The sequence below is a fragment of the Kogia breviceps genome, chromosome 5 (assembly GCF_026419965.1).
Source record: "Kogia breviceps isolate mKogBre1 chromosome 5, mKogBre1 haplotype 1, whole genome shotgun sequence".
Classification (NCBI taxonomy): Eukaryota; Metazoa; Chordata; class Mammalia; order Artiodactyla; family Physeteridae; genus Kogia; species Kogia breviceps.
This window is the reverse complement of record NC_081314.1, coordinates 62,793,339-62,937,517: the sequence shown is the minus strand read 5'-3', so window position 1 is coordinate 62,937,517 and position 144,179 is coordinate 62,793,339. Positions and strand designations below refer to the sequence as shown.

Below are 144,179 nucleotides of genomic sequence, written 5' to 3'. Positions count from 1 at the left end.
CCACAACAGTGAGAGGCCCGCATACCACAAAAAAAAAAGAATGCCATGCTAACGTCATTTAATTCAAAAGAAGTCAATTATCTCTAGTTGTGCAAGGGAGCCGAAGGCTTATAACCAAAACATCAGAATGCACTCAATCACTTCAGCTTTCTGGCTCATTCTAAGCTGCTCTGAGTCTAGTTGGTTAACCTGGGTTGTGGTCCAAAGCCATGACAAGCAGCCGGAAAGACTGGCCTGTGTGGAAAAACCAACTGCAGATAAGCCTCACAAAGAAAACCATGGGCTGAAAATCAGAGCAAAGACAGCAAGGGTGGGCCCGGCACAGGGTAACAGAGAATCCAAGTGGGAAGGAAACTCAGCTCCAAGACTGTTTCCAATGGCTTTGCTTGTCAAATAATTAATGTGTCTTTTTATTACAGAAAAAGAATTTAAATACAGATAAGCAAAAAAAAGAAAACTAAAATCACCTCAATTTCACCACCAGGAAAGAGTTACTATTAACAATTTGGAGTACATTGTCAGACTTTACTAGACTCTCAGTTATGTATGTATATGAGTATGTGTGTACACAATACATATATATATACGTACATATACGTACATACAGATATATACACATACACATACATGTGTACACACATATAGATAAACATACATACACACATATGTATATATGTGTATAAATTTTCTTTACCAAATGAAATTACAATATGCAAACAATTTTGAAATTCCTTCCAAACAATAATCCTAGGCATTTAGAGATATAAACTTGCTTGGTCAAAAATTATCAAACCACTTTTTCTCCTGGGAAAACCATATCAGAAGTTTAATATGAAATATGATTGCTCTGCTTGCTGTACAGTAGAAACTAACACAATATTGTAGAGCAACTATATGGCAATAAAAATTAATTAAATAAAAAAAGAAATATGATCATGAGTACATGATATAGAAGCCAGTATGTATTTGCATGAGCAAAACTGGCTCTTCTGAATGAGGGAAACAGAAAAGCACTACTAAGCAAACACCACAGTGATCACCACAGTGACCACTGTTACAGGCAAGATCCACTAATGGATGATAAAATTAGTAGGAAAAACTTTAAGGAAAAACAAGGATTAGTATAGTCTCCAAGTATCACTCCCAAAATATTTATTAATTATACAGTAATCTCATAGTGGAGAAGCCCAGCAGACACTACTTGACCAAGCAATCAAGGTTAACATCACCAGTGTGGAGACAGCTCAGCTTCATGTGCCACCTGATATCAGGCCCTGAGAAGGGCCCATCACCTGTGTGGTATTCTTGCCAAAAATGTACTTCCTCAGGCTTATCATGAAGTAACATGATAAACCCAAATTGAGGTACAGTCCACAAAACAACTGGCCAGCACTCTTCAAAAGTGTCACAATTATTAAAGACAAGAAAAGTCTGAGGAACTATCACCGATTAGACAGGATTAAGGAAACATGACAACCAAATACAACATGGGATCCTAGAACAACAAAAAAATAGTGAAATACTATTTCATTAGTAGAAAAAAATAGTGAAATACAAATAAAGCCTGTAGTTTGACTAATATTAAAAAAAGAAAAACTATCTCTTCTTTAAAGGCAGTGAAAAAGGAGGCCAGAAACAGAATCACAATTTCTCTCCAGTCACTATCGGCACAATTGCTTCAGAACACTAACCCAACAAACAGTGCTGTAACCATTCTTCACCACCAGGTAAACACAAAGTGGAGACAGATCATCTCGAGTTAAATTGGTTCCTCTCATCCTTAAATTGCAGAGCAATAAACAACCTATTATTCCAAATCAAACATGCACATGCACACACACACAGAAAATCCAGGCACACTATTGATTATTATTTACATTACCTAAAAAAATCTTGGAATTCCTCCTTTTGGGTAAAGCTCCACCAGATGCCCCTCTTACCCTCTGAAAAGAAAACAAGAGATTGTTAAAATTCAACCTATGGAACAGATGATTGGGGGTGGGGGTAAAATCTCAGAGGTTCTTAGTTTTTATAAAAGGCCAAGAGGAAATATTCAACCTGGACTAGAGATTCCAGGATAAACAGGAACTTGACCCAGGTCCATGAAGGCAGGTGAAGGGCAATGCTACTGTTCTACCTGATTATGTTTTCACCAAATTATCAAGAAAGCACCTCTGGAAAGGGAAGTGAAACCAGGGTCAAGGTGAAGTGGACACTTAACTTCAAATCAGCACAGGCTCCCAAGAGGCTGGAGCCCATGCCCTGACTGGAGCTACTCTGGAGAAATGGTAGCTCCAGGAGGGAGGCTCTTGTTCCCCTGCTACCCACTGGGCCTGTGCTTGGTCCTAGGTGTGCACAACTACTACTGTTGAAAGAGTTCATAAATATTAATAAAGAGTTACTGATATTCTGGTCATAATAAGCCTCACTCTAACAGCCCTAAACATTTTTGGAGCCCCAGCTGATAGCTGTTTGCCATCCTAAGCTCCATGTGTTCTCTACCTCTGGTGGAAGTCCCCAGCAGCAATGAAATAAACGTCTACCAAGTGGTTATACAAAAGAAAGTCATTCATTACCCTTCTGATACTTGCACAAGAAATTTTACTCTCAAATAGGACTATTAAAATGTTTGTTTCAATGGCCAAAACTCTTATTTCCACACTGCATGTTCTTCCTGTTATTAGAAAAGAGCACGTTTCTAACACACTGCAGTGTGGGTCAAACCCCAGCATCTTTTCAAGCAGCCACATGTTATCGCAGCACCAAGGCCTTGCTGCTTCTTTAGTCTGACCTCCTGTCGGTCTTAAGTCTCCTTTCCCACATTTTATTACTTTGCATTGAAAGTGGACTCATCTTTGTGATTCTCACAATAAGTTTTTACAGCTTCTACTATAAGTTTATAGTTCACATCTCAGGAATACAAAATTATTGAACCCATTAGCTCAAAATCATGTCTCTCCAAATACTAATGCCACATTTGTGTCACCACTCCTAGAATCCATCTCCTCCAAGATCTCAAAGCCTCTGTTCCTCTCCCCTCCACTTACCTGCCTCAAAAAAGGATGAGATAAAACCTGCACCAAAGGCATATTTAACCATCCACATTTACCAATCCTGGAGGTCACTTGCAATCTCTCTATGGAAGTTTACGGCATCCTTTCACTTGTTCCAACCTCAATGTCCCCTCCACTCCTGCATGACAGTGAGGGGAGAAAGGAGAAGAGGAGCTGCAGGGAGACCTGCTGGACCATGAGGCTCTCCCCAGATGAGACAGTCACACCTCAGACTCGGATGAGATCCACTTCCTTTCAGGAAAAAAAACCCCACAACTACCAGGTCTTCCTTCAAAAGACCATCATCTCTGTCCCTGCATCAGTCACCACTAAAAATCGACAGGGTTTGAGAAACTGGAACTCCTCAGTCAGCAGACGTGACTGTCAGGCTCTGCGCTGGAGCTCAGGCTGCAAAGTGAGTGAAGACACGCTCCAACCCCTGAGGAGCTCACCAGCAATAGGAGGGGAACATGATGCAAACAAAGAGCACAGAACGGATTCTGGTGAGTGTTAAGAGAGGTGAGGATCATATCATAAGGAAGAAATGATAGTTCTTCTGGGGATGGAGGGTATGGGCAGGGCTGGTGAGGTAAGAAGAGCAGCAGGCCTGGCATATAGCAGCTGCTCTGTTAATATGTGTTGGTTGGTTGGATGGATGGATGGATAATGGATAGGTGGGTGGATGATGGATAGATATATGGATACGCTGACCACAGGGAATACAACAGGTAAAAAAGGAACGGGGGGTAGAAGTAGGGCATCCCCAAGAAAAGAAAACAGCACATACAAAGGCCTGAAATCATGATGTGTTCCAGAAAGAAGAAGTGGTTTGCTATGTCTAGAGCATAGAGCTGGTGGAATAAGAGGGAGGGTTAGAAAGGTTCCAGGGGTCAGATCATAGAAGCCCTTGTAATCACATGCAAAAGGGTTTGGACTTCATCCTGCAACAAAGAGAAAGACATACGAGATTTAAGCTTCAGCGTGCCACAGATGCATAGGTATATGCATTTGAAAAGATCGCTCTGGGTGCAGCATGCAGACTGGGTGGGATTGAAGGCAGCAAGTATGAAGGAAGGAAAATTAGGAAGCTACAGCACTAGCCGTTTTAAGGCATAATGAGCACTCAGACAAGAACAGGATGGATGAGGAGGACAGGATGGACTTCCAAGCAGTTTAAGAGGCCCAGATAACTGGATTTGGTTACCAACCTGCCATGGAATGAAAGCAGAATCCAAAGGAGGTCTAAGTCTCTAGAATTCAAGCCGTCTTGAATTCTAGAGGGTGTAGTGAAGAGATGGTGAAAACAGAAAAGCTATAAAGCTTTCATTGAAGGATGGGGTGACTGAAGGAGGACTCAAATTAGAGTTCTGTGTTGTGCTCTTTTTTAAGGTAGGAGAAGAAATCCAGAAGAGGGAGATGTTGGAGGGTAAGAGGGAGTGGAGTTAATGAAGGTTCCGAGGCAGGAGGAAAGGGACCACAAGGACAGAAAGAACACACCTTCTCTCTGAGATGCGTGGAAACATGTGAGGTGTGCTGAAATGGCAGGAAACAAAAGTGGAACCACTGTGGATGAGTTCCCAGGAGGCGAGGCAGGAGCTCAGGGAGCTCCTGTCCAGGGGTCCCTGTTTCCTCTGGAAAGTACAAGTCCGATCGTTTTCTGAAAATGACAGGTAAAGTCTTGCAGAAAGCATCCAAAGTTTGGAGTGGGAGGGGGAACAGGCTAGATTTGCTGGGCAGTGAGAGGGCCCAGCAGAAGGGAGAAGGCTAGGAATTTGACATGGTCCCAAACCCCATGGCAGCGTGTGCGGGATCCCTAGCGGTGCATCCATGGAAGCAGAGGATGATACTGACGATGGACTGGCTGAGGTTCTGAAGGACAGTAAGAAGGCAAGACAAGGGGAGGGTCAGTTGAGGGTACTGGTGATAGGAGAACGTTTAAAGTCATGGATCCTGAGAAGCGGGTGAAACAGATCAAAACAGAAATAAATAAGTGAAAGAGCTAAAATGAGAGAGGGTTGTGGTCAGAGAGTGAAATATTTAACTTAAAATTTCAGAGGCAGAGTTAACTGCATTCTGTAATTCTGCCGCTAGCTTTGCGATCCTGAGCAAGTTATTTCAAGTCTCTGGGCCTCAGTTTCATTTTTTTACCCCCAGTCTCCTAAAACTTCATCACTTTACACTAAGACATATGATACAAAGCAAACTTTATCAGAATTGCTATGTCCCACCTAACAGGAGTAGTGAATGTAAATCATATAGTATTAGGCCAACGTTAGATTACTGTAAAGCTAATCATTCAGATTATAACCTATCTGACCTGCTGGTCTTTCTTCCTCCTCTTCCTCCTACTCTCCCCACTGTCCTATTTGGGGATCTCGCCTTTGTCCAGAACTTAAACAGAGAACATATTAGGTAGGCTGGGGTGAGAGATCAGATGAACTTCAAATCAGCTTTGACTATACAGAAGATCCAAGATAGTCTACAAACTATTAGGACTAAAGTTGAACAGTATTGTTAAATATAAAATCAATATTTGAAAATTAATAATATCTCCAAACAACATGAATAACTAATTAAAATACATGAAAAGATTAAAAAGCAGTAACAATAGTTACAAAACTTATAGGGTACCTTAAAAAAATCTAAAAAAAATAAAAGCTCCTTTACTGAAAATTACAAAATATTTTTGAAGGACATAAAAGAGACCTGAATCAATAGAGAGGTATGCCACGTTGAACAGTCATTCAGTTAATACTTATGAAGCACCTACTATGTGCTGGGCACTACTGAGTGCTGAGGACACAGAAGTGAACAAAACAGACCAGACCCCCTGCCCTCACGGAGCTTAGACAATGATATAGACTATAGATGAGTATACAAATTCAATGTGATCACTATCAAAATCTCAACAGGATTTTTTATTTATTTTAATTTTTTTTGTGGTACGCAAGCCTCTCACTGTTGTGGCTTCTCCCATTGCGGAGCACAGGCTCCGGACGTGCAGGCTCAGCGGCCATGGCTCACGGGCCCAGCCACTCTGCGGCATGTGGGATCTTCCCGGACCGGGGCACGAACTGCGTCCCCTGCATCGGCAGGCGGACTCTCAACCACTGCGCCACCAGGGAAGCCCAGGATTTTTTTAACTAGATGAACTGATTCCAAAATCCATAGAGAAAAATAAACATCCAAATCCAGGAAATTTCTAGGAAAAAAATGAACATGGAAAAAGTGCTTGCACTCCTAGATATCAAAACTTGAGGCACCAACAGAGACAAAGAAGAGCAAGAGAACAGAACTGAGAACCCCCAAGCAGACCCAAGTGTGAATGGCAAGTTAAAATACTTGTTTTAAATGTCACTATAAATCATCGGAAAAGGTTGCACTCCTCCAGTAATAGTGGGACAACTGGTCATCAATATGGGGGGGAAGAAGCAGATTCCCACACCCGACACAATTATAAAAATAGATTATAGATGAATTAAAGACCTAAAATGTTAAAACATTAAAACATTCACAGTCTCTCTTTCTCTCCCTCCCCCTCCCTCCCTCCCTCTTTCCCTCTCTCTCTCTCTCTCTCTCTCTCTCTCTCTCACACACACACACACACACACACACATACACACACACACAGACACACACACACTTCTTTAAAAAAAAGTATTAGAAGAAATATCTTAATGACCTTGAGTTGGGAAACAATTTCTTAGACAAGCTACAAAAAGCACAACTCATAAAAGGTTAATAAATCTGAATAGATGAAAATTCAAAATTTCTGTTCTACAATATAATTCATAAATGAAGTAAAAAGACAAGCCACAGACCATAAGAAAATTTTGTATATAACACAAATTTTTTGTATCCAGAATATAAAAAGAACTAATCAAACTTTTAAGAAAAAGATAAACCCATTGAGAAATAGGCCAAGAATATAATATTCAAGTCAGAGAAGAGAAAAGGAGACTGGCTAACAAACAGATGAAAAGACCTTCAACGCTCACAGGAGGAAATGCCAAATATTTAGATGCCACTTTACAACCATTTGATTGGCAAAACTCTTGGTGAGGGTGTGGGGAAACACTCATTATCATGGCAGATTGGAGTGTACACTGGTGCAATCACTCCAGGGAGGGATTTAGCAATAGCCAGTAAAAATGAAGGTAACCACACTTGTGAGCCAACACTGCCACTTCTAGATACATTTCTGAAAGAAATCTTGCACATGTTCCCCCAAGGGAAATGTATAAAAATGTTAATTGGTACATAGTTTGTAGAAGCAAAAAAAAAAGGAAACAATCTAAATGTTTTCATCAATGGGAGAACAGAATAATAAATGACCAGGTACTCATAAGATGGAACACCAAACAACCATTGAAATGAATTAAGTACATCCAGATGCACTGAAACATGGATAGATTCTGTTGAAGGGGATAGCTCCAGGCAGAATTACAGGTAGCAGTATGATAATATTTACCTATATCTTTAAAACACATAAAGTCATACTATATATTGTTCATGAATACCCACAACTAAATAAAATATAATGACAGGCATGGGAATGAGAAACAGCAAATTCACAACAGAGGTTACTTCTGCGGACCGAGGGGAACAAAAGGGATTTGAACTTTCAGGAAAGCTCTTTCTCTCACTAAAAAAAAAAAAAAATCTGAAGCAAAAATATCCAAATTTTTTTTTCTGATTTTTTTTTATCCATGTGTGTTTCTGGCATTCTTTTCTGTACTTTTTGACTTGATTTTTTTTTCCATCAGCAACCTATGTCTTTCTTAACAACTCCAATCAGAGGCTTAGAGGAAGAGAAACATAAAACTGGTTAAGTTAAGGTTTGGGAAGTCTATGAATTTCTGCCAACAGTGCTAGTTTTGTTTCCTATCATCCAAGAGAATGAGAAGTTATGTGGGCATAGTAAAATCTCCATGTGATGAACCCCACTAAGACAACGTTAAGGGCAAGATGTCAAGGCCAGTTCTCCCAAAGTATGCACCTCACCTCACGCACATGTCTCTTCAGGTACATGTAGACACTCTGTCCAGTTTTTCGAAAATGTCTTTCAACATGCTCCCTTCCAAAGGCCAAAAATGTATTCATGCATACATAGAGTCCACCTTCAGAATTCTAGAAGAAAGAGACAGGTTACATTAGTCAAGTAGTCTAGACACAGAAAAAGGGAAGGGGAAGGAAGGCAAATGACAAGCAATGAACACAAAGTGTGGCAAGAGGCCACCTGGCCATGATAGTCATCTCCAGTGACCTCCGAGGGCTGCCAGTCACCCAGAGGCAGCTCCCACCACAACCCTGGGTTCCCAGACAGCTGAGCACGGTCTCACAGGCAGGGAGATCCTCAGAAACCTTGGGAAATAAACATGCCTGCCTGACTCTCCAAACTGGGGTAAGGGACAATCACGGATAGAAGAACGTTGGCAACTGATCCAACGACTGTCACTTCATAAAATAATGTTATTTTTTTTACTTTTATTGAGGTATAGTTGAGTTACAATGTTGTGTTAATTTCTGCTGTACAGCAAAGTGATTCAGGGCTTCCCTGGTGGCGCAGTGGTTAAGAATCCACCTGCCAATGCAAGGGACATGGGTTCAAGCCCTGGTCCGGGAAGATCCCACATGCTGCAGAACAACTACGCCCGTGCGCCACGACTACGGAGCCTGCGCTCTAGAGCCTCCAAGCCACAGCTACTGAAGCCTGCGTGCCACAACTATTGAAGGCTGTGTGCCACAACTACTGAAGCCAACATGCCTAGAGCCCATGCTCCGCAACAAGGGAAGCCACCGCAATGAGAAGCCCGTGCACTACGAAGAGTAGCCCCCACTCCGCAACTAGAGAAAGCCCGCACGCAGCAACGAAGACCCAACGCAGCCAAAAATAAATAAATAAATTTATTTTTTTTAATGTGATTCAGTTATACATATATATATTCTTTTCCATATTCTTCTCCATTATGGTTTATCATGATATTGATTATAGTTCCTTGTGCTATACAGTACGACCTTGTTGTCTATTCATCCTATATATAATAGTTTGTATCTGCTAATCCCAAATTCCTAATCCTTCCCTCCCCCAACCCCTCCCCCTTGGCAACCACAAGTCTGTTCTCTATGCTTTTATCAGGAAGGATGCTTCAAAGACATTGTTCCCTTCCTTTGGTGATGCATGATATTTGATGGTACCCATTAATAAATGATAATTCAATAAATAAATAATAATGTAATAAGTAAATAATAAAGGATGGAGTCCTCAAATTATTAAATGCCTGATATGTGCCAGGTGATTTGCACATATTATTTCTAATCCCAACAATACTGCAAGCTGCTAGTATTACTTCTATTTTATAGTTTAAAAAAAAACTAAGGATAAGTCACTTGCCCAAGTTCACACAGCTTGGAAGTGTCAGAGTTAAACTTGAATCTAATTCTCTTTTATACCTCTCTGCCATACTTCAAATATTATTTAGATTTTCAGGACTTCCCTGGAGGTCCAGTGGTTAAGACTTCGCGTTTACACTGCAGTGGACCCGGGTTCCATCCCCAGTCTCCCTGGTCGGGGAACTAAGATCCCACAAGCCCCAAGACATGGCCTAAATAAATAAATAAGATACTTTTCTATCCCAATTTCATCTCTCCTTTTCTCTCACTTTGCTAAATGTGCTTCTCCATAAACCTAGCCTATACAATTAGCCATCCTTTCCTCAATGGAAATGGATTATTATTTTTTTTTTTTTTTGCAGTACACGGGCCTTTCACTGTTGTGGCCTCTCCCGTTGCGGAACACAGGCTGCGGACACGCAGGCTCAGCGGCCATGGCTCACGGGCCCAGCCGCTCCGCGGCATGTGGGATCTTCCCGGACCGGGGCACGAACCCGTGTCCCCTGCATCGGCAGGTGGATTCTCAACCACTGCGCCACCAGGGAAGCACGAAATGGATTTTTATTATGATCCTATTAGTCTTATCCCTCCAAATAATTCTTTAAAAAACAGAAATTTTAAATACCTGTTAGAATTTGCCAACAAACACCTACCAAAATTCCTTACAATGAATTTTAGTAGAGCACAAATTACAGTATCAAAAACAGACACTGATGCTCATTACAAATATATGAAAAATAATTTTTAAAGTTCCAATAACTCAAGATTGTTTATTTTTTAAAATTTCAAATAAAATTTTCCAACATCGTATCTATGGTTTATAAGCCAGACATAAAGGAGCCTTGTCACAACAAGAACATTATAACAGGGGCTTCCCTGGTGGTGCAGGGGTTAAGAATCCTGCCAATGCAGGGGACACGGGTTTGAGCCCTGGTCCGGGAAGATACCACATGCCGCAGAGCAACTAAGCCCGTGAGCCACGACTACTGAAGCCCGCGCACCTAGAGTCCGTGCTCTGCAACAAGGGGAGCCACCACAATGAGAAGCCCGTGCACCACAACGAAGAGTAGCCCCACCTCGACGCAACTAGAGAAAGCCCGCGCACAGCAACAAAGACCCAATGCAGCCAAAAAAAATGACATCACTAGAATAAAATTAGAAAAGTTCTTCAACTAGGGGCAACACATTACATTCACCTGATCAACAGATTAGATAAATATTTTCAAAAGATTTTTTAAATAAACATTCTTTTGCATAGTCATAATCCTTAAAAAAAAATTGCATCATTATAATGGTCAGCTATTAAGCCCATTAAATTGAGCATCCCATAGTGTGATTTAAATAAAAAAAGAACAACACTTCCATTCTCTTCCAACAAAATGTAATTCGATCAAAAAGAACTCAAACCAGAAGATGTAATGGGGGAAATATGAGATTTGTAAGCAGAGGTCCTAAACTGCCACTCCTTAGCTCTGTTGCCTAAACAGGTTGTCAGATACTCTCTGAGCTTCAGTATCTTCCTCAAGAAACATGGCTTTAGCAATAATTCCCACTTCACAAGGTTTCGTGAAGTTCAAAGGTGATGAAACACCCTCCATGCTTATAAATTATTACATAAACATCGATAATTATTCATTACGAGCTAAAAGGTCTGTGTGCTACATGTATCTTCTATTATCACAATTATCACAATTATATGCCAAACATTCAATCTCAAATCTCTGGAGTCACTTGATATTGTCACAAAGTCCATAATCAAAGAAAAAAATGCTTTGGCACTCATAGATGACTCCACATCGCGAAGGATTCTATTACAAACATCCAAGGACATCTTCCATCCCACATATGGGCTGGCCTCGGAAACAGCATATGCCCCTCTCTAGCGGCTCTGAGATGGAAGCACTGCCCAGGGACTTCCCAGAAGTTCTAAAAATTCAAGACACACGGAGACAGAAAAACCCTTTAAAAGCTACCCCATATAGAACAAAACACCCCAGTCTAATGATCTACACTTTCTTCCCTCTTGCCTCATTATTGTCTAAATATTGGTCCTATAAGACACTTTCTTTCACATACAAAATCAATACTCCATGCCATGTGCTCTGAGTGGCTTCTCTCTCTAATGATGACAAGTCTGTGCTGACACATCTCAACCAGATTCCTTTGTGACCAAAGCACAGAGACTGGTTTATAGCCTGGGATCAGAGCTAAGTTAACTGACTCTTAATTAAGAGTTTTCAAATCCTCACCCTCATCCTCTCATAGACCACCCCCACCCCCCACTAAGATCACCGCCCCAGAAAGCACTATAAAGCACTTGCCTTCATGTGGCCAATAGCGCAGCCAAGAAATCAGGAAGGACCTTCTTGTATAAGTACTGCTAAAACTGCAGAAACCAAGGATCACACCTTGGTTTTTGTAATAATGCTAGCAGAGTACACACAAGAAAAGTAACTGCACTAGATGGTAAAGACGGGGATGGACCGCCTCTTTCTTAATATCCAGTGTCTTTTGTCTCAAAATTTGGTGTGATATGTCTTTAGAAAAAAATAGAAATTCAAAAAATGTTTTAAAAAAAGACTAGGCAGGTTAGAGAATCGTACAAATTGACAGTGAAATGTAGCTCAAAGAATAAGAGGGCAGAATACAAACTAAAACATTTTTCAAGTCATAGTGGTAGAGTGTTCACTAAAATAGATTACAATAAAATTCACATATATTGGGCTGATTTTTTAACAAACGTTAGCATAAGAATGGAGATTCCAAAAATATATTCAAAAAAAAAAACAAAAATATATTCATTCTATGATAATTGCTTAATATACGTCAAAACACAAGATACACAAAAATAAGGGGGGGTGGGTAGAAATCACTAATAAAAGTTACTGGGAGAGTTACACAGCAGTATAGAAGAAAATTAATCTAGATCCACATCTTACACCAAACACTATAACAAGATCCATAGATCCAGGAGAAAAGCATGTAAAAAACTAGAAAAAAGAGCAGAATAGCATATTTATCCTACTTGTGAAGGGGAAAATAATTTCTGGCCAAGAAAATATATAATATCAAAAGAGATGGAGTAGTTGAGTATAAAAATATAAACACTAAAGAACAAGTTTTGCATTACAAAATATAAGGAAACAAACAAAACCAACAATAACAGAATGGGTAAAGATGTAAAGCATAATGAAGAAAAGCTTATATCCAAATCATGTAAAAAGTGATAAAATTATTGATACAAGATGTCAACATTCAGGTTCAACTTGGTAAGAGCTCGCTGTTGTTTTTTTTAAAGATTGTTTAGTTTTAACTGTAAGAAAATACTGAAATCAAATCATCATCACTACCTCCTGAAGTAAGCAATTAAAACAATCTCGAGGCAATTATTCACCTACTAAACTAGCAAAAAGTATTAATATTACACAGCCTGAAGCCACGGAGAAAACCTGTATCTCTACTCCCACAATATAAATTGGTTCCACCCTTCTAGAGAGCAATAAAACTGTGACCTTTGACACAGTATTTCTCCTTTGAGTATGACCACAGGAGCCCAACAGTAAGAGAGGAAAAAAAACTAATTTGTACAAATATATTCACAGATGAACTATTTATAATAGGATAAAGTAGCAATGGCCCCAAATACAGGAACTAAGAACTCGAGACATATAAACACAATAAATACAGTAACATTATTTAAAATGACAAATGTATGAATTCTGTGTAATTGCGTACAGAAAATATGTATAGAATTGCGTATAATATACATACAAAAATAATGTTCATGGAAAAAGAACACATACTGATGACAAGAAAGAAAAGGGAGAGGGGAAGGGAGGCTGTACGCTGACAAAAACCTGAAATGAAACTGGAACAGATCAACGGTTTTATATTTATTTAAGTTCTTGACTTGGGGGTCCTCAGCCTCACCTCCCATTACCTTTGTGCTTGGTCTAGAGTGGTGTTTCTCATACTACTGTCGTGAAGGACCAGGTTGTTTCGTTTTGTTTTGCTTCTATTCATTAAGGAAAGATACATGGTCCTGGTGGTCCCACTGCACATGGCTAGTTCTCAGCTCCAGCCAGGTATGAACTTACATGTGTAAGCACCACAAAACCCAAATGGGTCTATATCCTGTTCACACAAACTAATCCACTGCTGATACCCTTGGATGTGGCTTCCATGTCAAGCTGCTATAGAAATTTCTAAGCACCTACTCTCAATGTTTGTGCTTATCTCATGGCACCAGTCAGCTGACCACACTTCAAGTAGCCCTGGTCTAGAGCTAGGTGAACTGCCCAGTTCTGAGAGTCTCATTGTCAGGAAAGCATCTCTTCAAGGACCCCCAGGAACACCAGGACGGGCCTCAAGCCTTCAGAGCAGCCCATGTCAAAATCAGCTGCACATGTCACCGCCTGCACATCTGCAGACACTGCCCAGGTCCCACACCCATCTATCAACCTGCCAGCCTCTGCCGGTGACCGATTCCCACACCCCTTTGCTCATTCCCCCTGTGCTGATGGTCCTTGACACCAAATCCACTTTCACTTCACAACTGTTAGCATCCGGTTCACTGAACTCTGCAGCTGTGAGCAACCCAAGCTTCCTTCATTTGGGGCCACCACATTCAGAAGCTGAGCCATGCATTCATCTGCTCCTTGAGGGCAGGAAAACTGTATCACATTCATTACTGAATTGCAAAAACAGTAGCTGAACAGTGCAGAGCAGGACTGGACAAACATGGAACTGCAAGTTTTATGCAGTTATTTGTCATTTAGTTACAGTTTAGTCTCTCTCTCTCAAACGGTCCTCAGTGCCCTCCCGATCTGGATTTAAAATACACCGTGCAGCACAGGCTCGATTTAAACTCTCTGGCATAACTAAACAATGGGAATCATCAAAAGAAAACCGATGGTCGGGCACAGAAAAACAGACTGAGGCACCAGCAGAAAGACTCACTTTTCAGGTTTGTTTGGTTAAAGTCACGCTCTCAGCAACATGGACACCAGAAATGCACAGTCCCAGCTCTCCTGCCTTCCAGAACCAAGCCAGCCTCACATGGTTCTTCAAGACAGCAACAGTGTCTCTACAACCCCTTCCCACCATGGACCCTGGTGGGTCCTACTTCCAGAGGCCACCCAGCCCAGAATGACCAGTGTGTGCTTCTCTGCATGATCTTAGCTAAAGAAGATTCTAATTATCATTTACATGACGCACTGAACAGAAACGTGACCGAGATGCAAGACTTGATTTAGAAACCTGAAATTACAAGTAAGTCAAGAAATACCACTCAGGGCTTCTCCAAGTCTCCATAACAATTCCCTCCGTCAACTTCTCCCACCCCACGATCAATCCCTAAAAGAGAAGAGCAGCATTAGAAGCCCATGCATTGTTTAAACCTAGTCTTCAATGCATTTCAATACAGATACAAGAGATACAGAGCCATTCACTTATTACTTGATGCTGAACGACCCTGCATATTACTCAGAAGTAACATCAAGGACAAAATCACCTTGTTTTACACTGCTTGCCATTTAAAAGAATATTAAAACACTGGTGAATATAAAGGTCAAGGTTACAACATGTTTCAGAGGAGCAAGTGAACAGTCATTTTAAATAAAAATACACCACACTGTCAATCAGTAGGTGTTTGAAGAACTTTGTTTACGACAGTGTGTTCTTGGAGACCAGCCTCCGCTGGAAGACAGGAAGGGAGAGAGAGCCTGTGTGAGCCGCGCACTCAGGAAACAATGTCCCCCGTAACCCTTGTTTGTATAACATCAGAACAGTGTGGAAAACAAGTTGTCATTGCCTCAAAGAGAAACGGTGATGTAGGTAGATGGAGTCACAACAAATCCATGACACACACACCCATGCACAAGGGAGACAAAAGGGACAAGAACGCAGTATTTCCTAGAACACTGATTATTTTTTAAAAAAAAGAAAAAAGGAGAGAAAAGAAGTGAACTAAAATAACTGCTTATAATAGTGAAAAGAACTAACCCCCATGCTCAAGAACAGATTTGCTTAGTAATTTACGGTACATCCATGAAACATAACACTTCTTCAGCCATTTAAAATGGACTTGGGATAAGTATTTACTAATAGGAAAAACTGTACATAGTATTTTTGAGTGAAAAAAGCAAATAACAAAAGAGTGTATACGATGTAATATACACAACACATACATGCTCCACGGCACAGGATGTCATAACAGCATCGGGAAATAAGGTGTGATTTTTTTTTCTTCACATAGTCTTTTGGCATTTTCTAATTTTTCTTTAGGAACATGGGTTCACTTTTTATTAATAAAAACAATAATATTTTTCTTAACTGAAAGTATTTAGAATCCAAAAATACATGTGTAATAGAACAGGCAGTCATTCAAATGTTTCCTTTTCTTAAACCAAGCTTTCCTTAGGCTTTCACAGCTTCACGGCTTTAAGGGTCTGGATATTCTCTCTACTCCAAGTAAAAGTGTGGTTTGAAATAACTAAGAGATTATCTCAAAATGAGTAGCTAAGGAAACGTGGGAACACACAAGTAAAAGGTGATTAGGAAGGCAGACAAGAATGTGATTACAACTGAGAAAAATGAAGCTAATCAAGGACACTGTACCCCAGTCGGATGCCATCCAAGTTTACAGGCGGGGATGGTCGGTGTAGAGTCTGGAAAAGAAGCCATGAGAGAAAATGAGGCTGTGATGTCTTCTCCGGGGCAAGCGGAGGGGGGCGGGGGAATGTGGGGCAGGAAGTTTATTCAGCAGAGAGAGAGACAAGCAAGCTTGGTGTCCTGATAACATTTACATCCTAGCAAGGAGAGACGGAAAATAAACAGAAAGAGACATAAAAGATAATTTCCGGCAGAGATAAGAGTGATAGAGGAGGCTGAGGGTGGAGACCAGGGAGTTGGGGTCTTGATACAGCGTGATGGGGGTGGAGCACAGGGGGCACTACGGGAAGGCGAGATCTCACGATGAGGGACCAGGCAAGCAAAGTGGAAAGAGAACCCTCTCTAGATGAAAAAGCACGTACAAAGCCACAACTCCAGGAATAGCCTGGCTATGTCCTCAAAAGACAGAAAGAAACTCAGGGTGCTGGAGGGAGAGGGAGGAGAAGTCTGCAGAGGCAGGAAGAAGAGCAGAATGCAAAACCACTGGAGGGTTACCAGATGAGAAGCGCCACAATCTGATCTACATTTTTAAAGATCACTCTGGGACTTCCCTTGTGGCGCAGTGGTTAAGAATCCACCTGCCAATGCTGGGGACACGGGTTAGAGCCCTGGTCCAGGAAGATCCCACATGCCACGGAGCAACTAAGCCCATGCGCCACAACTACTGAGCCTGCTCTTAGAGCCCGCGCTTAGAGCCCACGAGCCACAACTACTGAAGCCCGTGTGCCTAGAGTCCGTGCTCCACAACAAGAGAAGCCACCGCAATAAGAAGCCCACACGCCACAATGAAGAGTAGCCCCCGCTTGCCCCAATTAGAGAAAAGCCTGCGTGCAGTAACGGAGACCCAATGCAGCCAAAAATAAATAAACTTATTAAAAAATAAAATCACTCTGGCAACAGGAAGAGAATTATGGGGAGAGGATCCAGAGAATATATGGTTCCAAGGCTACTGTAAAGTCTAGACCCACGTTGTCCAATACAGTAGCCACTAGGCATATGTGAATGTTTCAATCTAAATTAATTTAAATTAGGTTAAATAAAAAATTCAGTTTCTTCATCGCACTGGCCACATTTCAAGAGCTCAGTACACAGTCACATGTGGCTAGGGTTACCATACTGGGCAGTGCAGATATGGAACAATTCCATCATCCCAGAAAATCCTTTAGACAGCCCTGTCTAAGCAAGACGGCACCTTAGCCTATGGGGGAGGCAGAGGAGGGAGCGGGGGCTGGGTTGCTCGCGGCAGAGATGGGGAGACTGGGGCAGATTCAGGATATAACTTTAGGGTACAGCCCATCAGCCCAGAAGACAGAATAGCTGTAGAAGTGTGTGGGAAACTGCAGAATCAAGGTCAACCCCTAACTGCTTTGATTCATTACTTCGTAGACTGCCCACCTCTCTCTGCTTGACTCTTGCTTTCATCAAGCAAGCATCTGCCTATTAATCCACCCTCTCAGATACTTCCATATCTGAACGGTACATATGAATATTCCAATGACTGGAGCACAGATTCTCCAGTACAATCTGGCTTCTAGAGCAAAACAAACAGACCACAGTTTTAAAATACAAAAATTAAGTACACGCAGATGGGAAGCAAATGTGCAGTCAGAAAGTAAAACGGGGACATCCCTGGTGGTCCAGTGGTTGGGACTCCACGCTCCCGATACAAGGGGCCCGGGTTCGACCCCTGGTCGGGGAACTAGACCCCACATGCATGCCGCAACTAAGAGTCCACAGGCCACAAATGAGAAGTCCACATGCCGCAACTAAGAGTCCACAGGCCACAAATGAGAAGTCCACATGCCGCAACTAAAGATTCCACATGCACAACGAAGATCCCACATGCGGCAGCTGGGACACAGCACAGCCAAAATAAATAAATAAATAATAAAAATAAATAAATAAAATTAAATTTTTAAAAAAGAAGAAAGTAAAACAAAGTTCCAGATCAAGTGCAGCAAGCACACAACCCACAGAAAGGGGAAATGTGATAGAGGAAAAAGCACTATCAAAAAAATAGGCTGGGGGACTTCCCTGGTGGCGCAGTGGTTAAGAAGCCACCTGCCAATACAGGGGACACGGTTCGATCCCTGGTCCAGGAAGATCCCAAAGGCCGCAGAGCAACTAAGCCTGTGCGCCACAACTACTGAGCCTGCATGCCACAACTACTGAAGCCCACGTGCCTAGAGCCCGTGCTCTGCAAGAGAAGCCACCGCAATGAGAAGCCCGTGCACTGCAACAGAGTGGCCCCCACTCACCACAACCAGAGAAAGCCCGCACAGAGCAATGAAGACCCAAAGCAAAAATAAAATAAATAAATAAATTTATTTTTTAAAAAAAAGGCTGGGAAAGACTCAAACATCTCACCAGTAGAACAGAACTACCAGAATACAACATTTGCAAAATCCAAAACCTTGGTTTCAACAGCAAATCCACAGAAATAAATTTGTCCAAATCAGCTAAGTAGAAAAAAAAAAAAATGCATATAATCCCAAGAGACTGTAGGCCTCTGCTAAACATTGATAAATCATGCTTGTGGCCATGAAGTGTTAAGAAAAAATAGACATGTTAATGCAGTCATGATTCTTCTAGTTTGCTCCAACTTTGACGTTCTCTCTGCAGAGAACTCCTACGCCTTACAGCTGCACAGCCTGGTCCCAGACGGCTAAAGGCACAGTCCGAGCAGCAAGGTTTTGACACACTATAAATTTACTGTTCCACTGAGGCATCATTTATTAACTTTCTTCCTAAGTATGAAACTAAATCTTTGTTCTGGGTATTTGGAGCAATGAGGATGCTGTCACCTGAACAGCTGGGAAGGGTTTGGGCAGGACACGAGGAGGAGCAGCTTACTACGATGCTCAGAGGACAAATGGGCAAAATAAAAATCGTCAGAGAATGAAGACACTGAGGTGAGCACGTTCAGCAGCACTGAAATGAAGCTATAACCCATCTAAGTAATTCCCAGCTTACATCTAAAAAAAAAAACAAGTGAAACCACCTTGTCAAAGGTAAAAACCTCTTATAGTCTTATTATTTTTAAGAATAGATGGCTTTTTTTCAGGATGCATTTCCCCTGATAAACTATATTAAACATAAAGATTAGGTTTCCAGGCTAACCCATAAAAACTCCATCAGGGGCTTCCCTGGTGGCGCAGTGGTTGAGAGTTCGCCTGCTGATTCCAAAGACACGGGTTCGTGCCCCGGTCCGGGAAGATCCCACGTGCCGCGGAGCGGCTGGGCCCGTGAGCCATGGCCGCTGAGCCTGCGCTCCGCAACGGGAGAGGCTACAACAGTGAGAGGCCCGCGTACCGGAAAAAAAATGTCCATCAGTATGAGCTGAAGCTGTGTATGAATAACACCCCTGAACAGAGCTCCCCCTAAAGGAGACTAGCAAACACTCAACGCCCAAGGCTTTTGCTACCAGACAGAGCCTCACAAAGAATTACCAAGTACAGGACATCCCTCTATGGCAACCCCAAGACACTATAAATCCCATTTCACCTTCTTCTCAGAGGGATCCCCCCGACTATCTCCCACTAAAGAGAAGGATAGCAATAAGTAGTATTCCACGGGCAGCCATGAGTACAACAATCCCAGCAAGGTAGGTAGTACAGAAGGGAAAACCAAGGCTTAGAGAAAGTCAGTGAAATTAAGGCACTTGCTGAAGTCCTGCTGCTATGAAGTAGTAAGAAGAGGGGCAGACCGGGACCCAGGCCAGTCTGGCCCCCCAAGTGCTACCGGGTTCAACTGAGAAGCAGATGTCATATTGGTGGCAGCTGGCAGTAAGCACAGGCCATTGTGGGGGCTTGGGGAAAAGAGCAGTTTCTTCCTTTTTTTCAAGGCTATATCATTCCAAGAAACCAGAAGGGAGCCACCCCACTGAAGTGAGTAGCCTGGGCTGGGTGCTCTGCCAGTTTTTCCTGCAAGGGAGGGGAGAAGCTGGAGTAGGCCCTGACAGCTCCACTCCCTGAACTCAAAAGAACAGCTGGAGGGGACTTCCCTGGTGGTCCAGTGGTTAAGACTTTGCCTTCCAGGGCAGGGGCTGCGGGTTCGATCCCAGGTCTAGGAGCTAAGATCCCACATGCCTCGTGGCCAAAAAACCACAACATGAAACAAATTCAATAAAGACCTTTAAAATGGTCCACATCAAAGAAAATCTTAAAAAAAAAAAAGGACAGGACAGCTGAGTCCTTGGAGTTAACCTTTCCAGGCTGACAGCTCCCTGACAACAGCAGTGGCAAGACCCGCCAGGCAGGGCTCCGAGACGCTAGGGAAGCAGCTGTAGGGTTTGACGGCCTCCACGGTGCACACACCCTCATCAACTTCAGCCACTAAACTGGATCAATCAGTGGTCCCGCTCTGCTGGTTGGGAGTCTGGAGAGAGAGCCCACACCAACTGAGGCTCCTTCCAAAGCCTCAGGCTGGAAATACTGCCCCGGGCTCCTGTCTGAGTTTCTCTGGAACTTGGGCCAATCGGTGGGAGGGCAAGAGGCCTATGTCAGTCGCTGCTTCCTCAACAACCTGGGGGGCAAAGATCCCAGGAGCAAAGGGGTGGGGCCCTGAGGCCCATCAAAGGGAAGGGTTACTCACAAATCGAGGGTCTCTAAACTAGGGGCTGCCAAACTCTGCAATCCGAACCCTGACCTCTGAGCTCCAAGCCAGTCAGTCCCCAGTTTTCCCTGTGGGCGCCTCACCTTCCTCATGTATGTCCTTGATACACTCCATCTCCCAGGGTACCGGCTGTGAAGTCATCTTTAACTCCTCCCATTCCTTCACCCACTGCATATTCTGTCACTCAGTTGAGCCATATCTTTCATCAAAACCTCTACCGAGTTTAGTCCCAACACCCCACCATCTCTATCCCCACTGCCATCATCCTCAGGAAAGCGTCCCCCTCCGATATTACAAGAGACTCGTAGTTGAATTCCTGGATTCCTATTCAAGGTCTCCCTACCTCCCAACCTATTCCACTTCCAGAACAGCCACACCAAATAACCACGGCCTCATGCTGTTCCCTTGCTCTTAACTGGCCTGCTCATCTGGTCTAACCTTATCAAGACAATCTCCTTCACAACCCACAGAAGTCCCAACCTTGCTTTCCAGTCTCCCCAGTAATCCTCTCTTCCATAAACCAGCGAAGGCTCTCATTTACATGCCGAGCTTGGTGCCACCCCCACACCTTTGTCTCCCCTCCTCCAAAATGCCACCTTTTCAGATCCCATCCAGTTGTCCAGCCCAATAACTCTTCTAGACTTTACTGATTACTCCTGTGCCTGAAATCTCCATTCACACGTTACAAGTGCCACACTGTTCAAAACTTAAATATCCTATAAGTGCTTCAGGGTCTAACCTCATGACATATCAGGGCTTACATCCCATCTCTGTCACAAACTGAGATGTCTGTACACGTCTTTGAACAAGCTACCTAACTTCCCTGACTCTCGGTTTCCTCTCTGCAAAACAGGGCAACAATAGTAATTATCATTTATAACCAGTTACAACTGTAATTAAATGAGATGCTATATATAGAAGTACACAGAACAGTATTTGACTCATTATAGACACTCAAAATTGGTGATCACACTCCACTATGATAGAAAGATCCAGATCATACTCTCCTTTCCTGTGGTCCTCTGTTTCTCTCCTAATACTCACACGTCCCCAATAGCACCTAGCGCAGTCCTGGGGGCATAAGAGGTGCTAAATAAATATTAGCACTTGCTAATTAATTAACACAAAACAAAATGTTTTATTGTTAATCTTATTACAGGAAGCACATACTATTCTGCAACATGTCTAGTCTGGTGTCACGTTCAGATTCATTAAATTCTTATTATTGCCTCATCCTGCTGTTCCAGCTCTAAAAATAGGTGCTCTTGTTCACATCTGCCCTGCACATGGGGACAATGGGTGTCCCAGGCTGATCATGAGCAGCAGCACAGAGGCCTGGGCGACACCCACAGACACCAGCTGTCTTGTCACCTCCCCAAGGGGCACCATGTGTGATCACTTCTACCAAGATCCTGGGGCATCTAGAATCATAATACACAAAATACTCAGCAAGTACCCAAGACACATTTCCCTAGCTTTTCAAGGGTCCAGCTTACGACTTTCCAGACAATATGATAAAGTAAACATATGGCATTGGTTATTTTTAATAACTTTTTTTTTTTTTTTTTTTTTTTTTTTTGCGGTACACAGGCCTCTCACTGTTGTGGCCTCTCCTGTTGCGGAGCACAGGCTCCAGACGCACAGGCTCAGCGGCCGTGGCTCACGGGCCCAGCTGCTCTGCTCCGCAGCATGTGGGATCTTCCCGGACCGGGGCACGAACCCACGTCCCCTGCATCGGCAGGCGGACTCTCAACCACTGCACCACCAGGGAAGCAACATTTTTTATTCCAAAATGCATGCTCATGATTTTTTGAAAAACAGAAAAGATACAGCCTTACTAGCACAGGTTCCCAAACAGCACAGTTTTCAATCCTTAATTCTCTAAGACCTCAGCTATTCTGTGTCTTCAACAATCGGTATCCCAACCACGACAGAGATGGACAAAGTGCTTTGAAAGCATAGGAAAATAATTCTTTAACGCAGCTTGCAGGGTGTGGGGAAGACCCCAGGAGAACACCTGAGCTGGTTTTTAAGGATCGGTGGGGTTTTCACGGGGTGAAGGGTTGGGAGAGGGCATTCCATTCCAAGCACAGGCCAACGCATGGAGGGATGAAAGCACGCGGCATCTGAAGAACACAAAGGTGCTAAGGGACAACACTGGCAAGGAAAGTTGGATCAATGTGGTAAATTGACTTGTTTGCTCTGTTAGAAAAGTCTGAACAGTGCCACTGAAAATTCCTAAGCAGGGAAGACATGATAAGACCCATGTTCTAGAGAAACAACTGGGAGTGCAATGTGACAGATAAAAGGGAGGCAAGGTGGTCAGTTAAGAGGCTTCTGCAAGAGTCCATCCAGGCAAGAGGTGATGAGGGCCTGAGCTCTGGCAGTGGAGAAGGAGAGAGCAGGCCAAGCCGGAACCCGGTCACTAACGGAAAGTGACGTAAAAGAGACAGGGATACACCTATGTCCACAGCAGCATTATTCAAATAGCCAAATGGTGGAAGCCACCCAAGTGTCCACTGATAGCTGAATGGATAAACGGAATGTGGCGTATACATACAATGGACTATTATCCAGCTTTAAAAGGGAAGGAGGGCTTTCCTGGTGGCTCAGTGGGAGAGAGTCCGCCTGCCGATGCAGGGGACACGGGTTCGTGCCCCGGTCCGGGAAGATCCCACATGCCGCGGAGCGGCTGGGCCCGTGAGCCATGGCCGCTGAGCCTGCGCATCCGTAGCCTATGCTCCGCAACGGGAGAGGCCACAACAGTGAGAGGCCCGCGTACTGCAGGAAAAAAACAGGGGGGGAAGGAAATTCTGACACATGCTACAACATGGATGAACCTTGAAAACAGGTAAGTGAAATAAGCTATTCACAAAAGGATAAATTCTGTATGATCTCACTTACATAAGGAACCTAGAGCAGTCAAATTCATAGAGACAGAAAGTAGGATGGTGGTTGCCAGGGGCTGGCAAGAAGGAGGAATGGGGAATTATCATTTAATTGGGAAAGAGTTTCAGTTGTGCAAGATGAAGAGTTCCAGAGATGGATAGTGGTGACGGTTGCACACAACAATGGGAATGTACTTAATACCTACTGACGTGTATACTTAAAATGGTTAAGATGGTAAATTTTCTGTTGTATTTTACACAGCTGTTTAAAAAGAGAGAGAGGGAGAGGGAGGTAGAGTAGATGGCATTGTACATCTCCCAGCCTGGGGCACTAAATGAATGGCAGCACCTTGAACTGAGCTCCAGTCCACAGGAAGAATGTAGTGGAGAGAAAAGAGAATTCAGAGATGCACAGATGTCCAGGTTCACCGTGAGCTGAGAATACAAACTCTCCCAAAAAGGCTCCCTGACAGGATCAGCATCATCTCTCACATTCCCAGACTCTAAAAATGATACAACTTTAAAGGGTAATTAACTGCTGACAAAAAGAGACAGCACGTGACTTCTTGATTATTAGATTAGAAAAGCAGGACTCTGGGGTACATAGGGCTGATTACACACATATGTCAATTTCACCCCCTTTCTGAAACCCAAATAAAAGAACACTTAAGTGATTTTTTTAAAACATAAACCACAAATCTGGAAACTGTGCTGTAGATGGGTAAGCACTAAAAAGACTAAGATGAGCTGATAAAGCCGAATCCTAGCCCTGCAGGAGGAAAAGCCAAGATTCTATCTGATTTACACCCCAGAATTTCCAAAAGTCTCCAGAAAACTCCAGGTTACTCTGAAATTGGGGTGAAAAGGAGCTAAAATAAGGAGGCAAGGTTGAAAATCTATGTAGGTACCACTCAGCGCCCCAAATCCCTCCTCCACACCAGCAAACTACTGATTTATTCTCTAAAGCAGATAAAAACAAAGGATTCAGGTCTGTGGGACAATGGGCTTAGTTAAGAATAGGGGTACCATAATACATGGAGAATTAGACACGTATGTGTAATGTATATGTATCAGTACAGAACGGATCAAAAAATACAAACTATTCTAGGTATTTCAGGCAGGAAGGGATTTACTACAGGAAATCAGAGGCTTACAGAATCATGGGAAGAGTTATGAGAGCCAAGGTCAGAGAAACTACCACTCAAGTTCAAGAAATCAGGATGCACAAGCATCACAAGCAACTGAACAGATGATCCCAGCTCCCCCATGACTGATGTGTCTTTGAGTCCCAGAAGGACATTCAGAAGCTGACTGGAAAATCTCACATCTGCAATGTGAATTGTGCAATAGCAATAGTGGCTCCTCCTTCTCTTCCACCTTCCAAATCTCTCTGGCAGAACCAAAATCAGAATCCTGCTATCAAAGGATTCTGGGAAATGCAGTGTCCATGTTCCCAGCTCCTGCAACATGAGAGAAGGCTTAGCAAAACAGGGATAGGGTTGAGAACCAGGAGACAATATCCAGCTGGTATTCTATATTCATATGCTGAGACCACCCTCATCTTCCTTTGCTCAGCTCCCCTGAGTCCTGGCAGACAGGTCTTCAGTTTCCAAGCAAGAGATGACAGAAGTCTCCTAACCCATGGTCAAAGGAAAAAAATCAGGATGCTAAAATGTAAGGTTCCCCAAAGAAACAGCCCAGCCAGATGATCCTACAGTAAAGCTGATATTCAAAAGAATAAAGAATTCTCATCTCTAAAAGAGCCAATAATTCGAGCCCAAGTAGTTGCAATTGTTTTCAAAAGGAGTCAAATTCTCTACATTTTAATTTGCTTTAAGAAGAATGTGTGTGTGGAATATGACATTTTGGTTGAGCTAAGATTAACAACAAATTATTCAATCACCACAATGTGAAAATGTGAACCCACAAAAACGTCAGTGCAGGTGGGGTATGTCACTGGAGTAACCAGTTGTACATGCTTAAACTCTAGAACTTTGGTTTTCAAAGTATAGCCTGGGAACCCAAGACCCTTCAAGTGATCTGGGAGGTCAAAACTATTTTCATAATGAACTCATTTGCCTTTATCACTCACATGCTCTCATAAGCATTTTTCAGAGTCTACGTGACATCCAATGACATCATAGCTCTAATAAGCTAATGGAATGGAAGTTGTTTTAAGTTTTTCTGTCTTAATTTCTAATACGGCAAATATCAATAGATAGAAACCACATAAAACCTCTTTGGAGTCCTCAAAATTATCTGAGTATAAAGGAGCCAAAAAGCTTGAGAATTGTTGCTGTAAAACAACTTTTTAGTTACTCGGTTTTGGAAGGGAACTTTTAATATGTGAAACCAATTAGACTTAGTTTAAGTTTATATCTTCCAAGAGAAAAAAAAACAATCTGTAAGTTCCTAAATTTTGCTTTACTATCTTAGATCTGTTTATCCATCAGGAGGAGGATTTTTCCACATAGACCCTAAATTAAATTATTTTTTCCCCTAAGAAACAACTAAACAGCATGATAGCAAGTCTCATTGCCCAGAAGGCAGCATACACAGCACAATAGAAAAGAGCAGTCCCTACAGGGACTCAAACAGATACTTGTACACCACTGATCACAGCAGCTTTATTCATGATAGCCAAAAGGCCGAAACAGCCCAAATGTCCATTGACAGATGAATGGATAAAGAAAATGTGGTCTATACAAAATATAGACTATAATTTGGCCTAAGAAAAGAAGGAAATTCTGATACATACTGCAACATGGATGAAGCTCTTAAAGATATACTAAGTGAAATAAACCAGACACAAAAGGACAAATACTCTGTGATCCCACTTATATGAGGTACCTAGAATACGCAAATTCATAGAGATAGAAAACAGAACAGTGGTTACCATAGGCTGGAAGTAGGGAGAAAGGGAAGTTATTGCTTCATGGGTATAGAATTTCAGCTTGGGATGATAGAAAAGTTCTGGAGATGGATGGTGGTGATGCTTACACATGATGCAAATGTATTTATGGCACTGAACTGTACAATTAACATGGTTAAATTGGTATAAATAAAGAACAACAAAAAAGCAGAGATTCTAGAGCCAGATAACCTGGATTCAAATCTCAGCTCTACCACTTATAGTTTGTGTGACTTTTGTGCTTCAGTTTCCTCATCTGCAAAATGATAATAATATACAGCATAAGGTTGTTGTGAGGGTTACATGAGTTAATATATGAATAAATATATGCTTAGAATGCTGCCTGGCAACTAGCAAATGCCCCATCACTGGCTCTCAAACTTTAGCACGGGTCAGGATCACCTAGAAAGCTTATTCAAATACATATAGCTAGACCCCATCCCAGAGTATCTGTCTCAGTGGGTCTGGGATGGGACCCAAGAATTTGCATTTCTAACAGGTTCTCAGGACTTGCTGGCACTGCTGGTCCAGGAAGCACACTTTGAGAACCACTGCTCTGTACAAATATTAGCTGTCATTATTATTATTAACAATGTCTGAGGTAGTACCAGGCAGATCGATAAGTACTCGTAGAAGGAAGGACAGAAAGACAGAAGTACACTCCTGTGTCACTCCTCTATTCACAGAATACTTCACTTCTGGTCACCGAATGTGAGGTGCGGGGTGGATCCCTCAGGAAGCAATTCTCCATCTCTCCATAGATACTGAGCACCCCACAATTTAACTCAGTTCTGACACTATCTAGAGATACCATCACATGCCACAGGTTAAGGGCTCAGTCCCACAAGGCTGCCTCCCCCTACCCCCCTACTTTAGACACCAGTTGCAAGTCCAGGTTATCACCTGTGCTTCTGAAGGACTAACTATAAATAGTAGGTTCCCACGACCCCCTCCTCAGGTTCAATTAATTTGCTGGAGCGGCCCACAGAACTCAGGAAAACAACTTACTTACTGGATTATCAGTTTATTACAAAGGATGTTAAAGGATACCAGTGAACAATTAGAAGAAGAGATACGCAGGGCAGGGTATGGGGAATGGGGCGCGGAGTTCCTGTGCCCTCCCAGCACCCTCCAAACCCCATAGTTCAGGGATTTTTGTTGTTGTTGTCTTCATTAGATAGGCAAGAATGACTAAATCATTGGCCACTGTTGATTACGTCAATCTCCAGTTCCTCTCCCCTCCCAGGAGGTGAGGAGGGGCTGAAAGTTCCTACCTCCTAATCACTCGGTTGGTTCCCCTGACAACCAGTCCGTCCTCAGGAGCTTTCCAAAAGCCCCTAGCACAAACTCAGGTGTGGTTGAAAGGGGATTGTTTAATGATAACAAAAGACCCCTTCAGGGCTCTCTTATCACTTAGGAAATTCCAAGAGTTTTAGGAGCTCTGTGCCAGGAAGAGGGTCAAAGACCAAATATATACTCCTTATTGTAAATCACAATATCACAATATCAATACTGTAAATCACAATTTCATATTTTCCTACAAGTAGATGATCTCAAAGCCTTTCCCGCTGGATTTTGTTTCCTAAAATAAACAGACTGTACCATAGCCTTTGTCTGGGTCTTCAGTTGACCCCAGCTGAGACAGGTAAGCGCCCCACTCTCAGACAGGTGGGGAGGGGCATAATTAGCACCAGAATGGCCCAGCTCCTCTCCTACCTAATGCTTCGTACCAAGTAGATGTTTTAGAACTACAAGTTAAATGGGTAAAAGAAAATAAAATGATGGCAAACTATAGAAGACACACTATATAACTGCTGTGTTATAAGACACAGACCCTAAGTAATGTAGGCTTCAGAGTAAAGGATGAAGTTTGAAGCAGAAGGCAAACAGAGGAAGGTGGTCCTAGAAAAGGAAATGAGCCTTAACACACTGAAGACCCAGAGACTGGACTCCCCAGAGCTTACAACCTAGAAAGTGAGAAGAGGTGGGACAAGGTACATTCAGATGAAGGAAGGGCTCAATAACTAAGGAGATGAGAGTAGATTTTACATGGTGGTTCATGAAGGCTTGTGAGCAGAAGTATAAACCAATTTCCCCACTCAACCACACCAAACTTTCTACATAACCCCTGACAACCAAACACCTGGGCTTACAACATGTGATTGACTCTTCTTTCTTTTCTTCCTATGGTGATTACTAATTGGCCAGGTACACTTTACATATTAATTTATTTAATCCACAAAACAGCCCCATGAGGTAGGTTCTATGATTGTCCCCATTTTACAGATGGAGAAACTAGGGCCCAGAGAAGTTACACAGCTGGGTGACAGAGCTGGGATTCAAACCCTGCCAGTCTGGCTCTCTCTTTCACATCTGTCCCCCACAACAAAGTCACCACTTTCCACATGATAACCCCACATGATTCCTTTCCCCATGTTTCCCATATGTTGTATCCTTACCATTTTCAGAACCCGTAACCACAGGTAATTTGAACATCTCCTACACATTCATTGAGTTCCTGGCATATATACCAGATGCTGCACCAGCTGCTGGGAATACAAAGATACAAAGTCCCCATTCTCCAGGAAGGTCCCATCACAGATCTTGCAAGATGCACCAAGTTATGGAGAGGTGAACCTACAGGTCGAGGTGAGAAGGTGGGCCTGGGATGAAACCAAATTGGTAGGTGAAAAAACAATTCTCACCCATCCCAGAAGAACTGTTACTTGAGCTGGAATGTTGTTCTCCTATTTATTTCTATGCATTTTTATCTAAGACCATTTTCAAAAGTATCCAATGCAAGGATGACTATTTTTTCCACTCAAATGGTTTCGGTCCTTTGTCTACAACAGTCCTATAGCACTGGTGGATTAAAGTCTGCTGTCTTTGGCACCAATGGATTTTGCTCTGTATGGTTCTTATAGCCATGCATGTATGAGTTTGGCACATAGTAGGTGCTCACGAACCCTTATGGGGTTCATGATGAAGTGTTAAGGACCATAGGGAAAGATCTGGAATTATCATGCACTGTGCTTTAATATAACTTGTTACAAAACCTTCTTTCTCTTCTTCCCTTGAAACATAAGGAAATAGACTGATTCACTGGCATTGTAAATAAGCCTAGTCTTCCCCAAAGAAGTACTGTGACATGAATAAAATCATCAGTTTACACTGGACAAGATGCTTCTAGAATGTGTTTGGCACACAGTAAGCTCACAATAACTACTTGTGGAAGTGAATTAAAATAATAAGCTTTTTCTTCACACCTGCCTTACACTATAATGGGGCAAAGACTTCCAATAACAAAGTTTGTAAGAAGAATTTGAAGAGTAACCCAGATCAAACATAGAAAAAGCAGTTTTACCCACTTCACATGTGCTATCCTAAAAGAATTAGGCTACTTTCTTCCTGGAGTTCACAATCTGCAGATGGCTTAAATTAATTGGGGTCGTCCCTCTCCACCTTTAAAAACTATTAGTGGAAACCTACCCAACACTAGACACAAAATCTGAAAATGGCTTTTTCAAATACTTTGTGGATAACAGGATTTAATGACACTGCTGACCGTCACTTTAAATAGTGTGATCACAATACGCTAAGTATTAAATATAACCATTTCATTCCACTCTACACAGACCTTTTTAAAAAAAAAAATAAGTAATGAACAAATGAGATTTTTATCCCCCAAATGATCTGGAATTAACAAAAAAGAAAAATTAAATATCACAGAGGATACTAATTCTGGGACTCCAGCGTGAACAAAACAAAAAGGCTTTGAAATCAGCTGAAATCAACTCACAACATAATAAACGATACTTTGGAACATTTGCCGCTCATTTGTTTTTTTTCGCCAACAATACATAACATGAATAAAATGTGTTAGACTATTGTTGTGAAACCTGCCTCAGTCCCTTCATCCATGCACCTCCCTTTTGCATTGAGATCTGCCCAGTGACACATGAGCTCTAAAGTGGGTGGATAAAAATAACCTGATCCTCAAAAAGACATGATAAACGCCAGACAGCTGAGTCACTTTGAAGCCCATTTTGACTCCCGAAAGGGACATTCACCCTCCTTTTCCTTCTCACACTTACACATACAACCTGGTGAAAAACACCACCAACAGCCCTGGGTGGAAGGCGGTGATGCGTCTTCACTTCCCCCTCCAGTCTCTGAGGTCACGACTCGCGACTGAACTTTTAATAATTTATACTATTGCATTTCAAAGTGACTCATTTAGAGGAGGAAGCGGAAAGGCTTAAGGAAACCGTAGTAATCCAGCAGACCCCCTATTTCTGCTGCCCAAGTGGAAGCACCCGAAGGTTTCTTCTGACATTCTGACGTAAAGAAAAGGAGTGGGGAGAAATTTAAAGTGGAGGGAGAAAAGCTCAGAGAGGAAATCATAATTGTCCAGGAGTGGGAATCCCTGGGTAAAGCAAACGGTCCCGGAAAGAGAAGGGGGTAATCAATCTCGTCCACCTACCCGCCCTCGGCTGTCGCGCCAAAGAGGACACAAACCATCTGCAACGTACAGTTAAGATCAGGGAACTCTTCGACTCGATCTACCTTTCAAACGGTGGCGGGGTTTGGGGCAAGCTTCTAGGTACTGGGGCCCTGGCAGCCTAAGAAGGCTGGCGGAGCAAGCCACCGCGACCGCCCAGTCTTTGGCCTCAGCAGCCTTGGGGCATACAGCGCAGGGCACCCAGTAGGCACTCACTAAGTGTTTGATGAACTGCAGTGCCCCTGAGCCAACTCTGGCGCCCGGCGAGGAGGTCCCCGGCTGCCACTGCGCATCTTCTCCCCCCGCTTCACGTGCCGCTAAGTTCGGCTGCTCGCGGCCGCCCCAGGCCGCCCGCACCGCGACCCTCCCCCGAGGCGCCGCCGGCGCCGCCGAGCCTCACTTACGGGGGAGTCGTAGGAGAAGGCGCACTCGTTCTTGTAAACCCTGTCCCCGGACCGGGGCACGCGGATCGTGGGCATGTGGGGCACCAGCAGCTCGCCGATGTCTCCTGCAGCCATCTTCCTGTTGCCGCTGCCGCCCGGCATGCCGAACAGGGCGCCCCGGCGCTGCATGGCCGTGGCGCGCACCCAAGCGGAGCAGAGCGCTGGGTCCGCCCGCGGCGGCGGCGGCGGGCTGCGCGGGCGACGGGAGCCGAGCCGGGAAGGGTGGGGAGAGCGGGCCGCGGGGCTGGAGCCGGCACGCAGGGCCTGGGCGTACTAGCGGGCTGGTGGAAGGGACGCTGCTATTTTTAATCCAATGGCGAATCGCCGGCCCAGTTGCAGCGTCAGGCGGGCGCTGGGGAGGGCCAGCCGCAGCGCGCGGGGAGGAGGAGCTGGAGAGGGGCCTTGCGCCCTGGCCCGGCTCGGCGCCGGGGGCGGAGGGCGAGACCCCGGGCCGCAGGCTCGGAAGTCGAGAGCATGCTGCCTTGGGGCACCACCTCGGTGTTTTCTACCGTAAATCGTTAGGTTGCGAAGGGGCAGCTACGAGGCAACCAACACAAAGAGCAGGATTTGAGGTTTTAAAAACCGCTTGCTTTTAAAATATCTGAGGATAATAGCGGGGACTGCCCCTGATTGGGTAGGGGTGGAACCTGAGGTGCAAATCTAGAACCTAACGTCGGGCCCAAATCTAAATTTGTTCTTTGCACTTCAGTGTTAATCTCACTAAACCTCGTTCCTCACTTTTTTAACATCTAAATCTCGTTAAAAGAGAACAGAGTAGGATCCAGGAAGGATAGATGTGTATTTCGTAATAGAGATTTTTCTTACGTATGGGGGAGGGGTGTCAAGATTATTTGGGGGGGTATATTTTTCTCTACTTTAGGAAAGTCTGCGAGATTCGAGGTCTCCGCGTTCAGCATTCAACTGACTGATTTGGGATCTTACGTGCACACATGAATCTTCCCTGTCTTTGCACGTCCAGTTCCTCAAAATAAATAATAAACAAGGTTAGGTTGGGGAGAAGGGGGGGTGAATAATCTGCAAACAGAGCATGCCTCACAGCATACTCTCATTTTCTCCAAAAAACTCTTAAAATACGGGTTCAATTCCATTGAGCTTCCCTAACTACATCCAACTTAAAGGGCAGGATACCAGTGATCCCTATCAGTTAATGAAATGGAAAAATAGTGACTCAAAATGCTGATTTCTGTGCAAATCAAAACTATAATGAGATATCACGTCACACTGCTCAGAATGGCCATTATTAAAAAGTCTATAAATAACAAATGCTGGAGAGGGTGTGGAGAAAAAGGAACCCTCCTACACTGTTCATGGGAATGTAAATTGGTTACTGCCACTATAGAGAAACAGTATGGAGGTTCCTTAAAAAATTAAAAATAGAATTACCATGTGATACAGTGATCCCACTCCTGGGCATATATATCCAGACAAAACTATAGTTCAAAAAGATATTTGTTTTTCTCTTTCTGACTTACTTCACTCTGTAAGACAGACTCTAAGTCCATCCACCTCACTACAAATAACTCAATTTTGTTTCTTTTTATGGCTGAGTAATATTCCATTGTATATATGTGCCACATCTTTATCCATTCATCTGTCGATGGACACTTGGGTTGCGTCCATGTCCTAGCTATTGTAAACAGAGCTGCAATGAACGTTGTGGTACATGACTGTTTGAATTATGGTTTTCTCAGGGTATATGGAAATCTAAAAAAAATACATGGAATAAAAAAAATGGTTCTGAAGAACCTAGGGGCAGGAGAGGAATAAAGACGCACACATAGAGAATGGATTTGAGGACACAGGGAGTGGGAAGGGTAAGCTGGGATGAAGTGAGAGTGGCATGGACATATATACACTACCAAATGTAAAACATATAGCTAGTGGGAAGCAGCCGCACAACACAGGGAGATCAGCTCGGTGCTTTGTGACCACCTAGAGGGGTGGGATAGGAAGGGTAGGAGCGAGAAGCAAGAGGGAGGAGATATGGGGATATATGTATATGTATAGCTGAAAAAAAAAGATACATGCACCCCTATGTTCATAGCAGCACTACTCACAATAGCCAAAATGTGAAAACAACCTAAATGTCCATGGACAGATGAATGAATAAAGAAGATGTGATACATATATACAATGGAATACTACTCAGCCATAAAATAGAACAAAATGAGGGCTTCCCTGGTGGCACAGTGATTGACAGTCTGCCTGCCGATGCAGGGGACACGGGTTCGTGCCCTGGTCCAGGAAGATCCCACATGCCTTGGAGCAGCTAGGCCCATGAGCCATGACTGCTGAGCCTGCACGTCTGGAGCCTGTGCTCCGCAATGTGAGAGGCCACAACAGTGAGAGGCCCGCGTACCACAAGAAAAAAAAAAAAAAAGAACAAAATGATGCCATTTGCAGCAATGTGGATGCAACTAGAGATTATCATACTAAGTGAAGTAAGTCAGAAAGAGAAAGAGAAATACCATATGATATCACTTATATATGGAACCTAAAATATGGCACAAATGAACCTATCTACAAAACAGAAACAGACTCACAGACATAGAGATCAGACTTGTGGTTGCCAAGGGGGAAATCAGGGAGAGGGATGGACTAGGAATTTGGGGTTGGTAGATGCAAACTATTATTGGGTTGGCCAAAAAGTTCATTCTGTTTTTAGTAAAAATAAAAGACACATTTTTGATTTTCACCAAGAATTTTATTGAGCAATGTATTCACTAACCAAACAAACTTTTGGGCCAACCCAATACATTTAGAATGGATAAACAACAAGGTCCTACTGAACAGCACAGGGAACTATATCCAATCCCCTAGGATAAACCATAATGGAAGAGAATTTTAAAACAAAGAATGAAAGATTTCCCTGGTGGTACAGTCGTTACGAATCCACCTTCCAATGCAGGGGATGCCAGTTCGATCCCTGGTCGGGGAACTAAGATCCCACATGCCAAAGGGCAACTAAGCCCTCACACCACAACTACTGAGCACGTGAGCCACAAGTAGAGAGCTTTGTGCCGCAACTACAGAGCCCGAGCACCACAACCATGAGCCCACGTGCCGCAACAAAGCTCCTGTGCAACTAAGACCCGCTGCAGCCAAAAATAAATAAATAAATAAATATTTTGTTTAAAAATCTCAATTAAAAAAGAATGTGTATATATGTATAACTGAGTCACTTTGCTGTACAGCAGAGATTGTAAACTGTAATCAACTATACTTCAATTAAAAAAAACAACAACACACTGATTTCTGCAAGCCTCTCCCAGATCAAATAGTACTTAAATTCCTTTTTTTTTCTTCCATTATTTCTCTGTCACTCTCTGATTTTGTAGATGTGCTGGCTCTGCTAGGGAGAAAGGATGGTACCTGGAATTTGATGTGAGGAGGATGAATGAGCCCTTTCTTGCCCTGCTCTTCTAAATTTCCACACCTCAAGCAAGGCTCAAACACCACACATCTATGTAACTCACAACTTTCTAATGCGATCTGTTGGAAATGGAGAAGAAGAGACACAAAGCAAAAAATTAAACACCAATGCTACCCTCATCCTTGGGCAGATACTCGCAAGGAGTTTTTGCTTTTTATTATCCTCACCAGCTTCTCACCTTATAGTAGTATCTGTGCCTGTTTCAGGTTCATGGATGAAGCTTGCTTGTCTCATTACAGAGAAAAACTTGATTCAGAAGCATTCAAGATTTTAAATATTTTTAAATTAAATGCAGGGGCTTTCTTGGTGGTGCAGTGGTTGAGAATCTGCCTGCCGATGCAGGGGACATGGGTTCGTGTCCCGGTCCAGGAAGATCCCACATGCCGCGGAGTGGCTGGGCCCATGAGCCATGGCTGCTGAGCCTGTGTGTCTGGAGCCTGTGCTCCGCAACGGGAAAGGCCACAACAGTGAGAGGCCCGCGTACCACAAAAAAAAAAAAAAAAAAAAAAAAAATTAAATTAAATGCAAATTAAATTGAGACACTATTTTTCACCCTTCAGACTAATAAAGATATATTGAGTTGGCCCAGGTTTGGGAAACAGTCCCTCATATACGTTGCTGATAGGAATAAAGACATTAAACTTCTTTGAAAGGAAATTTAACAATACCAACCATAATTTTATATGCATATAATGTTTTCCCCAGCAATTCTTTATCTAGACGTTTATGCTACAGATAAATTCACACTGTTTAAGCATATTTATTGGAGCATTGTTTATAGTAACAAAAAACTGGGAACAGCCTAAAAATCCATCTGTAGGAAGTGGTTAAAATATGGTACCGTGGAAAGAATGAAGCACCCTGTACATGCTGATGTGGAACAATCTCCAAATCATATTACCAGATTACAAGAGCTGAGTGCAAATCAGTGTGTAAAAGCAAAGCGTACGTTCAAGGCCAAGGATGTGCAATAGGCGCTCGGGCACATCCTGTATACCATGGACCTTCCTTCCAGGTGGTTGTACCTGTGCTAAATATTTTTAATGTTGCCCCTAGAGAGCTATAGATTTAGACATTGTTATCAATATCATGTAAATTTATGCAACATCGTAGATAGATAGGTGCTTGTTTGGCCTTAGGAAGCCTCTGGAAGAACACACAAGAAATTAATGACAATTGGGCTCTGTGGAGAGAAACACAGTGCCTAAGGTTAGAGAGGAACTTACTATCACTATTAACTTTTCTGTACTATTAACATCTTTATTACGTGCAAGTATTGTTTTAAAAAGTGATGATAGCTCAGTTGTAAAAACAATAACCAGTAATATTAATAGAAGTTGAAGACAATGACTGCACCACCATAAAAATACATCCCAACTTTTTTCATGCCATGGCACGCATTGAAAATGATAATATTTGTACAGCCCACTGAAGTAATTGGTCAAGGATGGCTTCATGCAGCCTGGGGCTACTAGTCTGGGGACTCAGTCACTGCAAGCCCCACCCATGGCCTCCCAAGGATCAAAGAGATCTCATCACACCTGAATGCCATCTCTGCATACCAGAATGTCAATGGCACACCAGATGGAAAGTTCTAATCAAAACAGGGGGAAAAAAAAGAAAAATAGGGGAAAATGACACCATCTAAACATGGAGGAATGCTTAAATTGGGTACATCTATTCAAAGATGTTTATATAAATCTTAAAAATGATTATTATAAAAATGATTGTTTTAATACATTTGTAGTATGTTAGCGTAACTTATTTACAATACTTATGCATTATTATTGCAAGTGGGTAAAAATACACGTGCTTTTTTTTTTTTGAGGTATGCGGGCCTTTCACCGTTGTGGCCCCTCCCGTTGCGGAGCGCAGGCTCTGGACGCGCAGGCTCAGCGGCCATGGCTCACCGGTCCAGCCGCTCCGCGGCTTGTGGGATCCCCCCGGACCGGGGCACGAACCTGCGTCCCCTGCATCGACAGGTGGACTCTCAACCATTGAGCCACCAGGGAAGCCCAAACATGCATTTTTGACAAGACTGGAAAGACAAAATTTAAATAGTTATGTTTAGGATTTTTTATAGGTTTTTTGGTTTTATTTTCAAAATGTCTTCAATGATGTTACATTTTTAAATAATGTGAAAATTTATCAACACACAAAGGCTAACAAGAGAAACTTCACTGAATTAAGATAATGTCTTAATCATGCCATTTTAGGGAAAAATCCTAGTTCAATTACTGGAATTTTTAAACTTAATTTTGCAAATTCTATATATGACTATTTTACTATTGGGCCAGTTTCCACATGTGGATCTTGATCAAAGAGAGGGAATAAGATGATGATGAGTAAACAATTTTAACTTCCAACATAAATTTAAGGTCTTACTGGAGAACTCCCTGGTGGTCCAGTGGTTAGGACTCCATGCTTTCATTGCTGAGGGCACGAGTTCAATCCCTGGTTCGGGAAGTAAGATCCTGAAAGCCACATGGCACAGCCAAAAATAAATAAAGTCTTACAGAAGAGATTTCAGAGGACCTAAGATGAAGAACTGACTTTTGTCACAACAAGGTCGTTAGCACCACGTCACTCTACAGCTCAAAAGCCTCCTGCCATGATGTTCAGGGTGGAGCCCAGACTCCCATGGCCTGCCATTCAGGGACCTCTCCCATCTAGCACCCCTTTTTTTCAGACTTTAGTCCCACTCCTACACTTCAGGTGAGCTCTATTTACTGTACCCCAAGGATAAATGTACTTGTCTTCTAGCCTTGGCTGAAAGCTCTCCCCTCTCATTCCTATCTTCTCAGTTCTTTCAAGACTTTTTCCGGGAAGCCTTTTCTGACAGCTCCAATGCTGAGGAATCAATCTTTAAAACATGACAGCCCTATTGCCTGTACCCATCATTAGATACTGCCTTATAACATCTTTTGTACTGTTATTTAATTAGTCTTGTTTCCATATCTTGTCCCCTAGAAAGCAAATCCTTTGAAAGAAGTTATATTCCTAAGTATCCTTGAACATCGTGGAAGCTCAGTGTTTATGGAATATTGACTGCCCAGAATGGAGTGCTCTGCTTATTTTAGGCACTCAATAAGTACCTACCAAATGAATGACTCACATCTGTGACATTGTAATAGATATGTTTTGTAGTCAGCTCTGTGCCTTTTAGGTAAAATTCATTGCTGCATAAATGTTCCCAGAGGTTACATTAAAACATGACATGAATATTAGTTACTGTGACTAATGCCAAAAAGGGGAATTTGGGAAATCTACAGAGAAAAAAGATATCTTAATTATTTCAATTAACGGAATAGCTCTTGACCTCAGATGTCCTCTAATTATGTGCAGTGATCTGGTAAAGCCATATATGGTGACAGCTTGTTATGGAGATATATCCATAAAATTTTCTATCCTGGCAGAGAGCCTCTGCAAGAAGCAATGGTTATTAAATATAAAACAATAGGTCACTGGTTAAGAAACTTAAGGCATTTTCTGTTTGAAGCAATTCTATGTACCAATCAAAAGTCATGTGGTATAAGAATATTCACTGACATGTAAAAATGATCACTGTAAGGCAGACACCAAGAACAGATTATAAATGAGCATATACACTATCATTCTGTCTAAATACATGCACACATATACACATAGTCATAGCATAGAAAAAAGATTGGAATAACCTACATTTTAGTGGCATTTATCTCTGGCTGAAAAAAGTTATTTTTGTTTATTTTTTCTTTGTCCTCTTCCATGTTATCTAAATGCTTTGCATTATGTCTCTGTTTCTTTTTGTAAATAAGGGAAATGCTAACTTTTTACATTACCATTTGATTATGTCAATTTTCTCTTCCACCTGTCCTCTTTCTTACTTGCTTGTCCCCTCTACCCTCCATACAAAGCTCAGCAAGCTTCTGTTGTTAAGTTTGTAGACAATCTGCCTAACTAGAAGGGTGGTTCACATTGGAATGAGCATACTCCTTGAAGAGCTCCTTTTTTTCTTATTAATTTATTATTATTTTTTTATTTTTAGCTGCGTTGGGTCTTTGTTGCTGTGCGCAGGCTTTCTCTAGTTGCTGTGAGCGGGGTCTACTCTTCATTGTGGTGCACGAGCTTTCCATTGTGGTGGCCTCTCTTGTTGTGGAGCACAGGCTCTAGGTACACAGGCTTCAGTAGTTGTGGCACACGGGCTCAGTAGTTGTGGCTTGTGGGCTTAGTTGCTCCACAGCATGTGGGATCTTCCTGGACCAGGGCTTGAACCTGTGTCCCCTGCATTGGCAGGCAGATTCTTAACCACTGCGCCACCAGGGAAGTCCCAATGTTAAATTAGTGTGTGTGTGTGTGTGTGTGTGTGTGTGTGTGTGTGTGTGTGTGTGTGTGATGTTAGCTTTGATCACCAGGTCAGTCTCACTTCTCCACTGTACAATTAATGTTTAGTGTACAGTTACTTTGTATCCTGCTATTTTCACTTAACACTAGAGAAGATTGGCAGAAACTGCTAGTTTTTCCTCAGTATCCTTTCTCCAAAATTTTTTAGCTGGACATATCTCTTAAGGCTGAGTATGGTCTTATGACTAAGTCCTGTCCAGTGGTATGGGAACAGAAGTGAATGTGATTTCTAGTTCTATGTTTTAGATGGATAGAACATGCTTCCCTCTTCTATTTCCCTCTTTCCATTGGCTGGGATTTAGTCATGATAGCAGAAGCTAGGTTAGTCATCTTGAACCATGCAATGGAAGCAGCATGTGGAGAATAGCAGAGCAACAAGATAGAAAGAGACTGGGATCCTGAGAATTCATGGAGGAGAGCTGCCATAGCAGCTGAGACTTTTACAAAGATAAACTTCCATCTCATTTGTGATATATTTGGGGTTTCTGTAATAGTTTATCTACCTCTGTCTTAAGTAACATAGGTATTTCCCCTCATTGCTACATAGTTTTCATAATTAGTTTTAATGGCTACACAATATTCCTTCAAGTGACATACTAGTAATTAACAAACCACTCACCTATTAAGTACATATTGCTTATGTTTTTTCATTATTGTATATGATGTTGTGATTAAGAGTTTAATGTATATATGGCTTTTTCATTTTTGTGGATTATTTCTTTAAGATAATTCCTTAGATATGTGATTATTAGGTTGAAAATAGAAGAGATCATGGCTCTAGGTAGGTTTTGTTCAAATGTCTTCCAAAAACAAACTCTATGGTTAATTCTGATGTGCAATGCTGAATTACTATGCTTTTAGATAACTAATTAAATGTCATGATAAGTGATTTGAAAAACAAAAATGTGAATTATTAAGGTTAATTATAATTGATACATTAGAGGTTATTTATTTTCATATTTTCCAATGTCAATGGTATTGCCATGTTGATGCAATATACAAAAAATGTCCAAAGTTTGGGTATGTACCTGGAAGATATGCTGCATCACATCATGACTAAGTTACTGCCTTTTCAATTCTCCATTTGATTTCATAAAGGAAAGTCTCCATTTGGTAAAAATCTAGGTAGAATATAATCCATAGTTATACCTGTGATTGCCTTTTAATTATGGCAAAGGACTTGTTTTCTATTTATAGTCATAATATAACATTTTTTAAAAATTTAAGTTTAAAAACGTCAAATTAAAGAAAATATTAAGTATATATCATATGTGGAAGTAAAAATAGAGACAGTTGAAATCGAGAAGGACTGCAATTTGGAAATAATTGCATAAGGAAAGATATTGAGCCCTAACAATCTCTGCTAACACCTTGTGATCTCCAGCAGAGTGTATTTTTCTTTTCCATTTATATAAAATTCTTTTTTTTCTTTTTTATTTTTTTAAACATCTTTATTTGAGTATAACTGTTTTACAATAGTGTGTTAGTTTCTCCTTTACAACAAAGTGAATCAGTTATACATACACATATGTTCCCATTATCTCTTCCCTCTTGGGTCGTGTATTTGTTTTTAATGAGAATAGTATGGTTAATTTACATTGCAGAATTGGGTACCTTTGACTCTTCCATGATCTGGAAGTAGTTTTAAAAACATTGCCCATTGGCTGTAGTCTGTCTATAATTCCATTACTCTTTAAAGTTAACAGGCCTGAAGCAGAGATAGTATAGGATATTTAGCAATTTTCTTGAAAAAGGAGTGCACCATCTCAATCTTTAGTTGACAGAGAGAACTTTATCACCTATTACTTAACTAGCGTAGTAGGCACTTTACATGCATCTTCCCGGTGATCCTCACAGTACCGTGGGATGAAGAGCATAATCCCCATTTTATTATTATTATTAGTTTTTGCGGTACGTGGGCCTTTCACCGCTGCGGAGCACAGGCTCCAGACGCACAGGCTCAGCGGCCATGGCTCACGGGCCCAGCCGCTCCGCGGCACGTGGGATCTTCCCGGACCGGGGCACGAACCCGTGTCCCCTGCATCGGCAGGCGGGCTCTCAACCACCGCACCACCAGGGAAGCCCCAATCCTCATTTTAGAGATAGGGCTTAAAGCAGTGAAGGAGTTTTCTCAATATGAGATAGAGGGAAGATTAAAGTCCCTAATGTGTAATGTCTGGCACATGCAGCAGATACCAAATAGATAGTAGTCATTAGTACTGTCATAGTGTTTGGCAAGCTCAGAATTTAGTCTGAATTCTCCTCAATTCAATCCCATGTCTTTATAGAACACCACGCTGGGTCCTATAGAATTACAGAAAAAGAAAAAAGATAATTTAAAGATAACTCAAAATTCATGTTAAATCCATGAATCATTAACTCAATAGATCTTTACGCAGTGCTTGCTATGTTCCAGATGCTATGGAATGAGCTTCCAATCATTCCATGTACCCTTAGTCTAGCTCGGGATGCCACAGGTTGCTACAGTGCCCTGTTCTTCCCCAGCACATGTAATCTGATTTAATGCCTATCATCTGTGCTGAGTAGTGTGCTCTGGGAGAAACATGTCCTGTGATGACCACTTTACCTCTGGTATGCATCTTAGTGCCCAGTAGTTTTATTAACGTTTCCCTCCAAGAAACACCTTTAAACTTTTTTTAAAACCTCTCCATTTTATATATATATGATCCCAGCTATGCTAAAAAAAAAAAAATTAAAGGAAATTTCTCAGATTTCTTTATGGCTGGTGGGATTTCCAGTATTTCTTGTAACACTTTCCATATATATATTTTTTATAAATTTATTTACTTTATTCTTGGCTGTGTCGGGTCTTCATTGTTGTGCGCGGACTTTCTCTAGTTGTGGTGAGTGGGGCTACTCTTCGTTGCAGTGCGTGGGGCTTCTTATTGCGGTGGCTTCTCTTGTTGTGGAGCACGGGCTCTATGTGCACAGGCTTCAGTAGTTGTGGCACGTGGGCTCACTAGTTGTGGCTCATGGGCTCTAGAGCGCAGGCTCAGTAGTTGTGGCACATGGGCTTAGTTGTTCTGTGGCATGTGGTATCTTCCCGGACCAGGGCTCAAACCTGTGTCCCCTGCATTGGCAGGCGGATTCTTAACCACTGCATCACCAGGGAAGTCCCACACTTTCCATATTTTCTGTTAAGTTTTGTATATAATAATAACGGAGAAAATAAAGTAAAACCTACTGGTGTTGAAAAATAACGTGTGAAGTCTAACAATACTGAACGTAAATGTACATAGGTGTAGCATCATTTACAATGACCACTGACAAGACCTATCGGCTTCCATTCTCCTTCTCCTACAAAACCAAATGGTTCGTGCAAGCAGGGGTTCAGGGATAGCATGTCCTTCCCTCAAATACTTTGGCAGCATTATGAGGTGGTAATTGCATAGGGAAACAAAACAAAACAAAATCTGGAAGCAGCTGGGTGAGGCAGCCCTCTTCTGGGGAAATAAGAAAATGCCATCACCCCAAAGGATGTTGGCTGGATTGTAAAGGGCATTTAGGGCCCTTAAGGCACAAGCGTATTCAAAAGGTATTCGCTGAGAATAATGTATTTTTGAAGCTAAAAGGTTATTTTGGAAGTTGAAGCATAAATGTTTATTTTTGTAAATATTGAGCATGTGTTTAAAATTTCTTAGCCTCAATTTCTCATCTGTAATGCAGAAAATGACCTCATAAGGTCATTTTGAAAATAATGTGAATAAATGCAGTTATTCAGCACAGTGCTCAGCAGACAGTAAATGCTTAATAAATGAGTCATTACTTTAACTTTTACTCATTTCATAATCTTTACAGTAATCATTTTTACCTTGTGGAACTTCTCCAGCGTTTACAAAAAAGGACTCTAAGGAATCCGCAAAACTGCATCTAAGAAAAATGAACATGTGTGTGTATATACATTTTAAAAGAAAGATTTATGGCTATAAAAACATGAAAACATTAAACTTTGAGATCTGTTCACTGAAAAATTGTTTATTAAGGTGTTAATGTTTTATATAATTGGTTCAATATTTGTGTAATTTAAAATTCTGAGTTGCCCTTGAATAATCCACATATCTACAATACTCACATGTATATAAACTACATATTTCCTGATATTTAACATAGACTTCTCTAACTTCCATTTATCAGACAAATAAAACATTAATCTTTCAAAACTACACCTTTAGGAGTTCACAAATTCTTATTTCTTTGAGTTTTTATTATACTTAAACGTTCTTAAAAGAGGAAGCTGAAAGCCCCAAACCACAAGCCTTAATCTGTCTTTCACAATATATATGTGTATCAAATCATAACGTACACTTTAAATATCTTACAACTTTGTGAATGACACCTCAATAAAGCTAGAAAAAAAAAATGAAATCACACACAAAAAAGCCTTAATCTGAACCAATGTTGAGAAATAGAGCAATGAGTAGGATCTTTTATTCATCACATGGAAAAAATACAGAATATATCTAGAAATTTAGCTTTGCCTAAAGAGAATATACTTTGTATTTAGAGAAATAAAAGATTAGTTGTCAGGAGTTGCTTTTGGAGAATGATCAATAAGTGTCTTATCAATGGTCAGATACTGATACCAGGGACCATCGCCTCTTGCACGCATTAAACTTCGTACTTCCAGCTCCTTTAACCTGTAACAGACAGAATGGTGATGTTGTGACTACAGCATTTCCAATTATAAAGTTAATGAATTATCTCCATAAAGAACAACCACTTGAGAGTCTTGCTTTTATGTAAAATATAATGTCCCTCCACAGATCCATGTGTATGCATATATCTGATATGTACCTGTAAGCAAAATTTGGGACTTATTTTGGCTTTTATTATCTTGCTTATGTAGTTAGCCAATGAATATTGTTTTTAATCACCCAAGCGTCACATGAATTGATAATCGATTCTCTCCTCCTGTCCCTGTTCTTTGTCTGGACAGATCACTTTCACTTGAATAGTGATAATGCATTTCCAGTCTTCTTGCCTTTTAAATGTTAGGAGAGTCATTTACAGAACGCCTACTATTATGACCACATACTGTGCTAGAAATTAAAAGGGAACAAGCCTTCCTGGAGGAGCTCACATTCCCTGTCTATACTGGCTGCCCATCACCATTAGGACAGAAAACCTCTTGAGAGCAGAGATGGTATCTTATTCACCAGCCACCAGCATCACACGGAGCCTGGTCAACATTGGACAATCAGTATTTGTAAAGAAAAGAAAAAAGAAAAACCAGGATTAAGAACATTCTCTGACTCTAAGATCTACTTATTTGTCCTCATCCTTCTTCACAAACTGAATAATGTCTATTCTAGAAAGATACTTTCTTTCTTCCACAGCCAAGCCTTTGCACAAAACTACCACACATTCCTGGAATAATCCCTTCTCCATCAAGCCTTTTACTTTCCATTTTTATAGACTACATACTAACTTTTTATGACTGGAAATCTGTCACAGTTAAATTATTCACTTTATTAACCTTACCCAGTTTACCAACCTTATCTATGACAGATAATATACCTTTGTGATAGTGTATATGAGAGAATACATTTATCTTTTTTTTTAGGATTAAATATCATCCTTTTTCTTTTCTATTCTTTATAATGTAATTATCCAAAATGCAAGTAATTAAAATATTCATCACAGGGGACTGGTTAAATAAATTATTGTTCACCCATATAATGGAAAACCTATGCACCTGTTAAAAAGAATGAGGGAAATCTATATATAGTAACATGGAAGGAGAGGACAGATATATCAGTAGGTTGAAAAAGCAAGGTATAAAATGAGTCTGTGTGGCATCTTCCAATTTCATTAAAAAGCAGAGAAAATCATTTGTGCTATGTATATGTACACATGTACAGAGTATTAAAAATTCTGGAGGACCAAAAATAAATTATCTCTGGGGGAATCAATTACGAAAGATAGTCCCTTTCTATTTTATACCTTTCCTTTAAGCTTCAGTTTTCCAAATACCTAAACATATATTTTAAAAAATCTGTAGGTACTCCCATTCCATTCTTACACTTGCATCTTTCTTTTAGGAGTAAAAGTCAGGGTCCTGTTTTAGTTTTTTTTAAAAATATTTATTTATTTATTTTGGCTGCTCCAGGTCTTAGTTGCAGCACACGGGATCTTCTTTGCTGCATGTGAGATCTTTTTAGTTGTGGCATGCAGACTCTCAGTTGCGGCATGCGTGCGGGATCTAGTTCCCCGAGCAGGGACTGAACCCAGGCCCCCTGCATTGGTAGTGCGGAGTCTGACCCACTAGACCACCAGAGAAGTCCCCTGTTTTTATTTTTACTTTGTTTTGTTTTGAAATTGTTTGGGATTGCTATATGTCTAAGAAATTTTGGAATCTGATGTTTTATCAAAGGTATATGTCTGAAGTACAAAAATGTCCAAAGCTTACTAAGTATGAGGTATAATGCTATTCCATGCTCTTAAATACTTAATGACAGTTCTATTTGGTAACTACACATACATGAATTACATATTTACAAAACAAGCTAATCATATGTTCATTTAATCATTTAAATAGTTTTCAATATCATAGCAATTTTTGTAAACTACAAAATTAAAGCAGAATGAACGGAAAGCAGATCAATGGTAGCGTGGGGCCAAGAGTAAGGGATGGGGATTGACTGAAGGGACAGGAAAGAGACTCACTAGGTGATCAAAATGACCTTGATAGTGGTGGTTACAGTTATATATTTTGTCAAAACCCACTGAACTTAATGGGTACCTTTGACTGTATGTAAACCTCACTCCAAACACCAAAATAAATCTCAGAAAAGATAATATTTAAAAGTAGAAAAAGAAAATATGAGTGATCATTAAAAAATAATTTTGGACTTGTATACTTACTTATTTATTATCAGAGACCTATATATGACACAAAATTCCAGAAGCTAAAGAAAAAGACTGACAAGCTTGACAATCATTAAATGAGTAAATATATTAAAAGCAATTAAAGCATCAGTACACAGTAAGTATTCAAAAACATATTAGCTACTACTGCACTTTTGTTACCTAAAACATAAAAACACTAAGTTGCAAAATAATTCTACACTGTCAGAAGACAAATGACAAGCTAGGAAAACATATCTGCAACAAAAACAAAAGGGGCTACTTTAATCAATGCACAATTTAATAGAAAATGGGCAATTTATGAAAAAGAAATATAAACAACCAATAGATATACGAAAAAATACTCAACTTTGCCAAAAAATACAAAATTGAAATGATGAGATAACATTTTTCAACTATCTTAACAGCAAAAATGTTTAGGTTTGATAAATTCCTTTACTGGGAAACGTATGGAGAAATAGAATTATCCTGTATTGGTGACAGAAAAGACCACTGGTACAACTTTTTAAAAAAGAGTTTGACAAAAGCTATCTAAAATTTAAAGCATAACATTTGGTTTATCAGTGCCACTGCTAGGAATTTATATTCCAGATACACTGAATAAATATGCAAAAATATATGAGGATATTCACCACAGCACAATGTATAATTATCAAAAAACTTGGAAAGAGCTTAAGTACCAACAATAGGTCCCCCACCGGTTAAAAAAATTAAGGCACATCCATCCAGTGCAGCCATTAAAAAGAATAGAGTAGGGCTTCCCTGGTGGTACAGTGGTTGAGAGTCTGCCTGCTGATGCAAGGGACACGGGTTCGTGCCTTAGTCCGGGAAGATCCCACATGCCGCGAAGTAGCTAGGCCCGTGAACCATGGCTGCTGAGCCTGCGCATCCAGAGCCTGTGCTCTGCAACAGGAAAGGCCACGACAGTGAGAGGCCTACGTACCAGAAAAAAAAAAAAAAAAAAGAATAGAGTATATGCTATTACCGAAAGATCAAGATACAGTTGGCCCTAACTGTCTTCGAGGGCCAACTGTTCTATGCCATTTTATATAGGGACTTGAGCATCCTCAGACTGGTATCTACTGGAGGTCTTGGAACCAGTCCTCCTCAGTTACCAAGGAATGACTGTATATTTACATGAAAGGAAAACAAGGCACAGAACAGTGTTGATAACAGGATTCCATTTGTGTTAATATATTTTGTAAATGATATATAAAAAATATATTTTTAATGCATAAAATATAAGAGGTCATTAAATAGTAGTCACCTCTAAGGATGACACTAGGTGTAAGAAGAAAGGAAATTGGGTGGGGGAGGGGAAGGAGAGGGCTACCTTGCACTTAAAAGAGTTAGGACATTTAAAAAAATAATTCTTTTTAATCTGACAGATATTATCTCCTAATAGCCTTCTAGTCTCCAACTCATAATCTCCTCTCTAAACAGGCTAATTCTCTCTCCATCTTCACCCTTTTACACAGAGCATCCTACACTGTTGAAATAGTTTTATTAAATTTCTTCCTGTGGTTTGCAACTGTAGGAAAGGATTTTCTTCCCTGCACTCCAACCCCTGCCTTTTTTTTTTTTTTTTTTACCGCAATTCAGCTTTTTCAGCTTCAATTTGAAGGATAGCCATTGTTCTTTCATAATTCTTTTCAGGACTATCAAAGAAAGTTCGGGCAATCCATCTTGATATAGGATGCTACAAGAGAAAATGTGTTTAAAATTAGTGTCTGAAAAGTACTTTGCTTTTCCAGTTTACTATTCTCCTAAAATGACCATCTCAGGTAAATCAATAACACTTTTATGTATCAACCACTTTATATATTTTAAAAATAATTTTAATTTGTTCGGTAGAGACTACCTTTGTCCTCATTTATAGATGAGCAAATTTCACAAGGTTGTACAGTTACAAGGTTGCAGCATATGCACTCAGGCCAGGTCTGTCTGACTCTAAAACCTGTGCTCTTTCCTATTACACTACACTATGAGTGTCTTAACTGGCAGATTTTGGAGTCAAACCCAGGGTCTGGTGATCTCAAAATGGCGCTCTTTGCACCAGTCAGCCAAGATAAACTAATTATATGGCTTACCTTAAGATTTAATAATGAAAAATTTACAAGCAGCTCATGCAGCTCAATAACAAAAAAACAAACAACCCAATCCAAAAATGGGCAGAAGACCTAAATAGACATTTCTCCAAAGAAAATATACAGATTGCCAACAAACACATGAAAGAATGCTCAACATCATTAATCATTAGAGAAATGAAAATCAAAACTACAATGAGCTATCACCTCACACCGGTCAGAATGGCCATCATCAAAAAATCTACAAACAATAAATGCTGGAGAGGGTGTGGAGAAAAGGGAACCCTCTTGCACTGTTGGTGGGAATGTAAATTGATACAGCCACTATGGAGAACAGTATGGAGGTTCTTTAAAAAACTACAAATAGAACTACCATACGACCCAGCAATCCCACTACTGGGCATATACCCTGAGAAAACTGTAATTCAAAAAGAGTCATGTACCAAAATGTTCACTGCTGCTCTATTTACAATAGCCAGGACATGGAAACAACCTAAGTGTCCATCAACAGATGAATGGATAAAGAAGATGTGGCACATATATACAATGGAATATTACTCAATCATAAAAAGAAACGAAATTGAGTTATTTGTAATGAGGTGGATGGACCTGGAGTTTGTCACACAGAGTGAAGTAAGTCAGAAGGAGAAAAACAAATACCATATGCTAACACATACGTATGGAATCTAAGGGAAAAAAAACAAGGTCATGAAGAACCAAGGGGTAAGACAGGAATAAAGACATAGACCTACTAGAGCATTGACTTGAGGACATGGGGAGGGGGAAGGGTAAGCTGTGACAAAGTGAGAGAGGGGCATGGACATATATACACTACCAAACATAGGGTGGATAGCTAGTGGGAAGCAGCTGCATGGCACAGGGAGATCAGCTCCGTGCTTTGTGACCAACTAGAGGGGTGGGATAGGGAGGGTGGGAGACACAAGAGGGAAGAGATATGGGAAAGTATGTAGATGTATAACTGATTCACTTTGTTATAAAGCAGAAACTAACACACCATTGTAAAGCAAAGTAAAGGCCTGCGTACTGCAAAAAAATAAAAAATAACATTTAAAACAATGCAAAAAATTACGAAAAGTTACTTATAAAAAGTGAGCACAAAATGTATCATTTACTTGTTATAAAAAATTGAATATAAAACTATACCACAATTGCTAAATTAAGATATTAACCAGTACATTGACAAGACACCTAACTGAAGATAACTTTCAGTGACCTATACCAACCTTGAAATATTCCCAGTGTTCTGGGGTATAGCCTTCTGGAATTTCTGCTAACTCAGCTTCACCTAATAAGAGAAAACAGTGATATTCAACTTTAGTATCAGTTTATAATGTTAATTCTTCACTATTTAAGTAAGAAAACAACCTCTTGTGCTTTTAAAGAACCTTTTGTTTTGTAGCAATTAAGATATCTTTTTTTTTTTTTTTTTGGTACGCAGGCCTCTCACTGTTGTGGCCTCTCCCATTGCGGAGCACAGGCTCCGGACGTGCAGGCTCACCAGCCATGGCTCACAGGCCCAGCCGCTCCGTGGCGTGCGGGATCCCCCCGGACTGGGGCACGAACCCGCGTCCCCTGCATCGGCAGGCGGACTCTCAACCACTGCGCCACCAGGGAAGCCTATATCTAATATTTTAAATTCACTTCAAGCTGGTGGAAAATCATTCATTAGATATTTTTTAGATGTCTTCTATGTGTAATGCATTGTATATAGGCATTATATGAAGGTTCTCATTTTGTTTTTATATAGTGTAATAAGATATAATAAAAGATATACTATTCCTCTAGTTTTCCTTAAACGTCCTAGACAAAATATTTAGGATTCAAAATGTTAAAATTATTGTGAAAAGAATTTCCCAGGAGACCTAATATTTACTATCATTCACAAATCCATTCTTTTTTGGAAGACTATAACTTTATATGTTCCAGGATGGATAAAAAAATTCTTCCATCCCTCAGCCTCTTTTCCACCTCTATCTCTTTCTATTTTCCTTATTCACACTTCTCAAAGCTGGTTTTGAGAAATGAGAAAGAGGAAGAAGACAGGCCTTTTATGTGGCCTATAGAGACAGTGACCTTAAAGGTTTTTGGAGAAAACAAAAAGTTAAAAAAAGAACCACTGTGTGCTATTGCAGATTAAGATTTGGTTATTTTAAAATAAATTCTCATGCTATGTTTATTTTATTATTTGAAGAACTTTCCCTTATAATATACATAATTTCTTTTTTATATTAATGTACACAGGTTTTAAAAACTTACTAATTTAGTCGGTGGGGGAGATACTTACCAATGAATACATTCACCAGAGTTATGCCAATTGCTACTGGAATCCCAGTCAACAAAATGTAGAATCTCTGTTAAGATTAAAAAAAAAAAAAAAAAAAAAAAAAGTTTTCACATAACCATTTCCTAACTCCTTTCCTCACACTCAAACTGTCCTCATTACATGATTTCCTTATATTTCTCATAAAATAAACTTGCCAAATTGGAGATGCAGTATAAAATTATTTATTTCTGTAATTTTCTTTTGCGCTAGCTTTTAGATGCCTATATTTAGTGTCAAAAATGAAAGACTAATTGTACAAGTATAATGCAATATATATTTAAATGATTTTTCATTTTTGCTTAAAGCAATGTCATAAAAGAAATTTTCATATTAAGAATAAAAGTGTAAGAAGATGAGGGAGATTTCTGGAGTTTGAGTTGGTCATCACAAGAAAAGTAGGAGCTCAACCATGGGGATGGAGAAGGGCATTAAGCACAATGGACAGGCAAGGGAAGGTCTAGAGGGCAGCCAGTGGGTCACAGCTGTAGGAACAGCGGCAAAATCCAGTCTTCCACCTTCTAAGTCTCTACTTTTCTTTATAGAGTCTTGAGATACAAACATGCAGTCAATGCCCTGCTTCACTCTCTAAAATCAATGTTCCTAAACAACAAAGAAATAAAAAATCATATCCCCAAATAAAGAAGTCCTTCAATGAGTTCTTTGTTAATTTAAAGAATATATTAGTAATATAAATAATTATCCCCTAACAAATCCATTTTCAGTTTTATAATTTATAGATTTTTCTTTTGGTCAGGGAACACAGATGATTTAAAAACACCATAATCTTGAGAAGAAAGGAATGTTTCAATTTTTACCTCCAATATGCATGAATTCTTTTTTTGAAGAAGGAAAGGTTCACTAATTTAAAAATACAGTAACAAACCAGACCTTACTACTCAATCTCAACATTTTTTGAGAAAAGGAATATGAATTTACAAAAAAATATCTTTTATAAAGTTCTTTTTTCCTATTTTCTAAATAGGAAAAAATTTCCTATTTATATGTAAAGAGTTTAGTTCAACAAGTTTTAACTCACCATTAATTTCAAAAAACGTCTGTCATAGAATCCAGAAGGCTTGATGATAAACAGTCTTTTCCCATGGTCTCCACTGTGTCGCACAGGAGCTGGAAATATTAAATAACCCTGTTACATACAAGGTTTATATGGATATACTGTTATATTTTGAGATAAAAGTCAGACTATAAGAAAACGTACATGCATAAATGTTTACTATGAATTAAGATAAAGCATCCCTTCTCTGCCAAAATATATTCATATATATGAGATAAAAAAATACATGCTTCTTTTTTTTTTTTTTTTTTTTTTTTTGCGGTACGCGTGCCTCTCACTGTTGTGGCCTCTCTCGTTGAGGAGCACAGGCTCCGGAGGCGCAGGCTCAGCGGCCATGGCTCACGGGCCCAGCCGCTCTGCGGCATGTGGGATCTTCCCGGACCGGGGCACGAACCCGTGTCCCCTGCATCGGCAGGCGGACTCTCAACCACTGCACCACCAGGGAAGCCCTAGGATAGCTTTAAACAGAGATTGATGTACTGTTCTAAACTATAGCTCTCCTCATTTTTATTCAAGATATTCATCAATATTTTCATCATTTTTATTCATCAATATTCAAGATATTGATATTTATTGAAGAAATATATAAATTATTATTTGACTGTTTCAGTAGCAGGCAGGGAGATCAGATACTCTTCTTGGTGGGCTACGTTACCTTTGTTTACGTCTGCAATAAATATTTGCTAATGCTGCAAAAGAAATTAAATTGCCTCATATGATGAGGCAATATACATTAGGGACTTGATGCAAAATAAATAGAAAGATATTTATTCAATATCTCTCTAGCAGGAATTTGAACTTGTTCAAAAGAACACACTCTAACATGTCTTGATAAAATCCCTTTATAAGCCATTTCTTTTTTTTTTTTTTTTTTTAGTTGAGGTATAATTTACAATGTTGTGTTCGTTGCTGGTGTACAGCAAAGTGATTCAGTTATATATATTCCTTTTCATATTCTTCTCCATCATAGTTTATTATAAGATACTGAATATGGTTCCCTTTGCTATACAGTAGGACCTTGTTGTTTATTTTATATATAGAGTTTGTATCTGCTAATCCCAAACTCCTAATTTATCCCCCTCCCCTTGCTTTCCCTTTTGGTAACCATAAGTTTGTTTTCTATGTCTATGAGTCTGTTTCTCTTTTGCAAATAAGTTCATTTGTATCATATTTTAGATTCCACATACAAGTGATATAATATTTGTGTTTCTCTGTATGACTTACTTCACTTAGTATGATAATCTCTAGGTCCATCCATGTTGCTGCAAATGCGTAAGCCATTTCTTATTGTAAATATCCTTCTCTTCAAATCCTCTCCCAGACGGTATTTAATTAAGCCTTGCTGAAGATAAACTGAGGCAAAACTCTCACTCTTGGATCTGCTTTCTACGCAACTTTCCTTTCTTGGAAGTCTGGAAGGATCACTATGGCCACTCTAAGCCCTTTCTGCTAAAAGCAGGAAAGGCTCTAACATTACTGAGAAAATGAGGGTTACTATGCTTCTGCTGTGTAACCGCATTCAAGCGAATTACCCATGAGTCATTGCTCAATAAAAATCTAATTTCCCATTAAAGGAATTTAAATCATAACAGATGTCAGAAAGATTTGTATCCTTTGTTCAAGCTTAAAAGTCAAGAATGACCTCCCTTCTCCTGAAATCTATTCTTTAGGCCCAGGTGACATCTTATCCTCCAAGAAACCAACATGCTTCCCAACCAGATGAGAGGTCTCCTACCTCTGAACTGCTGTATATTCTACTGATGTGTAAACTTGCTTTCACTGCCCCCATTGAAATATAAGGGTCTCGAAGGCAGGAGCTGTCTTAAATTTTGATACCACCTGCAGCAGCTTGCAATGAATTTAGAAGGTTAATTCACAAGAGAATTAGAAGCTGGCACGAGTTTACTAAGTATAAATCATCTACTAAGTCTTCTAAAATAACAAGAGAATTTGACAAGGTATGTATTTCTGCAAATCATTTGAAAGATACAATAGAAATTTCTGTGGACTAGATGAAAAAAATGGGCTGGATAACAGTACAAACCACTCATTAATTCAATAAATACTTAAGTGCCTACTATGTACAGGTCTTATGCTAGGTCTATAGTATAAGAGGGATTTAGATTCTGCTGGGAGGAAAAAATAGATAATATAATTACAAATCTATACTGTAAAAGACAACAATCTTTGTTGTCTATAAGGACAACAAAGGAAAGAAACAGTATGCAGTGTCAGAAAAGAAAAGGCTCAGAAGTAAAGTCCCTCTTTAGACAGGTTGGTGGAGTTGGGGAGGTATGAGGAAGGCACATTATAAACTGAGAGAAGTAGCAAGTTAGAAGAAATCTCTAATGGGTAATTGGTTGATTGATTATACCCAAAAGGTGTTGATTACTTAATGCAGTCACCTGCCAAAGGGCTCTCTCACAATTTCTATGAATGGCCTGAGTGTGGTGGAGATGGTAGTACTGATGATACAGAGCTACTGCTACAAGAGTAGCTACTACACCAGTGATGAAATAGGATCCCCCCCAAAAGTCCTCCTACACACTTACAAAAGGCTGAATCTAAAAGGATTAAGTATAGTAAGTGGAAAGTCCTACTTGAACACTCCAGAAGTTTAGTGGCTCACAAACTTAAGAAAAGTCACTGGTGGGAGTTCCCTGGTTGCCTAGTGGTTTTAGGATTCCGGGCTTTCACTGCCATGGCCCAGGTTCAATCCCTGGTTGGGGAATTGAGATCTTGCAAGCTGCGAGGCGTGGTCAAAAAAAAAAAAAAGTCATTGGTGCCATGTGGATGTGGTTACCAAAAAAATCCCAAAGGTAATCCAATCTTAATCTGATGTACCAGAAATACAGGGTCAAAACAGAAGGAGCCCTCCACCTCCATGTCTTACCAGACCTGCAGTAGTGTGTCCATCCCAGAGTACACTGTTTTAAAGGGACAATCTGGAGCACGTCCTAAGTTAAGCAACCAGGATGGCAAACAACCTGGAAATTGACCTACTGAAACTGAAAGAACTGAAGCTGACTGGCCTACAAAAAAGAAGTCAGGATAGAGACCAGAGAAGTGTCTTTAAATAGCTGAAGGCTGTCCAATGACAAAGGCTTACACTATTGTGTTGACCTGAAAGGAAGAACTAGGATCAATGTGTGAAAGAGTAATTTTTAGCTTAATACAAGGAAGAAGTTTCTAACAATTTTAGTGGTTGAAAATTGGACTGCCTCCCCAGTCTCCGTTATGGAGTTATTCGAGTATCACTAATGGAATGTAACAAGGATTAGCATACTACAGGGGGTGGCCTAGAAGATTTCTAAGGTCCCTTCCCTCAAAGAATCTGAATAGATGGCCTCTCTTAGAATAAAAAGACGTACCTTTCTTACTGATCAATCTCAATGGTTTCCTTCCAACACCAAGAACTCTTTCCTGCTTTCAGGTCTTTGCACTTACCTTCCTCTTTGCTTGGAAGCCTTTCCTCAGGCTCTTTGAATGGCTAGCTCCTCACCCCATCCCTCAGAGGTAAGATCAAATGTTACCTCCTCAAAGAAGTCTTCTCTGACTACCCTATCCAAAGCTGGTCTCCCACATATTCTTCTTAATATAATTTGGCTATTTCCTTTAGAACAATAAGCACTAAGCTGAATCATTCAGTAGTGTATCTCCAGTGCACTTTAGTGTCTGCCACATGGTAGGAGCTCCATAAATATTGTTGAATTTACATTTCTTAAGTAAATTTAATGTTGGTAGGGGATCTTTCTTTAGTCCCTGAAAGTAAATCTTCTCAAAGAGACAGTATACTCCCAACTTTCCCTTTCAATCAGACGGACGGACAGACAGACAGACAGACAGACACACACACACACACACACACACACAGACAGAGAAACACGTAAGTATTAAACTCTATGTGGGGTTTTAGGGACAACTGATTAAAAATCACAGTATTAGTAGATGCGGAAAGTGTAACAAACCAAAAAAAACTATGGAAGAAAGCTTGAGCTGGCTGCATTCTAGCAATAGTAAACAGTTAGTAATGTGAACTTGTTGCTTTCTTTACATATAATTACCCTACTGTTAAACAACAATTATTCATGTCATTAAATGTGTTAGGTAACTGTTATACTATTAACTGTTCTAAAGGATATTCCATAGCACTAAACTCTTTTCAAATATTCTGAGCTTTCATGATTTGTTGTTGTAGTAGGGCCATCTGCTTACAATCTAAAATTATTAGAGTGAACATTGCTTACAACCAGGTGACTGCCAGGATTTCTGGAACTCAATCCTTCTGCCACAAAAATAGGCATTTTCCTCCACTCTCTACAGCCTGGAATGTCTCAATTAAGGTACTCAGTAATTACGTGGAACTAAGGTTTCACTAACCAATTTTTTTTTTTTTTTTTTTTCTGTACACGGGCCTCTCACTGTTGTGGCCTCTCCCGTTGCGGAGCACAGGCTCCGGACAGGCAGCCTCAGCGGCCACGGGTCACGGGCCCAGCCATTCCGCGGCATGTGGGATCTTCCCGGACGGGGGCACGAACCCGTGTCCCCTGCATCGGCAGGCGGACTCTCAACCACTGCGCCACCAGGGAAACCCATCACTAACCAATTTTTTTAATGCAAATTACTTCAGGAATGTTATGCTTTGGACAATTGTGATACTTGTGAGGATCAAATAAGATAATACCAGATTTTTCTGTGTCTCTAAGACAACACCCAAAATTGGTCATTTTCTTTCCCTCATTCTCAGACTATTCCCAGTTAATGGCACCACCAACTCAATTACCCAGGCTAAAAATCTCAGTCATGTTCCTGTGCCTCATTCATCAGCTGTCAAGGCCTCTTGATTCTAAAATTCAAACTTTCCATTTCTCTCCAAGACCTTTTCACCTCAGTGGCTTAAGTAATCAACATGCCTGATAAGTCATCCAATATTCAGAAGCATCTTCCTAAAACATACTACTGATGCTGCTCTTCCACTAAAATACTCTCGGGTGCCTACAAAATCGTTAAGATACTTTGGCTTTGTATTCAGTCCCTCCCCTAATTAGGTCCTAACTTCTCTTTTTTTAACCTTCTCTCTCAACACCTACCTATCCCAAGAGCCCCATATTCAGATATATCAGAAAACACATCCTTTACTTTTCCATCAATTACACCTGTTAAAACTATCCCTAGAATCCAGTTAACATGCCTCATCATCCATGTCTGAATTAAGTCCACACTACTTTGTTTAATACTCTTCTCAGGTTTTAAAGCCATAATTATATGCACATCAGCCTTCAACATAAAAGTTCTCTGCAGCTGAGGGGAGAACTTAAGCTTATTTCTAGAATCCCTTGATGTTTGACATTTAATAAATAATTAAACAGAATACTTATATCTGCTTATTTTCTAAGAAAGGTTTTCACTGAGAGTGACTGATGATAACATGACAGTGAAAGGTAAGCCCACAGGACCCTGTAGAAGGTAATGCCCAGTGCTGTAGATTTTTCCCACTCACTCTTTACCACTATTTTTGAGGGAACTTAAAATTATCACCCTCTTTTTAAAAACAAAACAGTTCTTATGGTAAGAGACAAGTTCATTCAAAATGACATTTCTAGAAAGATGCAAAATTATGCAGAAACACATTTCAGGGTTATAAATACTTGTCAGTGGGAAAGAGATTAGTTTTATTTTATTTCCCTGTCAACAGAAAATAAGCACACTTATAATAAAATCCTCTTTCTTTTCTTTCTAAATCCTCTTTTTTAACGATGAAGAAATGCAGGTTTGGAGCAATTAAAGTGCCTTCCACTTAGCTTCCCAGATGTGATGACCCAAGCTCACAGAGTTACTAAACTCTGGAGCTAGGATTTAAATCACAGCAGTCTATCTCCAGAGGAAACAAAACCAGACAAGGTTCTCTCCTCTGCTGGATCTTACGTTCTCCTAGAGGCAGACATAAACAATAATATAAAACAGATTACAACCTTTCATTCCACAGTGATAGCTTAGGCTTCACATGCAAAATACCTTTGAAAGCAGGTACACTGCTGAAACACAGTAACCTCACTATAGCTATCATATTCTTTCCTGCTCCCAGTGGAAAGGGTGTAGATTACCTGCGAGGATCCTTCCAGAACTCCAAGAATGGGGAATAGTGTATAAACGGGATCTAGAGGAGAAATTTTACCTCAGTTTATCTCCAGGTAGGCATGATTAAGTACTATGGGGGAAGGGGGTATTTGAAGAAGATATTTGTAATCAGAAATGGCTTACAAAGGAATTTTATCAAGGAATGCAAGCACATGTAGTTTTGTAACAGGTTCAAATTCCTGCCGGAAATTTGTTCAATGCCACGGGTCCTTTCCATTTTTCCAGCAAGTCCCTTATGGCATCAGTGTATAATGCCACATCATGTGAAGTGACATAATTCAAATTAAATTGGGAGAAGAGCAGTAAACAGAAAAAGATATTTTTAAGTTGGAGAAGAATCTTTTGGGCTTTAAATTTCACTTCCTCTGTATCTGCTTGTATTGCATAGGACAAATTGCTTACAGTATATTTTTAATCAAGAGGATTAAATGAATACCTTTAATATTTTAGAATGGTGCCCAGCACATAATATGTGCTTAATAAATGTTAGCTCCCATTATTATTATCCAACTTAATACAGTGGTGCATTATTTTTGCAATAATTGAGCCACAGTTTCCTCATCTGTAAAATGGGGTAACACTGTATGTACTCACTTTGCAGAATCCAAAAGGAAATAAAGCAGACTGAATACAAAGCATTTGATGCTTTGCTATTATGATTATTCATTCCCCTAGTGTTCAACACACAAGTCTCCAAGAGGCTCCAAATAATCCTCCCATGACTGCACTGACTTTCCTAGGACCTTGGAACTTTTTCTTCATAGGTCCCTTCCTCTCCAAGAAGGCATTAAAAATAATTATTTTATGATTCCGTTGATATAAAACGAATACAATTCAGGCTGGATTCAGCATCAGAAATGCATTAACATTATAGTCCTTTTCTTTCTGATTTTAAAAGAAATTTAAATTAAAACATTTTCGTGGACACCTAAAAGTATCATGAAGGCACTGCGCCTAGTAGATGAGTTAGCCCTGAGCCTCTCCACCTGTCCATATATCAATATTATTACTTAGCATCAGCGGGCTCCTCAGCAACATGACTTCCCACCTTGTGAGATTAAAACGTAGCACAGGTGGAACATACAAAGAATCTTGGTGCCCGAGAGACATGGGTCTCAGCTCTTTGCCTTTCTAACATCAGCTTCATCCTCAAATTACCACCAACAGGATAGGTGAATGACAAAGCGTCTCACAAATTCTAATTAATTACTTAAACACGATCGATCTGATTACTCCAGGAAAACCCTCAGTCTCCTCACATAGCCCATGCCCCGTCTCTCAAGTCCCAAGTCCTCAATTTCTCCCAGCTCTCTCCGGATTCCACCAAGGTCACCCGGGAAGAGTCCTCCATCTCTCCTCCCGCGTTTCTTGATAGCGCTTTCTCCCAAAGCCAGTACCCACCGATAGTCTTCGGAAAGTCACGGGTGAGGAAGCCCCCGAATACAAGTCTAGCATCAAGGCGGCGGCTAGACAGAGCGGCCACTGCAGAGACCGAAGCCCGCCGTAATAAACTCATGGCCGCCATGGCTACTACGGGCAAGAGAAGAGCAGGCAAATGTAACGGGAGCCGAGAGAGCCAATTTCCCAACGAGGGCGAAGCCGGAAGGTGGCCATGTTGAGTGAGGGCAAAGCCAATTCCTGTTCTCGTCATCCGGTCGGCGTGAGACGCCGGAAGTGACATCATTGTTGGCGGAAATGCGGTTTGCTTACTTATGCGGAAAAATGGCTGCTGCCAGTTTGGCTGTTTTCTGCCGAAGAGTCTTGGCGGCCCTGAAGGCTTCCAGGTCGTTAAGTCCTCAGGCCCCTGCTAGCACAAGGTAAGTGATGTGAGGAATAGGTCTGTCCACTTCTCCAACTTTGGATCTTGTTTGGTTGCCGAGATGCTGAGAAATGCTTAGGGATTGAAAGGCCGCTGGGATGGCTGGGCCCAAACCCACCTCCGTGAGTAGTGAGTGACCTTGGAGAAGTTCCCCACCTGCGATATTTCTGTGTCTTCCTCAGACATTTTGTTGCCACCTACTGTGGACCAGGCAGTTCGTGGGGTCTGTAGAAAACCAGTATTTGTTCAACTAAACCTAGAGGTACGGAAGCATTCTGTTCGGCTGGGTGAGTTGGGAAAAACTTCACTGAAGAGCTTTTGGCTGTGGAACTGAAGGCTGTGTCAGTTTTGGATAGATTAAAAAAGGGGTGGGAGGGTGTGCTCCCAGAGTCTGTCAAAAAGAGATTGTTCAGTAAATGTTGAGTGAATAAATGAAAGTAGCCAAATGAACGGAAGGCGCCCTGCGGGTGTGAGAAAAGACTATCCTACACGTGTTGGTTATTATTTCTAGAAAGACAGCTTGTCTTCTGGACAGACCGAACATTTTTGACGTTATGGTGTACGATTTCCTCCCTTTTATTAGCGTTTGTTTTTAATGAGTTAAATTTTACAAGTAGTTGGGTGTGTCATTTTTTTAAAAAAAGGAAGTAATGTATGTGCTCTTGAATCCAGCACATTTATTGGGCATCTCTCAGATACGGTGAACTTACATTAACCTCAGAGATAAGCAAGTTTTTTGGTTTGTTTTTTGCAGAGGTTCAGGGGTTGTAACTGGAAAAGTAGCAAACTTGAGTCAATCGTCTTTTCCATCTCATCATCATTTTTACTTAAAAAAAGTTTTGGATTTTTATCATTACTGTTGAATATCTGTTCATTTACAGACACTTTGGAAAATAGGGTAAAGTGCTTTGAAGAAGAAAGTAAACATCAATTATGGTTTTACCATTCAGAGATAAACAGATTTTCTTCTATTCTTTTTAACTTTGAATATATAGACATACATGAACTTTTAAAATAAAATCAGGATAATAATTACGTATATGCATTTCTGTGTTCTACCCTTGTTTCTCCAACTTTTTATTTTAAAAAATTTCAAACCAAAAGGAAAATTGTAAGAATAGTACAAAGAGTAACCGTATACTCTGCACCTATGTTAACCAATCCTCAGCATTTTGTCACATTTTCTATACTTTTTATATCCATGTTTTTATTTTTCTGAACTATTTGAAGCATGTCAGAATTGCAAACATCATGACACTTCAGCATGTATCTTCTAAGAACAAGAACACTGTCTTAACCACAATACTACGATGATCACACTGGGGAATTTTTTTTTCTTTCTTAATTTTTAATTCAGAGCCCAGTCAATGAACATTTATCCTGTTAATTGTCGTGTATCATTAGTCTTCTTTAATCCAGAATGGTTCCTTTTTTTCTCTTTCATGATATTGACATTTTTTATAAGGTTGGCCTTTTTAGAATATTCCTTCATTTAGATTTGTCTGATTGTTTCCTCATGATTAGATTCACGTTAAATTTTTCTTGGTAGGAATACAACACTTGTTATACATTTCATTATTGTAGTTTAAGTTATTTCCCCAGGTCATTAAATATTCTTTATAAACATGACTTTTAGATTACTGCATAATAGATTATCATACAGATGCACAATAATGTTTTTAACCATTCCCCAGTTGCACATTTACATTATTATCAGCTTTTTGATATCATATATAATGCTTTAATAGACTTTTTAAAAGTATAATTGACTTACAATATTATATTAGTTTCAGGTGTCCAACATAGTGATTCGATATTTTTATACATTACAAAATGATCACCACAATAGACACTTTGATTTATCAATTCCCATCTATGATAATTTGTCTTTTTTTAAAAAAATTATTTTTTATTTATTTGGTTGCATCAAGTCTTAGTTGTGGTAGGCAGGCTCCTTAATTGTGGCTCGAGGGCTCCTTAATTGTATTATATGGGCTCCTTGGTTGTGGCATGTGAACTCTTAGTTGCAGCATGCATGTGGGATCTAGTTCCCAGACCCAGGCCCCCTGCATTGGGAGCTTGGAGTCTTAACCACTGTACCACCTGGGGAGTCCCTCTGATAATTTCTTTAGTTGAAATTTCCAAATTCAGTGGAATTACTGGCTTAAAGAAGAAGCATTGGGGTCTCTGATGTGTTGTGAAATTAAAGTTTAGAATGTTTTTATCTGCTTATATGCCCACTAGCCGCATATGAAGGACCTAAAAATGTTACCTTAAAATATAATTATGTCGGGCTTCCCTGGTGTCTCAGTGGTTGGGAATCCTCCTGCCAAGGCAGGGGACACGGGTTCAAGCCCTGGTCCGGGAAGATCCCACATGCCGTGGAGCAACTAAGCTCGTGTGCCACAACTGCTGGGCCTGCGCTCCGGAACCCACGAGCCACAACTCCTGAGGCCTGGGTGCCTGGAGCCCATGCTCTGCAACAGGAGAGGCCACCTCAATGGGAAGCCCGTGCACCACGACGAAGAGTGGCCCCTGCTCACCACAACTAGAGAAAGCCCGGGCATAGCAACAAAGACCCAATGCAGCCAAAAATAAATAAATTAAGTAAATAAATTTTAAAAAATACCTTTAAAAATATATAATTATGTTAGTATATTGGCTCTGAAGTTACAGGATAGCAACATATATAATGGCATGTTAAAAATAATTTCTAAAGCATTTTATGAGTTTATCGTTTCTTGGGCAAAAACCCCAAGTTGCTTTTTTGACATTGTAGATGAGGAAATGATTCCGTTTATTGCTTATAAAATCCAAATGTTGTGAAACTTGAATCACTTGTTTATATATGTTCAGTTGCAGGTTTTCTCTTAGTCTGTTGACTAAGAATACACCAAATGTCACATCTTTTCACCAGTGTAGATTACTTCATACCACATTGTCTAGGAGAGGACTGGAAGAATTTTTTGATGACCCAAAGAATTGGGGGGAAGAAAAAGTGAAATCTGGTGAGATATTTGGGTTGACCTATATTAAATAATTTTATTGAACCATCTGTCATTTGGGGATTATTTATCCGGTTTGGGAATTACTTAAGTGTTTCCTTTTTTGATTTCCTTTGGGAATGTCTATAAGAGAAGATTAGAAGGACAGTATAATAGTAGAGTTGACTGTTCCTTGGAAGGTTGGCAAAAGGTTTAGAAGAGGAGTAGGTTGAAATTAACTAAAGTGAGGTTTGGGGTTTGTTTTACATTTCATTTTTTTAGAGATAATTGAAAATTTATAATGATATTAAGTATTTTGACATTAGACTGTGAAGGTACATTCTATACTAATATTAACATTTTTTGAATGCTATTGCCAGTCACATTACTAATATTTTCATATGTGTTATCTAATTTAATCACAATTAAATCCTAATTATATATTGTACTATAATATAATAAAACTATTACACATTTTATAGATAAGGAAACAGGTTTAGAGAGATTAAGTAATTTGCCAAAGGGCATGTAGCTAGAAAATTATTTCATGTTATGAATTTATCATTTTAATAGGAGCTTCATGGACCTGTCAGCAATTAAGGAACAAAAGTAATGAAGATTTACATAAACTTTGGTAAGTATACTGAGTACATTAACATCTAAGTGTTTGAAGCAGTTATAGTATAATAATGAGGTATAAACTTTATCTGATGTAAGAAATTAAGTAAAGTGATTTAGTCCCTTTTTTTTTTTTTTTTTTGCTGTACACGGGCCTCTCACTGCTGTGGCCTTTCCCGTTGTGGGGCACAGGCTCCGGACGCGCAGGTTCAGCGGCCATGGCTCATGGGCCCAGCCACTCCGCGGCATGTGAGATCCTCCCAGACCAGGGCCTGAACCCGTATCCCCTGCATCGGCAGGCGGACTCTCAACCACTGCACCACCAGGGAAGCCCCAGTAAAGTGATTTATAGTACTGTTGGTGATATATAAGATCATTAAAATTTTTATAAGTACTACAGAGGTTAAATTACATTATGACAGGTGTATCAGAGTTCTTAAATGGTTGGGAGTTTAGAAATTTTACTGTAACTGCTACCAGTCATACTACCACTTTTATACTAAGGATTTCAGGAAACTAATAAAGCAAAATAGGGATGAGTTGGTCAATTTAGGCCTTCTTCCTTTTTATTACCTTTTGCATGGTCTGGAAGCTTTAGCTTATTTGCTCTGAGGAAGAGTATTGGAGGGTGCACTTAATTGGAAATTTGTGTAGGTTTTTCTGGCAGATTCTCCTGATAAATTAGAAAGGATTGAGAGGATTTAAGACAGATTTGCATTGTATATATACATATATAAATTGAAGTATAATTGATATAACATTGTATTAGTTTCAGATGTCCAATGTAATGGTTCAATATTTGTATATATTGTAAAATGATCACAATAAGTCCAGTTAATATCTGTCACCATACATAGTTACAAAAAGTTTTTTTCCTTGTGATGAGAATTTTCAAGATCCATTTTCTGAGGTACTTTCAAATATGCAGTACATTATTATTGACTATAGTCACCACTGCCGTACATAACATCCCCATGACTTTTTCCTTTTATAACTGGGAATTTGTACCTTTTGATCCCCCTATCCCCCCACATTAATCTACTATATTTAGCCCAGAGGTATGTTTGTTTGGGCTGCACTGTGTTTTAAAAATTGGGAAGTTTCACACAAAAATAAGGATTTCTGGCTCCTCTTGAATAATCAGACCTGTGATGTTGCAACACTGAACCTGCATTTTTACATGGTGACAGTTGGCTGGTCTAAATGGAGCAGGGCATACCACTTCTTACCCATCTTGTTCTTTCACCAAGCTCCCTTCACTCATAATTACTATTTGTCCAGGCATTGTAGTAGGCATTTAAAGTTTTATCCCTTGATTTAAAGGGTTATCTTTCATGGCAGATTAAAGAACTGTAAAATGCTTATAAAACCACTAATATTACAGGTTTTTTTATGTGATACAATAAGAAATATATATTTTGTCTTTGTCTCTGATCGCTTAACACACGACTCCTAAATCCCTTGGAATTGCCTGAGTGATACGAGTGTCTTCTAATCAGGCAGCTCTTGGGGGTGGGGGCTGGGGGGTATTGTTGTGTAGCTTCAGGATAGAGGCTGATTGCCAGAAAGGCCAAGGTGTGATTAGCAGATGGAGCATTCAACCTCACCACCACCCCCACTTTGGGGGAGGGAGAGGGACTAGAGATCGAGTTCAGTCACCAGTGGCCAGTGATTTAATCAATCATGCCTGCATAATGACACCTCCATAATAAACCCTAAACAACTAGGTTTGGAGAGCTTCCAAGTTGGTAAGTACATGGAAGTTCTGGGAGGGTGGTGTGCCTTGAGAAGGCATGGAAGCTTTGCACCCCTTCCCCATATCTTGTCCTGTGCATCTCTTCCATCTGGCTGTTTCTGAGTTGTATCCTTTATAATAAACCAGTAAGAGAGTAAAGTGCTTTCCTGAATTCTGTGAGCTATTCTATCAAATTATCAAACCCATGGACAGGGTTGTTGGAACCCCCAGTTTGTAGCTGGTCAGTCAGATATATGTGGGAGGCCTGGAAATTGCTGTTGGCATCTAAATTGGGGGGCAGTCTTTCTTGTGGGACTGAACACTTAAATCTGTGGAATCTGGCTCTGACTTCAGGTAGTTAGTGTCAGGGAGTTGGAAAAGTTATGTTGGAAAAGACAACATGTTACTGTCAGGAGAGAAAAACCACTCATTTGGTGTCAGAAGTGTTACGTTTAAAACAGCACAGATTCATGGTAAAAAAAAAATACGTTGTTTTAAAGCACGTTTACTGTTGGTTATTCTAAAGGGACAGTTAAGGCAGTTTCAATATTCATCCTGACTAAAGCCAAATAGTTTATCTTCTGCCACTCCTTCCCCCCAAATTGTCTTCTTCGATACCAAAAAGTACCCCAATTCCTTTGTTTCATTTTCTTTGCCCTCCACATTTATTTCCTTTCCTTTCTTCCAGCTCCGATTCTCAATCAAACTTATTTATTCACAAAAGTTACTCACACTTGCGCTTTACCACCTCAGTGTTTTGATTTCAGTGATTTAATTGTGTTTGCTTTGGTTTCCTTTCCAGCCTAACATATCCCATCTCTATGAAGCTTTCGTTGATTATCTTAGCCAGAAGGAATGTCTCATCTCTCCCACTTAATTCTCCTGGTAGTTGTTGTCTATACCACTGAGTATACCACACCACATTTCAGTTGTGGAGGGAGCATAGTGGGCTAAAAATGGAATGGGTTTTCCACCCAGGGAGTTCAGGATTTGAATCTTGATTTAGCCATGTGCCACCGAAAACCTTACTTCTCTCAGCTTTAATTTCTTCATTTAGAATGTGTAAATAGTTCCAACTTCAGAATTGTTGTGAGAATTCAGTGAAATAAATGTATATAATGTGCTTATTTAGCACATTGCCTGGTGTATAACAGGAACTGAATAAGTGTTATTTATCTTCCATCTTCTCTCTCCACTTGAAATGTAGGGACTACGTTTTATGCTTTTTTGTAACTCTTCTGGCACTTAATGCAGTGTGTGGCACATGGAAAATTTATTGAACAAATGAGTAAGAATAGATATAGCTCTATATAAAGGATTATTCTAAAGGACTTTTGAGTACAGATCATTAATTTTGATGTCAAAAAATCACAATTTTATTAATATAAGCACAGAATAGCATTACAAGCTCTGTTTTTTGATATAGGTATGTTCTCCTGAAAGAAAGAAACATGCTCCTAACTCTAGAACAGGAGGCTAAGCGGCAGAGATTGCCAATGCCAAGTCCGGAGCGGTTAGAAAAGGTGAGCTTTGTGGGAGGCTGGAGACTGCTGAGTGTGGGATAAAAGCTAAAAGGTGTGAGTGTATGGTTCCTATAATTCTTGGCAAGTAGATTTCTTTCTTTCTATTTCTGCTTGATTTTTAGGAAATTTACAGAGTTATGCAACTATCACTACTGTCTAATTTAGAACATTTCCATCACCCCAAAAAGAAATCTTATGCCCATCTGCAGTCACTCCCATTCCTACCTACAGCCCCCAGCATATGTGTGGACATATGTTTTTATCTATCTTGGGTAGATACCTAGGAGTAAAACTGCTGTGTTGTTTGGTAAATCTGTGTTTGAAATTTTAGGAAACAGCCCAACCGTTTTCTAAAGTACCTGCACTATTTTACATTTCTAGTTCTGGTTTAGGTACTTCTGCACCAACTAAGGCAGATTTGTTTAATGCTTTTTTAAAAAATTGATGTAAAAAACCCATAATAAAACTTATCATCTTAACCATTTTTAAGTGTACAGTTTTTAAATTAAAGCATAGTTAATTTATAAAATTGTGTTAGTTTCAGGTGTACAGCATAGTGATTCAGTTTTATATATATGTATTTTTTTCTAGATTGTTTTCCAATATAGGTTATTACAAGATATTGAACATAATTCCCTGTGCTGTGCAGTAAATCCTTGTTGCTTATCTCTTTTATGTATAATAGTTTCTATCTGTTAATTCCATATTCCGAATTTATCCTTCCCCCACTCCCTCTCCTCTTTGGTAACCATATGTTTTTTTTTTTTCTATGTCTGTGAGTCTGTTTCTGTTTTGTATATAGATTCATTTGTATCTTTTTTTTTTACATTCAGCATATAAATGATATCATATGATACTGATCTTTCTCTGTCTGACTTCACTAAGTATAATATTCTCTAGGTTCATCCATGTTGCTGCAAATGGCAGTATTTCATTCTTTATTGTGTCTGAGTAATATTCCATTTTTTTTTTGTGTGTGTGTATATATATATTTATGTATTTGTATATATACACCACATCTTCCTAAGCCAGTTGTCTGTTCATGGGCACTTCAGTTGTTTCCATGTCTTGGCTGTTGTAAATAGTGCTGCTGTGAACATTGGGGTGTATGTATCTTTCCAAATTTGAGTTTTTCTTTTTTCCAGAAATAAACCAAGGAGTGGGATTGCTGGATCATATGGTAGTGCTATTTTTAGTTTTTAAAGGAAAATTTTCTATAGTGGCTGCACCAGTTTACATTTCCACCAAAAGTGCAGAAGGGTTCCCTTTTCTCCACACCCTCTCCAGTATTTATTATTTGTAGACATTTTGATGATAGCCATTCTGACTGGTGTGAGGTGATATCTCATTTGGTTTTGATTTGCATTTCTTCAATAATTAGTGATGTTGAGCATCTTTTCGTGTGGCTGTTGGCCATCTGTATGTCTTTGGGGAAATGTCTATTTAGGTCTTCTGCCCATTTTTTGATTAGGTTGTTTGTTTTTTCAATATTGAGTTATATGAGCTGTTTGTGTATTTTGGATATTAACCTCTTGTCAGTTGCATCACTTACAAATATTTTCTCCTGTTCCATATGTTGTCTTTTCATTATGTTGATGGTTTCCTTTGCTGTGCAAAAGCTTCTACATTTTGATTATGTCCCATTTGTTTATTTTTGCTTTTATTTCCTTTGCTTTGGGAGACTGATCTAAGAAAATATTACTGTGATTTATGTCTAAGAACATTTTGCCTATGTCTCTTCTAGGAGTTTTATGGTGTCATGTCTTATATTTAGGCCTTTAAACCATTTTGAGTTTATTTTTTCATATGGCGTAAGGGAGTGTTCTAATTTATTGATTTACATGTGGCTGTCCAGCTTTCCCAACACCATTTGCTGAAGAGACTCTTTTCTCCATTGTATAGTCTTGCCTGCTTTGTCTAAGATTAATTGACCATAGGTGTGGGGGTTTATTTCTGGGCTGTCTATTCTGTTCCATGGATCTGTCTCTTTTTGTGCCAGTACCATAGTATTTTGATAACTGTAGTTTTGTAGTATAGTCTGAAGTCATAGATTAATTGACTGTAGGTGCATGGGTTTATTTTTGGACTCTCTATTCTGTTCCATTGATTTATACGTCTGTTTTTGTACCAATGCCACTGTGTTTGGATTACTGTAGTTTTGTAGTATAGTCTGAAGTTTGGAAGGGTTGTACCTTCAGCTTTGTTCCTTTTTCTCAGGATTGCTTTGGCAATTCTGGGTCTTTTGTGGTTCCATATAAATTTTAGGATTATTTGTTCTAGTTCTGTGAAAACTGTCATGAGTATTTTGATAGGGGTTGTGTTAAATCTGTAGATTGCTTTGGGTAGTATGGCTATTTTAACAGTATTATGTCTTCCAATTCAAGGGCATAAGGTATCTTTTCATTTCTTTGAATCATCTTCAGTTTCCTTTATCAGTGTTTTATAGTTTTCAGTGTATAGGTCTTTTACCTTGGTTAAGTTTATTCCTAGGCTTTGTTTTTTTGACACAATTAAAAATTTTTTTTTTAACTTTCTCATTGTGGTATTTCATTGTTAGTATAAAAAAATGCAACAGATTTCTGTATATTAATTTTATATCCTGTTACCTTGCTGAATTCATTTATTAATTCTTGTGTGGAGACTTCAGAGTTCTCTATATAGAGTATCATGTCATATGCAAATAGTGATAGTGTTAGTGTTACTTCTTCCCTTCCAATTTGGATACCTTTTATTTCTTTTTTTTTTTTTTTTTTGGGATACGCGGGCCTCTCACTGTTGTGGCCTCTCCCGTTGCGGAGCACAGGCTCCGGACGCGCAGGCTCAGCGGCCATGGCTCACGGCCGCTCCGCGGCATGTGGGATCTTCCCGGACCGGGGCACGAACCCGTGTCTCCTGCATCAGCAGGCGGATTCTCAACCGCTGTGCCACCAGGGAAGCCCTCTTTTTCTTTTCTGATTGCTGAGGCTGGGATGTCCAATACTACATTGAAAAGAAGTGGTGAGAGTGGGCATGTTTATTCCTGAATTTAGCAGGAAGGCTTTCAGCTTTTCACCATTGAGTATTATGTTGGCTGTGGGTTTGTCATAAAGGGCTTTTATTATGTTGAGATATGTTCCCTCTCTACCCACTTTGGTGAGAGCTTTTAACATGAATGGATGTTGAATTTTGTCAAATGCTTTTTGTGCATCTATTGAGATGCTTGCTCATGTGCTTTTTGTCTTTCCTTTTGTTAATGTGGTGTATCACATTGATTGATTTGCCTATGTTGAACCATCCTTGTGACCCTGGAGTGAATCCATCGTGGTCATGGTTGTATGATCCTTTTTAAGTATTGCTGGATTTAGTTTGCTGATATGTTATTGAAATTTTGTGTGTCTATATTCATCAAAGGTGTTGACTTGTAATTTTTTTTTTTTTTTGTAGTCTCTTTGTCTGGTGTTGGTATCAGTCAGGCTACTGGTGGCTTCATAGAATATCTTTGGGAGTGTTCCCACCTCTTCAGTCTTTTGGAATAGTTTGAGAAGGTTTGGTATAAATATATAAGTTATTTGTATGTTTGCTAGAATTCCCCAGTGAAGCAGTCGGTCCTGGACTCTTGTTTGCAGGGAGTTTTAAAATTATATATTCTATTTCACTTCTAGTGATTGGTCTTTTCAAATAATCTGTTTCTTCCTAACTCACTTTTGGTAGGCTGTATGTTTCTAGAAACTTGTCCATTTCTTCTAGGTTTTTCAATTTGTTGATATATAACTATTCATAGTATTCTCTAATGATTTTTTGTATTTCTGTAATATTGTTTATTTCTCCTCTTTCATTTCTCATTTTGTTTATTTGGGTCCTTTTTTCTGGGTAAACTTGGCTAAAGGTTTGTTAATTTTGTTTATGTTTTCAAAAAACCAGCTCTTAGTTTTATTGGTCTTTAAAAAAATCTCTATTTTATTTATTTCCTCTTTGATCTTTATTATTTCCTTCCTTCTGCAGACTTTGGGTTTTGTTTGTTCCTCTTTTTCTAATTCTTTTAGGTGGTAGTTTAGGCTGTTTATTTGAGATTTTTCTTGTTTCATGAGGAAGGCCTATATTGTTATGAACTTCCCTCTTAGAACTGCTTTTGTGGCATCCCAGTGGTGGTTATTGTCTTTTGTCTTGAGGTATTTTCTGATTCCTTCTTTGATTTCATTTTTGACCCATTGGTTTTTTTGTAGCATGTTCTTTAGTTTCCATGTGTTTGTTCTTTTCCCATTTTTCTCACTGTGGTGCATTTCTAGTTTCATACCATTGTGGTCAGAAAAGATGCTTGAGATAATTTCTGTCTGCTTAAATTTGTTGAGGCTTGTTTTGTGACCTAGTATGTGGTCTGTCCTAGAGAATGTTCCATGCATGCTTGAATGCATGTATATTCTGTTTTTTTTTTAAATGTAGTATCCCATATGTCAATTAAGTCCAACTGGTCTGTTGTGTCATTTAGGACCTCTGTTACCTTATTGATTTTCTATCTGGATGATCTGTCCATTGATGTTAATGGGGTGTTAAAGTCTCCTGCAATTATTGTATTATTGTCCATTTCTCCCTTTACATCTGTTAGTATTCATTTTATATATTTAGTTGCTCCTATATTGGGTGCATATATGTTGACGAGTGTAATATCCTCTTTATTGATTCTTTTATCATTATATAGTGTTCTTTGTCTTTCTTTATGGCCTTTGTTTTAAAGTCTATTTTGTCTGATAGGAGTATTGCTACCCCACTTTCTTGTCATTTCCATTTGCATGAAATATCTTTTTCGATCCCCTCATTTTCAGACTATGTCTTTCACCCTGAAGTCAGTCTCTCAGGCAGCATATTGTAGGTTCTTGGTTTTTTAATCCAGTCTGCCACTCTGTGTCTTTTGATTGGAGCACTTAGTCCATTGACATTTAAAGTAATTATTTATTAGTATGCACTTTTTATCATTTTAATCTTTGTTTTCCAGGGGTTATTTTATAGGGTTTTTTTTGTTGTTGTTAATTTCTTCTTTTTGTTTTTCCTTTTGTGGCTTGATTATTTTCTTTTGTAGTATGCTTGAGTTCCTTTTTTTTGTTTGCCATGCTGCATGGCTTGCAGGATTCTTAGCTCCCCAGCCAAGGATTGAACGTGTGCGCTAAGCAGTGAAAGCACAGAGTCCTAACCACTGGACCGCCAGGGAATTCCCTTGAGTTCCTTTCTTTTTGTTTTTGTGAATCTATTGTAGGTTTTTGATATGTGGTTACCATAAGTATGGTATGTTGACCCATAACTATATCTAGTTGCTTTAAGCTGATACTCATACAAGTTCAAACACATTCTAAAAGATCTACATTTTTATTCTTCCCTCCCCAACATGTTGTGATTTGGGTGTCCTGTTTTACATCTTCATGCTTATCCTTTTGCTGTTAATTGTAGTTACCATTGCTTTTACAAAATTTCTTTGATTGTTTTTTAATCTATGTACTGGCTTATTTAAATGATTTTCAGTCCTTTTATATATTTGCCTTTCCTACTGTGATTTTCCCTTTCTTACAGAGTCTTTCTTCTTTTCTATTTAGAGAAGACCCTTCAATATTTCTTTTAGGGTAGGTTTAGTATTTCTGAATTCTTTTAATTTTTGCTTGTCTGAGATATTCTTTCTCTTTCTATTCTAAATGATAATCTTGCAGGGTAGAGTATCCTAGGTTGCAGGATTTTCCCCTTTCAGGGCTTGAGTATATTGTGCTACTCCCTTCTGGCTTTATGGGAGTTCCCTTGTAACTGACTTTTTGTTTTTCTCTTGCTGCCTTTAGAATCTTCTCTTTATCTTTACCTTTTGCTGTTTTAATTATGATGTGTCTTGGTGTGGGTCTGTTTGGGTTTGTCTTGTTTGGGACCCCCTATGCTTCCTTGATATCTGTACCTTGATATCTGTTTCCTTCTTTGGGTTTGGGAAGTTTTCAGCCATAATTTCTTCAAATACATTTTTGATCCCTTTCTCTCTCTCTCTCTTCTCCTTTTGGAATCCCTGTTATGTGTAGGTTGGAGTGCTTTATAGTATCCCATAGATCTCGTCTGTTGCTTTCATTTTTTAAAATTTATTTTTATTTATTTATTTTTTAATTAAAAAAATTTTTTTGGCTGTACTGGATCTTTGTTGCTGCATGAGGGCTTTCTCTAGTTGCAGCGAGTGGCGGCTACTCTTTGTTGTGGTGCTTTCATTTTTTTCATTTGTCTTTCTGTCTGCTATTTTGATTGGGTAGTTTCTATTATTCTGTCTTCCAGATCACTTATTTGTCCTTCTGTGTCATTTAGTGTGCTATTCATTGCTTCTAGATTTGTTTTCATACCAGCAATTGAATTGTCTAATTTTGATTGGTTCATCTTTATAAAGCTTCTGGTTCCTTGTTATAGTGATCTTTATTTTTATTATTTTTATCTGCTTTTATTTATTTATTTAAAATTATGTGTTTATTTATTTATTTTTGGCTGTGTTGGGTCTTCGTTGCTGCTCATGGGCTTTCTCTAGTTGCGGTGAGCGGGGGCTACTCATCATCATGGTGCGTGGGCTTCTCATTACAGTGGCTTCTCTTGTTGTGGAGCATGGGCTGTAGGTGTGCAGACTTCAGTAGTTGTGGCACGTGGGCTCAGTAGTTGTGGCTCATGGGCTCTAGAGCGCGGTCTTAGGAGTTGTGGCTCACAGGCCTAGTTGCTCCACGGCATGTGGGATCTTCCCGGACAAGGGATCGAACCCGTGTCCCCTGCATTGGCAGGTGGATTCTTAACCACTGCGCCACCAGGGAAGTCCCTGCTTTTACTATTTCCATTTTGAACTAAGGGTGTGTAGACTGCTGAGGTCTATTTTATTATTTGTTCTTTCAGGGGATTTCTCTTGTTTTTTTAAATTGGGAATAGTTCCTCTGTTTTTTCATTTTACTAAACTTTGTCTGTCTCTGTGAATTTAGGAAAAACAGTTATCTACTGTGGTCTTAAAGGGGTGTTTTTATGTGGGAGTGTCCCTGTGTAGACTGTGTCCAGTATTTTTGGTGTGAGGGCTGGTTTTGGATGCCAGTCATGTCCTTCTTAAGAGTACTCGTCGTTATTTTCTTGATGAGGGGTGTGACTGGTGTCTAGAGTCTGTGCTGGATGTGAGGCAGGGCTTCCTCTTGGCTCTGTGGCTGTCATTGCCCAGTCAGGGGTGGGGTCAGCTCCCCAGTTGTTGGAGTAGAAGCCTGAGGGTCAGGTTCAATTAGTCTCTCTTGCCCTGCCCCAAAGGAGGTGATTGCTGAAGCAAGTGAGACTCCTGTGGTCACAGCAAACCTTTGCACCACCTGTGTGGTTCTGTCCGGAAGCATCCCAGGGTCCTATCACTTTCTGTGTTGTGTTTGTTCCAGCTCTAGTGCAAGGCTGTGGCATGGAGTAGGGTGGAGGTTGGGGCATTGTGTCTTCAGGAATTGAGGTGGTTGTGCTACAGCCTGAGATCTGGGCTGCCTCTGTGACAGACTTCTCCGGGACCCGTCTTCCCCAGACCTAGTGCTCAGTTGCACAGAGAGGGCAGAGCCAGGGTGCTCTCTCTGGGACACCAAGCCTGGCCTATCTGGGTACTCTTGCCCTGGGCCTGTCTGCCTGAGATTCAGCACTTAGCTGCTTCGCATTCTTGTGGCCAGTGCCCAGTGCGCCCACTGACAGTTTCTGCCTGACTACACACTGCCCCCATGTGTGCACTGATAATAGTCTCTGTGGCTCTGCCCAGATCACATCCCAGGCACCCTGGTCTGTCTCTGCCTAAGTAGACTGAATCTTTGCCCTGATCTCATGCCAGGCTATGGCGTGGAGTGAGCGAGGTCGGGGCATTAGCCCTTTCGGATTGGGAAGTACAGCAAGGCAGCAGCTGTCAGTGCAAGGCTCTCTCAGACCTAATTGTTAGCAAGACAGCATGTGTGCACTCCTCCCAAGTAGAGTCTAGGCTTCTCTAGCTCTTCTGTCTGTCTCAGCGGATTTCTCACCAGGCAAGGGGGCTTGTCTCCTTGTGTAGGACCCCAGGACTGGGATGGGGATGCCCAGATTGTGGGTTGATCCACTCCCTCCCTAGAGTGAGGGTCTGCCCATGTGAACCTTCTCTTCCTTACAGATCCTTCCCAGGGGCACGGGTCCTGATCTGATGCCTTTTTTTTTTTTTCATTCTACCTGGTTACATGGAGATCTTTTGTGCAGCATTGGTTGTGTAGGAGATCTTCTGCCAGTTTCCAGTTAGTTTTCTGTAAGAATTGTTCCACACGTAGATGTATTTTTGATGTGTTTTTTTGGGGGGAGGTGAGCTCTACTTCCCCCTACTCTGCCATCTTGATTCCCCTGCTGTAGCTCAATAATATTAAGTATGTTCACTTTACTGTGAAAAGGTCAACTATTATTTAGGTTAGATTTTCTTCATCATTAAAAAGAAATCACTTGGGGGCGTCCCTGGTGGCGCAGTGGTTGAGAGTCTGCCTGCTGATGCAGGGGACACGGGTTCGTGCTCCGGTCCGGGAAGATTCCCACATGCCACAGAGTGGCTGGGCCCGTGAGCCATGGCCGCTGCTGAGCCTGCGCGTCCGGAGCCTGTGCTCCGCAACGGGAGAGGCCACAACAGGGAGAGGCCAGGGTACCGCAAAAAAAAAAAAAAAAGAAATCACTTGGGTTCTTTATTTCCATTCCTAGAGGTAATCAATCCTGTGTGTTTCCTATTTATCCATCAGAATTTCATCAGAATTTTTCTCTTCATGTAGAAATGTGCCTGATTATTTTTATTTACACAAATGTGGTTATATAGTATATACTCTTCTGAAACTTGCATCTTCTATTTACTAGTGTATTTTGGAGATTTTTCTGTATCAGTAAGTGCAGAACATCTGCCATTATTTTTTTCATGGCTGTACATGTTTAAGATATTTCTTCCATGTAGAGGTTTTATGTTTTATTTAGTTAGATTTATCAGGTTGTTTCTTTTTTTCATAGAGTGCTTTCAGGGTCAGCTCTTTATTGATTTTTTTCTGTTTCATAGTAAGTAGTCAGTGAGATTGGAACCCAGCTTTTTGTAATGGCTTCAGTCTTGCTGCCTTACCTCATCTGCTTCAGGTTTCTTTCCCCACACTGCTCACCACCATTAGGACCTGATATTCCTGCAGAGAGTCAGAGAAGGTGTGGGATAAAATCCCAATTATTTACCCTAATTATGGAGAAGGTTATTCTGCCTTTATAAAAATTGAGTTAATCATATTTTGGGGTTTTTAAACTTTATTTTGATAAAACATGAGGCTTACAGAAAAATAACAAGAAAGATACAAAGAGGCATCCTTCACCCAAATTCCCTATGTATTTTACCACGTTTGCTTTATCCTTCTTTTCCTCCTCTCCACATAACTACATTTTTCCTCAGCTGTTTGATGTTTGAGAGTAAGTTATATATGTGATATCCCCTTACCCATAACTACTTTAGTGTATATTGCCAAAAAAACCAGGGTATTTCTTTTTTTTTTTTTTTTTTTTTTTGCGGTACGTGGGCCTCTCACTGTTGTGGCCTCTCCCCCGTTGCGGAGCACAGGCTCCCGACGCGCAGGCTCAGCGGCCATGGCTTACGGGCCCAGCCGCTCCGCGGTATGTGGGATCTTCCCGGACCCGGGCACGAACCCGTGTCTCCTGCATTGGCAGGTGGATTCTCAACCACTGCGCCACCAGGGAAGCCCCAGGGTATTTCTTTACATAACTACTGTACAGTTTTCAAAATCAGGAAGTTAACACTGATACAATACTATAATCTACAGATCTTACTGAAATTTCATTAGTTATTCCAACATGTCCTTTTATAGCAAAAAAAACTCACCCTGGCTGGTGTTTTCAGTGTTGTCTCTTGAGTCTCCTTGAATCTGATTACTCAGTCTTTGTGTTTCATGACATTGACACTGTTGAAGAGGATGGGCCAATTTGGGTTTGTGATGTTTCTCATGATAATCATGATGATTGGCAGGAATATCATAGAAGTGATGCTGTATTCTTCACAGTGCATCATATGAAGAGGCATGCAATGTTGATTTGTTCTGTTACTAAACTTGTTAGTGTTAGTAATTTGGTTAGCCTGGTGTCAGGTTTCTCCACTGTAGAGTAACTAAATTTTTCTTTACATTGAGATCATGTAAATATCTTTTAAACTCTCCAACTTGGACTCATTGGTTTTAGCATCTATTTATGATGATTTTTGCCTCAATCAGTGATTACTGCTGTGATGTTTGCTAAATGGTGATTTTCTAATTTCGTTGTTCATTCTACATTATTTGTTAGCTTTCTTCTGTAAGAAAGGGCTTTTCCTTTTCTCCATGTCTTCTTTTCCTTTCCTTTCCCTTTTCTTTCTTGAGTCATGCATTCCAGTTTTATTCAATGAGTTAAAATCCTTTAATATCATCATTCTAGATTTGGCCAGTCTGTTTTTCTTCAAGCTGGCCTACATGTCCTCATCATTCTTTGATGAGGAGCAGCAAGATATTCTGGATTCATCTTGTACTTTTCCTGCCCCAACCCTGGAATCAGCTGTTTTACAGAGGAACCCTGATTCCTTTGAATGGAGAATGGTATATTTAGAAACTAAGATCTGGGTGGTACATGTTTTCATTGCTACAAAACATTTAGAGACTCTTTTAGGTGGATTGGCTGTTTATAAGTAGCACATTGTTTATTTGATGAAAAAGCTTTTGCTATAATGATGCTGTTCTAATAAGACTTTTAAACTTCAATAATAGATTATCCCCTCTCCCTGATTTAAAAAATATATTTCAGAGGTGAACTTCAGCCCAGTAAATCATATGTACTATACTTTCTGAATTAGTAGGATCTAAAATAGTAAAAGTTTTTAAACTGAAAGTGATTATAATTTTTCTAACCTCAAATACAGTTTTCTCAGTGCTTTGTGAGATACTACTAACGAACATTTATCAAGAAAAGTTTTAAAAGAATTATTCTCAATTTAAGATATAAGCTGAAGCTTCCGAACTATGTAAGGACACTTTTGGCTCTGGGAAAGTTGTAAACTAGAAAAGAAAGCTCTTTGAAGTTGGCTTTTTTGAATGGGGTGTATCTAATTGATACTTTTGATTTTCTTTCTCATCTGTTGGCGTGAACATGAATAATTGGATGTTAACACTGTGGACTTGGTAGCCATTTATTTTCTATCTTTGTGAGCTAACATTAGATTTCAGTTAGGAACCTCAGCCCTGACCTTGGGCAGACTCTTCAATGTAGTCAGTCAACAGCCAGCTTTACTGAGTTCCTAAGGGTCAGAGAGCTTTGTATTAGGCCCTGATCAGTGTGGTCTCTTCACTCTTCTAAGTTTGTCTGTCTTCAAGATAGGATTTGTCATTCTTACCCATCTTTTATTTCTCAAGGGTTTTGTAGAAATTCATATAGTTGAGAGGAAGTAGTGTGAGGATTCAGTGTGGCTTTGAGTCAGGTAGGCCATAAAAGTGCTGAGTGTGAGCTGCAATATTTAGGTTATGAAGTAGTTTATCTAAATATGTGGCTTTCACATCTCTCTTAGGTTCCACAGCTACCTGGGGAATTATCTTTATAATCTAATACCCCTCCCCTTTTTAGGTTTCTTAATAAGGAACAAGTATGTATATGCAGTATTTCATATCTGTTACAATGCTTAAGATAATAGACATATCACTACCTAAAAATGGCTCTCAGGATTTAGAATTATGAAAAAATTTAGCTCACCTGTCATTACAATCCCCAGTGTATGAATATTTATTTTTGAAAAATTTATATTGCTCAGCCAATATATTATTATGTACAATGTCAAACATAATAGAAATGTTAAAAGAAAGAGATAAAAAATAAATAGAAGTTCTAATGGTATCTTCTTGTGTCTTGATGGATCTTTGGAGATTAGTATCAGGATAGGTTGGTATTCCATTCCCTATAATAGCAACAGCTGCCAAGTAGGTCAAAATATCTGTATCTGAGTGTTAGGGACACACTAATTAATTAAGGCCAAAATATAGGTTTTAATATTTAAAAAGCAGCTGTTAATCACTTCTTAATAGCTCATTGAGTTTTAAAATGATGAGTCAAATTGGGTCTCCAAAAGGAATCTATGCAAGTGTATCCTACTCCAAACAAAAGTAATATATGGAAATTTGAGCTGAATAGATTTTCATTTAAATGAAACTAAACTTTAAAAAAATTACAAAAAGTGATATTACAGACACCTATGTATATGCATACCCAGCCAGAAAGATTTTTAGGAAATATTTGACAGAATGGTTCTTTGACAAAGAGATTCATCATAGGTTTTCTGTAGCATAGTCATTATGTGTTTTCTTTCTTTGGAATTCTGTCATGTGGTGATTGTTGAAATTATATCTTTCTATTCTCTTCTCAGGTAGTAGATTCCATGGATGCATTAGATAAAGTTGTCCAGGAAAGGGAAGATGCCCTCAGACTTCTTCAGACTGGTCAAGAAAAAGCTAGACCTGGTGCTTGGAGAAGAGACATCTTTGGAAGAATCATCTGGTACATAGTGGCTCTTCTAAGATGAGAGTGAAGTCCCATGCATCATTCCCCATCCAGCATCTTTTAAGAATATGAGATGTATTAGCTGTATCTAATATACAAAGAGGCCCCCAAACCCCTTTTGAACTTCAGGATATGAATGAAGGTAGCTGTATCTGGTAGCCAGGCATCCCATTCCCATGATTCAGTTATTTATAGGTTCTTTTTAATAGTGGTTCTTAATCTTATGTGAATCAAATGACCTTTTAAGAATTTGATGCAAGTTATAGATCCTTCCCCCAGGAAAAAGTTACATATGCACATGTAATTTTAGAGGGTTATAAATCCCATGAAGCTAATTTTAGGATACACCCTCTTTGCCCATTAAGAACCTGGAACTATTAAAAAAGAAGTTCTCCAGGAATAAGGCCACATGAACCAGTCTCAGTTTGCTCCCATTGCCATTAGGATAGGCCCTAGTCCAAATTTTGAATAAAATAAAGTTTATTTTTCATTAAATCTTTCCACCTTTGTGGCATCTTGTCCCCTATGTCCAGTTCCAAATTCCTGTCAGACGCTGGGAAAGGATGTGATAGTAAACATTCACACTGAGGTATAAGTAATTGAGAAGACGCAGTGTATCCTCTCTTCCAGGGGTTTATTTGCATTTGGGTTGAACTACCAAAAGGAAGCATCTTTAGTAAAATTTTTGTCATCAGTCAGCAAGATGAGGAAGGCATTTTGGGTAGTTGGAGACCTTCCCTGTACTCTTGAAATTACACTACAAAATAGCGCTTACGCATTTGGTAGATTCTTTTAATGGAGTTTGCAGTAATGGGGCTGCTTGGAGCCAAATTTAGGAGAGCGGCTGTGTTGTCTGTAACGGTATAATCCAGTACAGAAAAGCGAGGAATTGCCAAAACATCTGCCTAAGAACTTTGATCTATTTTCTACTAAACTTTATTGGGATTAATCCAATTGAGGCCAGTTAGGAAAGGATGAGGATACGGGAGAGAATGTGTGTCAATTTTAGAATCTGTAAGAGTGCTATTCTCATTAAGTTAAAAAATTTTTGCTTTTTAACTTTCCTGGAGTTAAAGTAGTGAACAAAGCAGTTACATCAGGACTTGCCTGGTGGTTCAGTGGTTAAGATGTGGCGCTTCCAATCCAGGGGGCTCCGGTTCAAATCCTGGTCTGGGAACTAAGATCCCACATGTTGCATGGCCAGGAGAAAAAAAAAAAAGCAGTTATATCATCTTTCCAATGTAGCTTATTAAATGAAACATTATAATTCCAAAGCCTTTTCCCTAATTTTCTGTTGCATATTAAAATATTTAAATTAGCCTTTTAAATGCAGAGATTCTTCAAAGTATTACATCTAAAAATTTTTTTCTGACAAAAAATCATGTGGCAGTAATGTCAGAATACTTTTTGGATGTGTCTTTCCCTTGCTTGTTGAAAAATAGTGGTAGACTATCATCCTGATGAATTGAGGGGATTCCTGATGCACTGAGGGAATTCAGTACCTTTATCTATTCTGCTTAAAGCAGTGTGGTTCATTGCTCCAGTGGCACTGCCTGTCAAATTATATGCTAAATGGCAAAATTACAAAGAGATTGGAACTTAGGCTTCTGATATTACAGATTAATTCTGCATTTTTAGAGAAGATTGGTTATATGCCCTGAAATTAATCCTTCTGTTACTTTTTAAATTGAAATATTTTCAAATAAATGTTACAGTATGAATTCACAATTTCCCTTTTTCCTACTCAGCATTATGATTTTTTAGGTTTTGTTATGTTGAGGTAGATATAGATAGATACCTATAACAGTTGGTGCAATTTACTTACATTTTAAAAACAAAACATATACATGTAAATATCAGTGTTTCAAATTATATGTGTGTGTATACATGTGTATGTGTACATATATAAAATTAGTACACACATATATATGTAGTAAAAGTACAAAATATATCTGGTAATGATACACTCCAGTTTACAGCTAGAAGCTATTGTGAAAGTAGAGAACTTAAGCTGTGTCTTTAAACTTTTATATATATATATTTTTAAAAGAGTGATCTGAAGCAAACATTGCAAAATATTAACATCTGCAATTTTGCAGTGGATTTATAAGTGTCATATTTAAACTAAAAATTTTAAAATCTTTAAAAGGCCAATTACATATCATTTTATTGAAAACATATTTAGTTCAAAGAAGGCTAAAACTGTAAAAAAGTGCAAATGTATTAAATGTTTTCTGTAGGGTGATACCTTTTTGTTTTCTTGGCAGGCACAAGTTCAAGCAGTGGCCTATACCTTGGTACCTAAATAAAAGATACAATAGAAAACGATTCTTTGCAATGCCCTACGTGGAACGTTTTATCAGGTGAGCACAAGTACCGTTAGTACTAAAATGTATCTTTATATCAGATGACCTGTGTTAAGCTTTTATATAACTAATACATGTTCGTTGTCAAAAAACTAGAAAAATCAGATAAAAAAAGAAATTAAAGTCTTATGTAGTTTCACCATCCAGAAATAGCTACTGTTAACATTTTAATGTATATCCTTTCAAAAGTTTTGTTGTCTTTCTATTCATCAGTCTCTGTGTAAGTAGATGATTAAATCTTTTTGGATTGTTAAAAGGAAGGTCCAGATACTTCAGCTGCATAGAATGTGAGCTCGTTATTGCAGGGCTTGGTGAAATGAAATAAGCAATTGAAGAAATTAACTGCACTGGCTTTTCCTCCTCCTCGCTGTCTCCAAACCTAATGTGCAATTTGATCCTTTTGTCCCTTAGCCGTAATAGGTGAAGCTGTAAATAACGTGACTTTAATGTATGAGAATTTATGAATGCAGTGTCACTTTTATAGGCCTTAAATATATTTTTTGTAACTACCTTTAGCCTTACCTTCAGAGCATGCAGCATGATCTTCTGAATATTCTTAATAGCAAACCTTTATTCTTTCACATGGGTTTATTTTGTTAAATGGCCAAAATTTAGTTGGAGTGAAGACTGATGAATAGAATGCGTAATCTGATTTCAACTTTGTTTAGTCTTACTTTATACTTAATTTATAAAGTAGCTTATATATTTTATATATGTATTTTTATCTCTATCCAAATATAACCCTTATCTCAAATTTCTGTGACCTCCCCCATAGCACTGGCATATTGTAGTTATTCAGTACCTTTTTTTTTTTTTAATATAAAGGCCTTTATTTCACCTTCACTCTGGAATGAGTTTTGCTGAATATAGAATTCTTTTTTTATTTTTAAAATAAATTTATTTATTTTTGGCTGCATTGGGTTTTCGTTGCTGCGCACGGGCTTTCTCTAGTTGCGGCAAGCAGGGGCTACTCTTCTTCGTTGCGGTGCATGGGCTTCCTATTGCAGTGGCTTCCCGTTGTGGAGCACGGGCTCTAGGTGCACAGGCTTCAGTAGTTGTGGCTTGCAGGCTCTAGAGCACAGGCTCAGTTGTTGTGGCACATGGGCTTCGTTGCTCCACAGCATGTGGGATCTTCCTGGACCAGGGTTCAAACCTGTGTCCCCCGCATTGGCAGGCTGATTCTTAATCACTGCGCCACCAGGGAAAGTCCCAGTACCTGTCTCTTAATTGTATTGTTATATTTCAATTTAAGTACAGTAGAGACTAGGCATCCATGAATTTATCATTTGCAATTTTGATAATTGCAAAATGACCTTAGAAGTCAACATAATTTACCTGAGGCACAAAGGCCTAATGCCCTGGGATGCCGATAGGTAGAGGCAAACCCAGAGTGGCTAGTCCAGCTAGCACTAAGCATCATCTCTTAGCATGGCTTTATTCTCTCAGTTGTGGGGAAACGATGTTAGACTGCTATTTGAAATTAGGGAATTTCTAAACATCTCAGGACGTATCTCAGGATTTTTAAAATATCTAATGTATTCAATAAAATTACATTATTCCTAAAAATAAAGGAGAAAGCCCAGTCTGTTAGAGGCTCACAGGTCTGTTCTCTTTTCAGTCAGGAAATAGGAAGAATTGGTGTAGCGTTACAGATGCTCTTGATTTCATGTTTATCTTTGACTTGTGTAGGTTTACAATGATTATTCAAGTTTAATAATATACATTACACACCTAATACAGAGAGGGGTACACACCTAATACAGAGATAGGCATGATTGAGGTCTTTAAATGATTGATTTGGACATATATTGACAGTACGGAGTAACAGGGAAATAGTTTTGTATAAATTGCTGTTATGCTTTTATTTACTAGACTGAGAACTGAGAAACAAGCCCGCATCAAAGCAAGGAAGAGAAGTTTAGCAAGCAAGAAAGAAAAGTTTCTTCAGGAAAAGTTTCCACATCTTTCTGAAGCCCAGAAGTCAAGTCTTGTCTAAGATATCTGAACTCTTAATTTACCATTTTGTTTTTCTTGGATTACAATCTGTATACAAAAGTAAATACATATTAAGTGGTTTATAAATAACTTGTGTTTTTAGTCAAATGACTGTCGACTGTTTTAAGTGTTATTATGGCATGCTAAATCTGGAAGTGGTCAAAATCAGGTATAAAGTTCAGATTAAATTCCCATTTTATATTCTGACATCTAAGCAGACTTTTAATTGCCTGTATCTTAGAGTGGCAAAGTGATATCAACTGCTATAGCAAAGGCAATAAGATAATTTTGGAATTCAGGTAACCTTTTTACTACTGTTGTTACTAGACATGAAGGGGCTGTGGATTCTACTGTTAATAAACAGTGAGTACTTCCGTTCAAAATAATGATAAATACATTTAGTACTTAAAGTGGCAAGTTACAACACAGCAGTCCAAAAAAAAAGTATTTCTGGAGTGGCTAGTAATTTTTATTTAATTTTAAAAGCCTAAGGTAGAAAACATAGGCAGTAAGTTTTACTAGTCAATAAAAAGCAATTCTACCATAAACAGAGTTGGAAAGCATTTTACTGAAAGCAAAATATTTAGAGAAAATAGACATTTATACAAAATTATAAAATGCTTGTAATAAGAATAAGTGCATTTCAAGGAAAGCACAAACTTATTTTAATTTACAGAGCCAGTTAAAGCCTTAAAAAATTTAAGTGGAAATTGAAATATGCAAAAATGTATAAACATTCTACAAAAGATGGTTGTTCTTTTCCTGAGTATACTAAAGCTATGAAACGTAAGGTGACAAAGAAGGTAGACATTTGGGAACTCTTCTCAAGGGCATTTCCGTTCTACACACTGCTTCCCTCCTTCTTCATATTCTTGTTTGGAAATCCACATCTGCTGAAAGGTGCCCTGTGAAATGGAAAGAAAAAATCTTTCTGTACTGTCATGAGGATTTAGAAAATGCTGGGAAAGGAAGATGAAGAGTTTAGCTATGATGGACTGATTAAGGCAACAACAGAAATTGTTGGAAGGCTTGATCCTAGTACAGCATTAATGAAATGTTCTAGCATTTGATTAATGATAACAGAACTCAAACTAGGATAAAGTTTTACAAGTACACAAATGACAGTACACACACACTATGCAAAATAAACAGAAGGTCAAAGGAGGAGAATGTCTAAAGGAGGAAGGAACCTGGACTACATTACTACTAAGACATGTTAGCAGGAGAAATCTGTTCCCTATGATTATTCAAGTGGATTCATATATTGTATCCAGTTTTGAACTAAGATCTATTAAAAGACTAGAAACAGAACATAGACCAGAAATATATAAATGGACAGTTACAAACATTTAATAGTTAATAGCTTTTAAAAATGTTTAGCGTAAGTACTTAGTGACATTTACTTTGGCTGCTCTGAGGTGAAGGGGAAATCCTCCAAATTTAGGGTGCAGATAAGTACAAGGACTTCCTCCTGATTCACAGTAGGCACCAGTCCAAGCAGCATGCAGACCCCAACACCATGACTTCACCATTTGCCCCAAGAACCAATTCCTGACTTCCTCTACCTGACCAACAGGCCTGGGAGCAAACAGAACCCAAGAAGGAATGATTTAATTTTTTTTTTTTTTTTTGCAGTACGCGAGCCTCTCATTGTTGTGGCCTCTCCCGTTGCAGAGCACAGGCTCCGGACGCACAGGGTCAGCGGCCATGGCTCACGGGCCCAGCTGCTCCGTGGCATGTGGGATCTTCCCGGACCGGGGTATGAACCCGTGTGCCCTGCATTGGCAGGCAGACTCTCAACTGCTGCGCCACCAGGGAAGCCCAATTTAATTTTAAATGTGCTGCAGATAAGTCCTGACCAGTGCCAGTGGGAGTATTGTTGAAAGAGGCGAGGATAAGTTAACAGATACCCGCCTCTGTGTGACAGGGGAAACTAATTAGGCTGACAATACCCACTAATAAGGCATTGAAGCATTTTGCCATTTTGGAACATGTAAAACTGGTATCAGGTCCTCTACTAATTTGATAGTTAAAAAATGCAAAGATAAATGATCCATGGGAATTTTTAGTCTTTCCACTAAATTTAGTATTTTCAATGATACATTTAATTTAAATAAGAATCTTCAACTATTTTGCAAAGTAGTTTATCTACTAACCAAAGAAGCTAGAATGGAGCCACCGATCCATGAACTAAACCTCCGTTCCACTGTTGTATTATTGGCAATCAGTTTCAACCGCATACTCTAAAACAGAAAGGAAGAATAAGTATTAGTAGGATCAAATAGAACAAGTGACTCAGGAAATTCAAGTTACAACTTTTTAGTGGCTCTGGTTCAAGCACTAATTACACATGATTATTTTGTAGTAGCCAGATTAACAGTAGGCATAGGTTGGACTACTGTATAGGATTTTAAAGTACTTTGATTATGTCTTGTAATGTGTAGTTGAATAAGAAAATAAATTATATAAACCTTACAAAACCGCATACTAGAGAGCACGGCATTCAGAATTTAATCCTAAAACAGCAAAATAAGTACTTAACACTATTAATCAGGTACTGCGCTAAGTGCGTCATATATTATTTCATTTTCTCCAACACAAAGTATAGTTATTATCCCAACCTGCTGCCCTTTCTGTAGTGCTCCTCAACTTTCTAACTTACTTTCTTAGGCCTTCAAAACCCCTCCTCTCAGTTCATCCCTCATATCTTAGTTCACCCCTCCTTATTCCTCCCTGCCCCTATCCAAATCAAAACACAGACATAAGATCTCAGGAAAGTTTATTCACACTGCTTTCTTTCAAGTTACTGTTTCTGTTCTGCTGGAACGCTCTCTCAATAAACATGGTTTTGGTCAGTGCAGCCACTTCACACCAGGAACTCTGGTCTGAAGGGTCGGGTGCGAGGCCACTGCCTGCAGTTCCCTGTGAGCGAGTGAAACTAGACTCAGCACAGAGAAAAAGAAAAAAAAAAAGATGAAAGGCTCTTGATGCTGCAGCCAGGAGTCAGTGCTGTGCCTCTGAGGTGGGAGAGTCAACTTCAGGACACTGGTCCACAAGAGACCTCCCAGCTCCACATAGTAATCAAATGGTGAAAATCTCCCAGAGATCTCCATCTCAACACCAACACCCAGCTTCACTCAAGGACCAGCAAGCTACAGTGCTGGACACCCTATGCCAAATAACTAGCAAGACAGGAACACAATCCCACCCATTATCAGAGAGGCTACCTAAAAACATAATAAGGCCACAGACACACCAAAACACACCACCAGACGTGGACCTGCCCACCAGAAAGACAAGATCAAGCCTCATCCACCAGAACAGAGGCACTAGTCCCCTCCACAAGGAAGCCTACACAACCCACTGAACCAACTTTAGCCACTGAGGACAGACACCACAAACAGCTGGAACTACGAACCTGCAGCCTCCAGAAAGGAGACCCCAAACACAGTAAGATAAACAAAATGAGAAGACAAAAACAGCAGATGAAGGAGCAAGATAACCCACCTGACCTAACAAATGAAGAGGAAATAGGCAGTCTACCTGCAAAAGAATTCAGAATAATGATAGTAAAGATGATCCAAAATCTTGGAAATAGAATAGACAAAATGCAAGAAACATTTAACAAGGACCTAGAAGAACTAAAGAGGAAACAAGTAATGATGAACAACACAATAAGTGAAATTAAAAATACTCCAGATGGGATCAATAGCAGAATAGCTGAGGCAGAAGAACGGATAAGTGACCTGGAAGATAAAATAGTGGAAATAACTACTGCAGAGCAGAATAAAGAAAAAAGAATGAAAAGAACTGAGGACAGTCTCAGAGACCTCTGGGACAACATTAAACGCACCAACATTCGAATTATAGGGGTCCCAGAAAAAGAAGAGAAAAAGAAAGGGACTGAGAAAATATTTGAAGAGATTATAGTTGAAAACTTCCCTAATATAGGAAAGGAAATAGTCAATCAAGTCCAGGAAGCACAGAGAGTCCCATACAGGATAAACCCAAGGATAAACACGCCAAGACACATAATAATCAAACTGTCAAAAATTAAATACAAAGAAAACATATTAAAAGCAGCAAGGGAAAAACAACAAATAACACACAAGGGAATCCCCATAAGGTTAACATCTGATCTTTCAGCAGAAACCCTACAAGCCAGAAGGGAGTGGCAGGACATATTTAAAGTGATGAAGGAAAAAAACCTACAACCAAGATTATTCTACCCAGCAAGGATCTCATGCAGATTTGACAGAGAAATAAAAAACTTTACAGACAAGCAAAAGCTGAGAGTTCAGCACCACCAAACCACCTTTACAACAAATGCTAAAGGAACTTCTCTAGGCAAGAAACACAAGAGAAGGAAAAGACCTACAATAACAAATGCAAAACAATTACGAAAATGGGAATAGCAACATACATATTGATAATTACCTTAAATGTAAATGGATTAAATGCTCCCACCAAAAGACACAGACTGGCTGAATGGATACAAAAACAGGACCCATATATATGCTGTCTACAAGAGACCCACTTCAGACCTAGGGACACATACAGACTGAAAGTGAGGGGATGGAAAAAGATATTCCATACAAATGGAAATCAAAAGAAAGCTGGAGTAGCAATTTGCATATCAGACAAAATAGACTTTAAAATAAAGACTATTACAAGAGACAAAGAAAGACACTACATAATGATCAAGGGATCGATCCACGAAGAAGATATAACAATTGTAAATATTTACGCACCCAACATAGGAGCACCTCAATACATAAGGCAAATACTAACAGCCATAAAAGGGGAAACCGACACTAACACATTCATAGTAGTGGAGGTTAACACCCCACGTTCACCAATGGACAGATCATCCAAAATGAAAATAAATAAGGAAACACAAGCTTTAAATGATACATTAAACAAGATGGACTTAATTGATATTTATAGGATATTCCATCCAAAAACAACAGAATACACGTTTTTCTCAAGTGCTCATGGAACATTCTCCAGGATAGATCGTATCTTGGGTCACAAATCAAGCCTTGGTAAATTTAAGAAAATTGAAATTGTATCAAGTATCTTTCCCAACTACAACGCTATGAGACTAGATATCAATTACAGGAAGAGATCTGTAAAAAATACCAACACATGGAGGCTAAACAATACACTACTTAATAACGAAGTGATCACTGAAGAAATCAAAGAGGAAATCAAAAAATGCCTAGAAACAAATGACAATGGAGACATGACGACCCGAAACCTATGGGATGCAGCAAAAGCAGTTCTAAAAGGGAAGTTTATAGCAATACAATCCTACCTTAAGAAACGGGAAACATCTCGAATAAACAACCTAACCTTGCACCTAAAGCAATTAGAGAAAGAAGAACACAAAAACCCCAAAGTTAGCAGAAGGAAAGAAATCATAAAGATCAGATCAGAAATAAATGAAAAAGAAATGAAGGAAACGATAGCAAAGATCAATAAAACTAAAAGCTGGTTCTTTGAGAAGATAAACAAAATTCATAAACCATTAGCCAGACTCATCAAGAAAAAAAGGGAGAAGACTCAAATCAACAGAATTAGAAATGAAAAAGAAGTAACAACTGACACTGCAGAAATACAAAAGGTAATGAGAGATTATTACATGCAACTCTGTGCCAATAAAATGGACAACCTGGAAGAAATGGACAAATTCTTAGAAATACACAACCTGCCAAGATTGAATCAGGAAGAAATAGAAAATATGAACAGACCAATCACAAGCACTGAAATTGAAAGTATGATTAAAAATCTTCCAACAAACAAAAGCCCAGGACTAGATGGCTTCACAGGCGAATTCTATCAAACATTTAGAGAAGAGCTAACACCTATCCTTCTCAATCTCTTCCAAAATATAGCAGAGGGAGGAACACTCCCAAACTCATTCTACAAGGCCATCATCACCCTGATACCAAAACCAGAGAAAGATGTCACAAAGAAAGAAAACTACAGGCCAATATTACTGATGAACATAGATGCAAAAATCCTCAACAAAATACTAGCAAACAGAATCCAACAGCACATTAAAAGGATCATACGCCATGATCAAGTGGGGTTTATTCCAGGAATGCAAGGATTCTTCAATATATGCAAATCAATCAACGTGATACACCATATTAACAAACTGAAGGAGAAAAACCATATGATCATCTCAATAGATGCAGAGAAAGCTCTCAACAAAATTCAACACCGATTTATGATAAAAACACTGCAGAAAGTAGGGACAGAGGGAACTTTCCTCAACATAATATAGGCCATATATGACAAACCCACAGCCAACATCGTCCTCAGTGAAAAACTGAAACCATTTCCACTAAGATCAGGAACAAGACAAGGTTGCCCACTCACCACTCTTATTCAACATAGTTTTGGAAGTTCTAGCCACAGAAATCAGAGAAGATAAAAGGAATCCAAATCAGAAAAGAAGAAGTAAAGCTGTCACTGTTTGCAGATGACATGATACTATACATAGAGAATCCTTAAGATGCTACCAGAAAACTATTAGAGCTAATCAATGAATTTGGTAAAGTAGCAGGATCAAAATTAATGCACAGAAATCTCTGGCATTCCTATACACTAATGATGAAAAATCTGAAAGTGAAGTTAAGAAAACACTCCCATTTACCACTGCAACAAAAAGAATAAAATATTTAGGAATAAACCTATCTAAGGAGACAAAAGGCCTGTATGCAGAAAATTATAAGACACTGATGAAAGAAATTAAAGATGATACAAATAGATGGAGAGATATACCATGTTCTTGGATTGGAAGAATCAACATTGTGAAAATGACTCTACTACCCAAAGCAATCTACAGATTCAATGCAATCCCTCTCAAACTACCACTGGCATTTTTCACAGAGCTAGAACAAAAAATTTCACAATTTGTATGGAAACAAAAGATCCCAAATAGCCAAAGCAATCTTGAGAATGAAAAATGGAGCTGGAGGAATCAGGCTCCCTGACTTCAGACTATACTGCAAAGCTACAGTAATCAAGACACTATGGTACTGGCACAAAAACAGAAATATAGATCAATGAAACAGGATAGAAAGCCGAGATAGACCCACGCACATACGGTCACCTTATCTTTGATAAAGGAGGCAAGAATATACAGTGGAGAAAAGACAGCCTCTTCAGTAAGTGGTGCTGGGAAAACTGGACAGGTACATGTAAAAGTCTGAGATTAGAACACTCCCTAACACCATACACAAAAATAAGCACAAAATGGATTAAAGACCTAAATGTAAGGACAGAAACTATCAAACCCTTAGAGGAAAACATAGGCAGAACACTCTATGACATAAATCACAGCAAGATCCTTTTTGACCCACCTCCTAGAGAAAGGGAAATAAAAACAAAAATACACAAATGGGACCTAATGAAACTTAAAATCTTTTGCACAGCAAAGGAAACCATAAATAAGACCAAAAGACAACCCTCAGAATGGGAGAAAATATTTGCAAGTGAAGCAACTGACAAAGGATTAATCTCCAAAATTTACAAGCAGCTCATGCAGCTCAGTATCAAAAAAACAAACAACCCAATCCAAAAAGGGGCAGAAGACCTAAATAGACATTTCTCCAAACAAGATATACAGATTGCCAACAAAGACATGAAAGAATGCTCAACATCATTAATCATTAGAGAAATGAAAATCAAAACTACAATGAGCTATCACCTCACACCGGTCAGAATGGCCATCATCAAAAAATCTACAAACAATAAATGCTGGAGAGGGTGTGGAGAAAAGGGAACACTCTTGCACTGCTGGTGGGAATGTAAATTGATACAGCCACTATGGAGAACAGTATGGAGGTTTCTTAAAAAAGCTACAAACAGAACTACCATACAACCCAGCAATCCCACTACTGGGCATATACCCTGAGAAAACCATAATTCAAAAAGAGTCATGTACCAAAATGTTTATTGCAGCTCTATTTACAATAGCCAGGACATGGAAGCAAACTAAGTGTCCACCATCCGATGAATGGAGAAAGAAGATGTGGCACATATATACAATGGAATATTACTCAGCCATAAAAAGAAATGAAATTGAGTTATTTGTAGTGAGGTGGATGGACCTAGAGTCTGTCATACAGAGTGAAGTAAGTCAGAAAGAGAAAAACAAAAGCATATGCTAACACATATATATGGAATCTAAGGGAAAAAAAAAGAAAAAAGGTCATGAAGAACCTAGGGGTAAGACAGGAATGGAGACGCAGACCTAGTAGAGAATGGACTTGAGGATGTGGGGAGGGGGAAGGGTAGGCTGTGACAAAGTGAGAGAGTGGCATGGACATATATACACTACCAAACATAAAACAGATAGTTAGTGGGAAGCAGCCGCATAGCACAGGGAGATCACCTCGGTGCTTTGTGACCACCTAGAGGGGTGGGATAGGAAGGGTGGGAGGGAGGGAGATGCAAGAGGGAAGAGATATGGGAACATGTGTATCTGTATAACTGATTCACTTTGTTATAAAGCAGAAATTAACACACCATTGTAAAGCAATTATACTCCAATAAAGATGTTAAAAACAAAAAAAATTAACAAAATAAACATGGTTTTATGGCTCAGCACTATCCCTATCTCACTTCCTGTATGGAGAGATTTTCCCCCTACCTAGGAATTTGTTTCTGCGGATAGTTCTCAAATCGTTGATACTTACCAATTATTCTGTATATGAACATACAGTTTGAGTCTTTTTCACAGTGAAATAACTGTGTAAGTATCAGGGGTGGAGTATGTGGAATGGGAGGGAGGGGTGCTGAGAGCAGGAGGGATGAATACAGGGTTTTGTAGGTGAGGAACTGGTTGATATCTATTACAATGGATTTCATTAAATTTTAATTGCCTCCTAAAGGACAAGGATAGTATCTAACTGGTCTTGACCAGACCTTGGACAGCCCAAGTCTATATTCATTATTCTGGGACTTTTATGAAATCTAATGATTAATACTATAATTAAGGTAAATGCCAGATCAGTCTATATCTCCAAGAATGTAAGGAGGTATCAATCTTGTACTTATATCAATACTTACATAACAAATATAAAAATGTGGCATATGTAAAACAGTCCTTTATATGAGAAACCGAAGGCTATCAAGTACACAAATTCTATAGATTCTGTTAGGGCCGAAGTAATCTCTAATATAGTTTTTTAAAATGTAATATTTATTGCAGAATACCTTACAAAAAACTACTTGATGGAAGTTTAAAAATCTAAGGACTATGACTACTACTCTGTTACTAATGTACCATGTAAACTACCTTCTCCCTAAACCAGGTTCTTCTATCCTTTAGAAAGTTATCATAGTATACCAAGGGATGTTTTTAAAACATAAAAGCTCTTCAGTCCTCTGCCAAATTTTATCTTGTAAGTTTGCTATTAATAAGTGACATGACCTGGTACCTATCTCTGTGGGTTGAACTGTATCCTCCAAAGAGGTACGCTGATAATCCCTGGTCCCTGTGAATGTGACCTAATTTAGAAATAGAGTCTCTGCAGATGTAGGGTGGACCCTTAATCCATTACAACTAGAGTTCATTTAAGAGGACAGACCCACAAGGGGAGAATGCCATATGACGACAGAGATAGACACTGAAGTGCTATAACTGCAATCCAAGAAATGCCAAGGATTGCTGGCAAATCATGAGATGCTAGAAAGAGGGAAGGAAAAATTCTCTTCTGTACGTTTCAGAGAGCATGGCCCTAATAACATGTTGATTTCAGACTTCTAGCTTCCAGAACTGAGAGGTAATAAATTTCTGTTGTTTTAAGCTATCCAGTTTGTGGTACTTTGTTATGGCAGCCCTAGGACATAATACACCATCGTGCTCATCTTTCCAGCCATATAGCTCTCCCAGCTCCTACACAGACTATAAGCCAACTACTTCAAAATATTGGAATATGCCATCTTCCCTTCATATTCTGCACATGGTATTCCCTCTACCTACATGTCCTTTCATAAACTGCCAACCAGCTGAACTCCTATTCATTCAAACAGCTTCTTCATAAGGCTTTCCTCTGACACTCCTAGGGAGTTAAGTGCTTTCCCCTCAATGTTCTTAAGAGTGCCTGGTCGATGACACACTAAACCACTTAGCACATTACAGTTTTTATTTTCTGCATTTCTACTCCTCCTAACTGACTAATAAGCCCTTGGTGGGAAGGGACTATATTTTCTATCCTTAGTGCCTAGCAGACTATAGGTATTTAAGTATGGAATCAATAAATAAAGTGAGATTCAAACAGTATAAGAGTAACTAATAGATGTTATCTAGAAAAATTTGATTAATAAGGGGTATTAACTTTAAGTAATACCATACCAGGCAGACACAAAATACCATCAACCTACTGAAAAACAAACTATATAAAGTTCCACCAGCAGTGAGGATACATATGACTGAAAAATACCACTAAAGAACAAACAAAACTTACCGGGGGTGTTTTCTGAGAGAGTTCTCTATTCAACCTGTCAGTAAAGCTCTGAATTAGTGTGTTTCCTCCTGCCACTATAACGCTGCCATAGAGACCCTGGGATGAAAACAAAAATAAATTAGTTCCAAATGTTTCCAACAGTTTTAAACACAACTACAAATAAAACCATGTCTTCCGGTACAATTTTCCCTTTTTAAATTTTTTACTTCTACATAGACCTAGTAGCTTAATCCAGTGGTTCTCAATCCTGGCTGCACATTCAACTCATTAGGGAGCTTTTAAAACACCAATGCCTGGGGGCAATTAAATAAAACTCTCTGGGGATGGGGTCTAGGAGAAGTTTTTGTTGGTTTATTTAAAACTCTCCAGATGAGGGCTTCCTTGGTGAACTGGGTTCGAGCTCTGGTCTGGGAAGATTCCACATGCTATGGAGCAACTAAGCCTGTGTGCCACAACTACTGCAGCCCTTACGCCTAGAGCCTGTGCTCCATAACGAGAAGCCTGCGCACCACAACAAAGAGTAGCCCCCCTGCTCTCTGCAACTAGAGAAAGCCCACACACAGCAACAAAGACCCAACACAGCCAAAAATAAATAAATAAATAAATTTATAAAAAAAGAAAACTCTCCAGATGATTCTACTGTGCATTAAAATTTAAGAACCACTATCTTAAAGCAATTATTCTAGAATCCAATCATAATTTTCTGGCAGATAGCTGCCAGTATTTCATTAGAGGTATATTTCATAATTACAACATCTCAGAATGTTTAAAATTAGACAAGGTTTAATGATTATGGTGGACAATGCATACTCTGACAATAGTCCTGGCCAAAATGACTGCTACCTTTCTCTTTTGCAGAGATGAACTTTTTCAAAATCCACGCACCGAGGCCTCCCCCGCCAAAAATAAATTCACAGTAATAAGGAGTATATTTACCTCTAATCTGCATGTATGCATCAGAAAGTTAAATGTCAGCCTGCTTTTTTAGTGGCTAAATTCATATTTTAAAAATTTATTCCAAATGTCTAAATCATCTAACTTTTGAAAGAGAAAATAGAATACAGAAGCATCTCCTCTGCAGTCAACAATAGTTTAAAGGAAAAAACTCAATAAAAAACAAAGTTAGCAATGTCTTACGGTAAATGTACTTCAAATCAACTGCCTTCCCCTTGAGTTTATACTAAAAAATTGCATACTTACAACCCCATTATCCTGGAAGCAGCACATCCCTGGCAGGTAATTAGTTGAAATAAAGAACATTTTTCATAACTACCCGTAAGTCTTTTTTGAACAGCATGATTTTTTATAGACACTTAGCTATTAGCACTATGCTCTAAGCAAATGAATTAACTCAAAGAAAATCAAGGTGATACGTTGGCTACAAATTAAATCTAGTGTTTAAATAAGATATAATCTATCTAATAATTAGTATGGTATAGAATATGGAGTTAAAACTTAAAGTTAACTTAAAGTTAAGCCTTAAAACTTGGCAAGAAATAAACTGATGAAACAAACAGCTTGGCAAAGCACAAAAAATATGAAGTTTATATCTAAACTCCATGTAAAAGTTACATAATTTAAACCTTAAACCACAGCTTCCTGAAAAATAAAAACTGTACTAGGTACATTAAAAATCACCAATAATCTATAGGTTGGTATGTCACATTTTAGGAAATCTCTAGAACAGCAGTGTCCAAAAGAACTTTCTGTGATGATGGACGTGTTCTACATCTGCACTGTCATAAAGCAGCGACTAGCTACATTTATAATGTGGCTAGTGCACCTGAAGAATTGAAATTTAAATTTGTTTATTTTAACTGAATTGCCACATGTGGCCAAAAGCTACCACACTGGACACAGCTCTAGAGTTTTGCATTTTTCCTTTTCTAGTAGAACTTCATTTTTTTACATATTTTTACAAAATGGACTTCAAAGTCAATGGCCAAAGTTGCCAACTTAAATAATGATGGCCATTATAAATAACGGGGCATTAGATTGCCCTAAAAGATACCTTTATGCCATAAACGAGACTGGCACTTACTGGTCTGATATCAATATCGCACATTCCAACACTTGTAGTGACAACATGACTGACGCCCAGCATTGTATTTCCTGATAACCCCTAGAACAAAATAGAAATAAGTAGTCACACAGAAGACCTTCAAACAATAAAGCACATCCAAAAAAGTTTAGTCAGTCTTATTTAGGTTTTGTAATTACAAGAGATCTTTAAAGGAAAAACCAGGCTAATTATAAAAATAAGCTTTTATACCTTCACATTGGAAGGGTCAAACAATCCTTCAGGAATCTTTAACCGTTCTGCTCCAAAATCACAGTTGTAGCCATTGGGGAATTCATAATGAACAGTTGGCATCTGTGCGGCTACTCTGAAAACATATCAAACAATATTAAACAAAAGACAAAAACAATCCTCTTCAGAATTATAAACTACTAAGGAATCATCAACTTATAAGAAAGCAGAGTGATAATATCTTATTTTCTTTTAAAATGTTATTCAGTATTTCTTAACTTTTTACCTTTAGACCAGTTAAGCATATTCTACAATTTTTTAAACTAATCAATTTCTTTCCTCATTTATGAAGTACACAGTTTAAAAAAAAATTTTTTTTTTAAATTTTTATTTATTTTTGGCTGTGTTGGGTCTTCGTTGTGGTACGCGGGCTTCTCATTGCAGTGGCTTCTCTTGTTGCAGAGCACGGGCTCTAGGGTGCACAGGCTTAGGTGCTCCACAGCATGTGGGATTTTTCTGGACCAGGGCTCAAACCTGTGTCCCCTGCGTTGGCAGGCGGATTCTTAACCACTGCGCCACCAGGGAAGTCCCTACAGTTTTTTTAAAATTGAAGTACAGTTGATTTACAATGTTGTGTTAGTTTCTGGTGTACAGCAAAGTGATTCAGTTATATATTAAGTATACAGTGTTTTTAAAAGATTAGTATGAAGGTTTTAATAAGCTATTAAGTTTTAAGTCTTGTAGAAAAAATAAGAAAACATACTGTTCATCGTAAGTTGAATCTGATACTTGAAGTACTGAGGCTTGAAAATCCTGGATAACACACTATGGATTTTAAAAAAAGGATAAGAAACAAGATTATTGAGATTTGTCTTTGCAGTCTATACTTTTGTAACATTACTTTAAAAACACTTTTCTTAATGAAACTGTACCACATTCCTGGATGGCTAACTCATTTCAAGGGTATAAATCTACCCAGCAAGGACTCTGAGCATCAAGAAACCCAATTCTAAGCACTCGCATTATAAGCTAAATTATATAACATTTAAATTACAACCATTATGGAAAAATGAGATAAGAACAAGTGGGAACCCTTGTAACCCAGTCCTGCATAACAAAATTGGTTTTAGAACACTGTTTTCCCATTTTTAAAATTTTTTTCTTTAAAATTTTTATTGGCGTATAGTTGATTTACTGTTTTTCCCTTTAAAATAAGCTTAGAAGCAAGATTTCATTAGCTGAATATATATAAAATGTATATATATTGTATCATATGGAATTTTTAATGACTGACATAGTATAAAACAGTTAACATAGTATAAAACAGTTAAAAAATTTGCAGTGAAATACATAGGACCTCTGAGCTGCTAAGGAGAAATCCTGTCTAAGGTCTAGGTGCAATTATTAATCATCTTCACAATTTTTCCTTGTACCAAACACCCACAAAAAATCTTTATCCTTAGGTGTAAGAAACTGTCAAATAGGATATATCTCTGCCATAGTAAATGATGACTTTCATATCCTTTTACTGTTAAAAATGAATGTATATTGTGGTGTGAGAGGTTGTTTTACTACCCTGTCAGTAAGTCATGTTCAGAGATGGATTTTCAGTAGTTGGCTCCTTGCTGTGAACAGTAACACATTTTTTTACATAGCTGGCTCATATTAGGAAAGAGAACGTAAGTGAGCCATACCAGCAGGTCTCTATACACTAAAACCATTTTCTTAGTCAAAAAATGTACAGAATAGCATAATGCTTGTTTTTATCCTAAAGCTCCTTTCAGGTCTCACCACAGTAATCCAAGTGAATATGCAGTAGTTTGTTGAGATATCTGACACGCATGAAAAGCACCCTCCTACTCCGCCAAAGGCTATTAATTTTGTTTGTAAAACATCATTAAAAATATAAGTTTGAAAATATAAAGTGCTCATACTCTAGTCAAAGACTTACAGCCTATAATGCTTTTGTAAAGAGAATAAGGGTTACTTACGTTACACATGTAATTGTGCCAAGACCTTGTAACCTGTGGCAACTTCTCTTTTCTTTTCCAGTTTGCTGGAGATCCTTCACGAACAGCTTCCTGAGTGCCAAGAGCAAGTGCTAGGTTAACAGAGTTCACAACATGGGGGTGGGGAGTTGGAGATAAATCCCAGAAATAAAATTCATTCATCACTTACTTTTGATGCAATCATATATGGAGGAATCAGTTCTATATTCATTTCTTGGAAGAGTTCTCTACACTGCATAGTAATAAAGTCTCCAGCAAGAGGGGATTTTACAATGCCTATGAAACAGATTAAACAAGGCTAAGAAAGCATTCCATTCAAACTCCCTGGGACAGATTTCCTGTGTATTTATACATGATTAATTGTTTTCAAGCAGAATTAACGGAATTATCCCTCCAAGCATGAATGAAGCCATGCATCATTCACACTATATACTAAAGATTTAAAAAAAAAACACTTAAAAGACATGATTGCAAAACTGATATACTTTGATAGTCCAAGTCATTGCTTTATTTCATGATCTGTGTCCTCGGTGTGCCCTGGTTAAATACAGTTACCTTGCTGAAGGACATAGCCATCGTGAACTGGAATTGCAGTGGTATGAGTGGCTCCACTGTCCAAGATAAGCCCAGTAGAACGACCATTAGCAAATCTAGTTTAAAGCATTAAGGAAAAGAAAGTATCAAGGTTCCTAAAATAACGTTTATCGTAAAGGGAAGGTTTTATTAAGGCATTTTTAAAACATGTGCGTTGTGGCTTAAAATGCATTAAAGCAAAAATGCGGATGAAATTTGGCGTCAAATAATAACTCTGGTTTCAAAACAAATGACAACAGGCAGGACTTCCAGAATGGTGGTGTGAGGAAGTCAGAGAAACCTTTACCCCAGAGAGACATCTGTTAAACTGATCCAAATTAGCACAATTATTCAAAGTCCCTGGCACAGATCAAAGGGCTTACAACAAACCGAGAAGCATTTAACAAAATCTATAGAAACTTGGTAAGAGCAGTGGGAGGCTGTGACATTTGAGCTAAGAACTAAAACCATTCTCACATAGGATTAAAGAAGAACCATTTCAGCAGTTTGGCAGCTGAGTGGCAGTTATCATCATCTCCCCCAACTCAACAGAAAGAGCTATTCCAGGCAGATTCAACAGCCAGTGAATATCAGCAGACTCCACTTATCCCATTTTCCACAGCTCTGTGCTGCAGAAGGCCTACATCACGTGAACATCATAAACTGACATTTAGGAGTAGAGCCATTCACTGGATCATCAAATATTTACTGAGCATCTATTACGTGCCTAGTGATAGGTCTGGTGCCCAATAAAGGAGGGCAGCAGGGAGGTCATTCTCTCACTAACACTCCTTAAGCAGAGAAGACACAAAGAGGTGAATCAAAACTGTCTACCCTGAAGGATATCCTGATAAGTGCAGCAGAGATCAATAAAGCTATAAAAAGAACAGTTTGAGATGCCATGGGGGAGTACATAGGTGTATAACCGGTCCCTGGGAAATTCAAGTGTAAGCTGGGGAGGGGGACATGGGGAAGAGGAGAAACAAGAGGGAAGGCCAGGAGGCAAGAGAGCATGGTTAAGAGGTCAGGGAAGTGCAGCATAGTTCAGTGGGGCCTGAAAGGAGAAGAAAGGCAAGGCTGTGGAAGATGATTCTGGCTTAAATCAGCAGACTGGCAATTAACAAAGATGATCAGAGCTGCAGTGTGAAGACTGGGCAAGATAAGAGGAAGGGGTGCACCTAATGAAATGGCAGTGGATAGAGGAGGGTTTGGATTGGGGCCGGGGGAGGCTAGAGAATAGACAGGTCTTGATAACTACTAAATTTGAAGGGTTAATGAGAAAGATTTCTGGTCTAGAAAACTGGGAGTAAGATAATACACAAAGGAGAAAGAATAAATTCGATGAGGGAGATCAATTTTGGATATATTGAGTTTAAAGTGCTTAAACAGATAATAGAAAAAGTTCTAGTAGACAGGTGGACGTGGGCCTGGAGCTCACAAGAAAGATCTGGGATACAGATATGGATTTGGAATTTGTCAGTGTATAACTGGTATCTGATGCCAAGGAAACAGAGAGTTAAACCAGAAAGAACATGTCAAGAGAGATGAAGGGCTAAGGGCAGAGAACTAAGGCATGGGCAAGAATGATCAGAGGAAAGAGGTCTGAGAATAAATGGCCAGAAAGATAGGTTAGTAATTTATCTTTGCTATTACTGGTACTCCATTGATCTCTGGTCATCTATATACATAAACACTAATTTTATCTCTGTTAGTAAAGTGATACAGTAACACCAGACTAAAAGTATGTAAGCCCTCCTAAAGATGGCAATTATAAAACCTGGACAAATTATTTTAAGTGACCATTTTAAGATACTGGAAAATATCTTAAATACTTAATACTTAATACTTAAATACTGAAAGTATTCAAAAGTAGTCAAAATTCAGCCAAAACTTATTCTCATGAAACTGCAACTAGAAGGGGTAAAAACTGCAAGTTTGCAGCTTCCTTGCCTAAAAGTGCTTCCCAGTTCCATGGCTATGGTTCAGGAAAGCAGTGATGAAAAATCACAACTTTACCACCTTGAGTGAACACAGAAAGGAGTTCAGGGCTGGAAGAAAAGCTGGACATTTAAGGTAGAAACTCTGGAAGAAAGAGAACCACAGAAGGGATAAAACCCAAAATCTGAGTATAAAATCTACCCAAATCTCTGGTTGACAACTGAACTATTCAACTGCAGAACTGCAGGGGGACCAACAAAATGCAGAGAACAGAAGGGCAATGCATTCTTGAAAAACAGAGGTGCACCAGTGAGTTCTGTGATTTTGCTACCTTTTTAAATAAATGAATTCTCCAACAGTATGCAGCTCTGACAGCAGAAGGCTGAAGCCTACCTTGCAAATTGAGGTGTCAAGAGGACAGAGCCTGAGGCTGGCAGATATGAGAGCCCAGCTATCAATTAAGTCAGATAAAACAATACTACTCTTCTCACTAATATTTTTGTTTTGGAAAACAGTTATCTTTTTCATAAAACTGTTATTTTTGTTGATGTTAATGTGTCTATTTTTTTTTTTTTTTTTTTTGCGGTATGCGGGCCTCTCACCGTCGTGGCCTCTCCCGTTGCGGAGCACAGGCTCCGGACACGCAGGCTCAGCGGCCACGGCTCACGGGCCCAGCCGCTCCGCGTCACGTGGGATCTTCCCGGACCGGGGCTCGAACCCGTGTCCCCCGCATCGGCAGGCGGAGTCCCAACCACTGCGCCACCAGGGAAGCCCAATGTGTCTATTTTTGTTATTTTTAATTAAATTAATAAGAAAATGTTAAAAGGAGTCTTAGTTTTAAATTCTCAAACAGTAATATTGATAGTTATAACCTACAAAAAACAGAAGCTCTGTGTCATCCTCAGTAATTTTTAAGAGTGTAAAGGAATCCCAAGGCCATGGTTGAGAAGTCAAAACAATTTTTAGAATAATACTAAGATTTTATTTGCCCTTTTCACTGTCATTCTCTCATAAATGTACAAGAGTTTTTTTCCCAGAGGCTATGTCATGTGTGATACACAACAGACTGAATGTGATATGAAAATCCAACTTCTGCTATTAAGTCCAATGTTAAAGAGATTTGAAAAATTGTGAAACGAAGCCACTCTTCTCATTAATATTTTTGGTTTTGGAAAACAGTTATTTTTTATTAAAATATTTTATTTACATTAACATACAATGGGCTTATTAATTTACTTAAAATAAGCAAATATAGGGCTTCCCTGGTGGCGCAGTGGTTGAGAGTCCGCCTGCCGATGCAGGGGACATGGGTTCGTGCCCCAGTCTGGGAGGATCCCACGTGCCGCGGAGCAGCTAGGCCCATGCAACTAGAGAGGCCACAACAGTGGGAGGCCCGCGTACCGCAAAAAAAAAAAAAAAAAAAAAGCAAATATAATTTTTAAGTTTCTGTCTTAATTTCTAATATGGCAAATACTACCAGATATGATCCACATAAATAAAAGCTCTAGGTATAAAGTTTGAGAACCTCTGGTCTAGAAGAACACAGTAAAAAACACCAGTCAGCAAAAGTCAGAAGTGTTAGGAATTCTAGAGGACAAACAATCTACTTCCCTTACCAAATAAATTACAAGAGAAAATAAAGGGGAGGGTGGGTACAATCTACAGACCACAGGAGACCTAAGAGACATATCGAACAAAATACAACGCATGATCCCTGTTGTTTGGGTCCTGATTCATATACTAAACTGTTTTTTAAAAAAGAAAATAAATTGTGGTTATATCTTTAAAAAAAAAGAGACATATGGTAACACCTTTTAGAGATACATGCTTAATGTCTGGAATTTACTTCAAAACCACGGTGGGAGGGGGAGTGCCTGCAGTTATAGCTAATACCACTTAGCTCTGTGTTGAAAATTGTTGACCCTGGGTGATGGGCACACGGAGGTTCAATATAATATTCTATCTTATTTTGTGTAAGACATTTTCTATAATAAAAAGTTAAAAAATAAAACAATACCAATTCTGTTTACATACTCCTTGTAAGGAAGCAGCCAAACAGATCTTATGTTCAAATTCAGAACTGCCGTTTTCAAGCTGTGGGCTAGGACTAGTTTGCTTACTTTGACTCCGATTCCTGACAAGATTATTACGAAAATTAAATGATATAATGCACACAATGAGTCTGCTAATACTCTCCTTCCTCTACTCAAAACCTGCAATGGTTCTCGAGTCTAAAGTTCACATTTAAAAAATCTAACATGCAAGACTTCTACAGTCTGATCTAAACACATTTTTACAACTTGTTCTGAAGCCGAACATAAATCTTCAACTCTAAACTAAGTCACTGTGAAGAACGCTTACGCTTTCCACCTCCACACTTGTGCTAAAGTCATCTCTAAGACACACCACGACAGACAAATGTTAGATTACAGTTCCCACAGTGATTCTCACACATATAAAATTTGCTTGACTATTACAGCAATCCAGGGAGGTATACCAGATAAATGAGTAAAAAGTGAAGTTCAAATTTTAAGTACCTAATTCAAGATCAGTTTATAAGCACTGGAACTTGAACTCTAAATATAGGTCTCCTTCCCCCACACCCTGCAACTAAATTCTCTTTTCTTTACAAAGGCTTGTCAGGCTACAATATTACTCCACTGAACTACAATTGCTATTTGAAAAATTCAAATTAATCATGTACTTCGTTATGACTTTTGCCAATGCTATTTTGAAGTACTATTTAAATCTGTTATTTAGTTTTCAACAAGAATATTACATTATTCTTTGAGATCAGGGCAAAATATTTCCTTGTCTGTCCCTTAATATGCTTGTAAAAAATATTTGGTGATTAAATCTTAAATGAATTTACAGCCAATTTCCACTTTTCTAAGGTAATGGAGAAGAGGAAGGAAATGGCAATCTTTGAATTCAACTAGGTCAAACGGACTTAAGTAATGTTCTGTCGTCACATTCCCCTTCTAAAAACAAAAATTTTTGTTTTTGTTAAACTTTGTTAAATTAATGAGAATTTGAGTGCTTCTTTCCTATCTCCCTCTCACATTTTCACATGCATCAGTTTCGATAAGAATACTAAAAGATAGATATCTAAAAGCAATGGAGAAAAACGCCTCAACTTCCGAACAGGCAAGAAGTGGCTCCTGTCTTCCTGCTGAGGGCATCACCTTTAGCAGCACCACAGTTACTCCTAAAGAGAACTTGGGTATTACTCTTTCAAGGATACGCTGTCAAAACGGCAGTTTTGCAAAGGAAGAATGCAGGGATGTTGTAGTGTTCAAACATTAACTCTGTCAGTTTCTCTCTCTTTGCTCTGGTATTCCACTTGAAAAGAGGGAAAAAGAAATGCAAATTACTTACTGTTTAAAAGCTAAAGTATTGATTTATCTCAAAATTCATTTCAGCACATTAACAAAGATGTAAAACATTAATAATAGAGTAAAATACCATGGAAAATCTTCTTCATAAAATCTTTACAACATTTACTTCTATGTATTTGTAATAAATTTAATAAAGTTTATTATTTAATATGTAAAATTGTTTGCTGCTATGAATTCTAGAAATTACACTTTTCAAAGTATATGGAAATCTGGATTCTTATAAATGAAGTATTATTAAATCTTTTTTTTTTTTTAATCTTAAGAGAGAATCTAAGCGTGAGGGACAACTCGAATTCCGTTTGGAGGCATCTTTGAGCTCGTGGAGTAGACATCATGAGCAAAGCTCACCCTCCCGAGTTGAAGAAATTTATGGACAAGAAGTTATCACTGAAATTAAATGGTGACAGACATGTCCAAGGAATATTAAGGGGATTTGATCTCTTTATGAATCTTGTGATAGATGAATGTGTGGAGATAGCAACTAGTGGGCAACAGAACAATACTGGAATGGTAGTAATACGAAGAAATAGTACCATCATTTTAGAAACCTTGGAACAGTTATGAACTATAGCTGTCTTCAACAGAGAAATCAACTGCTTCCACATGTCCCCTCTCCACATTTTACTATGATGAAAACTGGGTCGTGTACATTTTCTTACGGAACTTTTTTGTTAAATAAACTTCATAATAGTCAAAAAAAAAAAGAGTGAATCTAGTCATCAAAATCTTAAATATGCATTTTAAATCACCAAATTCTCCCACTTGTAGATGGTACTCAAAAGAAACTAGAGTTTAGAAAACAATAACAATATTGATAATTTATAATCATCTAGTCTTCTGGGCCCTTTTGACTCTACAAAATGTATTTCACAAAAGACTCTGGTCTAGCAATTTCCAGCCCTAGTTCAACATTGACTTTAAATATAAATTTTATTATTTAATAAGTAAAATTGCTGCTATGAATTCTAGAAATTACAGACTTTTCAAAGTATAGGGATATCAGGATTCTTATAAACATGAAGTATTATTAAATCTTAAGAGTGAATCTAGGGACTTCGCTGGTGGCACAGGGGTTAAGAATCCGCCTGCCAATGCAAGGAACATGGGTTAGAATGCTGGTCTGGGAAGATCCCACATGCCGCAGAGCAACTAAGCCCGTGCGCCACAACTACTGAGCCTGCGTTCTAGAGCCCGTGAGCCACAACTACTGAGCCCGCGTGCCACAACTACTGAAGCCCGCGCAACCTAGAGCCCGTGCTCCGCCAACAAGAGAAGCCACCGCAGTGAGAAGCCCGCACACCTCAACAGAGTAGCCTTGACTCGCCACAACTAGAGAAAGCCCACACACAGCAACGAAAACCCAATGCAGCCAAATAAATAAATTTATATTAAAAAAAAGTGAATCTAGTCACTCTTAAGGTTGAGTATAAAAGCAGATATACACTGCCCTTGAGGGATAAGGGACAACTGACCAAAATGGGAAGCAGCCCAAGGAAATCAAATGTTAAATTCCTGGAAAAAACAGATAAATAACCACCAGAACGCACTAGGGTGCTTTAATTATTTTTCTTTGAGTATTTTAATTATTGAAATAATAAAAATAAAAGTTGTAAGAGTATTTATAAATGAATCTCCCTTTCCCTAATCTTCAAAATTCAAAATATGAATTTCTATGTCTCTTAAACAAAAAGGAAACACTCTTCAAATGAGTAAATAAACAACCTAGAGAAACTCGAAAAAGTTTGTCTCACCGGTGCTTCTGACATGAGAACAGGATGCAGGCTGGCTTCTGACTTGACATGCATTTTGTAGGTATGATCCAAAATAGCCTGGAAACTATCCCAATCTTCAACTAAAATATAAGATTAATACCTTGAAAATAATGCTTAATCGAAGATGAATACACATCTTTTGAGAGACTGTGCCTAATGGTTTAGCACTAATATTGATATTGCAATATACAGAACCTACTTATTTTACAGCTCTGCCTCATAACACAACACTTCATATAGACATCATCTTTGTCTTCTAGATACAGTTTCTCCAGCCCCAACAGTTACAACGCCTAGACCTGTCCCAGGTGTAATTAATGTATCAAATAGTCATAAAATACCAAATAAATATTATTCAGTAAGTATTAGAGGCCCAAAATGCAATTCAAATGGTAGGAAAAAACACAGAAGAACTGTATGATCTAGAGCTGACATTTAAAAAGCTTACAATCTATATGAAAAAAGATGTAAAGACTTTTAAAAAAATTTAGAGAAAAGTATGTTTTCAATTTGCCTTCCACCTAAACATCCCACTGAAACTGCTCGCATAAGTCACTAATGAGCTTCTAACAGGCAAATCCAGTGGATACTTCACATTTGTAATCTCATCTGACTTCTCTAAATTACTATCTGACACTACTGACTCTTGAGTTTACAAACTTTTTCTGCCACAGTTCAACAAAGCAATGTCATTCCTTGTAAACATACTTCTATATGCCTATCAGGATGGGGTTTTTTTGATCAATGGACCTCCTCTGTAGCTTTAACTTCTCTTTCCCCTTCTTAGTGTAAAGCTCAGTGCCACAGCTGAGAACAATGAGAATCACTGGACTTCTTTACTTCTAGAACTTTTTCTTCTTTTAGGCTTCTCCTGAATTTTCTCCTACTTCCCTACTGTTCCTTCTCATTCTCCTTCACAGGCAACTCTATTGGTTAAATACATGGAAATAAATTTTCATAAGGAATCCTATCCTCAATCCTCTTCTCATATCCCAAACTCTTTCTGGTAAAAAAAAAAAAATCAACTCCATGTCTTAAAATCTCTCTCACCTGCTTATTAGATCAGCACCTATATTCAAACACTTTGAACTAATAAACTCATCTACTTGCTGTGCAGAAAGAGCTAACTTAGCAGACCTGAGAAAGGCGTGCTTGCACGGCTGACCCTTGGCTGGCATCTAGGAACTTGTCTGGTAAACAGTTCCCTACACTGATATAAAACTTTCCCCAAATACGAGTAGCTCACTGTGCCTAAACTGTTTATACAGTGTGGTTTATGTGGAATACCTTTCCTTCTGGGAGTCTGGGGTTTTGGAACATGTTAGGCACAGAGTACCTACATGACCAGCCCCTAATAAAAACCATGGGTACTGAGTTCTTTTTTTTTCTGAATCCAAAAGACAGTCATTTATTCCAAGTATCAAGATAATATAAGAAATAAAATATTTGTAACAAAAAATGTCCTTCCGGTTTTTTTTTAACAGCTCTATAGAGGTATAATTTTCCATAACATGGATCCATTTTAAGTGTACAATTAAATGATTTTCTTTTGTAAATCTACAAAGTTGTGTGAATATTATTACAATTGAATTTTAGAATATTTCCATCATCCCAAAAAGAAACTTTATGCCCTTTTGCAGTCACTTCCCATTCCATCCACAGCCCCAAGCAACCACTACTTTACTTTCTGTCTGTATAGATTAGCTTTCTCTGGTCCTTCCATATTAGAGTAATCATACATTATGTGGAGTTTTGCATCTGATTTCCTCTATTTGGCATAGGCTTTTGGGGTTCTTCCATATTTTAGCTTATATCAGTATTTTGTTCTTTTTATTCCCAAATAGTACTTCATTTTATGGGTATACCACGTTCTGTATACCCATTCATCCAATGATGCACCTTGGGCTATTTCCACTTTTCTGCTAATATGGATAATACTGCTATGAACGTCTGCATATAAGTATTTGTGTGGACATATGTTTTCAGTTCTCTTGTGTTGATACCTAGAAGTGGAACTGTTTGGATTATATGGTGAATTTATGTTTAACCTGTTAAGAAACTGTCAAACTTTTCCAAAGCTGCTGAACCATTTTTTGTTCTCTCCCAGAAATAGATATGGAGGTTTCAGTTTCTCTATATCCTCATCACACTTGCTATTGTCTGTTTTTATAATATAGCCATCCTGTGAGTGTGAAGTAGGGTACTGAGTCTTTAATGAGCTCTACTAGTAGACCACACACACATGTTCCTGGTTACTGGAGGGATTAAGCACATCCTTTATGACTTCACTGTAAGCTCTTGGAAGCTTGCACTGGTTTCCTCTGGACTTCACTACATGCCCTTTTTCTCTGTCAGTTCTGCTTTGCATTCTTTCAGCATAATAAACCTTAACTGTGAGTACACGGACATGCTGAGTCCTGTGAGTCCTTCTAGTGAATAACTGGACCTGAGAGTGATCTTGGGTCTTACACCTGCTTTTTAAGACCATAAAACTTGCTGCTTCCCTTGCTATTCCTACCTCGATGCATGGTACCCCCCATTCAGTGACTCCAGTCAAAAATCTAGGAAACTTTCTCAACTCTTTAAACACTTAGTACCATTTGTCTTGGATATCTCTGACAGCCACCTCAGGATCTCTGCCATCAGTATTAAAATTTTAACCCTCTTCATTTCTCATTTGGACTCACCTCCCTAACTGATCTTCCTATCTCTAGTATCTCCCTCCAATCCAGCCTACACAGGACTGTTAGACTAATCTTTCCAGCTGGCATATATGAGCATTTATATATAAAATGCTGTTTAAATTCCTTTGGAGTTACCTTTCAGTTACCAGCTTAATATACTCCTGGCATTACAAGCCCTTTTATGATTGCTCTCTGTCTACCTTTCCTGCAATTGGCCATAATGTACCTACTGTTACAGCCATACTTAATTGATGACACTTCTAAACATGGAAGTTTCTTCCACAACACCATCTCTTCACACATGCTGGTTGCTCTAATTTACCCAGCCTTGTCAGTCAGGCTAATTCTTATTCAGTGATCAAGATTCAGTACAAAAGTTACCTCCTTTGTGAAAACCATCTCTGACCTCCAATGATAGAGTTAAATACCTCGCCTCTCTAATCTCACTGCTTATCAAACATAGTTATATTATAGCACTTATCCTATATATATATGTGTGTGTGTGTGTGTGTGTGTGTATATATATACACACACACACATATACACACATCTATCTCCTTTACCTATGAGTTTCTTGAGCAAAAGAAACACGTGTTATGCATCTTTGTATTCTCAGTGCCTGGAACATCAGTTTATGGAATAAAAACAACAACAAAAATAGCTGATGTTCAACTTTTAAGAAGCCATTGGTTTATATCTAAAATATACTATGCATACTCTACATTTAGAATCAAATCCATAGAAAAAAACATCGTACCCATCCCATTTTTCAGTGGTGAAATGGCCTCTGTATTCTCCCTCGGAACACGCAGGGCATTAGTATCTATGTAATAGGTGGGACCGCCTTGTTTGCCTTTATCACCATCTATTTCCATCAGTGTACTTCCATCATCTCTTTCTACCACCATACCAATAGCGGTAGGGAAATCCACCTGTAAGAGTCAAAAACATTATTTACAAATTTTACCTGCTTTTACCAAGAAGTCATTTCCACCAACCAATGTCTTAAACCATATTTGACTCAGAATTTCCGCATGAACTTAACTCTACATGAATGGCTTTTGCATATCCAATTAACTCTGCCATTCCACTTACCTTGGGACAGTCCTCACCAGCATACCCAGCTCTCACAGTATAGGATCCAATGTCAAAAACAAGGGCTCCAACTTCATCTGAAAAGATGAAAAGATAATTAACATTAACGACTTACAAGTATCATGTGAAAATTAAGAGTACTTAATGTGCTTATATTCATATTATTACTAGCTTGAACCTAGTTTTAAATACACCTTAAAGATTCACTTAATTAAAATATAACAAGTCATACACAGTATATCAGCAGAGGTTCAATCAGGAAAGAGGTGGTACACTAAAATTAGGTAATTTAAGGAGAGTTTACTTATTAAAGTGTCTACTTACAAAAATACAGGCAAAATATAGGAAAACAGAAAGGACAGTATGGTACCCTAGGACTAGTAATAACAGAAATCTGTTGCCACTCTTAGAATGGAAGGAACTGTTACCAGAACCTGGAGAGAGACTTGTATTGGGAGGGCATCGGACAGGAGCTGTGATCTTCAGTTGAGGGATGGAATCAGCCTTGGCTGAGGAAAAGGAGCCAGACTAATACATTTGCCAACCCCTCTCCCCACTGGCTAGGGTGATCTTATAATTTCTCACCCAAACTGAGCCAATACTGAATGTGATAGGAGCCCCTATTAATAATTATACCAGGACAAGAGGCACAAAGCAGGAAGTATGGTTACCCTACCATTGGCCAAAGCAGAGGCCAAGAGAGTCCACCAATGCAGTCAACAAGGGTCAGTCTTTATGGGCACAGAGAGGGTGGAAATGGGTGGAAAGTGGATCTGGAGGGGCAAAGGAAAGCTATCCAGTACACTAAGGTATACCATTTTTTTCATACATTAATCAACATGATATTTCATGCAATTAGGGAAGAAACTTAGCAAAACCCCAAGAAAAATAAGGAACCTAAATAATAAGAATTTAAGGTATAATAATATAGGCCAGGTAAAAATCATTAAAATGAAGGTATCATTAAAGTTTGCACATTTCCAGATTTGTAGGAGATAAAAGTTTAATACGGAGAGAGAAAGCTAGTATTTTTTTTCATATTCAAATTCAGAGAAAAGCCTCTAATTACACTTTAAAAATACTTCACCCAAAACAGCACGCCTCCTAAAACAAAGCACTTGGGTTTTCTAAGCACTGATTTTTCAAAGAAGGATTTTTTCACTCAGTCATTAAAAATAATAAAGAAATACTACTTAGCTCAATTAACTTGACAAAAATTAGTAAGGCTGATAAGACCAAGTATTGTCAGAGATGTAGAAAAAGAGGAGCTCTTACACATTTGCTAGTAAAGTTGTAAACTGGGACTTCCCTGGTGCTCCAGTGGCAAAGAATCCGCCTTCCAATGCAGGAGATGCAGATTCAATCCTTGATAGGGGAACTAAGATCCCACATGCCGTGGGGCAACTAAGCCCACGCACCACAACTACTGAGCCCATGTGCCTGAACTAGAGAGCGTGCATGCCGCAAACTAGAGCCCTGGAACCCGCGCTCTGGAACCCGCACACCACAACTAGAGAGAAGCTCACATGCCGCAAAGAAAAAAGTTGTAAACTGATACAACCACTATGGGCAATTTAGTCATATCTACTAAAGTTGAAAATGTGCATACATAGAAATTACACTTATGTCTTCTCTAGAGAAACTCTCTCACGTATATCACAAGGAGACATGTAAGAGAATGTTCACTGGCTATGTGACCTCAGGTGATTTAGTAATCTCTCTGCCTCACTTTCCTCATATGTAAAATGTGCATAACAGTCCCTATCTTGCAGGATGCTAGAAGTATGGAAGCACTTAGAACAGTACCTGGTACATAAAAAGCACAATAAGTGGTAGCTGCCATTGTAATTATTATTGTCACACTGCTTGCCACAGGAAAAGGTAGGAAGATTAAATGGTCTCTCAGTAGGAAAATAAACTACAGTTTATTCATAGAGTGAAATACTACATAGCAGTTAAAAATGAATGGTCTAGGGCTTCCCTGGTGGCACAGTGGTTGAGAGTCCGCCTGCCGATGCAGGGGACACGGGTTCGTGCCCCGGTCCGGGAAGATCCCACATGCCGCGGAGCGGCTGGGCCCGTGAGCCATGGCCACTGAGACTGCGCGTCCGGAGCCTGTGCTCCGCAGCGGGAGAGGCCACAACGGTGAGAGGCCCGCGTACCCAAAAAAAAAAAAAATGGTCTAGATCTACATGTATTAACAAAATTAGTTTAAAAAGCTAGTTACTATGCACACATATTTTGATACTACTGAATTCATTATGGATTCACACACTTAATAAAAGTATAAAAATATGCATAGGGTTGGGGAATATTACATACCAACTTCAGGTCACTGGTAACCTCTAAGGAGGCAGAGAAGAGGAATCTATATCAACAATATAGATTTTATCTATATTGTTGATTACAACCATATCAATCTTATTTCATAAAATATCTGAGGCAAATTTGACAAAACATTACATTTATTTAATCTCAGTAGTGAGTACAGAAGTATCATATATAAACTTACATATACTTTATTTTTTAATGTTTAAAGTATTTCAAAAACTAAAAAAATAATTTTTAAAATAAAGATCAATTATTACACTACAATTATCACAGTTGAGAGATGGTGTCTTTACAGCATAGTGATCTCATTTTTATTGAAATAAAATGAAGAGCCACCTATGTTTGAAAGGAAGTTTCTGTATTTGTTACATTTCCCAAAGTAATCAACTTTTCTCTACCAATCTCTGATCCAAATTATTTTGTCTGAAAGAAAAGGTCCTTAAAAGCAGAACACTGCATTTGTTTTCACCACAGCATGTAAACTCAGGTACAAACAGTAAGTATTGTATACCAATGACATGAACTGGTAAATTCTAACACTTTGATTAACCAGAATGTTGGGTAAAGAAATATCCTAACTAGGGCTTCCCTGGTGGCGCAGTGGTTGAGAGTCCGCCTGCCGATGCAGGGGACACGGGTTCGTGCCCCGGTCCGGGAGGATCCCACATGCAGCGGAGCGGCTGGGCCCGTGAGCCATGGCCGCTGGGCCTGCGCGTCCGGAGCCTGTGCTCCGCAACGGGAGAGGCCACAACAGTGAGGCCCGCATACCACAAAAAAAAAAAAAAAAAAAAAAAAAAAAGAAATATCCTAACTAAATAAATTAATTGCTTGGTTAACCAAAATTTTCTACTCCTGTTCTCAAGGATCAACCTTTTGCCTTGCACCAGGGCTTTTAACCTTTTCTGTTCCATGGACCCCTTTGACAATGTTCAAGGCTGAAATTCATATGTTGAAGTCTTAACCCCGAGGAACTTAGAATGTGACTGTGTTTGGAGATAGGGTCTTAAAGAGATGATTAAATTAAAATGAGATCATTAGGGTGGGCCGTAATGCAACGACTGATATCCTTACACGAAGAAGAAATTTGGACACAGATATGTAGAAGGAAGACCATGTGAAGACACAGGGAGAAGACGGCCACTGAAAGCCAAGCAGAAAGGCCTCCAAAGAAAACCCTGTCAACACCTGATCTCAGACTTCTAGCCTCCAGAAATGTGAAAAAATTAATTTTTGTTGTTTGAGTCACCCAGTCTATGGTACTTTGTTATGGCAGCCCTAGCAAACTAATACAGACAGCTTAGGACACTTATGAATGTCTTCTTAGAATGTTTTCAAACAGACTATAAAAGAAACTAATTATTATAAAAGTCAGTTAGTTATATCCATGGACTCCTTTTGTGGTTTTTTTTGTTTTTTTTGCAGTACGCGGGCCTCTCACCACCGCAGCCCCTCCCGCCGTGGAGCACAGGCTCCGGACGCGCAGGCTCAGCGGCCATGGCTCACGGGCCCAGCCGCTCCGCGGCATGTGGGATCCTCCCGGACCGGGGCACGAACCCGTGTCCCCTGCATCGGCAGGTGGACTCCCAACCACTGCGCCACCAGGGAAGCCCCTCCACGGACTCCTTAGGGAAGCCAAGGACTCCATGTCAGGAATCCCCTCTTCTAACTTACCCTTTCTTAGGTAACCTGCTCCACTCTTACAGTCTCAATTTCTACCTTAACAGTGGTACTTCCAATCTCGAATCTCTCTCTCAAGCCCGCACCTTCCTTCATCCAGATCCAGATCTCAAACTTCTTACTGTACATTGCTTCCACCTGATGTCCCATGGGTACCTCAAATTCAACATACCTGAAGCACTGTCTCCTTGTCCCCATCCTGCCTAATCTAATCTCAGCTGTGCTTACCACAGTTAGTGGCTCCAGTCATCAGAGGCAAAAATCTTCCTGAACACCTTCATATTTCATATCCCTCATCAAGTTCTGACAAATATTTCTGCTAAATATTTCTCAAATCCCTTCTTCTTTAATACCATTGCCACTGCCTTGAGTCAAGCTCTTATCTCAACCAGGAATTACAACTCCCTAAAGGTATTGTGCTTCCATCTTTACCGTCTCAATCCACCTTTCAAACTGCTGCACTGTTATCTTTCAAAACTGTAACTGAACATTTTGGTACATAAATCCTTCAATGAAAAGAAAAGGGAGAATCATTCAGTGGTTTTCCATCATCCCAAGATAAAATTCAAATTATTCTACCCAGGTGATATTCAAGACCTAGCATAATCTGGCAGCAGTCTCTCCTCCCACCTCATACACTACCATTACTGAAGATTATGTTGTCTGCTAAACACACCACCTACTCTGCATATGCTTTCCCTCTCTATTCTTCTTTCATCACCCTCATAAACTCCTTTGTAAAGTCCCTTGACTCTTCCACATTGAGTTAATAACATTTTGTCTGTGCTACCTTTGTATCTTCTATATATTGTCATTATTGAACATACTTCACTGAATTTATCATCCATATAAGACACTATAAACTATAAGATGCACCACCATTAGTTCACGCACCACTAAGAGAAAAACATGCTGCCAATTAAGCTCTGCCATACCATCAATAATATTCCAACTTCGGCTCTTTAAATGTGTGTGTGTGTGTGTGTGTGTGTGTGTCTGGGGTGGAATGTACAACTAAAAATAAATGAAATATGGTGTCTATTTATTTGACTGACTCACCTACAAGACTGCGAGTTTCTTGAAGGCAGAAGCTATACTTTGCACATAGCAAGCACTCAAAGTTTTTTTGTGTGAAAAGAAAAATCTAACAAATCAGTTATTTTCCTGTCTTAATCAGTGTGGTAAACTGGACACAGTAGAATTTTAATTTGAAGAAGACTCTGGATTCTCAGAATTTGGAAACCCTTTCACAGTAAACCCTTTGGAAAATGTGACCCACTATAAATACTGGCCATACAGTAGTAGCTCAAACACAAAATCATACACTTATTTTCGTGAGTTTTATGTACTTTATATGTGAAATAGGCTTTAAGATATATTCCTCCACATAAGCAAATGAGAAACAGGATGTTTATTCTGAATACCTAAACCATACATGAATATGTTGTGGAGAAATAACCAAAATCTTTTTATTTTTAATTTTTTTTATGGGGAATGGTTTTACTGAAATGCCTTTTCTTTTCCTGCTCCCCACTTACTAGAAAGTTATGTAACTCTGGGCTGGTTACATCTTCTACACCTCATTTTCTTCTTTAATAATATGGGGATAAGTAGTACCACCTCCAGTGGTGGTTGTGGATTAACTGACCTAATGCATGTATTAAACGTAATGCATGAAAAGCCTCTGGAACAGTTCTTGGTACACAGTATGCACTCAATAAATGTTAACTGTTGGCATTATTAGTATCCATTTCTACGTTAGTCACATTAAACAATGCCTTGTAAGGAAATACTCAGTGGACAGCCTTTAGGTTCTTGGATCAGTGAACCTGCAAGTCAAAAGAGTCAGCAGCCTGCATGAGGCAAAGGCACATAGATCAAGTCTTTCTGTCAGGATTACATCTTCAGATGGGGAAGAAGTAAATCATGAAGATCCACTAGGTTTTCTCCAAGGTAAAACTGGAAAACTACTGACTCTCACATTTGAGAAATCAAAACCAAAAGCATATATGGAGAAGGAGAGGGTGAGGGTCAGTGTGTCACCTGAGTAGAGACTCAAACTTTACTCCAAAACTACTAAAAACTTTGAAAACCTTATTTTCATCTCCTACATATAAAATGCCATCCGCTTCAGAAAGCAACAATAACAAAAGCAACACTTTGGGTTTGTTTCTTTCTTCTCTAACTCATCAAACACAACACAAAGCATGAATCATATACATCAGTGCTTCATCTAGGTATCTTGCAAAAACGGAGGCTCTGACTCAGTAGATTTAGAGTGGGGCTTAAGAGTCTGCATTTCTAACGAGCTTGCAGGTGATGCTCATGCATCCTTGGATCATACTTTGAGCAGCAAGTGTAGCATTATCCCACTTACCTTCACAACCACCCCAATGGGTGGGAACCATCATTTCACAAAAGAGGAGGCTTAAGTTGGGAAAAGTTAAGTAACTTGCCCAAGGCCAATGAGCTTAAATGAGGAGCCTGATATTCTAACCCCGGTCTGTGTAAGTCCCCAGGCCCGTGGTAGTCGTCCACTACACCGCAGCCCACCCAACCGTAACCATCCTTCAATTACATGTGTTCCTAAATTAAGCCGGAGCAGACCCGCCCACAGGTAACTCCGGAGCATCCACAGTCAACAAATAGGCAAGAGTCACTTAAAGGTGTGAGGCAGAGTGAGTGCGGGGCGCGGACGCAGACGTGGCTGCGTCCTGAGTGACCGCCACTCCTTCAATCAGTTCCACTCCTCGGGGCTCGCTCTGCCATCTCCGGGAAGCCGCGGAAACCTTCCGTCCACGCCAGCGAACTGCCAGGACCTCCCAAGTTTAAGAACATGCGAGCGCACACACGCCGACAGAGCCGGCTGTGAGAGAGAGTACCCCGGGGCCGGTCACCCCAGCCGCGGCTCGCCGGGCCGGGCCCCCGAGAGGAGCTGCCCGCCCAGCCCTGGGGCGGCGCGCACCCTCGAAAGCCGGTTCCTCCACGGTCCGAGGCTGGCAGGGGCCGCAGGGAGCGGCGACTCCGAGTGCCTGAGGCGCTCGTAGAGCCGGGTGGGCTCCAGGGGCGGGCAGAGCGCGGGGCGGGGATGGGGCGGGGAGGCTGGGGTCCCGAGACGGGGAGACCAGAAGGGCCGCCGGGGAGGAGAGGGGAGGGCTGGGGGCGGTGGTTACAAACCCCACGCGCTAAAAAGGCGCGCTCTCTCCATCGGCCGCACTCACTCACCTCCCCCGTACACCCCGCCGCTCATGGCTGCTATCGACACGACTCCTACGCTAAAGGCCACCCGGCGAAGTGACTGCAACGGCCGCGACTGCGGGTCGGGAGAATCGCTGGTCCCCGACTCCCTTAACTTCCACTGCCACCCGCCTCAGGCAACAAAGCGGCGCTCATACACCCCGGCGCGCAGTCACACTTGCTGTCTCCCCTTATCAGCCAATCAAGAGAGGCCCGACTACGCTTCAGCCAATCCGAATGAGGCTATGCTGCATCCCTGCCGCGGCACAGCCAGTTTAGCCAATCGAAGGCAGCCATAGGGGCGGGGAGAGGGGAAAGCGACGGAAGGGGAGAAGGAGTTGGGTTGCGGAACTGCGGGGGCGGGGCTTTCCTAGTGGGCGGGAAAGTGGGGCGGAGGGAGCAGGAGAGGGAGGAGGAAGGCCGAAGGCAAGAGTCGGGGGCGGGCCTACGGGTGTGGCTGGGCGCGGAGGAGCGGTGGGAATCCGGTAGAGCGAGGTAAACCTCTGGAAAACATCTGGAATTTGAGGTGTCTCCACGCAATAGTTCCGACGGTTCTGGATTGTAGTGAATGAAGGTTTTTTTTTTTTTTTTCTGAAAAAGTAATTTCAACTAACTTATGTTGAAAAAATTAAATGTTATGCTCCACTTTGGGGTAGGAGGCACCAGTGAATCGTACAAACCAATAGGACCCAGAAATTTCAACAAAGGTTATTAATAATTAAAAGAAGAAGGAGATGATACAGTATCCCTGCTAAATTTAGGTAGCACTTAAACATTTTTTTTCTAATTGTCATCAATTTCTTTTATCCTGTGAGACAGGTATAAAGCAATGTAATCAATCTTCATCCAGGCGAGCACCTAGTCCTAAATACATCTCAGAACGGTCTGCTCTTAGTCCCCTATGTCTACAGCCCAGTCCAGATGACCGTTACCTCTCACCTGGATTACTGCAACAGCTTGTCGCTTGCCTCTTGGCCACACTGCAGGCAGCCTGATCTATAAAAACGCCCAGGGGCTTCCCTGGTGGCGCAGTGGTTGAGAGTCCGCCTGCCGATGCAGGGGACACGGGTTCGTGCCCCGGTCGGGGAAGATTCCACGTGCCGCGGAACGGCTGGGCCCGTGAGCCATGGCCGCTGAGCCTGCGCGTCCGGAGCCTGCGCGTCCGGAGCCTGCGCGTCCGGAGCCTGTGCTCCGCAACGGGAGAGGCCACAACAGTGAGAGGCCCGCGTACCGCAAAAAAAAAAAAGTCCAAATCATGATCATGTCCCTCCAACTAAAACTCCTAGATCGGTTGTATATCCTTGTGGGTTGAGAGCCATTCGTTTTTTTAAAAAATAAATTTATTTATTTATGGCTGCGTTGGGTCTTGCTGCTCACGGGATGCGCCTGGATAGCCATTCTTAAATTGGTTTGTCTAGAGTCTAGACATATAGGTAGTTCTTAACCTTAAGAACAATTGAATAAAACCCCATCAGTCTCAGTGCCAGCAGCGTGGCAGAAAGTGATAGAAGGGTGGGGAACAAGGCTAGTGAGAAAACCCTTTCCTGTTCACTTAGCAGTATAATCTCAGTATCCCTGATCATTTAGAAACTCCGTTTACCCAATGAGATAATGTAGAAGTCAGCAAACTATGGCCCCAGAGCCAAATCCAGCCTGCTTTTGTGTGTGTGTGGTTTGTTGTTGTTGTTTTTAATTTTAATTTTTTACAAAAAAATTTTGAAATATAGTTGATTTACAATGTTGTGTTAGTTTCAGATGTACAGCAAAGTGATTAAGTTACACATGTATATATATATTCTTTTTTTACATTCTCTTCCATTGTAAGTTATTACAAGATATTGACTATAGATATTTCCCTGCTTTGTTTTTGTATGGCCAGTGAGCTAAGAATGATTATTGCATTAAAAATTTAAAAAATAGTAAAAATAAAATAAAAATTTTTAAAAATTAAAAAAAAAATATATATATATATATTTTTGCAGTACGCGGGCCCCTCACTGCCATGGCCTCTCCCGTTGCGGAGCACAGGCTCCGGATGCACAGGCTCAGCGGCCATGGCTCACGGGCCCAGCCGTTCCGCGGCACGTGGAATCTTCCCCGACCGGGGCACGAACCCGTGTCCCCTGCATCGGCAGGCGGACTCTCAACCACTGCGCCACCAGGGAAGCCCTAAAAATATTTTTAAGAAAAATATTTTGTTACATATGAAATTCACATTTCTGTGATAATAAACTAAGTTTTACTGAAACACAGTTGTTTACTGGAACACATTTATGGCTGCTTTTGCTCTGTAAGGGCAGAGTTGAGTTTTACTACAGAGGCCATGTGGCACACTAAGCTGGAGGATATATTTAGTATTGGATCCCTTATAGAAAGAGTTTACTGACCCCAGAGACAGTGCATGTAACACATCTACCACAGTGCACCACGTACTCTATGTTAACTGTGGGCTCCATGATTACAGCTCTCACTGTGGATACATAGCAAATCCCCCAAATAATTCTATTTCCACTCTATGTTTTTATGTTGTGTTAGACTAATAAAGCTGATGAGTTGCAAAATGAATAAAATATAAAAACTATTACTTTGGTAATAGTTGAATATTGAAGAAATACTATTTTTGTTTATAATACACAATAATCCAGTTTTATCAATTTACCATTTAAACACATAGTAATTCATACATAACAATTTAAATAGATTATATATATTGATATCTCTCATCAGTACTATCTCTAACATCTCCCATGGAAATAAGATACCATCTGGGTTGAAAAAGAGTGAAATATTTGTCCCACTAGTTCAGAGTGCATCAGAAAACAAAACAGTTCTGCAGGGTTAATAAGGACCACACCCCTAGCCTCCAGGGAGGTCTGAGATTCTGTTAATGTCCCCTCCCACGGAGAACACACTGGAGTGCTGGGGACTCTTCAGTCTGACAGCACAAAGAGACAGCTTGAGAAAATACTGAAAAGTCATGGTTAGATGTTTTTACTTAAAGTGTTTTGTTTCATTTGATAATTTGGAAAGATATTAGAAAACAGATCAGCACAATGAATGTAGCCAACATTTTATAGTAACTTTAAATGGACTACAGTCTATAAAAATTTTTTGAATCACTATTTTGAACACCTGAAACTAATATATCGATAATACTGTAAATAAACTATACCTCACTTTAAAAAAAAGAAAACAGGGCTTCCCTGGTGGCGCAGTGGTTGAGAATCCGCCTGCCGATGCAGGAGACACGGGTTCGTGCCCTGGTCCGGGAAGATCCCACATGCCGCGGAGCAACTAAGCCCGTGAGCCATGGCCGCTAGGCCTGCGTGTCCGGAGCCTGTGCTCCGCAACGGGAGAGGCCACAACAGTGAGAGGCCCGCATACCGCAAAAAAAAAAAAAAAAAAAGAAAACAGATCATTCGTAATCGTAATTTCAGGTCAGCTTTTTCTCTTGATGTATCAGTGGACACATTGCTTTATAAACCATTTGAAATACACTTCAAATGAAATGAACTTCAGAGTACATTTGATGTCAGGATTAATCGCGTTAGTGCAGATAAAAGGGCACATGTAAACCTTTCATAAATTTTAATCAGCAAAAAATGTAATAGGGCAATAAAATTATTGGCCCTAATGCACTAAATTGCTAGAGGAAGAGACTTTTGAGAAAGGAAACCTATTCAGCAACCTAAGGGAACTTTGCATCCTCAGTAATAATGACATTGTTTCCTTTAGGCAAGACTTATGCCATGACAGCTTGTTTTCTTCCATTCTTCCATAATTAGAAAACTGGTGGAATATACATTAAAAGAAAAATACTGACCCAGCAGAATCTATTTTACAAAGTATAAAATATCTGAGAGCTTTTTTTGCATTAATATTTCACCTCTATAGCCTATATTTTCTCTAAAGACTTGACTCAGCCTACATTATTGTTACTGATAGCTAGTCAGATCAAACAACAACTCAAGGTTATTGTCTGTATGTCAGTTCTCAAGGGCATAATATACCAAAACAATCAATGCTTGCAATTTTCCCACCTGAGCCAGCATATTCTGTATGTCAACCTAAAAATAAAAGATATTGAAGTAACATGTATGTAAACATCTACCCACAATAGACGCTCAGTGGTTGACTCTGAATCCAGATCTATAGAAATAAGTGCCCTTTCAGAAATCCTTTGTAATCTCTGAGCATCAAGAATTTCCTGTGTACTCAGTGCAACCCTCGGTTTTGCCTCGCTGGGTCGCTGGTCTTCTATTATTGTAACTCTGCACCAGAAAGCGTCTGATGCTGCATCCTCGCTCCTTCTTTCTACCAGCTCTGTCAGAATTCAGATCAGAGCAGGCATTACAAAATGTTACTACTCTTCTCCTCTGTCTTAGCCTTTAACAAGTTTAGAGTTGAAAAAGAGAATTGCAACTGTTATTAATGCAAGTTAGGAAACACATTCAAGGGATTATCATCTGTTAAGAGTAACACAAAAATTTATGTACATTTATAATTATTTCATGCTGCAAAATACATGACATTAGCAATTACGAAAAAGAACTTTTAATGTAAACATTTTTGTGTGGATATGTGTATATTTAAAGAGTCATCGTAAGTACCCTCCTCTTTTTATAGAAATTCCAAAAATAAAACACGCATGCAAGCACTACTGAGATAAAGAATGAGTATCTGGAGTCTACAATAGACATATGATCAGTCAGATTCATCTGTTTGCCGTTAGAATAGTAAGAGATCTGCTAACCATTTCAAATAATATGACCTAGATATACAAAGAAGCAAATGAAATTATATTTGATCATAGCTGGTACCTTTATAACACAACAATTGGTTTGTTATAGTATTAACAATGTGATCATGAGAAGACAAAGAAGTAAAGCAGATGAAGTGCTAGATGCTCTCTGGATTTTATGTCTTTACTATTTCATTATCACTTTAAAATCTCTTTGTTCATTTGATATAGCTCTTGTGAGATATCGATGTCAGCATTTAATTGACAGGTGCCATAAAGGGGTACTATGCTGCCTTGGGTTGCTTTGGGGCAACTCATGGGCATCCCACTGATCCAGGACAGTGCCAACACCATGTTATGGGACTGTTACACAGCCCAAGGAGCAACGGTGAATGGAGTCCAAAGTTCATGCTCCTGTATTGCTTCATTAGAACAATTGAAACCACTTTGGAATCAGAAGAATTTCATCTGCCATATGATAATAATGACTATAAATTACTGACCTCCTAATACATACTATCATAGGAAACGTGCTTTATATATAATATTTTCCATGTAATCCACACAACATCCTCATTAGGGTTTTGCATAAGAGGCCCAGAGTGTCAGCAAGTTGCCCAATATCACACAGCTATTCAAAGAGTCAGGATTTGAAACTACCAAGCATGCTGTTCCTACTTCCTAAGATATGTTTTTCTTTCTACTTGCTCTACACTTTCAATAAAGTTTTATTACATATATATATATATTTAATCAAAATGTACAAAAAGAAATCTCTCTCCTACCTGTGTCTCTAGCTGCCAATTTTCCTCTTCAGAGATGTTCTATGCTTCTACAAGTAATTATGTAAATATATTCCCCCCATTTTTCTGATATAAATGGTAATTCACATTACGTTAGTGGGTTTTAAAAAGCGTTCTCCTTGGAAACTAATTTTAAGATGTTTACTTTTTAACATTTTTATTTTAAAAAATTTAGTGGATAGTCTATACACTTGGCTAGAAAATGAAACAATACAGTAAGTCCCCTACATGCAAACCCTCAATTTGCAAACTTTAAAAGATTCAAACATGCATTCGCATGTCCAATCATGTCCAATAGTTCACGTGTCTGGCATACACTGTCATGTGCATGCATCTTCTACAAGTGGTTGTGCTTTTGTGTACTTTACTATACAGTACTGTATAGAGTACAGTAGTACAGTATCTTTATTTCAAGCCCAGGGTGTCCAGAAGCAAGGGTGAAAGCAGCAGTGAAGTAGCTGGTACTGCTAAGAAGTGCCAGGAATTGGACACCCAGAGAAAGGACAAAGAGAGGCAATAGGAAAAAGAAATAACTGAAGAACTGAAGGATTCATGATGCAGGAAATGGCAAGGGGATTTTCTTTATTTGAGGAGGTACTGTTAGTTTTTGAGGCACGGGACCCGAACGTAGAATGGTACACGAAGTTTGCAACAGTGGTTCAGAATGCAATCCCGTGCTACTGTGTCATCTATGACGAGAAAAAAAGAGCTACTACCCAGACATCACTGGATCGTTTTTTCAAGAGGGATAGAATTGAATCCAGCAAGGAACCAGAACCTGTGCCATCAACGTCAGGCGTGACTGAAAGTACAGCTTGCCCTCCGTCTCCTATTGCTGACGATCCTTCAGCTCTACCATCGCCCACCTCCCCTCCCCCCTCCAGTCAGTAGCTCTTCTTGCCTGCTCACTAGATGCCAGCCCCTGTATGCCAGCTGCTGTGCTGTACTACTGTACTTTTCAAGGTACTGTACTGTAAGATTAAAAACGCTTCCTCTGGGCTTCCCTGGTGGTGCAGTGGTTGAGATCCACCTGCTGATGCAGGGGACGCGGGTTCGCGCCCCGGTCTGGGAAGATCCCACATGCCGCGGAGCGGCTGGGCCCGTGAGCCATGGCCGCTGAGCCTGCGCGTCCGGAGCCTGTGCTCCGCAACGGGAGAGGCCACAACAGTGAGAGGCCCGCGTACCGCAAAAAAAAAAAAAAAAAAAAAATCTTTCTTTATTTTTTGTGCTTGTTTTTTACATATTATTTGTGTGAAAAGTATTATAAACCTATTACAGTACAGTGCTATATAGCTGACTGTGTTAGTTGGGTACCTAGGTTAATTTTGTTGGACTTAACGAACAAATTGGACTTATGAACGTGCTCTCAGAACGGAACTCATTCGTATGTAGGCGTTACTGTACAGAAGAGTGAAAAGCAAGTCTCTCTCCCTCCAGTCCTTGAAATTCTTCAGTTCTTCCCACCAGACTGAACCACTTTCACTAGTTTTTAAATTTTATTAATTTTGGTTGCGTTAGGTCTTCGTTGCTGCACACTGGTTTTCTCTAGTTGCGGCGAACGGGGGCTGTTCTTCTTTGTGCTGCGCGGGCTTCTCATTGCGGTGGCTTCTCGTTGCGGAGCACAGGCTCTAGGAGCACGGGCTTCAGTAGTTATGGCACGAGGGCTCAGTAGTTGTGGAGTGCGGGCTCTAGAGCACAGGCTCAGTAGTTGTGGCGCACGGGCTTAGTTGCTCTGCGGCATGTGGGATCTTCCTGGACCAGGGCTCGAACCTGTGTCCCCTGCCTTGGCAGGCAGATTCTTAACCACTGCGCCACCAGGGAAGCCCACCAGTTCCTTTTGTAAGCTTCTAGAGATAATCTTTTCAAATAAAAGCATATATTTGTATCCCTTCCCCCACTATATTTTGTTTATTTAGATAAGCAGTAGCATATTGAACACATTGTCTTGCACCTGACTTCTTTCACTAAACCATAATATCTTGAAGATCATTCTGTGTTATTTTGTATAATTCTATCTTTTAAATTTAAACATCAGACAGAATTCCATTACATGTATACACCATAATTTATTTCACCAGTTTTCTATACATGGACATTTACATTATTTCTAATCTTTTGCTAGTGTGAAGAATGCTGCAATGACTATCCTCTTCTGTGTGCATATGTGAGAGAGCTTTTATGCAGGATGAATTCTCAGAAGTGGAATTGTTGAGTCACAGGATATACGCATTTATTTCAATGGTCATTGCCAAATTACAGAGGTTGTACAATTTACTTTCCCTCACTAACATGTTCGCAAGTACACTTTTTCATCCAAACCTCACCAACACAGAACTTGATCAAACTTCTGTCAAGATGGAGTTTTTATAAAAGATGTTTCATTCATTCACTAGCTGTTTAGGTAGAGCTCCTGATTTTCCTGATTGAATCTACTGATTCATGGTATACCAGACCCAGGAGTACATTCTGGGGACTCCAGACTGTGGATGAAAAAAAAAGGTGAACCTTTGATCAGCTAATTTATTGGATACCTACTCTAAGCCAGGCACCGGGAATACAGGGAGAAGTGAGCCTGGGTTCTACTCAGGGACTATAATGTTCCCACTTTTGATGAAAATGGCTGCAAACACGTTCCAGTTGCTACTTGGAGAATGGATCCCCAAAGTTCATTTGGGCTTAGACCTCCAAAGCTTGAGAAGTGGTGGGTGGTGGTTCTGCAATTTTTTCATTTGAAGTCTTTTAGCTTCACTCTGGCATATGAATAAGACAGTTGCAAACAAAAGAAAAGGCATTTGGCACACCTAATAGGTGGTACTCACATTTTAATTGCAGGGTGCTCTGTATCTCCAGCCAGGGAACAGTCTATAAGGTTTGTTTTATTTTGTTAGTAGGTGGGGAGAGGGTATTTCTTTTGTTCTTTTTTGGGGTGGTAGGGAAAGGATATCAAAGCTTTTTTTTAAAATATGAGAAACAGAGGAATTATTAATTATAAAATCATCAGCATTTGCAGATTATTCTAATAAATGCCATCTTCCAGCTCTAAACTGACTACACAAAAGGCTTTATTTTGTAGAAAATTATTTTAATCATTAGATATGTAAAATAATAAGCAGAATGTTTAGTTTTTAACAGATATCTGGTCAAAATGGATATCCTTCCCTGTTAGGGTATACTGGAGAATGCAACAGTTAGAAATGCACCATATATTTGTAATCTTTTTTTAAATTGAAGTATAGTTGATTTACAATGTTGTGTTAGTTTCAGGAGTACAGCAAAGTGATTCATATATACATCTATCCATTCTTTTTCAGATTCTTTTCCTATATAGGTTATTACAAAATACCAGGTATAGTTCCCTGTGCTATACAGTAGTTCCTTGTTGGTTATCTGTTTTATATATAGTAGTATGTATATATTAATCCCAACCTCCTAATTATTCCCCCTCCCCGGCCCTTTCCCCTTTGGTAACCATAAGTTTGTTTTCTATGCCTACGGATCTATTTCTGTTTTGTAAGTAAGTTCATTTGTATCTTTTTTTTTTTTTAGATTCCACATATAAACGATATCATATGATATTTGTCTTTCTCTGACTGGCTTACTTCACTTAGTATGACAATTTCTAGGTCCATCCATGTTGCTGCAAATGAGGAAAGCCTATATTTAAACTTACCATTATGTTTGTTGATTTCTGATAAAAAAAAAATCAAAGAGTGCCCATAATCCAGATGGAAACACCCAATCGTTGAATAATTTGAATATAAAATTAGGTCATAATTACCCTATTATGCATAATCAATACTACAAAAAATACTATGATTTTTTAGTCCAGCCTTTCTTTCCCACCCCTCCTGTTACCTCATATAGCATCTATAGAATCACATTACACTACTCTTGAGAGTAGTGAGATTACTCACCTTGGTTACCAACTGTCAGACTTTGATAAACTTACACAGGGATTAAAAAGCTGCTGATTTTACTGTTTGTAGCATCAGTGCTGCACCAAATCCAGGAGTATTTTAGGGGGACTCTAGAATCTGGGCAACAAAAGCAAGCAGAATAACTTACAAGCCGAACTTTTGATTATTTCATGTTGTTCTGTCAGCTGTTAGAAGGATCCATGTCATTCCCACTGTGCCAGCTGGGCTATAGTAAGAAACAGAGACAGCAGTGCTCCCAGAACGTTTTTGGTGTCTATCCGCTGGGACATGTGAACAAGGAGATTCTGAAGGAGTCAACATGATATCCCTCCTGGAAGGTTCTCGAGTAACACTTGACAGTAACAGTTTTAATTGTAATTGCTAGTTTGAAGCCTTGTTTTAAACACTTTACCTAAACTTGCTCTACTTCACATAGCTATCACTATGATCATAATCACAACTATTAACTAATATTTATTGAGCTGTGTTTATTGTAAACTGCTGACCTTGAAGTTATAATAGGAATAAGGCAAAGAAAACCAGGAAAACAAACATATAGTGCAGATAAGTATTGAAAGGGAACACAGAGAAGCAAAAGTAGTTGTACGTGACTAGCAGAGTTATGTGTACATTTTTAAATGTTTTGTTTTGTGTCATAGATTTGTTTTAAACATTATTGGCTTTAACAACACATTTAAAATTTTACACTAGGAAAGTAGTTTTACAATCCTAAATTGGGATTTTAATTTCCAGGGTGACATTTTGGTATGTATTATTTCAGGGTTTTTTCCTTTGCTTATACTATCTCTTTATCTCTATAAAGATATAGATATAATTTATAAATAATTACAATATTTTAATATATAATTATATATAGTTACACATAATTTTATTTATATAATTTTACACATATAATATTTAATAAAGTAACAACATACTATGTAAGTTCACATTCTGTTCTGAAACATGCTTTTTTCACTTAATATATTTGGACAGGTTTCCACAATATTATATATAGATTTACATAATTTAAAAAAATGATTGTTTTGGACTTCCCTGGTAGTGCAGTGGTTAAGAATCCGCCTGCCAATGCAGGGGACACGAGTTCGAGCCCTGATCTGGGAAGATCCTGCATGCCCCGGAGCAACTAAGCCGGTGCACCACAACTACTGAGCCCACGTGCTCCTGGAGCCCGTGCTCTGCGACAAGGGAAGCCGCCTCAGTGAGAAGCCTGCTTACCTCAGGAGTAGGCCCCATTCGCCGCAACTAGAGAGAGCCCGCGTGCAGCAATGAAGACCCAACGCAGCCAAAATTAAATTAATTACTTAATTAAAAAAATTTCACTGTAGGGATAGTTTGTTATTTATTTAAGCAACTGCCTATTGACCGACATTCCAATTATTTCTAATGTTCTGCTGTTATAAATATTCATATAGATCAAATGATAGTTTTATCTCCTGTTATAGATACCTTGGATGTCTGTGTCATTGCATATTTGTGAATACTGGTTGATGTATACAAGTTTAAAGTTTTTTTACGTTGACATTCGTATTAATACATCAATCATTTTCTTTATAATTTTTGTACTTATTATCATGCATAGAAAGGTGGATAAGGACTTCCCTGGCAGTCCAGTGGTTAAGAAGCTGCACTTCCAATGCAGGGGGCATGGGTTCGATCCCTGGCTGGGGATCTAAGATCCCGTATGCTGCATGTTGTGGCCAAAAATAAACAAATAAATAAATAAAAAGATTTATTTTTTTAAAAAAAGTGTATAGCTACCAGGAGCTGGGGTATTTTGTTGTCGTTTTGTTTTTCAGAAAATCTAGCCCTCTGCTGAATTCTCCAATATGTACTTGGATGGCCTCCTCATCATTTTTTCATTTATATCAGGAAAACTGCTCAAAATCAAAGCAAGAAGGGGTAGCTGCTGCCCAGGACTCAGCCACCCTGCCCTGACTGTGCTCTGGCTGCTGGCAGCTGAGTTGATCTTCCGAGGCTCTGGCTGAACTCGATCTCCTGGCTGAATCCAAATTCTGACTGGCACACTGAGGCACGCTGCTTGGGGTCCTGCCTGGCCTGGCTCTCCCCACTCCGGCTTCCCTTGATTCTGCCTGTGCCCCTGGCTAGCCAGGCACAGCTGAACTCCCAGGGTGCCAACTTCACTGGTCTTCCTGAACTCTACACTTGCTCACGCCTTCCAAACTAGTCTCACACCCTTGGCTGCAACTTTTTAACTCTTGCCCTGCCTTGTTTGTTGTGTGGTCCCCAGCTCTGAAAGGCTAACAGAACAAATGCCAAATGAAACTCCTCTTCAAATAGTTCACAGTGTATGGAGTTTGCAATGATGCAGATTTGTTACTCAAGGAAAAAAAAATCCATTAAGTAAGAAAAATCCAATTAGCCCACTGAAGACAATGCCTCAACACACTTTCAGATATCTAAATTAAATCACAGCGTACTCCTAATACCACCCACAAAGAGATCTGGGGCAGGAGGGGAGATGCCAAGGGAGAGAGGTGAGGAGGACGTATTTATATGAAGGAAGTTAACTCTTACAGTTAGCTATATTCTATTGAAAATAAACTGATTCAGAAGACCTAGAAGATGACACTACAACATAATAATTTATTAAACAGTGTGGAATTTTCAGTAAACTTTAAAAAAATACTCTTTCTTAAAGTTTATGAGAATTTATTGTCACAAGTTGTTTTCTTGCTCTAAGAATTCATTTTCTCATAAACTGTACAGAATATCTTGTAAAAAATAAACCCATGGAATAGTATTTCTAAAATGCAGTAATTATTTTATCCTCTCTTTTGTCATTTATAACTCTTTCTTTGAATCTTTCGAAGAATTTCCAATTTTCTTTGTAGACTGACAAAAATAACTTCAAATCACCCTGGAATCTGTGTATAAGCATAGGATCATGGCATTTCTTTCTGAGAGAATTTGCCTATTACTTCTATTGAATTTTAAAGATGAGGAATAGCAAATGATAATCCCTCATTTTTTTGCAACCTAACTCCAGCCCTTGTTTTCTTGCCTTTTCCTGACATTGGAATGTCAGAGCCTGGATTTCCCTTAATCATGTCTTTAGATTAGTTTTCTATTACTGCTGTAACAAGGTATCACAAAATTAATGGTATAAAACAACACAAACTTATTCTCCTACACATCTAAAGGTCAGAGGTCCAAAACACAATCTTAGGGAGAATTAATCAAGGTATTCACAGGGCTGTGTTTCTTCTGGAGGCTCAAGGGGAGAACACGTGCCTTGTCCTTCTCGGCTTTAGAGGTTTCCTGCAACCCTTGGCTCGTGGTCCCACATCAGTCTGTCTTCTGTTTCTGTCAACACATCCCCTTCTCTGAGTTTGACCCTCCTACCTCTGTTTTATAAGGACTCTTTTTTTTTCTTTTTGTGGCTATTATTTATTACAGTGAAAATAGGGGTAGGTATTTTGCACATTTCAAGTTGCTTCTCTGATATTTCTTTTTTTTTTAGTGTTTGGTATTATCCTTATCTTTTTTTAAACATCTTTATTGGAGTATAATTGCTTTACAATGGTGTGTTAGTTTCTGCTTTACAACAAAGTGAATCAGTTATACATATACATATGTTCCCATATCTCTTCCTATAAGGACTCTTGTGATTATGTTGTGCTCACCCAGATAACCCAGGATAATCCCCCATTATCGAGGTCCTGACCTTAATCACATCTGCAAAGTCTCTTTTGCATGCACACGGTCCAGGGATTAGAACGTGGACATTTTGGGGGGGACCATTATTCCGTCCTAATCCAGTCACATACTTGAATCTACTTTATAATTTTGCCTGGATAACTCACTAATAGGAAAACACCATTAATATTTTTTTGCTTTTAAAACTAAAGTATAAAGGCAATAGCTATGTCCATGAAGAGAGCAGAATAAGATATTAGGGCAAATATAGTTCTGTAATGATTTATTTCTGTAACTACACAGCCACATGTTCTCTCTGCCAGTTCCCTCCTTTCATACCTATGTTCTATCCATTCTCATATCTCCCATGCCTGGTCTTTAACTAGGATCTTCTTTTGGGCATTAGGAACTCCCCATTCTAAGATCAAGAAGCTCCCCTACATCCTTGAACACAGTTTCTCTTAAATATAGTTCATGACTAACTACAATTAAAGTTTGGTTTTCCACCAATACCACTGTCATCTCTAATGTAGGCCACTTCCCATTGTGTTTCCCCAGTGCTCAGAGGGTAAGGAGGCATTGGTATATTTTATTTAATTGCTACTTCCCTACTTTTTCTCCACCACTGCTCTCAATACCATATGTGTTTTGGAAGGAAGCCCAAGCCATTCACTTACACAACCCTTCCCCCACCTTCTCTAATTATCTATGGAAATTCAGGATACTCTCCACTTTACTTGATCATTTCAGGATTTCAATCCTTCTCTCTACCCTATCTATCGCCATCAACCTCAACAGCTGCATACAAACTTTCCAACATTCCGACCTCACAGTTCTTACTAGGATCAACATAATTCCTTAATCTTCACATGCCTCCTCTCCTTGCCAGCTGGGTCCAGTAACGCTCACTCATTGATTCTGCCCTGACCTTCCATGGTCAAAGGCTTTGGGAAGCTCAAAAGCAAATAGACCTTCTTGCAGTTGAACTCTGACTTTATTTTTCATTTCTAGAAACTGGGCTTCGACTTGATGTCAAGAAGTTACCAAGGAATAAAATTGGTTTTCATCTTGCTCCCTTTTGCTTAAGGCCTGTGACAGTCTCCTCTCCCCATAGGCCTCCAGGGGTCCTGACCTCTCTCCTCCCCCCAGTTCAAGGCTGGGGCTTTATCTGTGGCAAACTTTCCTGGCACTCGAAACCTGCCTCTCTGTGTCATCTCAACTCTGAACATTACCTGCGTCTAGAATCCAGCGGCCACATCCATCCTGAGGCTGAGCCTTCACTTGGACCCTGACTTTGATAGGTTCACATATTTCCTGACTACTGTGTTCTGCCTGCTTGGCTGGACATTCTTCCAGTACCAACAGCTGGGTCTTTATCCTCGGCACCTGTTCACCGAAGTAGACTGGTCCAGCTTCAATTCAGTCTACCCCACCAAGCTGCAATGAACTTTTCTGTGACCAGCTATGCAATGAGATATAATAACCCCCATGCTTTCTACCACTCTCTCACTGCTATCCAACTGGGTTTTCCTTCTCACTTTGCTCTCCAGTAGCTCACCCCACAGGCTCTCTGCTTTTTTCTTGCATTATTTCCTTCCCTCACTGCTCCAGGGCATTCCGAACATTTTAGATCCTCTCATGTCTTGGTTTCTCTGCCACCTTCTCTCTGCCAATATTCCAAACTTGGTTAGTCCCTGGGGTCATCATTAGGACCATCTACAAAACTTCCAGTTCTCTTCCCTCTAGGTAACTGGTAGGGTCTTACTTCTCCAACACCTCTGCTCTGGCCAATGAAATGTAATCATGAAAAGTCTCGTTTCCAGGCAGAAGCTTTAAGAGAGAACGCTTCCTTTACCACATTCTCTTTTGCTTCGCCTCCATGATCTACAGCACACTCTGAGTGAGGAGAGTGGCCCCAGTCGACTGACAATGGACATGTAGCAAGAGAAGAAATAAATCTTTGTTGTTTTAAGCATTTGAGATTAGGGGGTTGTTATTGTACATAACCTAACCTATCCTGACAGATACTGATCCTCCCATCTGTTTTCTCCTGTCATATTCCTGGTCTGTAGTGGACCTGGTTGTTTCACCTGACAGCATTCCTTTGAAAACCACCCCTTCCTCAATTTGGGTTCATGCAATTCATGACTTCAGGGGTGAGTGTATGATTCAGACCCAGGCAGTCAAACTATCCCATCCCTTAGACCCCAGTGATTAGTCCAGTGGTGGTCACATTACCCAAGTTGGGCCAACTGTAGTCTATGTTTGGCTGGAAAATTGGGAGAGAAATGCTCTTTTTGCGGGGGCTTGCTAAAGCAGGTAGACTCTATTCTGGAGCTGGCAGTGGCTACTTAGGAAAGCAGAGCTAAACAATGGAGAAAAAACATAGTTTTGATGACATTTTTTTTTTGAGGCTCTGGATTTAGCCATGTCATAAATCATTATGCTCTTTAGATGTTCCTGTTATGTAAGGCAATAAATTTCCTTTTTTTCTTTAATCTATTTTGAATTGAGATTTCTGTCACTTGCAACTGAAAAAGTGCTGATTAAAACAGCTGCAAAGCATTAAGGGAAACATCAGGAAACCATACAATTTTCCTTTATACTTTTACCCTATAGAATATCAACTGAATTCTCACTGGGATCAGCAATCCTTTTGCTCAGCTTTATTTACTTCCTAGTGTACTCCTCATGGTGCATGTTCCAAACATTTTCTATTCTCCTTAATTCCTTTCCCACTCCCTAAGACGAGCTAGCCTTTTCACTTCTCTGAAATGAAATTCATCTCTCTTGAGTGTCCTCCACTTTAATCCAATTCCTATGGTTTGGTTTTTTTTTTTTGTATGTGTGTGTGTGTGGTACACGGGCCTCTCACTGTTGTGGCCTCTCCCGTTGCAGAGCACAGGCTCCAGACGCGCCGGCTCAGCGGCCATGGCTCACGGGCCCAGCCGCTCTGCAGCATGTGGGATCTTTCCGGACCGGGGCACGAACCCGTGTCCCCTGCATCGGCAGGTGGACTCTCAACTACTGTGCCACCAGGGAAGAAGCCCCCTATGTATTTTCATCTCTCCATCTCTTTCCAAACTTAACTGTATCACTTGTTCCTCTGCTGGTGGCTTTTGTGTCCTGGTTTTCCTCTTATATCTCTGATCACTCCTGTGTCTCCACTTCTTTCCACTGCAGCCTGGGAACAACTGTTCACAGCTTCTACCTGTCTTTTCTTCCACTGCAGATTCCTGGTATCTATTCCTTTGGCTTTATCTGTCACCCACAGGAAAATAGCTCTCAAGTCTATATATTCCAGTCTTGGCCTGCTAGACTTTTGCATTCACATGCTCCAGTTGGAAATGCACCTCAAACTCAACATGTCCAAAAGTGAAATTATTCTACTCAATTCAAACTCTGAGTTATTCTGAGCAATCTCAACTTCTCTCCTCTGTACCCTCAGATCCAATTAGTTACTATGTCTTATCAATACCACCCTATGATACCTCTCCAAACTATACCCTCCTTACTACAAACACAGCTACTAGTTCTGGCTTTTATTATCTGCTTTGCAGACTCATGCAATCATTGCCACAGTTTCCCTAGGATGATCAAACTCCAGAAGGCCAAAAACAAAATGAAGTAAAAAGATACAAAATGAAGTAAGTTTTCAGTTGCTACCTCTTGTCCAGGCACATACATCAGCTCAGGACTCTCTGTTGAACGTTTGCTAGAGACCTGTTATTTTCACAAGCCAGATCTCAATATTTCATATCCACAGTGATATCCTCAGCACACTTGGGAATAGTACATCTTATGCTCAGGGGTCATTGCTACAAAATTCTTTTGTAGTCCTCATGGCCCCACTGAAAATTTCAAACATGCTATTGCAAAAGTTTCCCAAACCCATGCAATATCATTGTTTTGTTAGAGAGTGTTCGCCTGGCCTTGTCCCAGACTCTTTGACCTTTTTGTTCCACTACTATCCTGAACAGCCTTTTAGAACAGGGCCTTACAATACACTGTTTTGTAAAAGTCTCAACTATAGGTGTATAAACCTGTAAGAATCGCTCTGACAGCGATAACTTACCCAGCCTCCTGCCTCTCCCCTTTTTAGCTCATTCTCTTCAGAAAATTGTTCCAGTTCCTTTCTTGAAGCACAGCATGGATCACTCTTTTAAAAATTCACTTGCTTGGGCTTCCCTGGTGGCGCAGTGGTTGAGAATCCGCCTGCCGATGCAGGGGACACGGGTTCGTGCCCCGGTCTGGGAAGATCCCACATGCCGCGGAGCGGCTGGGCCCGTGAGCCATGGCCGCTGAGCCTGAGCGTCCGGAGCCTGTGCTCCACAACGGGAGAGGCCACAACAGTGAAGCCCGCATACCACAAAAAAAAAAAAAAAAAAAAAAATTCACTTGCTCATACTAACTACAGAATCCAACCCCAACTCCTTTGTCTGGTGTCCTAGTCCATTTGGGCTGTTATAACAAAATATCGTCAACTGAGTAGCTTATACAGTTGACCCTTGAGAAATGCAGGGATTAGGGGCACCCACACTCTGTGCATTTGAAAATCTGAGTATAATTCATAGTTGGTCCTCCCTTTACACAGTTCATCTGTATATATGGTTCTGCACCTGGGATTCAACCAACCGGGGATGGTGTAACACTGCAGTATTTACTATTGAAAAAAATACACATGTAGGTGGATCCATGCAGTTCAAACCCATATTGTTCAAGGGTCAACTGTAGACAACAGAAATGTATTTCTCATAGTTTTGGAGGCAGAGAAATCTAAGATCAAGGTGTCAGCCTCTCTCCTTGGTTTGTAGATGACTACTTTCTATCTCTGTCTTCACGTGGTCCTTCCTCTGTGTGAGCCCATGTCTGTGTCCAAATTTTCTCTTCTCATAAGGACATCAATCATATTGGATTAGGACCAATGAGGCTTAAAGACCTCATTTTAACTTAATTACCTCCTTAATGAGCACTTGTCAATATTCTCATTTTTGAAAAGCAGATTTGACTTAGATATGCAGAGATAGGGGATGCTGTAAGGACACAGTATTATGAACAAAGTCCAGAAACCTGGCAAGGAAACCTCAGGGAATGACAAGTGGACAGTTTGGCTGGCTAGAGAATCAGGTGTGGGAAATGAGGATGGATAGGTGGTGTCATGGCCTGAATTGGGTCCCCCAAAATTTATATGCTGAAGTCCTAATCCCCAGGATCTCAGAATGTAACTGTATCTGGAGATACATTCTTTAAAGAGGTAATTAAGTTAAAATGAGGTCTTTAAGGGGCACCCTAATCCCAATTCTAACTATCTTTTATAAACTCTGTGCAAACACTGAATTAGCGAATATACTGAACCATTTCTTCTAAGGGAAGTACAGGATTAGGTTCCTGCAAGCCTCTGATCACAACATTTTCGTCAATGAACCAGTGAACACATAACTTTGTTTTATGTGTGTTTCTGTTTAAAGACACCTTATTTAATATACATTGTTGATTCATTAACATTAAACTAACAGGCAACCGCACCATAACTCATGCCTGAACAAAGCCTATCTAACATCTGTATTTTTTCTGTAAGGCACATCACAGCCTTCTCGTGCTTAGGAACACTGGGACAGCACTTCAGCACTATGCTTGGGAGTCATTTTAAATAGCAAAACCACCAAGAAAAAGCACATAGATGCAAAAACATGGCACTAAATAGACCATAAAAGGGTTACTGGTTTACAGTATGAACTCAGCTGGGAACGCACGTCTTGAGCAACTCAAATTTTTTGTTGCACTGCACATGTTTGTGAATGACTGCACAAGTGCTGCAAGTATTGATTTTGGAGTTAGAGATAAATTCTAACAAGTAGATGAATTCGCAAACACAGAATCTGTGAGTGACGAGGATCAACTGTACTATTAATCCCATTTTACAGATAAGGAAACTAAGACTCAAAGCAGTTAAGATCTTTCACAAGGTTACTGCTTGTGAAGTTGGCACAGCCAGGATTCAAACTCCACTTTGTAAAAGAGGGAGATTTTTTTTTCACCTGTACTGAGTCAGAGTTGAGGAAATCAGTCAAGAACACTAATATAGAGGCTGCAAATAGTGAACAGCCTTTGCAAAAACTTGCCAATTACATGAAGCATGATTTCTGGGAATGGGACCAAGATATTAGTGAATAGCATTCTCACACTTTAAACAAAGAGAATTGTTCTTAGAAGTACAGTAGTAATATATTTATCTGAGGGCCCTAGAGCCCAAGTGACCAAAATCCACAGCCTTTGTTTCTGCAGAGTTCATGTTGTCATCTTCTCAATACAATTCTGTTTGGGGGAAAAAAAAAAGTGCATTCACACCCAGGCATTACATAGTATACAAAAGCATAATCAGGGACATATTATAATACGGCAATTCAAGGAATTAGTTGTCAAGTCTGTAAAGGGGCCTTCATGCACAGCATAGTATATCACAATAAGCCATGTTTTAGAAAAGCATCAATTCATCCAAAACAATGTACTGAGCTGCCACTGTGTACTGGGTGTTATGTTCAGTACTCAACATCAGAGTGAATACGAAATCGTTCCTGCCCTGGCCATAGTCACAGAATAGTGCCTGAGGCAGGTGTAATTGGGTGTGCCTGTGTGTGCGTTCCTTGGCGGTTTCACTCTGTTTCCCCCCCTCCCATACTTAATGCATCTGTACATTTGCACAGCTGCTGAGAGCCTCCGAGGAGGACTCAAACCTTAGGATTGAGGTACGTAAAACATATCAGCTGACCTGGGAATGTCGGAAGCCAAATTACAAAGCAATTTCAAGACCCATGAGAGAGAATTCACCTGAGGCAAGAAGGAGTCAGGAGCAATGAGGAGGGCGGCGAGAGGTTCCAGGAGTCCCAGAGCAGTGGTGGCTTGGGGCATTGTAGGAGAGCTTTTTCTTGCACCTGTCTTCACTGAGCCACCACCCGACACCACCACGTGTTCCTGTTTTTCTTCCCATCCCTCTGACTTGAGCTTTGTGGAACCCACCTCCTCTTTCCAGCTTCTAAATAAGACTGTCCTAGGAGTCTATCTGCAAATCTCTTTTCTTTTGTATCTCTTCTCACTCCCTAAGTGATCTTATCCAATCTCAGGTTTTTTTTTTTTTGTTTTTTTTTTTTGTTTTTTTTTTTTGCGGTATGCGGGCCTCTCACTGTTGTGGCCTCTCCCGTTGCGGAGCACAGGCTCCGGACGCGCAGGCCCAGCGGCTATGGCTCACGGGCCTAGTCGCTCCGCGGCACGTGGGATCTTCCCGGACCAGGGCACGAACCCGTGACCCCTGCATCGACAGGCGGATTCTCAACCACTGCGCCACCAGGGAAGCCCCAATCTCAGGTTTTTAAATTCAGTCAAGAACCCAACAAAAAACAGATGGCACAGTCAAATTACAATAATTCAAGCAGGGCTCACTAAAGGGACTATTTGTAAAAGTGTAAGGACAGCAGTACTCTCAGTCTAGTAAGGGGAGGAGATGTTTCCACCCAAGGACCAGAAGGGGTGAAGGGACAGAGCAGTTACTGCATCTGGAGAGACAGCTGTGTGGAAGCCTGCCTGACAGGAGCTGTAAATTTTCACAGAGAGGATCAGGCAGCTGAGGAGAACTGCAGGGAGGGAGTTGGAGAATAAGCCATCCCACCTTGCTCTCCTCCCTTCTGATCTGCTGCCAGCGGGCTGAATCTGCTGGAAACCAGAAGATTGGAGTCCACTGACTTAATCTCTATGTATTAGTCTATATGGAGGCAGGGAGCAAGGTGGAGAGGCATGGAGAGAGAATCTGGAAGGCCTGCAGGGATATCCAGCATGCTCTCTTAAGTGGAAGAGTCACATGTATAGCTAGAATGTTAACTTTTCAAGTTGAATCACAATGGCCTGCTCGAACATCTCCACCTGAATTGTCACTTGAGTGTCCCGTGCCCAGGTCTGGTCCCTGCCTATCCTGTTCCTTCCTCACTCCCCTGCCAGTTTTACCACCATTCACTTGATTGCTTAGACTCAAACCTAGCTTTCATCCCTGAATCATTTACTTCTCTTACATCCAATCCATGAGCAAGTATGTCAGTTCTACTTTTTTTTTTTCAACAGAGACATCAATGGTTTAATGGATAGGGTTCAGCTCCACTTTTAACTAGTGTCCAGGGAATTCCCTGGCAGTCCAGTGGCTAGGACTCGGAGCTCTCACTGCCAAGGGCCCAGGTTCAATCCCTGGTCGGGGAACTAAGATCCCACATCTCACAAGACATGTGGTGCAGCAAAAAAAAAAAAACAAAACAAACAAACAAAACCCCTAGTGTCCAGAATCTGGATACTTCTCATCACCTCCACAACTTCCACCCTAATCCATACCCACATATCTCTTGCTTGTATGACTGCAATAGACTACCACCTGATGTCCCCACCCCTGCTCTTGTTCCCACTATGGTTGATTCTACTTTGGGCCACGTTAGGTCTACACAGCAGCCAGAGCGATCTTTCTCTGGTCACTCTCTAACTCCTTAACCTGTCTAAATTTTCTCCCCAACCATGTCTACTTAAATGCCTGTCATATGTTTATTCATTTATTTGTTTGTTGTCATTTTCTCCATTAAAGTGTAGGCATTATGAAGGCAGGGATCTTCTTGTCTACTGAGTAGTCTCCTCAGTTGAATAGACTTTCTTGAATGAAAAACTAAATAACACCTCTGCAAAAGACACTGTTAAGAGAATGAGAAACCAAGCTGCAGACAGGAAGACAATGTTTGCAAAAGACATCTCTGATAAAAGACTGTTATCCAAAATATACAAAGAACCTTTAGAATTCAACAATAAAAAAAAACTTGATTAAGGAATAGGCAGAAGTCCTGAACAGACACCTCACCAAAGAAGATACACAGATACTTTTCCCATTCTCCACCAAGGCTCAGGATCAGAGTGAAAAGGAGAGCCGATGCGGGAACTTTGCATCTATAAGCTCTGCCTCAACATCTGTGTGGGGCAGAGTGGAGACTGACTGATCCGGGCAGCCTCAGGGCTGGAGCAGCTCACCGGCCAGACCTCTGTGTTCTCCAAAGCTAGACACACCATCAGGTCCTTTGGCATCAAGAGAAATGAAAAGATTGCCATCCATTGTGAGGCCAAGGCAGAAGAAATCCTGGAGAGAATTCTAAAGGCATGAAGTATGAGTTAAGAAAAAAAGAATTTCTCAGATACTGGAAACTTTGGTTTTGGGATCCAGAAACACATCGATCTGGGGATCAAATGTGACCCAAGCACTGGTATCTATGGTCTGGACTTCTGTGTGGTGTTGGGTAGGCCAGATTTCAGCATCACAGAAGTGAAGAACAGGTTGCATTGGGACCAAACACAGAATCAGCAAATAGGAGGCCATGCGCTGGTTCCAGCAGAAGTATGATGGGATCATCCTTCCTGGCAAATAAATTCCTGTTTCTATCCAAAGGCCAATAAAGTACACCTGAAACTTATTTAATATAAAATGTCAAATATATATCGGTGAAAAAAATTTAATTAAAACAGAAGCCAATAAAATGTTTTCAGTAAAAAAGAAGGGATATGCAGGTGGCAAATAAGCGTAGGAAAAGATGGATGCTCAACATCCTAGATCGTTAGGGAATTGGACATTAAAATGAGGTATCACTACACATCCATTAGAATGGACAAAATCCAAAACATTGACAATGCCAAGTACTAGCAGGGATGTGGAGTAACAGGCACTCTCATTCATTGCTGGTGGGAATGAAAAATGGTACAGCCAGCTTCCAGAGATGGTTTGGCAGTTTCTTGTAAAATTAAACATAGTCTTACTATATGATGCAGCAATTGTGCTCCTTAGTATTTACCCAAATGAGTTGAAATTTATGTCCACGCAAAACTTGCACACAGGTGTTCATTGCAGCTTTATTCATAATTGCCAAAACCTGGACGCAACTAAGATGTCCTTCATTAGGAAAATGGGTAAATACAATGTGGCACATCTGGACAATGGAATATTCTTCAGCACTAAAAAAGAAGAGCTATAAGCCATGAAAAGATGTAGAAGAACCTTAAACGCATATCACTAAGTGAAAGAACCCCATCTGAAGTGACAATATCCTATATGATTGCAACTATATTACATTTTGGAAAAGGCTGAACTATGGAGATAATGAAAGGATCGGTGGTTGCCAGGGAAGAGTGGAGAGGGAGAGATGAATAGGTAGAACATGGAGGATTTTTAGGGCAGTGAAACCGTTCTGTATTATACTATAATGGTGGATACATGCCATTACACATTTGTCATGGAATATAAAATACCAAGAGTGAACCCTAATATAAGCTATGGCCTTCGGTGACAAGTAGGTTCACTGATGATAACAAATTTACCACTCTTGTTCATGATGTTGATAATGGGGGAAACCATGCATGTTGCGGGGGAGAGGGGGGTATATGGGAACTCTCTGTACTTTCTTCTCAATTTTGCTATGAAACTAAAACTGCTCTAAAAGTAAAGTCTATTAAAAATAATATGTGTGGAGACCCTGGAGAAAAATGGACCATAAATCTAGAAAACCTGTCCCACTAAACTCTGAAAGTAATCAGAACCCTGAAAAACCCTAGTTTGGTTCTTTTATAAAAATGCAATATATAGTATGGTGGAGGAGGCTGGAGGTGGGGAGGTACTGCCTCTGCAGCTCCAAATACAAAAACCATAGGGAAAATCTCCAGTTAGTATAGCTTGGGTTACAAGACTGCTTCATGACTTAGGGGAAGTGGGCTATTAAGAAAGAATGAACCAGATTCACTTGCCAGGGACTTCTTCAGCCGGAGGACACCAGAAGGGCCCCAAGGCTGAAATCCTGATACATCCATATATATTGTTATATAACCACTGCTGGAATCCCCCAAGCACCTCTCTGCTGCCAACTACCTTGGCCCTTTGCCATGTCCCCTGGACCTCCCCTCACCATCCAGCTACTAAAAGAGGGGCTCCACAACCCAACTCGGCTGCTATGGCTGAACTACAATTTGATCAATTGGGCCACACCATAATAGCTGTTCAATACTTTGACCGGGACCAGCTTCATGAGTGTGTAACCTGTGTAGCTGGAAAGGCCCTGCATTTAGAAGGGGCCTGTATTTAGTTTATTGCTTGGCTGTCACCATCTTGAAATTCTTAATCAATTTTGAACAAGGGCCTTGCATTTTCATTTTGCACTGAGCCTCGAAAATTACACAGCCTGTTCTGATTTTCCCTTTCATCCCTGGAGGGTGGGTATTCTGATTACACGGTTGAAGTGGAGGAAAAGCTATAACAGAGGAAAAATAAATGTTGACCACATTAATTTATATGTCACTGAACATGTACACTTGTAATCTGAAGGATGAAAGCAGTCCTTGGGACAGTTCAGGGAGGAAGCTCTTAGAAGTAATGAGTCCCAATACAAGGTTCTTAAAAATACTTTCAGGGGCTTCCCTGGTGGTGCAGTGGTTGAGAGTCCGCCTGTCGATGCAGGGGACACGGGTTTGTGCCCTGGTCCGGGAAGATCCCACATGCCGCAGAGCGGCTGGCTGCGCCCGTGAGCCATGGCCGCTGAGCCTGTGCGTCCGGAACCTGTGCTCCGCAACGGGAGAGGCCACAACAGTGAGGGGCCCGTGTACCGCAAAAGAAAAAAAAAAAAAACTTTCAGAAATCATAAGTGTGGTTGCCTATGAAGGGTGGGTGGGTGGATGGGGGCAGGCATTGAATGGGAAGAGGCATGTGGGAACTGTCTGGTGATAGTAAGTTTTATAGCTTGATAGGACTTTGTATGCATTTTTCAAACCTCAGCAAAAGTACATCTAAGATCTGTGCATTTCATTGTTTGCAAATGTTATATCAAAAGAAAACCTATAAACAAATATTTAACTCTAGTTAATGATATGCATGCTGAAGTATTTAGGGGGAACTACACTCGTGTCTACAATTTCGATGCTGGAAATGCATCAAAAATTAGATGGATTAAAGTATGAATAAGGGGATGGATGGATGGACGGATGGCTAGATAGATAGATAGATAGATAGACAGATAGACAGATAAATAATAGATAGACAGGTATGTGATAAGGCCAGTAGAGTTAAATGATAAGGCCAGTAGAGAAGACTCTGGGTGATAAGTATATGGGGATTCACTGTAAAATTCTTACAACTTCCTATGTCTGAACTCTTTTATAATGAAATTTGGGGAAAAATACTTTCAGAAGTAAAGGGCAGCTTCCATTTGCTTTTTTTTTTTTTTTTTTTTTTTTTGTGGTACGCGGGCCTCTCACCGTTGTGGCCTCTCCCGCTGCGGAGCACAGGCTCCGGACGCGCAGGCTCAGCGGCCATGGCTCACGGGCCCAGCCGCTCCGCGGCACGTGGGATCTTCCCAGACCGGGGCACGAACCCGTGTCCCCTGCATTGGCAGGCGGACTCTCAACCACTGCGCCACCAGGGAAGCCCCTTCCATTTGCTTTTAATATTTACTAGTGACAAACACTTTAATGGGCTTGGCAGTTATTGTGAGACAGAACACCTAAGCTAATAGTTGAACTGTATTTTGCTTAAATTTAAGACTCGAAGATGCTCTTTTCAGATCTCCGAGTCCTTAAAAAGTTTATGAAGAGTGTTTGTAAAAGGGAAGATTTCTTGTGCTCATCTTAAAGCCATTTAGTGCCTGTATGAGCCTGAGAATTCTAAGTCTTCGGGATGATCTATAATGCATGGAGTGTATGCTCTCAGCAGTGTTTTTCCTCTTTTCTTGACGTCAGTTGCCATTTGTAAGGGTTGCCAGGGTAATGACATCTAAAGACAGGCCTACAAGAAAGGACAGCATACTTATTTTTTCTCTTTTAACATCAAATATATTTAAAATTCATAACACATTCAGTTTGATGAAATTCTCCTTCACAGAGAACCAAATTTCAAAGTACAGAAAAGAACTCTCCCACTCCCCCCACTACCGCCCACCAACCTGCCCTTGTCTTTGCAGCTCTGCTCTTAATGACTGGAGTTGTTCGAAACATGCTTTTATATATGCCACGGGTTTTTTTCTGGGACAAAAAATGTGAGGAGGTGCTAGCTGTATTTTATAAAATAATTTTTGGTAAAGTCAACAGAAAGACCTAGTTTACCTCAAAGGCGGGCATGGGAAAAATTGGAATCTCTTTAAAAAGGGAATATTTCAGGTTCCTTGGAAAGTATGTGGCTTTTGAAAATTAATTAAGAAATAATACTTGGGGTTATCAGTCAACATGGTTAATTGATATATTTCTAATGGGATAGGTTTGTCACATCACACTAATTCTAAGTTTTATATCAGTAAAAGGGTACGTTTTACAACTTTACACATTGACAAATATATTTTTACTTTGGCAGCAATAAATAAAGCATTGCGTGTTGAGGAGGAACTCGTCACAGTTAAGCTGAATTTCATTCTGTTTTGAAATGAAGTCAACCTAATATTAGAAAATTGCATTCTGGCATGGACCTCAATATTCTATTTCTGTTGGTGGCTCATTCATTTCAAAATAAGTACTTACTGTTGTAAACTCTTAAGTGTGTATCTTTTGGCATTATTGAAATTCATTTATTTACCTTTCAAATGAAGTCCAAACCATTAAACAAAAGTCGTTTTCTAAGGAAATCCTTTGCAAGATACAGAAATCTTTTTATGCTTGAACAAACATTTTAAAAAGTTTTATATGAGATACAGGGACTTATTGTTCTTGAGCACGCTTGCCCTCTAGGATGCCAACTGTAGAGAGTCAGAAACACATCTGTCCTCAAACACCCTTAGATTCTCTTAATAACCCATTGTGAATTTGATGATTGAATATATTTACCTTTTTTTGAGACAATTTCTATTTTCAGCCTGAGCCACTCCTTGGCAAAAGATTCCATAAACTTAGTACCAAGTGTGTAAGATTGTATTTAATAATATACCTCTCTTTATGCATTTTAGAATTGTAAGATTCAAGCTTCAAATCATGTGCCCTTTTGCTATGAAGTTTGATGGAAAATTCTGTGTCCACCCCTTTCCCATCCCATTTCATGGGATGGGATCATACCACTTTCCTGAGTCTCCATTAGAAGCCCAGTACTCAAAGTCTAAAATTCTGGAGGTCATTCTCTCTCCTTGGGTTATTTTGGAACTTCCCCAGC

The 144,179-nt window shown here is 39.7% G+C and overlaps 4 protein-coding genes, 1 non-coding gene and 2 pseudogenes across 10 annotated transcripts in view; 4 read left to right on the top strand and 3 right to left on the bottom strand.

Moving 5' to 3' along the window:
• USP13 (ubiquitin specific peptidase 13) overlaps positions 1-31,992 on the bottom strand; it is a 122,265-nt gene extending 90,273 nt beyond the window's left edge. Inside the window, exons 1-3 of one of the 4 annotated variants that reach the window (XM_059064577.2) lie at positions 31,437-31,992; positions 8,058-8,183; positions 1,883-1,943 (exon numbers count right to left, since the gene is read on the bottom strand). In XM_059064577.2, the coding sequence (XP_058920560.1) occupies positions 1,883-1,943; positions 8,058-8,183; positions 31,437-31,604 (355 nt within the window). In that variant the 5' untranslated portion in view covers positions 31,605-31,992. Of the gene's footprint in view, positions 1-1,882; positions 1,944-8,057; positions 8,184-16,064; positions 16,125-31,436 lie in introns of those variants that run through there. The other 3 variants (XM_067034061.1, XM_067034062.1, XM_067034060.1) reach the window with 3 other exon arrangements.
• LOC131757890 (small nucleolar RNA SNORA81) lies at positions 11,807-11,983 on the top strand. Its single transcript, XR_009336038.1, has one exon. It is a non-coding gene; the product is annotated as a small nucleolar RNA SNORA81 (small nucleolar RNA).
• Positions 31,993-43,731: 11,739 nt separating the features above from the next.
• On the bottom strand, positions 43,732-59,489 carry NDUFB5 (NADH:ubiquinone oxidoreductase subunit B5). 2 transcript variants are annotated; one of them, XM_059064604.2, is made up of 6 exons: positions 59,243-59,489; positions 51,668-51,756; positions 50,593-50,659; positions 49,532-49,593; positions 47,793-47,899; positions 43,732-43,970 (listed from the first exon to the last, which is right to left on the bottom strand). In XM_059064604.2, exons 1-6 carry the CDS (start codon positions 59,364-59,366, stop codon positions 43,850-43,852), a joined length of 570 nt encoding a protein of 189 aa, XP_058920587.1. In that variant the 5' UTR covers positions 59,367-59,489; the 3' UTR covers positions 43,732-43,849. The 2 variants fall into 2 exon arrangements, with proteins under 2 accessions (XP_058920587.1, XP_058920588.1); XM_059064605.2 differs by lacking the exon at positions 47,793-47,899 and having other exon boundaries at positions 59,243-59,445.
• Positions 59,490-59,525: 36 nt separating this feature from the next.
• On the top strand, positions 59,526-83,517 carry MRPL47 (mitochondrial ribosomal protein L47). 2 transcript variants are annotated; one of them, XM_059064600.2, is made up of 7 exons: positions 59,526-59,658; positions 62,517-62,668; positions 63,218-63,278; positions 66,424-66,520; positions 78,915-79,045; positions 81,316-81,411; positions 83,287-83,517. In XM_059064600.2, exons 1-7 carry the CDS (start codon positions 59,537-59,539, stop codon positions 83,408-83,410), a joined length of 783 nt encoding a protein of 260 aa, XP_058920583.1. In that variant the 5' UTR covers positions 59,526-59,536; the 3' UTR covers positions 83,411-83,517. The 2 variants fall into 2 exon arrangements, with proteins under 2 accessions (XP_058920583.1, XP_066890159.1); XM_067034058.1 differs by lacking the exon at positions 62,517-62,668 and having other exon boundaries at positions 59,550-59,658.
• On the bottom strand, positions 82,999-117,069 carry ACTL6A (actin like 6A). The gene is made up of 14 exons (XM_059064592.2): positions 116,847-117,069; positions 109,614-109,690; positions 109,276-109,450; positions 105,814-105,914; positions 103,909-104,006; positions 98,709-98,803; positions 98,323-98,429; positions 98,136-98,225; positions 96,908-96,969; positions 96,166-96,280; positions 95,935-96,015; positions 93,894-93,989; positions 85,566-85,652; positions 82,999-84,314 (listed from the first exon to the last, which is right to left on the bottom strand). Exons 1-14 carry the CDS (start codon positions 116,869-116,871, stop codon positions 84,234-84,236), a joined length of 1,290 nt encoding a protein of 429 aa, XP_058920575.1. The 5' UTR covers positions 116,872-117,069; the 3' UTR covers positions 82,999-84,233.
• LOC131757280 (small nuclear ribonucleoprotein G pseudogene) lies at positions 104,396-104,626 on the top strand (annotated as a pseudogene).
• Positions 117,070-138,927: 21,858 nt separating the features above from the next.
• On the top strand, positions 138,928-139,440 carry LOC131757281 (large ribosomal subunit protein uL5-like; annotated as a pseudogene).
• Positions 139,441-144,179: the final 4,739 nt, after the last annotated feature.

Coding starts and splice junctions, on each gene's coding strand:
- NDUFB5 (XM_059064604.2), bottom strand. CDS start 59,366: ATGGCGGCCATGAGTTTATTACGGCGGGCTTCGGTCTCTGCAGTGGCC. Junction 51,757..59,242: donor TGACTTTCCGAAGACTATCG/GTGGGTACTGGC, acceptor TAATATTTCCAG/CTCCTGTGCGACACAGTGGA. Junction 47,900..49,531: donor AACACTGGGAATATTTCAAG/GTTGGTATAGGT, acceptor TTTCTCTTGTAG/CATCCTATATCAAGATGGAT.
- MRPL47 (XM_059064600.2), top strand. CDS start 59,537: ATGCGGTTTGCTTACTTATGCGGAAAAATGGCTGCTGCCAGTTTGGCT. Junction 62,669..63,217: donor GGAAGAAAAAGTGAAATCTG/GTGAGATATTTG, acceptor TCATTTTAATAG/GAGCTTCATGGACCTGTCAG. Junction 81,412..83,286: donor TACGTGGAACGTTTTATCAG/GTGAGCACAAGT, acceptor TTTATTTACTAG/ACTGAGAACTGAGAAACAAG.
- ACTL6A (XM_059064592.2), bottom strand. CDS start 116,871: ATGAGCGGCGGGGTGTACGGGGGAG. Junction 105,915..109,275: donor ACCACTGAAAAATGGGATGG/GTACGATGTTTT, acceptor CTTATATTTTAG/TTGAAGATTGGGATAGTTTC. Junction 96,281..96,907: donor GATTCAACTTACGATGAACA/GTATGTTTTCTT, acceptor ATATGTTTTCAG/AGTAGCCGCACAGATGCCAA.